Consider the following 124011-nt stretch of genomic DNA (forward strand, 5'->3'; position numbering starts at 1 on the left):
GCATACTTTTGCTTCCGAGGAAAAAATTCTCTGCCTTTGTTACACAATTATCCATTAATTCTGTTAAAATATGTAATTTATTTGGGTAGTATCAACCCTCCTATTGAACCGATAATTTTCTTGGACATCTTATACAAAAAATTACAATGAGACACCCAATAGAAAATAGCTAATAGATCCCTGTGGCCTATGCCATATTCATCGCATCCCCTCAAATAATTGTCTCCTTTGCACCACTTGTTAAAATATACCGTTGACCTTTGAACATCATGGGTTTGAACTATATGCGTTCACTTCGCATGGTCTTTTGATAAATACAGTGTGTTACTGTAAGTGTATTTTCTAGTTTTATGGTTTTCTTAATAACACTTTCTTTTCTCTAGCTTATTGCAAGAATACAGTGTAGAATAACTATAATATATTTAAAATATATGTTAATCGACTGTTTACGTTATCGGTAAGGCTTTCCGGCCTGTCTGAGTTCCACACTCTTGATATTTACTTTTTTTTTTTTTAATTCACTGAAAAACACTAGTTAAATAATTCTTCATGCTAAAAGCCTCCAGCTAGAGATGGTTTAATGCAATCCCCATCCCCCCCACCCCGCCACCAAATTATCTATTCCTTGTTTCCTAAATCTCTGTTGTAGGTAAATATATATATATATATATATATATATATATATATATATATTTATTGCTCTAAAGGGCTGATGTCTTTTCCCATATGGGACTTTCAACCAACCAGCTTCAGAATCATTCATCTTCTAAGTCTATTCTGGAAGTCTTGAAAATTTCTAAGCCAAATGGAAACCACAAAACTCAGTCTTTCGTAACAATTTTACGTTCTCGAAATACAAAGCTGGTATAGCGTGAATATTCAAATTGGCTTATCGAATACTCACACGTTTGGATTTAAAAATGACCCATTTATCCACTTCCATTTCTTCTCTGATAATGTTAAATTTAATCCAATCCAAAACAGAAATTCTTTTTTAGATATCAGGCTTTGTATGTGTCTCTATAAATAAAGCAAACAAAATGGCAGAATACTGAATCTGTATGATCTATTCATGGTTTGCATTTTTCTACTCTTTCTCTAAAACTGAGTTCAAGTCTTACCTCATCTATGATGACTTTCCTAACTCCCCATCAGAGTTGATTATTCCTTCTTTGTGATATTACTCTCTATATTTATATTGTTGCATTCATCAAATTACATTCAATTATTTCCTTATATGTCTGTTTCGTCTCTCAGATTGTGAGCTTCTTGAAGTCAAAGTTGCTACTTGTATCTGCATAGCCCCTTTGGGCTGAACCCCAAAGGCCGTGGTAAGGTTAGAAAAAAGTGCTAAGTTCTATTAAGGTATCTTATTTAATTATTTACCAATTCTTCTGGATCTTGAAAAAGCAGCAAACTGGATTCTTTTGTGGAACAGTCAGCTAGACTGTAGTTCCAAGTGTTGGAAGCGAGAGAAAAAAACAAGCATTTTTCTTGGAGTAGACGCCAATCTTTTGGGCACTTTAACAGATCTGGTTTCTCTGAAGTAAAGAGAAAGATGAAATAAATAAGTGTTATAGTTCTCTCCTGTTTCCACCCACCGCAACCAATCACACACGCACAAGTCATTATAAATGCACAGAAGTCTCTGATTATCATTGTGAGAACAATGAATGGATTGGCTGTAATTTTGAGGTTTTTGACACTCTCCATTCTGATATCAAGAATTGGAAATCCATGACCAGTTGTATGGGGCATAAATGGAATCATAGAGTGTTAGAATGGGAAAAGACCATTAAAATCATCTACGCAGCCACATCTTACTTTTTAAGGCACTGACAGAATAATTTAAGTGCACATAATCAGATGGTGTGAAGAGTCAAAACTATTGCTGAATTTTCTCAAGCTCATCAGTAGTGTTGATTCCACTACATATCCAACAATATCAAACTTATCGGAAGGAGTTTTTACCTCAAACAACTTGTAAACTGCAAAGCAAATGTAATTTATCGCCCTAAATTGATGACCAGTACTACGGAAAATTTCCAATTGCCAAAGTATATACTTGCTTACTTAGTGCAATCTGTTGGGTAACATTTTCCAGAAGGATTTTCCAGGTTGCTTAAAATTGGTGATCTGGGAGCATGTGCACCATCCACAATCATATTTTACTACAGTCATTCAACCACGTGTCTTTATTAACGCACACTGCTTCGTGAGGCAAGATTAACCTCTTAGTAGCGAATATGATAAATATTTAGAAACTTATTTTATATTTCAGTTTTACTAATTAACTTCAGTCAACAGTTAACTGTTTGACATGCTCACTAAAATCATCCACTATTTCACTTAGGTGCGTATATCACTTCTTAACTTGATATTCGGCTGTTAACTCTTGAATATTCTAGCAGCAACATCTGTGTCGGGGTGGAGTGTGTCAGGTAAGTGATTCACGATCATTGGCTTCAGAATACTTATTTTGTTTCCTCTAAGTGTGGAAGTGTGACCTAGTGGTTAAGATCATCGGCTCTGAGGTCAGGCCACAGGTACAATTTCCATTGTCGCCTCTTACTTGGTGTATGACCCTAAGTGAGTTGTTTAACCCTCCCATTCCCCAGGGTTGTCAAACATAAAGTCAGAAAGCTCATACTCTCTGAATATATGGGTTGTTAGGAGCCTTTACTAATGTATGGTATCGGTCAAATACGAGCTATTATTTTTAGGAACTTCCAAGCTACAAAATTACCTGTTGTTTCATTCCTGTTCTCTTGAACATCCACACGGCTTTCTTCTATTGACAAGTTTTGTCTTAAGAATATTACTAGTAAATAAGGAGAAACCAGTAAGAAGATTAAATGCTGAATGTGGCAAAATGGATATGTTATTATCACTTCGGGAAACTATGTTATCTCAACCAGCTTGAATGTGGGTAGGATATAAAGGCAATAGCTATGTGGTAACAAAGGGTCTAGTTAGAACACAGCATACGTAAACAAACAAACAAGAAAAAACACACTGAACTTACATAGATGTTGTTACCTGTTATCTACTCTTAAGTTGTTTATACTCCTGACCAAGCTTTCTCATATTCAGGAGGAATATAATTATGCCTACCCCATGGGAGAGATTGCCTAGTGCAATCTGGAATATAATAGGTACTGAAGAAACTGTAAATAATGGAAAATTCAAATTATCTTTGTTATTGTCATGTCTTTATTAGAATGGTGATCTAATTTTAGTTCTGGAGCACATCTGAAATACCTCATGAAGATGATCAGAACAATTAGGAACAGGAATCCAAAAGGCTGAAGTTCACAGAGTAGATTTGGGCTGAGCATTGTTAAAAGCATTGTTTTGTAATTGTTTTTCTTTCATCGGTCTTTCGCTAAGTTTGGGGGTGGCCAAATTATTTGATGCTCTAATATTTGTGATAGGAACAAAATATGTATTCTGAAGCAAATGATCTTGAACCACTTACCTGAAATACTCAACCCAATCACAGTCAAGGTAAGAAGAATAAGCCCAGTACAACCAAGTTTCAGAGCCACCTGATGCCAAGGTGGACCTTGACAGATGTCTGAGAAGTTAAGAAAATACACTTAGTTAACTGGTTGGGTCCATCTGGAACAAAAAGCAAAGGTGGTTTGGGTCGCATATAGACAGATTCAAGTTGGGAGCTGGGGGCAGGAAAGAACGCTTATCAGCCATATTAGAGCTCCACGAGATGGGTTCTCAGTCAGATCCACCTGAGATTTGGCTCATGAGTAAAACAGAAATATTTACGCTTGTCTTAGGTACAAAAGATTGGTGTAACAATCAAACGGGATAGATGTGAAAAGTTTCGAAAATTGCCAAGTGCTGTATGAAAATGAAGCACACGCCCTATTGTAGGAAGTAAGTCAAAGAATTTTGTCTAAAAAAGATGGCCTTCATCCAGTCAAGATATGTTAGAATGAGTTCTATGGAGGCTCTATTCTGTGCTAAGTACCATTTTAGGTTCTCGTGACACACAACAATTCTATTCTTAGACATGGATTCCTCTGCTTTATTGTTGTCTAAAGCAATTATCTCCAACTTGAATCAGAGAAGAGTGTTTTATGAGGCTGCACATTATTTTAGTATTTCGATGAATATAACATAACATGAGCTTGTGTCTACAACGTTGCATAGTCTAACAAAATATCAAATACATTTGTTTTTCTCTGCAATCATATCATTTACAGTACACTGTGTCTCATGTTTGTCATGTTTATCACAAATTGTGATTATGGGGGAGCCTGGGTAGCTCAATTGGTTGAGCATCTGACTCTTGATTTCTGCTCAGGTCATGGTGTCATGGTTTGTGAGATCGAGCCCTGCGTTCGCTCTGTGCTGACAGCATGGAGCCTACTTGGGATTCTCTCTCTCCAATAAACTCTCTCTGCCCTTCCTTTGTTTGCAAGCACACAAGCTCTTGCTCCCTCTCTCTCTCACAAAATAAATAAATAAACATTAAAAAAAGAAATTGTGATTATATTAATTAATGAAATGGAAGCATAAACTAATCGTAAGTTTTGTTCTAGACATCTTTAAAACTATAAATTTCATGGGGAAAAATAATGAGAGTATTTTTAAAACATTTTTTTAATGTTCATTTATTTTTAAGAGAGAGAGAGAGAGACAGAGTGTGAGTGGGGGAGGGTCAGAGAAAGAGGGAGGGAGAGAGAGAGAATCCCAAGCAGGCTCCGCACTGTCAGCACAGAGCCCGACATGGGCCTTGAGCTCACGAATCGCAAGATCATGATGTGAGCCAAAGTCGAACGCTGAACTGACTGAGCTACCCAGGTACCCCTGAGAGTAATGTTCTAATAAAAAAAAACTTGCAGGGAAACACCAGCTCAGATTCCAAAATTGAATCAGCTCTGATAGGAATTATTCTAGTAATTCATACCTTAGTTACTCCACTTGAAATTGTATTTAGGTAATGCCTATACCTCTGACTTAATTATAAGACCCCTTTTGCTCTCATTTGGTTTGTAACACACACACACACACACACACACACTCACACACACACACACATGCACATATACACACATATATAACACATATATGTAATACAGCCATAACATGCATATATATATACATATATCTATACACACACACATATATAGAATATAGCTGTAAGATATATTACAAGTTGTTTTCTAAATTATATTATTAGAGCAGAGGGCTTTTACAAGTAAAGGTTTTTTAATTTATCTAAAGCTCTGGATTTATTTATATTATCTATTCTTTTTATATTTTTTTCTAATATTTCTCTATATAGACATTTATTTGTTTTGAGTCAGTTGTTAAGAATATTAGTACCATGTTTGTTAAAATGCTATCTTTTATTCTTCTTAAATGTTCCTGAGTGACTTACAAGTCCATTTGCACTTTGTTTTTTTACACTGTCCCTGGCAATAATTTTGTGCAACCCAATTTGCAGAAGACTACTAATGGTCCCCTTAGTTAGTATGTTGACATTCATATCTTAGCTCTTTCTAAAATGTTCCCCAGTAGATGGAAATTAGAATAGCTAATGTGATCAAAGATTATGGGAAGAAACAGGTGATCGATAAGATTCAAGGTAGTGACACATAGATTATCACCTATGAGTAAGTACCCAGAGGAGACTCCTAAACTCTGGGCATACATCTGAATCTGAGAACACCAAACCTGATTAACATTGACCTAGAACTTCTAATGAAAACCACTGTGATACAGAATGCCTAAATGCAGTCAATGAACCTAGGACTGGCCCTAAAATATCATTCCTTCCGGTTGTAGATATGTATATTATTTTACCTTTATGTCTCTTTCCTTCCTTGTCCTTTTTTCCCTTGAAACTTTGCAAAATGGAGACATATAGTGACTATTTTAATATTTATTACGGAAGCACAGCAGTGGTTAGAAGCAGAGGCTTTCAAATCTAGCACATCTGTATTTGAGCGTGTTGCTTTGGGCAAGGTATTCTAGCTTCATAAGTGACAAATTTCCTCATTTATAAGATGTAGACTAATATCTACTTCGTAAGGTTTTGAAAGGACTATAGGAGACAATTCTTCTAAAATGCTATGCATAGTATCTGGCACATAGTAATTATTCAATAAATATTATGTCATTTTTCTTTTAATCTTTTTTAAAAACTACAAATCTTCCTCAATTTATTCCTTATGTATATTCCTTGCATCCCCATAAACCCAGTGAAAGTTGAAAAGATAGTCATTTGAAAATAGTTTTACTATCCCTAACCTATTGAGCATCATAGCTTAGCCTACGCTATCTTAAAAGGGCTCAGAATAATTACATTAGCCTAAGCTTGGGCAAAATCATCTGACACAAAGCTTATTTTAGAATAAAGTATTGAAAATCTCATAATTTAGGGAATAGTGTACTGAAAGTGAAAAGCTGCATGGTTGCATGGGAACAGGATGACTGTATTGGCTGTGACCTTCATGATGGTGTGGCTGATGGGGACCTGTGGTTGCCACTGCCCCGCATCACGCAATAAGATTGTGCCGCTCCTTGCTAGCCAGGGAAGAGATTGAATTCAAAATTCAAAGTATGGTTTCCATTGAAAGTGTATTGCTTTCACACCATTGGAAAGTCCAAAAATTGCAAGTTGAACCTTAGTAAGTAGGGGACCATCTGTATAGCTCAAAGGAAATTTGGAGTGACTTTTTTTGAGAGAGAAAGGGAGAGCACACGCCTGGGAGAGGGGCAGAGAGAGAGAATCTTAAGTAGGCTCCATGCTCAGCACAAAGCCCAACATGGGGCTCAATCCCATGACCCTGGGGTCATCCCTGAGACCAAATCAAGAGTTGGATGCTTAACTGACTGAGCCACCCAGGCGCGCCTGAAGTGACTTTTTTTTTTTTTAATTTTTTTTTTCAACGTTTATTCATTTTTGGGACAGAGAGAGACAGAGCATGAACGGGGGAGGGGCAGAGAGAGAGGGAGACACAGAATCGGAAACAGGCTCCAGGCTCTGAGCCATCAGCCCAGAGCCCGATGCGGGGCTCGAACTCACGGACCGCGAGATCGTGACCTGGCTGAAGTCGGACGCCTAACCGACTGCGCCACCCAGGCACCCCTGAAGTGACTTTTAAAGATACTTCTTCATTCTTGATAAAAACTTAAGGAATTGAATGGAAGGTCCTGTGCTTGGGATGCTCTTCTGTATTAAGTTCTGCTGCACTATATGAGATTGAAATTAATGGAGTTACAATAACAAGTTGAAGAGGCCAAGTAAACCTTAGTTACTGGGAAATACCCACTCTGGGCTACTCTTTGGGTGTAAACAATATATTAAACCATTCTACTCCATTGCTCTAAACCTTTCAATGGCTTTCTATGGAGATTTGAATGTGGACAAGTCTATAAAGTGGTCTGCAGATCCCTATTCAATCTGGCTTCGAATGACCTAACTTCATCTCCTGTGGCTCTCCATATATACATGCTGATATTTCACCCTAATCTGCGTGCTCTCCTACAGTATGACAGGTAAGTTCTGATGTCAGGGAGGTTGCACTTGTGTGTCCAGCTTCCTAAAAGACTCTTCTCCCAGAAAGCATGACTTTGTCCCACAAGTCTTGACAGGTCTTGACTCAAATGTCTTCTTATCGTCACCTCCTGTAAATATTCCATTTGATACAGTACCCCCCACCAAACTAAATTCTACTGCTATTTTTTATTCTTCTCAATTTCACTCAATATCACGTGATCTTTTGGGGCGTCTGGGTAGCTCGGTCGGTTAAACATCCCATTCGGCTCAGGTCATGGTCTCGCAGTTTGTGAGTTCAAGCCCCACGTCAGGCTCTGTGCTTGGACCCTGGAGCCCACTTCAGATTCTGTGTGTCTCTCTCTGCCCCTTCGCTGCTTGTTCTGTCTCTCTCAAAAATAAATAAACATTTTTTAAAAAATGTTTTAAATATCACATGATCTTTTTACATATACTCAGTTATTTGTTTATTATGTCTCTTATAGTAGTATAATTGCAATGAAGGAAAATATTTTTTCTCTATTTTGTTCCCTGCTGTAGCTTCAAAACCAATAGTTTATTTTTGAATGAATAAACAACATCTAGAGGCATTTTACCAACACCTTACTTACTTTTCTAAGGGACCAAACCATTGGCTGTAACAAAATAGGTCACAGCTCACATCTCCGTCTAGCTCGCTGACTCCTTTTGGTGCGTTCACCGTTTAACAGTTACCACAGCCTGAAGAGTTTAGCCAAGGAGCTCAGCAGTGGTTTCGCAATAATTGTAATATCAGATCAGTGCTTTTAAATTACACGTTTTGTTGGTCTTATTCTACTTTGTTTCAGATTTCCTTTCACGACGGTGAAATAGGACAAAAATATGATCAGACTGGACAAATTTTCTGGACGCACTGATTTGGGGTCATAGATAGTAATTTTTGAGGAAAATCTCACTGCCTTTCTCTGTATTCACTTTAGGTCATCCCTTTTAAACACCAGCCTCCTCCCTCTCCACCTTTGCTAGATCTGAATAGGGTAAGAGAAAGTCTCATTATTTCCGTAAAAAATAACTGTGGCCACACCAAACCCTGACTGTAGTTATCAAGATCCTCCAATTCCCCTTAACCCCCATAATGAAGAGTATAGTGAAACTTATTTGGTAACCCTAAGCCTTTTTTTCCCAATTTAGAACATTGGTAATTTAGTAGTTTCAAACCTATACCAACTCATCTTAAGAGGCTATAACCCAATGTTTAGCACAATATGAAATGAATATCAGGTTAGATAATAATCCCAGTAGTACATTTGGTTAGATTTCAGAACGTCATGATAATTCCGTGCATATTTTCTGCCTAGTTTCTGGGCTTTTTTCATCCATTTCCAGGCTATTGGCATCCGTCACCTATTACCTCACATGACCGTTTCCCCCCCTTTTTTTTCCCACTGAAAATACTAATTCCTCTGACACAAAAAAGTGCTGATTCCAAGTGTCAAATAGGTTCTTTTAATGATATGCTCCAGCGTCTCATGGCTTATCTCCGTCGAAACCAGGATACATTTCAAGCATCAAGTTTCAAAGTTAGAAACTGTCAGATTATAATTACGTTGAAGTCTTTGATCTTGAATATGATATTCTTCTAGAAAAATTTTTCTCCTTCTCTTTGGATAGCGAAGGATACTAATCATTGTACTTATACTTCATATTGGGGGGCAAAACACTATGGGAGGGAATGCAGTAAAACTTAGCATTAGTATTTTGGGGAAGGATTTGGAATAAGGTACGTTACCATGATAGGAAGTCTCTAAAATATTACGTTGTTCATACGTGTAAAATTATGTCTCTAAATTCTTATGTCTCTAAAATATTACTTTGTTCATACGTGTAAAATATTTCTTCCTGGTTTTTAACCAAGGCTCAGGAATAGGAGTGATGTTCACTCTTCACACTAATATCTTGATAAAAGAAGAAACCTACAAGGTGTGTGCTTTTCGTCACAGTTACTGTTACCTACAGATAAGCTATGCTTTACCATATATATATATAGGACTATATATATAGGACTGCTGCTTATCCTCAGAGCTGTGATTTAAAACCATCAATATAAGAGAAAAATCTAACTCTGAAAGACAAACAAATGCCAAATGGAATACAAAAGGCACTTACCCTGAGGAAGAGATGGGGGTGATGAACTTTCCAGGCAAGGACCCCTGGATAAGTTTAAATCAGCATATGTCACTTGTCTGTCCATTGCAAGCAGGAGAACGTGGCACAAAACTTGTGCGTAAGGACAGACTCCAAGTGCTATGAGTCAAGATCAGCGAAAGGAAGTGCCCAGTCGGAAATGCTTTTTTGTTTCTTTTGTATCTCCTCCCACCTACACTTTTAGCTGTGGGGTTTCTCCGTAAATTAGTGAGACAATCCACTTACTGAGTTTCCAATATACTTAGATATGTAATGTCTACTTTGCGTAGTTAACTGGTCAGCTGTTTGACAAAATTTGGGGAAGATCTTCTAGTTGTTCTAATCCTCCCTTTTGAGTATCTTTCTCCGGGTCAGGACCGGCATGAGACAAATGAGTCATTCATCTAGGGTGCAAATTTAAGGGACTCTCCAAAAAGATTCAGTAATCAAGAGAAATAACATTTAATGCAATGTTGTAAAAAGTAAACATTTATGCCAAAAATGGCAGGATGCCTTTCAAAAGTTCTAAATTCTTTGTGCAATATTTGTGCTGTAGATCAAGCTACAAAATATGAAAAATGGCATTGTAAATGTGGACATGGCCCTTTAATAACATTTTAAAAAGCAAATAGCTACAGGTCCATAGACCATGCTTAGCTTAGTTCTAAAGGCACTCGTGACTATAACAGAGTCTCCACATAAGTACAAAATTGAAATCTACCAGAATTATAGAAAGTAGAGGCCTTGAGTCTGTAGAATTTCCTTTTTTTCAAGGATTTTCAGGCATAGAACCTTAGAGCCACCAAGTCTGACATTCCCACATTGCAAATGATACGAGAGAAAACCAGGGATTTCCTCAAAGTCGCTTGCTGTAATCAGAACAGAATTGTACCAAATGCTCAGAATCACTGAACACTGGAAGTGGTCTCCCAGCTTTGATTCCCCAGAAGGAGGAAGTGGCTATTCATAGAAGAAAAGTTTTCATTCTGCGCCTGTTATAGAGACACACGCTTATTCTTTTTTTTTTTTTTTTCAACGTTTATTTATTTTTGGGACAGAGAGAGACAGAGCATGAACGGGGGAGGGGCAGAGAGAGAGGGAGACACAGAATCGGAAACAGGCTCCAGGCTCTGAGCCATCAGCCCAGAGCCTGACTCGGGGCTCGAACTCACGGACCGCGAGATCGTGACCTGGCTGAAGTCGGACGCTTAACCGACTGCGCCACCCAGGCGCCCCTCACGCTTATTCTTTAAATGCTACGGATACTTATGAAAAAAGTAAGCATGTGTGAGAATTGAAAAGAACGAATATGACATTTACAATCTATGCATCTTTAAGTGGATGGTGGGAAAAATAAAAAGGGTTGCTGTTTTTAGAAACCTATGAAAAATATATTTTCCTGTATTATAAAAATATATCCAGCATGATTGATGGTAATATTCTGAATTTAAAAAATTTCTAAGCTATTTCTTTTTATTTCCTTGTGAGAGTTTAATTTTTAGAGTGATGCACCAATGGTTATCCACCAATATTTAGAAGGTGGATATTTCACCTTCCCCCAAAATTCTGAAAGTCTTGAGTATAATATATCAAATCACTAAAACAAGCTTAGGTTGATAATACCATTCATTATATGCTCCCTTCAGTGATTCAATGACAATGTTCCTTAAGTATCTGACTATTTGGTAACTAGCAGTCGCTTTATTTGTGCTATGATATTTGGTTTTGTCACATACCTCATCTAAATCTTTAAAGTAAACATAATCTGCCAGAATTATGGAAGGGTATACTGGGTCATCTATATAGAATACTGTTTCTCAAATTTTAGTGTCTATATAGGGACCACCCGAAAACTTGTTAATATTGTAGACTCTTGCCACATGTATCCTTCCTTTCCTAAGACACAGTTAGGCTAAGGTGGGGGATGTGCTAAAAAAAAATCATCCCAGATTAATGAGGTGGTTCATGAACCACACACAAAGAAATAATCATGTAGTTAGTGCAAAGTGGGAGGATATTTGAGAAAGATCAACAGAGTGAACAGAAGTCTGATAATCCAGGGGATTGAAATCATGGTTTGGCATACTAGAGTTTCATTTAAATGAAGCATGACTGTGGCTTTTGGAATCCACAGTAGCCAAATGAAAACTAATTTATTTGAGTGCTCCCTTCAAAGACATTTCCCTTCAAGCAAAACTTGTAGAAGTCTTGTGGGCTACGAAAGAATAAACTGGCTAGAACTAGAAACAAAGAAGAGTCTTTAGTTGTCCACACTACATATGCAACACATTGATGTTTCATTTTGTTTGCTACAGCTGTCTTCACAATCATCTATCACAAAAGACTTTTATTTTGCAACCACTATTGTATACATAAAAAATAAAACCTTCGTCTGAATTCATACCCGCAGAATGCTTTTAGTTATGTTCATCTAATTACACTTGGCACTTTTGCAAAAAGTTTATCAGAATTTAGGAATATACTGTCATATATATATATATATATATATATATATATATATGTTATATGTAGTATACACACACACATACAGAGATAGGCACACACTTCATATATATGATGTTAAAGCTGAAGATTTCAGAGAATGAGTGATTACAAGTAACTCTGAACTTGAGAATTTGCAACAGTAGCAATGATATTGAAAAGCTCAAAAACGCAGATTTTTTTTTTTTTTTTTTTTTTTACTATATGTCCTGTTTTGACATTGAACTTTCCTAGATTAAGAGTGGGAGTTGGGGTGGACAGGAATACTTTTAAATATGAAGAAGTATAGTAGAGGCCAGAATATGGCTAGGAAATGGAGAAAAGAGTGATAAAAGCATAATTCGGTACAAGAAGGTGAAAACACAAAAGGCAGTAAGTGGTAATCATGAGATAAGAGAAACCACTCTAGGCTTAAAATATAAAAGAAAATGGTGACTTCAGTAAGATGGCAGACTAGGAAGCTACAGGCTCATCTTCTTCCACTGAATTAACAACAACGTGTGGACAAGAATACCTCAGTAAGAACTCCAGAGATGAGCTGAGAAGTCGCAGCACCCAGGGCATTGTAAAATTAAGAAGAGATTCCAACAAAAGGGGTATGATAGGTCCCAGCATTTGATACACTTATTAGTGCCCTTACTCCTACACAGCATATTGTGGAGATATCATGAGGAAATCCCATGCAGTTTCTTTCATGATGGGGGGGGTGGGGGAAAGAGTGGCTCGTGCATCCGACATTCCAGGTTATTTGAGGACTACTTAAGGGACTGGTTTTTGTCTTGCTTAAGGCAGAGTTCTTAGGGGACTGGGTCAACTTTATTTTATTTTATTAAAAAAAATTTTTTTTTCAACGTTTATTTATTTTTGGGACAGAGAGAGACAGAGCATGAACGGGGGAGGGGCAGAGAGAGAGGGAGACACAGAATCGGAAACAGGCTCCAGGCTCTGAGCCATCAGCCCAGAGCCCGACGCGGGGCTCGAACTCACGGACCGCGAGATCGTGACCTGGCTGAAGTCGGACGCTTAACCGACTGTGCCACCCAGGCGCCCCTATTTATTTATTTTTGAGACGGAGAGAGACAGAGCATGAGCAGGGGAGTGGCAGAGAGAGAGGGAGACACAGAACCGGAAACTGATCAACTTTAGAAGCTACTGAAAACTGATGTGAGCAGCAAGCAGAACTGCAGTCCTGCAGGCAGACACGGGAAAACAAGAAAATGAAGAAAATTATTACGTTTACAAAAGCATCAAAAGGAAGAAAATACTGAGGAATAAACTTAATTCAGAAAATGAAAAGCTCGAACACTGATAACTACAAAACATCGCTGAAAGAAATTAAATAATACACCAATAAATGGAATGATATCCCATGTTCATGGATTGGAAGATTTAATACTGCACATTTAACTCAGATTAAATGCAATTCCTATCAAAATTCCAGTAACACTTTTTTTTCTCAGAATAGAAAGAAATCATCCTAAAATTCACATGGAATCCCTAAGAACTTCAAATAAATCAATCTTGAAAAAGAAGAGCAAAGTTGGAGAATTTATACTTTCTGATTTCAGAACATATCACAAAGCCAAGGTAATAAAAACAGTGTGAAACTGGTATAAAGACAGGCAAATAAACAAATAAAAACGAATAGGAACCAGAAATAACTCCATGTTTTTGGCCATATTATCTTCAACAAGGGTGCCAACACTACTTAATGGGGAAAGGAGAGTCTCTTCAGTAAATGATGTTGGGAAGTATCTGACAACATGCAAAAGAACAAAGTTGGAATTTTATCTTACATTATATATAAAAATTAACTCAAAATGCCTTAACGACGTAAATGTAATACCTAAAATTATGAAACTTCTAGAAGAAAACATACAGGAAAATCTTTTTTTTTTTTTTTTTTTCAACGTTTATTTTTGGGACAGAGAGAGACAGAGCATGAACGGGGGAGGGGCAGAGAGAGAGGGAGACACAGAATCGGAAACAGGCTCCAGGCTCTGAGCCATCAGCCCAGAGCCTGACGCGGGGCTCAAACTCACCGACCGCGAGATCGTGACCTGGCTGAAGCCGGACGCTTAACCGACTGCGCCACCCAGGCGCCCCAAGGAAAATCTTAATAACATTGAACTTGACAATTTTTTATTGTATATGATACTCAAAAAAAAAAAAAAAAAGGCAACCAAAGCACAGATAGACAAATGAGTACTACATTAAACTTTAAGTCTTTCGTGCATCAAAGGACACAATCAACAGAGTGAAAAATCAACTTACAGAATAGGAGAAAATGTTTGCAATCATATATTTAATAAGGGATTAATATGCAGAATATATAAAGAATTTCTATGACTCATCTATAATAACAACAAAAAGATCAAAGAGTCTGATTTAAAAAATGAGCAAAAAACTTGAATAGACATTTCTCCAAGATGACGTAAAAATGGCCAATGAGCATACAAAAAAGATGATCAACATCACTAATCATCTTAACAAATGAAAACCATACTACTTGGTGTGAAATATCACCTCATACCCAGTTAGTATGGTTATTACAAAAATACATATTACAAATGTTGACAAGAATGTGGAGAAATTAGAATGCTTGTATATTGTTGCTGGAATAGTAAAATAGTGCAAATGCTAAGTAAAATAAGATAGAGTTCCTTAAAAGTTTGTTTGTTTGCTTGTTTATTTATTTACTTATTTATAATATAATTTATTGTTAGGTTAGCTAACATACAGCGTATACAGTGTGCTCTTGGTTTTGGGGGTACATTCCCATGATTCATCGCTTACATACAGCAGCCAGTGCTCATCCCAAGTGCCCTCCTCGATCCCCATCACCCATTTTCCCCTCTCCCCTACCCCCAAATCAACCCACAGTTTGTTTTCTGTGTTTAAGAGTCTCTTATGGGTTTGCCTCACTCTCTGAATCTTTTTTTCCCCTTTGTATCCCCCATGGTTTTCTGTTAAGTTTCTCAAGGTCCACATATGAACAAAAACATGTGATATTTGTCTTTCTCTGACTGACTTATTTCACTTAGCACAATACCTTCCTGTTCCATCTGTGGTGTTGTAAATGGCAAGATTCCATTCTTTCTCATTGCCAAGTAGCATTCCATTGTATATATAAACCACATCCTCTTTATCCATTCATCAGTTAATGGACATTTGGGCTCTTTCCATAATCTGGCCACTGTCAAAAGTGCTGCTATGAACATTGGGGTTCATGTGCCCCTATGCGTCAGCACTCCTGTATCCTCGATAAATACCTAGCAGTGCTATTTCTGGGTTGTAGAGTAATTCTATTTTTAATTTTTTAAGGAACCTTCATACTGTTTTCCAGAGAGGCTGCACCAGTTTGCACTCCCATGAAGGTCTATTCATGTCTTCTGCCTATTTATTCACTGGGTTATTTGTTTTTCAGGTGTTGAGTTTGGTAAGTTCTTTATATACTTTGGACACTAACCCTTTATCTGATATTTCATTTGCAAATATCTTTTCCCATTCTTTCGGTTGCCTTTTAGTTTTGTTGATTGTTTCTTTTGCAATGCAGAAGCTTTTTATCCTGATGAGCTCCAAATAGTTCATTTTGCTTTTATTTTCCTTGCCTTTGAAGATGTGTCAAGAAAGAAGTTGTTGAGGCTGAGGTCAAAACAGGTTGTTGCCTGTTTTCTCCACTAGGGTTTTGATGGTTTCCTGTATCACAGTTAGGTCTTTCATCCATTTTGAGTTATTTTTGTGTGTGGTGTAAGAAAGTGGTCCAGTTTCATTCTCCTGCATGTTGCTGTCCCAGCCTCCCAACACCATTTGCCAAAGAGACTGTCTTTTTTCCATTGGATACTCTCTCCTGCTTTGTCAAAGATTAGTTGGCCATACCTCTGTGGGTCCATTTCTGGGTTCTCTATTCTATTCCATTGGTCTGTGTGTCTGTTCGTGTGCCAATAGCATACTGTCTTGGTGATTACAGCTTTGTAGTAGAGGCTAAAGTCCAGGATTGTGATGCCTCCCACTTTGGTTTTCCTTTTCAACATAACTTTGGCTGTTCGGGGTCTTTTGTGGTTCCATACAAATTTTAGGATTGTTTGTTCTAGCTCTGAGAAGAATGCTGGTGCAATTTGGATTGGGATTGCACTGAATGTGTAGATTGCTTTGGTAGTATTGACATTTTAACGCTATTTGTGCTTCCTACCCATGAGCAGGGAATGTTTTTCCATTTCTTTGCGTCTTCTTCAATTTCTTTCATAAGTTTTCTATAGTTTTCAGCATATAGATCTTTGACAGCGTTGCTTAGGTTTATTCCTAGGTATCTCATGGTTCTTGGTGCAATTGTAAATGGGATCGATTTCTTGATTGCTCTTTGTGCTGCTTCATTAATTGTGTATAGAAATGCAACTGACTTCTGTACATTGCTTTTGTATCCTTCAACTTTGCTGAATTCATGTAACAGTCCTAGCAGCTTTTTGGTGGAGTCTTTTGGGTTTTCCATGTAGAGTATCATGTCATCTGTGGAAAGTGAAAGTTTGACTTCTTCTTTGCCAAACTGGATGCATTTTATTTCATTTTGTTGTCTGATTGCTGAGGCTAGGACTTTCCAACACTATGTTAAACAAGGGTGGTGACAGTGCACATCCCTGTCGTGTTCCTAATCTCAGGGAAAAGGTCTCAGTTTTTCCCGATTGAAGATGATATGAGCTGTGGGCTTTTCATATATGGCTATTATGATATTAAGGCATGTTCCTTCTAGCACGACTTTTTTTTTAGTAAGAAAGGATTCTATGTTTTGTCAAATGTTTTTTTTTTTTTGCATCTATTGACAGGATCGTATGGTTCTTATCTTCTCTTCTATTAAAGTTTGTATCGCATTGATTGATTTGCAAATATGGAACCAGTCCTGCAGCCCAAGAATGAATCCTGCTTGATCATATGAAAAATTCTTTTATTATGCTGTTGAATTCGATTTGCTTGTATCTTGTTGAGAATTTCTGCATCCATGTTCATCAGTGATATTGGCCTGTAATTCTCCTTTTTGATGGGGTCTCTATCTGGTTTGGGAATCAAGGTGATGCTGGTTTCATAGAATGAGCCCAGAAGCTTTCCTTCCATTTCTATTTTTGGAAGAGCTCGAGAAGGATAGGTATGAACTCTGCTTTAAATGTCTGGTAGGATTCCCCTGGGAAGCCATCTGGCCCGGGACTCTTATTTGTTGGGAGCTTTTTGCTCAGTCATTCAATTTCTTCACTTGGTCTGTTATGGGTTATGGGTCTGTTCAAATTTTCTATTTCTTGCCATTTGAGTTTTGGGAGTGTGTAGGTGTGTAGGAATTTGTCCATTTCTTCCAGGTCGTCCAGTTTGTTGGCATATAATTTTTCACAGGATTCTCTAATCATTGTTTGTATTTCTGTGGTGTTGGTTGTGATCTCTCCTCTGTCATTCATGATTTTATCTATTTGGGTTCTCTCTCTTTTCCCAGACTTCAGAGAAGTCTGGCTAGGGGTTTATCAATTTTGTTTATTTTTTCAAAAAGAAAAACCAGCTGTTACATTCATTGGTTTTTCTAATGGTCTTTTTTATTAATCTATATTGTTTATTTCTTCTCTAATCTTTATTATTTCTCTTCTTCTGCAGGCTTTGGGGTTTCTTTGCTGTTCTGCTGCTAGTTCCTTTAGGTGTGTGGTTAGGTTTTGTATTTGGGATTTTTCTTGTTTCTTGAGCTAGGCCTGGATTGCAATGTATTTTCTTTTGATGACTGTCTTTGCTGCACCCCAAAGGTTTGGACTGTCGTGTTTTCATTTCATTTGCTTCCATATATGTTAAAATTTCTTCTTTAATTGCCTTTTGGCCCATTCATTCTTTAGTAAGTAGTTCTTTAACCTTCATGCATTTGGAGGCTTTCCAAATTTTTCCTTATGATTGGTTTCAAGTTTCATAGCATTATGATCTGGTATGCATGGTATGATCTCAATTCTTTTATATTTATTGAAAGCTGTTTTGTGATCCAGTTTGTGATCTGTCTTGGAGAATGTTCCATGTGCACTCTAGAGGAATGTGGATTCTATTTCTTTTCTTTTCTTTTCTTTTCTTTTCTTTTCAACACTTATTTATTTTTGAGACAGAGAGAGACAGAGCATGAACAGGGGAGGGTCAGAGAGAGAGGGAGACACAGAATCTGAAACAGGCTCCAGGCTCTGAGCTGTTAGCACAGAGCCACGCGGGGCTCGAACTCACGGACTGTGAGATCATGACCTGAGCCGGAGTCGGACGCTTAACCGACTGAGCCACCCAGGGGCCCCATGATTCTGTTTCTTTTAGATGAATAGTTCTGAACGTATGTGTCAAGTTTTCGGTCTAATGTCTCATTCAAGGCCATTATTTCTTTATTGATTTTCTGCCTGGATGATCTGTCAGTTTCTGTGAGTGGAGGATTAAAGTACACTGCAATTACCACATTCTTATCTTTAAAATTGCTTATGTTTTAAGAGACTGTTAAAAACTGAGAACAAACTGAGGGTTGATGGGGGGTGGGAGGGAGGAGAGGGTGCGTGATGGGTATTGAGGAGGGCACCTTTTGGGATGAGCACTGGGTGTTGTATGGAAACCAATTTGACAATAAATTTCATATATTAAAAAAAAGTAAAATAAAATTGCTTATGTTTGTGATTAAGTTCTTCCACGTTGGGGACATAAAGATTTATAATTGTTAGCTCTTCTTGATGGACAGACCCTGTAATTATGATATAATGCCCTTCTTCATCTCGTGTTACAGTCTTTAGTTTAAAATCTAGCTTATCTGATATAAGTATGGCTACTCCAGCTTTCTTTGACTTCCAGTAGCATGATAGATTGTTCTCTATCCCCTTACTTCCAATCTGAAGGTGTCCTCGGGTCTAAAATGATTCTCTAGTAGACAACATATAGATGGATCTTATTTTTTATTTTTTTTATCCATTCGGATACCCTATGTCTTTTGATTGAAGTGTTTAGTACATTTACATTCTGAGTGATTATTGAAATATGGATTTAGTGTCATTGTGTTACCTGCAGGTTTCATGCTTGTGGTGATGTCTCTGGTCCTTGGTAGTCTTTGCAGCATTCCACACACTGAGTCCCCCTTAGGATCTCTTGCAAGCTGGTTTAGTGGTCATGAACTCCTTTAGTTTTTGCTTGTCTGGGAAAGCCTTTATCTCTCCTTCTATTCTGAATGACACCCTTGATGGATAAAGGATTCTTGGCTGCATATTTTTTTCCTATTCAGCACACTGACTGTTTCCTACCCCTTCCTCTAGCCTGCCGAATTTCAGTGGACAGGTCTGCTAGTACCCTTATGTGTCTACCCTTGTAGGTTGAAGCCTGTTTGTCCCTAGCTGCTTTTAGAATTCTCTCTTTATCTTGGCCTGTTGCCAGTTTCACTATGATATGCCATGGAGAAGGCCTATTCTTGTTCATCTGAAGGGACTTCTCTGTGCCTCCTGACTTGGATGTCTGCTTCCTTCCCCAGATTAGGGAAGTTGTTAGCTATAATTTGATAAGAATTTCAAGTAACCTTTCTGCCCCTTTCTCTCTCTTCTTCTTCTTCTGAAACTCCTATGACACAGAAACTCCTATGATACTCTCTAATTCTCCCCTCGTGGTCTAGTATTTTCTTATCTCTTTTTTTCTCAGCTTCCTCATTTTCCATAATTTTATCCTCTCTTTCACTTATTCTCCCCTCTGCCTTCTCCATCCTTGCTGTCACTGCAAGTAGTTTATTTTGCATCTCCTTTGCAGCATTTCTTAATTTGTCGTGCCTGTCTCTTAGTGCCTTGATCTCTGTAGCAATACATTCTCTGATGTCTTCCGTGCTTTTTTCAAGCCCAGCTATTAATCTTGTAACTATTGTTATACATTCTCGATCAGATATATTGTTCATATCTGTTCTGAGTAATTCTCTTCCTGTCATTTCTTCCTGTAATTTCTTTTGAGGAAAGTTCTTCTGTTTTGTCATTTTGGCTAGTTTTCTGTCCCTTATGTGTCTTAATAGCTTATTATGTGTCCTGCTGCTGTGAGCACTATTATATTAAAAGGGGTCATACACTTCCCAGGGACTGGCTCTTCAGGAGGTGTTTTTGGAGTATGTTGCATGCTCTCTCTTTTTGTGACTATGGTTGATTTATCTCCCTATTCATAGTGGTGATTTGGATCTTCCATCAGGTGTGCTTTGATTTGTTCATTGAAGTACCCTGGAAAAAACATTAAAAAGGTGGGGGGGAGGTGGCAGAAAAAGCCTTATCCCCTACAAAGAGAGAAATGACAGGGGTGGGGAAAGAGAGAAGAGGAAAAAACATATTAGCCAGGCAGAGAATTAGAGGAACTATATGGCTTAATCCAGAGAGAGAGGAAAATAAAGAAGGAGATACAGAAGTGGTGCAAAACAATAGATCAAAAGTGTCTGCTTAAACAAACCACAACTAGAATAGAGAAGGGAAGAAACAAGAGGAAGAAAAGGAAATATATACATATATATATAAAGAATTGACCGAGAATCAAATCAGAAAATGCAAAACCATTGGACCAATATCTGATGGTGACTTGGAACAAGTGGCTGCACTGGTCTGGAGGAGGGGCTGTCTGGCTGGGTCAGGGTCAGTCTTGCTCCATTAGATACGCAGTTACCAGGAGGGGCGTGGTTTATGTAGGTTGGCCCTGCCTCCACTGTGGATCCTCTGTCCCATTCCCTGAAGCCCCACTTTGTTGGTGATGGGGAGAAAAATCGTGACACCCACGTCTCTCCTCCCCTGACCGGGTGTCCCAGACCACTCTGTTCAGGCTGTCCTCACAGTGCCGCATGGGCATGAATCAGGTGGTTTATCCTGCTCCACAGTCTCCCATGCCTCCCAGGTGCTTGGGTGGATTGCAAACCCCAGTGTCTTAAAGGATCCTGATCTGTGTGCCCCTGTTCCAGGGTAGTGCCACTCCACCCAGCAAGCTGACAAAGGGCCTCTGGCTGGTGGGCTGGTGAGTGGCTACATGTTTTTTCCCCATAGCACTTAAGGGAGAGGACTTCTCTGTCCAACTGTACCTCTGAGCTCACTACAGATCCCAGAGCTGGTCCTTCTTCTCCCATAGGCACCCGTACAGGATGGCAGGCCCCAGTTCGGAGAAAGTCCTGCAACTCTGGATCATGTTAGAAATTGGTTCTTTCTCTCTCTCTCTCTCTCTCTTTTTTTCCATTCCCTGTTCCATGATTTTTCTCTTGTCCAAATACAATCCTACACTTCCGCAGCCTTTCTTTCTCTTCCTTGTGTCTCTCCACAGAAGGGCATCCCTCCTCTCTGTGCCTACCCACCATTTTATTTTTCCCAACTTGCAATCATGCACCTATGGACCGCCAAGGTGTTCCCGTGGGCCCCTGGAGATGTTTCTGTCACTCTGTAGCCTGGATGCCCAGAATTCCAAGTCTTCTGGCCTCTATACTGCTGTGTTTGAGGGATGAGGAAACTTCGGGTCCCCCTATTTTTCCACCATGTTGACTCCTCACCTCACGATTTCCCCTTCAGCCATCTTTTTCTTCCCTGCATCTTGTCAGACACGTCAGGTCCTGTGCTTGTCCGAAGGGTGTTTTTGCTTGCATCACACCGTCCTTAAAATTTTTGAATGAAACTACCATATGATATCTTAACTCCACTTCTGGGTATACATTCAAAAAAATTGAAAGCAGAGGCCCAAAGAGATATTTACATAATCATGTTCAGAACAACCCTACTCACAATAACCAAGAGTTGGAAGCAACCCATAGAGTCATTGAGATAAAGGAATGGATAAAGAAAATATGGTACATTGATACCTTGAATGGTTAGAATCAAAAAGATAAGAAATAGCAAGTGTTGGTGAGGATGTAGAGGAAAAAAAAAACACAACCTCATGTGAGACGGGTGGGAAGGTAAATTGGTGCAGCCACTGTGGGAAACTGGGTTTTTTATGGAGGTTCCTCAAAAAATTAAAAACAGAAATACCATACGATCCAGTAATCCTACTACTGGGTATTTACCCAAAGAAAACAAAAGCACTAACTTGAAAAGATACACGCCTTCCTACATTTATAGCGGCATCTTTTACAAGAGCCAAGATATGGAAGCAACCCAAGTAGTAGCCATGGATAGATGAATGGATAAAGATATTAACCAGCCATAAGAAAGAATGAGGGCTTGCCGTTTTCAACAACATGGATGGTCCTGGAGGGTGTTATGCTAAGTGAAATGAGTCAGTCAGAGAAAGACAAATACTATCTGATTTCACCCATATGTGGGCCCTAAAAACCAAAACAAACAAATAAATAAATAAATAAATAAACACTGTTCAAGAACTGGGTCCTCATGAGGCCAGGAGCGAGGATTTCGCCACGGATGAGGACAGGGAGGAAAGCATCCACAAACTGAAAGAAAAGGTGAAGAAATGGAAGGGACATGGCTTTGGCTTCAATGAAGGGTCTCGAGCACGGACGTGGGAGGATTATGACAGTGTGGAACAGGATGGCCATGAACAGCACTCTATTGAAGGCTGAATTCTATTTGTCACTGGAGTCCAGGAGGAAGCCACCGGAGAAGACACCCATGACAAATTTGGAGAGTGTGCGGAAATAAAAAAAACATCCACCTCAACGTGGACAGGCATACAGGATACCTGAAGGGGTATATTCTAGTTGAGTAGGAAACATTCAAGGAGACCCAGGTTGCTATGGAGGAACTCAGTGGCCAGCATTTTATGGGACAGCATTTATGTGCCACCAGTGTGGACTGGTGTTTTGTTCAAGGTCCACCCAAGGGCAAGGGGAGAGGTGGCTGAAGACGCAGCAGGAGTCCAGACTAGAGGCAGCACTGACTGCAACTCTGTTGTCCAGATATTCTCTCCGGAGATTCTATTTGACCATGGAGGCTTGGAGAAATAAGGCTGGGATGGAACTCGCTGTGTTTATATTTCATCTCTCACTCTTAAAAAACCCACTCTTAAACACAGAGAACAAATTGATGGTTGCCAGAGGGAAGATGGGTGGGGGAATGGGTAAAATAGATAAAGGGATTAAGAGGCATAAACTTCTAGTTATAAAATAAAGAGTCATGAAGACAAAAAGTACACCATAGGGGATATAGTCAAGAATATTGTAATAATGTTATATGGTGACCACACTTACCGTGGTTAAGCACCAAGTAATGTAGGAAATCGTTGAATCAATATGTGGTAGTCCTGAAATGAACTTAACATTGTATGTTAATTACACTTCAATTGAAAGAAAAAAAGAAAGGACCTCAACATATGGTATATACATGCAATAGAATATTATTCAACCTTGCAAAGGAAGGGCATTCTGGCACATAGTACCACACCGTATGGTAAATCTTAAGGATGTTATGTTAAGTGAAATAAGCTAGTTTCAAAAAAGACAAATAGTGTATTGGCTCACTTATATGAATTATCTAAAGTAGTAAAGTTCACGGAAACAGCAAGTACACCATTTGGTTACCAGTGGCTGGAGGTGGTGGGTGGGGGAGGGTGGGCAGTACTTTGTTTAATGGGTATGGAGTTGCAGATTTGCAAGATGAAACGATTCACAATGCAAATATAGTTAACAGACACTACCGAACCGTACGCTTAAACACTGTTAAGAAGGTAAATTTTTGGTGTTATTACCACAATAGAAAAAAAAAAAATTTCTGACCTGGTGTTCAGTAATGAGAAACAGGGGAACAGAGGTGACCTTATCCGAAAATCCTCAAGATGCAAGGACAGTGTTTTCAGTCCCGCCCAGAGAACTGGAGAATGGTCGATTGTTGGAGGAATGCAGAGGGGTATTGGGAGGTGAGAGAGAAGTGAAGAGTGCAGCACTATCACCCCGCTCCCGTTCCCCTCATTTAACATTGACACATGGACCTGTACGCACCATTCACTAGCTTTTTTCAGATACGGAATTGTGAACAAAATGATTCCTGCCGGATTCAAACAGTTAAACCTATTGCCTTTTGAGAATGTTTTAAGATATTAAGAGCGTTAGGCATGGTTAACTTCTAAGGCCGCTCTCCTTGGGTTGGAAATGGCTGTCTTTTCTCCATTTCTTCACGTGATCTCCTCTCTGCATCTATGTCCTAATCTCCTCTATTGACAACGACACAAGTCATATTGGGAACAGGCTCACCCTAAAAGCCTCATTTTAACTTAATTATTTCTTTGAAGACCATTTTTCCAAACAGTCACAACTGGGGCGCAAGGGCTAGGATTTGAATATATGAATATTTTGGCAGGGAGGGGAGTATAGTTCAGCTCATAAAATATCCTAATAAGTTTTGCACTTTTAAATCAGGGTAATGGTTATATTTGACTGTAGATGGTTTGTGTGTGTGTGTGTGACTAAACTTGGAATTATTAATATAAGCTGATCATCCTGCAAAAATTAAAGATATCTAAACACCAACTGAACCTACCGATTAACCCAAGGCAAAATACAGACTCTTCCAAATTGTTCATGCACTGTCTATAGCTCATTTCATAAGGAGTTACGCCAATGCTGAGAATGTTTTCAACATTATAATGAAAAAATGATACTGCACAGAAATGATTTCTGTTCGAGGTTCAGAAATTTCCACTGCGAACAAAATTAGGCCAGTTGCCTTGATGCACAGGAAATACTTACCACAAATATCTTCCTAGAAACATTTACACATTTGACCCTTCAAAAAAATGTTTGTTTATTTTTGAGAGAGTGAGAGTGCACGTGCAGAGTGGGGCAGAGAGAGACGGGGACAGAGGATGTGAAGCAGGCTCTGTGCTGATCCAGACAGACCAATGTGGGGCTCAAACTCAAGAGCTGTGAGATCATGACCTGAGCCAAAGTCAGACGCTTAACTGACTAGGGCCACTCAGGTGCCCTGAAATGTTTGCGTTTTTATTTTTTTATTTAGTTTTTTTAATGTTTATTTAATTTTTAGAGAGAGAATGAGAGAGAGACAGAGCACGAGCAGGGGAGGAGGAGAGAGAGAGGGAGACACAGAATCTGAAGCAGGCTCCAGGCTCCAGTTGTGAGCACAGAGCCCGAAGTGGGGCTCGAACCAATAAACTGTGGGATCATGACCTGAGCCGAAGTCGGACGCTTAACTGACTGAGCCACCCAGGCACTGCCCATTCACTTTATTTATGTATTTATATATTTATGTATTTATTTATTTAAATATAATTGGTTGTCAGGTTAGCTAACATACAGTGTATACAGTGTGCTCTTGACTTTGGGAGTAGATTCCCATGATTCATCGCTTACATACAACATCCAGTGCTCATCCCAACAAGTGCCCTCCTCAATGCCCAATCACCCATTTTTCCCCTCCCCTGCACCCCGCCCCCCAAAAAAGTCAGTTTGTTCTCTGTATTTAAGAGTCTCTTATGGGTTTGCCTCCTTCTCTGTTCGAAACTATTTCTTCCCCTTCCCTTTCTCCATGGTCTTCTGTTAAGTTTCTGAGGTTCCACATATGAGTGGGAACACATGATATTTGTCTTTCTCTGACTGACTTATTTCACTTAACATAATAGCCTCCAGTTCCATCCACGTTGTCGCAAATGGCAGGATTTCATTCTTTCTCACTGCCGAATTATATCCCATTGTATATATATACCACAGCTTCATTATCCATTCATCAGTTGATGGACATTTGGGTTCTTTCCATGATTTGGCTGTTGTTGAAAGTGCTGCTGTAAACAATGGGGTACATGTGCCCCTATGCATCGGCACTCCTGTATTCTTTGGGTAAATTCCTAGCAGTGCTCTTGCTGGGTCATAGGGTAATTCTATTTTTGAATTTTTGAGGAACCTCTACCCTGTTTTCCAGAGTGGCTGCACCAGTTTGCATTCCCACCAACAGTGCAAGAGAGTTTCCATTTCTTCACATCCTTGCCAACATCTGTTGTTTCCTGAGTTGATAATTTCAGCCACTCTGACCAGTGTGAAGTGGTATCTCAGTGTGGTTTTGGTTTGTATTTCCTTGATGATGAGTGATGCTGAGCATCTTTTCATGTGTCTGTTTGCCACCTGGATATTTTCTTTGGAAAATGTCTATTCATGTCTTCTGCCTATTTATTCACTGGGTTATTTGTTTTTCAGGTGTTGAGTTTGGTAAGTTCTTTATATACTTTGGACGCTAACCCTTTATCTGATATTTCATTTGCAAATATCATCTCCCATTTCATTGGTTGCCTTTTAGTTTTGTTGATAGTTTCTTTTGCAATGCAGAAGCTTTTTATCCTGATGAGGTCCCAATAGCTCATTTTTGCTTTTCCTTCCCTTGCCTTTGGAGATGTGTCAAGTAAGACGTTGCTGTGGCTGAGGTCAAACAGGTTGTTGCCTGTTTTCTCCACTAGGGTTTTGATGGTTTCCTGTATCACAGTTAGGTCTTTCATCCATTTTGAGTTATTTTTGTGTGTGGTGTAAGAAAGTGGTCCAGTTTCATTCTTCTGCATGTTGCTGTCCCAACCTCCCAACACCATTTGCCAAAGAGACTGTCTTTTTTCCATTGGATACTCTCTCCTGCTTTGTCAAAGATTAGTTGGCCATACCTCTGTGGGTCCATTTCTGGGTTCTCTATTCTATTCCATTGGTCTGTGTGTCTGTTCGTGTGCCAATAGCATACTGTCTTGGTGATTACAGCTTTGTAGTAGAGGCTAAAGTCCAGGATTGTGATGCCTCCCACTTTGGTTTTCCTTTTCAACATAACTTTGGCTGTTCGGGGTCTTTTGTGGTTCCATACAAATTTTAGGATTGTTTGTTCTAGCTCTGAGAAGAATGCTGGTGCAATTTGGATTGGGATTGCATTGAATGTGTAGATTGCTTTGGTAGTATTGACATTTTAACGCTATTTGTGCTTCCTACCCATGAGCAGGGAATGTTTTTCCATTTCTTTGCGTCTTCTTCAATTTCTTTCATAAGTTTTCTATAGCTTTCAGCATATAGATCTTTGACAGCGTTGCTTAGGTTTATTCCTAGGTATCTCATGGTTCTTGGTGCAATTGTAAATGGGATCGATTTCTTGATTGCTCTTTGTGCTGCTTCATTAATTGTGTATAGAAATGCAACTGACTTCTGTACATTGCTTTTGTATCCTTCAACTTTGCTGAATTCATGTATCAGTCCTAGCAGCTTTTTGGTGGAGTCTTTTGGGTTTTCCATGTAGAGTATCATGTCATCTGTGGAAAGCGAAAGTTTGACTTCTTCTTTGCCAAATTGGATGCATTTTATTTCATTTTGTTGTCTGATTGCCGAGGCCAGGACTTTCCAACACTATGATAAACAAGGGTGGTGACAGTGCACATCCCTGTCGTGTTCCTAATCTCAGGGGAAAGGTTTCAGTTTTTCCCGATTGAAGATGATATGAGCTGTGGGCTTTTCATATATGGCTATTATGATGTTAAGGTATGTTCCTTCTAGCGCGACTTTTTTTTTAGTAAGAAAGGATTCTATGTTTTGTCAAATGTTTTTTTTTTTTTTTGCATCTATTGACAGGATCGTATGGTTCTTATCCTCTCTTCTATTAAAGTGTTGTATCGCATTGATTGATTTGCAAATATGGAACCAGTCCTGCAGCCCAAGAATGAATCCCGCTTGATCATGTGAAAAATTCTTTTATTATGCTGTTGAATTCGATTTGCTCGTATCTTGTTGAGAATTTCTGCATCCATGTTCATCAGTGATATTGGCCTGTAATTCTCCTTTTTGATGGGGTCTCTATCTGGTTTGGGAATCAAGGTAATGCTGGTTTCATAGAATGAGCCCAGAAGCTTTCCTTCCATTTCTATTTTTGGAAGAGCTCGAGAAGGATAGGTATGAACTCTGCTTTAAATGTCTGGTAGGATTCCCCTGGGAAGCCATCTGGCCCGGGACTCTTATTTGTTGGGAGCTTTTGGCTCCGTCATTCAATTTCTTCACTTGGTCTGTTATGGGTTATGGGTCTGTTCAAATTTTCTATTTCTTGCCATTTGAGTTTTGGGAGTGTGTAGGTGTGTAGGAATTTGTCCATTTCTTCCAGGTCGTCCAGTTTGTTGGCATATAATTTTTCACAGGATTCTCTAATCATTGTTTGTATTTCTGTGGTGTTGGTTGTGATCTCTCCTCTGTCATTCATGATTTTATCTATTTGGGTTCTCTCTCTTTTCCCAGACTTCAGAGAAGTCTGGCTAGGGGTTTATCAATTTTGTTTATTTTTTCAAAAAGAAAAACCAGCTGTTACATTCATTGATTTGTTCTCATGGTCTTTTTTATTAATCTATATTGTTTATTTCTTCTCTAATCTTTATTATTTCTCTTCTTCTGCAGGCTTTGGGGTTTCTTTGCTGTTCTGCTGCTAGTTCCTTTAGGTGTGTGGTTAGGTTTTGTATTTGGGATTTTTCTTGTTTCCTGAGCTAGGCCTGGATTGCAATGTATTTTCTTTTGATGACTGTTTTTGCTGCATCCCAGAGTTTGGACTGTCGTGTTTTCATTTCATTTGCTTCCATATATTTTAAATTTTCTTCTTTAATTGCCTGGTTGATTCATTCATTCTTTAGTAAGATGTTCCTTAACCTCCATGCATTTGGAGGCCTTCCAAATTTTTCCTTGTGACTGGTTTCAAGTTTCATAGCATTATGATCTGGTATGCAGACTCCTTTATCCAGCAAGGCTGTTATTCAGAATAGAAGGAGAGATAAAGACTTTCCCAGACAAACAAAAACTAAAGGATAAGCCAGCCCTACAAGAGATTCTACAGGGGGCTCTGTGAGTGGAACACTGCAAAGACTACAAAGGACCAGAGACATCATCACATGCATGAAACCTACAGATAACACAAGGACATTAAATCCATAGCTTTCAATAATTGCTCTGAATTTAAATGGACTACCAAATTCTCAAAGTCTTTTTTTTTTTTAATTTTTTTTAACGTTTATTTATTTTTGAGACAGAGAGAGACAGAGCATGAACAGGGGAGGGGCAGAGAGAGAGGGAGACACAGAATCTGAAACAGGCTCCAGGCTCTGAGCTGTCAGCACAGAGCCCGACGCGGGGCTCGAACTCTCGGACCGTGAGATCATGACCTGAGCTGAAGTCGGACGCTTAACCGACCAAGCCACCTAGACGCCCCTCAAAGTCTTTTTTAAAAATATATATTTATTTTGAGAGAGAGAGAGAGAGAACAGGGAAGGGACAGAGGGAGAGCAAGAGAGAGAATCTCAAACAGGCTCGGTTCTGTCAGTGCAGAGCTGGATGCAGGTCTCGAACTCACCAACCATGAGATCATGACCTGAGCCAAAATCAAGATGGATGCTTAACTGCCTGAACCACCCAGGCATGCCACAAAGTCTTTCTTTTATAAAGTGATATGATCCCCTTGTCATGTGAATCCTTCTACTGGTATTTGGTCCATATTCATGAAGCATTTACTATGTGATGCTTCATGTTATTTGCTTGGAGGGTTATATAAGTAAAATTTAAATATAAAATACAAATACACAATACAAAGTTAGCAACAGCAAATGTTAAGCACAATTTAGGTTTTCAAAAAAAAAAAAAGAAATAAAAGTGTTGGGTAAATTCGCAGTTGATGTTGGGTGGGTGGTTGTGGTAGAGGAAATGGTGGTGAAAGTAAGAGAATTTATCTGAAGAAAAAAAGTCTTAAAACAAAAGAGTCTTGGGTTTTGAACACGATGCCGTGTAAAAAATACATAAAACGGTTTTCTGTGTTATTTATTAATAAATATTTATGGTAAATGCATAAAAATATGCATGCAAATTATCTGCACCAACCTCAGCTTAGATGGTAACTTTGGGAGAAAGAAAAGGAAAAACAAATGGCTTTAGTGGTATTTGTAAATTTTGTTCAAGTTTTTAACTTGATGCAAGTGAACTGTGTGCAAAAGTGTTGATTTCTTACATATGCGAGGCATTATTTTATTGAATCACTAATTTATTTAATTTTTTTTACTATAAATCCCAAACAGGTATTGGCCGTATTTTTATTTTCAATATCATTAGTCATTTTGCTTACATGCATTTCATAATCAGAAATTTTTATTTTATACAAGCAGCAACTTCAATGGATGTTTTATCCCATGTATTTTTGTTGATGTAACAGCTTACCCATAATTTCATCTCTTTATTTTGTGTGTGTGTTTGTGCATATGTGTTTTATGATTATTTTTTTGCTATATGATCTATGTTTTCTTTGTTTTCCTAGGACATAGGTGCACATCTTTTGGAAATTTGAAAGTTTTATAATGTTATTAAGGTCTTTAGTGGTAATATTGCATCTATTTATTTTATTTATTTTGTTAAAAGTTTACGTTGCTTTCATTCTGAGGGAGCTGAGTATCTGCTCAATGCTTTAGAGCCATTTGTAGATCCTTCTGGTAAATGTTCTGTTTTGGTCATTTGACTATTTCTATATTGAATTATTAGAGATTTCCTTAGTGAATATTTAAGGCTCTTAATATATTAAAGAAATGAACCCATTTAACCCAGATTGATATGTAACAGTTATTCTGTTTGTACTCAAACAGTTAAGGGACATGATAATATGGGTATCCATTTTTTCTCCATACCATTCATTGAACAGAATATTGTTTCCCCATTGCATCTTCTTGGCTACCTCACTTTATTCAAGCTCTTCTAATTTATAACTTTTATATCAGGAATCAAGGAATGGGTCAAATCTTCCTGCCACCTGCTTTTTTATAGCCAACAAACTGGAAACACTTTTTATTTTTACCTTTTTCATTGTTGAAAAAAATTTTTAAAGAATGTTTCGTAGTATATGACTTTCATACTGAATTCCAATTTAAATATCTGGAAATAAATAGCTTTTTATTGGAGTTTTTTTTTTTTAATTGAGGTAAGATCAACATATAACATTGTGTAAGTTTAAAGCATAAAACATGGTGATTTGATACATTTATATATTGCAATATGATCACCCTCATAGCATTTCCGACACATCATATGATTATTATTACTTTTATGTGGTGAGAAGTTTTAAGATTTAGTCTCTTAACAACTTTAAACTATATAATACAGCATTAACTATAAGTGCTATGCTGTGCCTTAGAGCTCCATAGCGAATTCATTTTCTAACTGCAGGTTTGAAATCCAATTTCCTGAAACCCAACCCTTGATAACCACCATTCTATTCTCTGTTTCTACAAGTTTGACTTCTTTAGATTCCACATAGGGATGCTATCATATAGTATTTGTCTTTTTGTGTGATTTGCCTTACTTATCATAAGGTCCATCCATGTTGTCGCAAGGGGCAGGATTTCTTTCTTTCTTCTGGCCGACTAGTAAATTCCATCTTAGGGGCGCCTGGGTGGCGCAGTCGGTTGGGCGTCCGACTTTAGCCAGGTCATGATCTCGCGGTCCGTGAGTTCGAGCCCCGTGTCGGGCTCTGGGCTGATGGCTCAGAGCCTGGAGCCTGTTTCCGATTGTGTGTCTCCCTCTCTCTCTGCCCCTCCCCGTTCATGCTCTGTCTCTCTCTGTCCCAAAAATAAATAAACGTTGAAAAAAAAAATTAAAAAAAAAATTCCATCTTAAATACTTACCACATCTTCTTTATCCATTCATCCATTGATGGACATTTAGGTTATTTCCATAGGTTGGCTTTTGTGAATAAGGCTGCAATAAACATGGGCCTGCAGCTATCGTGTCTTTTTTCTCCCCAGTTTTCTTGAGATGTAATTGGTATATAACATTGTATTACTTTAGGTATCCAACATAATGAGTTCATAAATGTATCTATTTTGAAATGATTACCATGATGGATCTAGTTAATGTATATCACCTCATGTGGTTGTAACTTTTGTCCTGTGCTTAAATCTTTTACCTTAGCAACTGTCAGATGTATATTATTGTTAACTGTGGTCACTGTGCTGTGCATTATATATCCAGAACCTACTTATTTTGTAGCTGTTAGTTTGTATCTTTTTGACCACCTTCCCTCATTTCTCTCAACCCACATTTCCTGCCTCTGGCAACCACCAGTATATTATCTGTTTCTATGAATTCAGTTTTTTTAGATTCTACATATAAGTAATATCATACAGTATTTGTCTTTCACTGTTTGACTTAACTCCTTTGCATACTGCCCTTAAGTTTCATTCATATTGTCATCACAAATGGTGGGATTTCCGTATTTTCGTGGCTGAATAATATATTCCGTTAGGTAGATAGATAGATGGATAGATAGGTAGATAGATAGATAGATAGATGGTTATATAGGTAATAGTTGGATAGATAAATGATAGATAGATCTACCTGTCTATATAATGTCATTTATAATATCTGTCTACCTCATATTTCTTTACCCATTCATCTGTTGATGGACAGTTAGTTTGTTTCTATACCATGGCTATTGTGAATAATGCTACAGTGAACATTGGAGTGCAGATATCTCTTCAACATAATGATTTTGGGGTGCCTGGGTGGCTCATTTAGTTGAGCGTCCGACTTCAGCTTAGGTCATGATCTCATGGTTCTTGGGTTCGGGCCCCTTATCAGGCTGTGTTGACCACTTGTTCAGAGCCTGGAGGCTGCTTCAGATTCTGTGTCTCCTTCTCTCTCTGCCCCTCCCCTGCTCACGCTCTGTCTCACTCTGTCTCTTAAAAATAAATAAATGTAAAAAAAAAATAAAAATTAAAGATAATGATTTCTTTTCCTTGGATATATAACCCAAAATGGGATTGCTGGATCATATGGTAGTTCAAGCTTTAATTGTTTGAGGAACCTCCATACTGTTTTCCATACTGGCTAAAACATTAGTTTACATTTCCAACAATAGGGCACAAGTGTTCCCATTTCTCCACATCCTCACTAAAACTTGTTATTTCTTGGCCTTTTGACGGTATCCATTCTAACAGGTCTGAGGCGATATCTTATTGTAGTTTTCATTTGCATTACTCTGATGATTAGTGACATTGAATATCTTTTCACTGATCTGTTGGCCATGTGTATGTCTTCTTTGGAAAAAAAAATTCTATCCAGATCCTCTCCCCATTTTGTTTGCTTGTTTTCATTTTGTATTGAGTTGTATGAGTTTTTTTTTTAATGTATTTTGAATACTAACCCCTTATCAGCTAGATGGTTTGCAAATATTTTCTCTAGTTCTATAGGTTGCTTTTCATTTTGTTGATCATTACTTTTGCTCTATAGGAACTTTTGATAGCACCAAGCCCCATTCAGGGCTTGAACCTTCATAGGTTCATACCATGGTTCATCTCACGGTTCATACCATGAGATCATGATCCAAGCTGAAGTTGGATGCTCAACCGACTGAGCCACCCAGGTGCCCCTGTACAGGAACTTTTTAATTTGCTGTAGTCTTGCTTGTTGATTTCTCTTTGGTTGCTCGTGCTTTTGGTGTCATATCCAAAATACTATTTTGAAGACCAATGTAAAGGAGATTCTTCCCTATGTTTTCTTTTAGATACTTTATAGTTAAGGGTCTTATGTTTAAGCCCTTTATCCATTTTTAGTTAACTGTTGAGAGGTATAAGTGTCTACCTAATTTTATTTCCTGCATGTGGGTATCCATTTTCTCCCCATACCATTCATTGAACAGAATATTGTTCCCCCACTGCATTTTCTTGGCTACCTTGTCAAATATTGGTAGACATTATTGGAGGGTTATTTCTGAGCCTCCATTCTGTTCCATTGGTCTATGTGTCCATATTATGCTGGGAGCACGTCATTTTGATTATTATTGCATTACAGTATACTTAAAAAAAATTTTTTTTAACGTTTATTTACTTTTGAGACAGAGAGAGACAAAGCATGAACGGGGGAGGGGCAGAGAGAGAGGGAGACACAGAATCAGAAACAGGCTCCAGGCTCTGAGCCATCAGCCCAGAGCCCGATGTGGGGCTGGAACTCACTGACCGCGAGATCGTGACCTGGCTGAAGTCGGACGCTTAACCGACTGCGCCACCCAGGCGCCCCTAGGATTCTTGTATTTCTGTGCTATCAGAAGCTGAAGTGAATCTCGTACAGCATATTGTTGGGTGGTCTTTTTTTTTTTTTTTTCCATCTAGCCACTCTGTATCTTTTAATTGGAGAATGAAATCCATTTATTTTTAGAGTAAATATTGATATGTTAGGACTTCGTAATGCCATCTTATTAACTGCTTTCTATTTTGTAGTTCCAAAATATTTTGTTCTTCTTTTTTCTCACCTGCTGCCTACCTTTGTGAAATGGTGATTTTCTATGGCAGCGTGCTCTGATTTCCTTCTCTTTGTTTTTTGTGAATCTACTATAGTTTTTTTTTTTTTTTTTGCTTTGTAGTTACTATGAGACTTAAATAAAATGTCTTACAGATATAATAGTCCATCTTATGCTGATAGCAACTTAACTTAGATTGCATACAGAAACTCTACCCTTTTAGCTCTCTTTTTATGTTTTTAATGTCAAAATTTGCCTCTTTTTACATTTTGTATTTAAGTAATTATAGTAGCTCTAATTGATTTTAATACTCTTTTGCTTTGACTTTTGTAATGTAGTTAAGTGATTAACACACTGTCATGTTACAGAATTGAAGTTTTCTGAATCTCATTACACATTTACCTTTACCAGTGAGTTGTATAACTTAGTATATTTTCATGGTACTAATTAACATCTTTTCATTTTCAGTTTGAAGAACTCCTTTCAGCATTTCTTATGAGGTAGTTTTAATGGTGATGAACTGTCTTAGTTTTTGTTTGCCTGAGAAAATCTCGATTTCTCCATTTCTAAAGGACAGTTTAGCCAGCTTGTGTATTCTTGGTTGGCAACTTTTTTTTTTTCAGCACTTTGTTTGTTTTTTTAACTGTTTATTTATTGAGAGAGAGAGAGAGAGCACAAGCAGGGGAGGGGCAGGGAGAGAGCGAGAGAGAGAATCCCAAGCCCACTGCACGCTCACCATGGAGCCCGACACGGGGCTCAGTCTCACAAACCATGGGGATCATGACCTGAGCCAAAATCAAGAGTTCGGGGCTTAAGGGAATGAGCCACCCAGGCGCTCCTATTTTGGCATAATTCTTAAATTTGTAGATCTTCTCTTCACCTTATAACAAACAGAGCAAGCTGGCTTTGGTAACCTTTCTTTTCTTTTCCTGAAGGTGGTGCTACAGCTGAAGCTTGTGTTTCCTCCCTTGCGTCAAACTCTGGCTTGTTTTCTGCACATCCTCTCTTTGTCTATTTAGCTGCCTCTTGCTTCCACCCTGGGAAGTGCACACACAATGCCAGTCACGGAGTGGGAGGAAGTGTGAGTTTGGTACTTAGGGCCAGCTCGGGGAATGCCCAGGTGGGGTTTTCCCAGCTCTTGGCCAGACTTCCTGCTGGAGCCTCGAAGGCAATTGGCAAGACCAGTGTCACTTTAAGATCAGTGTCTCTGGGGGCGCCTGGGTGGCGCAGTCGGTTAAGTGTCAGACTTCAGCTAGGTCAGGATCTCGCGGTCCGTGAGTTCGAGCCCCGCGTCGGGCTCTGGGCTGATGGCTCAGAACCTGGAGCCTGTTTCCGATTCTGTGCTCCCTCTCTCTCTGCCCCTCCCCCGTTCATGCTCTGTCCCTCTCTGTCCCAAAAATAAATAAACGTTGAAAAAAAAAAAAAAAAAAAAAGATCAGTGTCTCTGATATTCTCATCTCCCTCTCTCCCAATCTCCCTTCTTGGACTCACAGAATTCGTACATTTATGCTCTGGGTTGTGTGGGAGAGAAGGCCTTCTCTAGCAGTGTCCTGCACCAATTGGGTAAGCCAGGCGCTCACTTGGTCTCCCTTTTTTTCTCATGGGAGGAATACCAGCTTTCTTTTTTTTCTCTAAAGTGTGCCACCTTCTGGGAGGAATAATGCTTGCAAAGTTCCTCCCACCCACTCCAAGGCTTCCAAACTCTTCTGGGTTGTTTTTTGTTTTTTCGCGCTGGAACTTTTCCTCCATAAACCTGAACTTTCCTGAAGGCCCTCTTGTCTGTAAATATCTGCCCAAGTCTGTGTTTTCCAGGCACCGCGACCAAAAGGGATTGGATCTGGTTCACAGGATCCTGCTGGTTCCACTGGGGTCTATCTGCCTATTATCCAGTTCACAGGTGAGTAAGGCTTCTCCTAAATCCCTGGGCATATGGTGCTAGATAACGCAGGCTCCCACGGAAGCACTTTCGTTCCCGGATAGATGCCCAATTTTAGATGTTGAGAGAGGGCAAATGAGGAATGTCTTATGCTGCTATGATGTTGCTCCGTAACTTTTATGATTTAAATTGATTTTCTTAATTTCATATTTGTTGGCTGACCAAAAGTCTATCACACGAATTTCTACCTTTGCCAGAAGAAGAATTTAGCCACATTTACAATATATATATATGTTATATATAACATATATATTATATATATGTTACATAACATATATAATATATATGTTATATATAACATATGTATATTATATATGTTATATATATTATATATATATAATATATATATTATATATATATATATATATATATATATTTAGGTCACGATAATTTCAATTGTAACTCAGCCTTAGTTCTTACTTCATCATACATGGTGTTGATATTAGTTATACAGCACCCACTTTAAACTTCATATTAAATACAGTCATTAACCCCAGTGAACTTCTAGTCATTTCATACGACGTCTTTATCTTTTCTGAGATCCTTAGTTTTAATCATCCGTTAGTTGGCTGGGCTTATTCATCAAGTTGTTTATTTTAAGAACGATATATGCTATATTTATCATATTCAATAAGTTCTTAATGTTAAGTTTTGGTTTTAATTTGCGTGACAACTCAATGGATATAAGAACTTGCCTCTTTCAACTGTTTTTCTCAGACAGTGTAGACATTATTCTTCTATTTCCCGCCATCGATGGGCCTGTGGCAAAGTCCAGGGTGGGGTTCACATTCTGCATTGTAAGCAACAGACTTTTTCTTTGTACCGAAGAATAAGAAACTTTACCCAGACTGCTTTATTTATTTATTCAATGCTCAGATTTAGTTGTCTTCTTATTTCAATGAAGTTTTCTTCTACTAATGCTTAGCCGTTTTCCATTGTGGGCTAGTCTTCATCAACACCGATTTTATGCATGTCAGAACTGCTTACTTTCTTAACAACCATTTTCTCATTGCTTTGACTTGGTTCACAGAGTCACTTTGACATCATGATATCTCTAACGTAGTTTTGAGATATCAGAAGGCATTCTTATCTTCCTGATAAAAATATCAGAGGTATTTTTCACCTCCCTTTTCTGTGCTGACTGCCTCCAGCTCATGTTTCGTCTCTCTGTTATGTCTTTACCCTCTCCATTTTACCTGTTAGAGGAGTTCTTTTTCCAGCCTGAGTTGTCCATAATTTCTTCAAGTATGAAAAAGTATTTCTATGCAATTACCTAATTTCTCCCGAAACATGGATTCTCATACAAAGTTTTCACCTGCTTTTCTATGCTAATTTTAGGGGGGGCAGCAATAAAGCAAGGTGAAGAGGGTGTCTATGCATGGATCCCCTGGAACTTCTTTGTGGACATTGCTCATGTTGTATGGGGCAGCTTTTCAAGCCAGACATTTGTTCAAAGATAGTTTTGGGAGGGATGGGTATAATAATATAGATGATCCGGAAATTTCCAATTTTATACCAGGGAAGGTATGAAACCATCAAAAGATTTTAGTGAAGAGGGAAATCATATAGACACACATTAAGAACAATGCAAGCAGAATTTGTGTGGAATAGAGAAGGAAAACACATATAAATAAATATGATACCATTTTGAAACAACTGATAGGGAAAAAAAAATCCATTGTTTGTCTCTAAATATCTATGGAGAGCTCTTAAAATCAGCTCATTTTCCAAACTTTTCAACCACCCCCCACCATTTTCTGATGGTATTCAAATGGTCTTCACCTCCAGACCCCTGAGTGAATTCTCTTATTTTATTCCAACTAGTTATTTCATTGAGATATAGTGGACATACCCAAGTGATTTCTTTAACACTTAATGTCTCATTTATGAGAAAAGTATTTTAAGTATTAATAATAATACTATTCGAATTTGGAAACTTTGGCAGTCCATAACCTACATTTAATCCTCTCCTAACCCACTTGACATTTTCTATTTCTTGACTCCTCTTTGATGGGTTTTTTGGTTTCGTTGTTGTTTAACAAATCACCTCCAAAATTTAGCCTCTTAAAACAACAAACATTTATTATATTGCAGTCTTTCTAGATCAAGAATCTGAGTGCCCCTCAGTGAGATGCTGTGCCTGAGAGTTTCCCAAGATGTTGGACAGGGAGACAGGCATGTCAGGGTTCAACTGGAGGACGTTCTGTTTCCAACCTCATTCACATGGCTGCTAGCTGGCTTCCGATCTTCAATGCCTTTTGGCTGTAGATATCAGTTGTTTGACATGTGGATCTCTCCATAGGGTCCTAGGAATAAAGAGGAAGAAAGTTTATGGCACACAGAATTCAGTTTTTTGTAGCCTAATGTCAAAAGTGACATTCCATCATTTTGTTGTATTCTATGCATTAGAAGTTAGTTACCAGGTCCAGCCCATGCTCCTGCGTGCAAAATACATTCACCCTCCCAAAAGCCCCAAACATCTAATCCCACTAAAATATCAGCTCCTAGTGTAGAATCTTACCAGATAAATCAGGTTCATAGGTGGATGTTTCTTTGGACATAGTTCTTTAAGTACAGTTTCTCTAGGTATACAGATCTGAGAAATTAAGGAGACAAGCTTCCCATAAACAAAATGTACACTGTCATACGAATGAGGAGAAATGGATTTTTGTCCACACTGTTTATCTTTGGGTCTTTAAGGTCTCAAAAATTTTAAGATCCTCGACCTCTTGCCAATTGTTTTCTAGAAAGCTTGTGTCAATTAAATTCCATGCTGATTAAGCATAACAGTGCCACTTCTCATTCTTAACATCCCCAAGAACTATCCTTTCATTTCTCTAATATTTGCCAGTTTAATAGGTGAAAATGGTACTCACTTATTTGGTACTTTATTCTAGTCATTTTGTTGTCATACGGATCATTCATTCATACTTTTAGCTTGAATGTACCTTAGTGGAGTGTAAAGGATTAAGCCTAGTTGTAGTTCAGACCCACAGAACTGTGCCTGACTTAGGTTTCACTTAGCAGTTGCAACATACTAGGTCTTTCAACTGTAAGTTTGTATAAACCCTAAAATCACATTGCGAGGATTCACGCTCTCCCTTTCCTGTTTACTTATTTTGTTGCCTTGGACAAGATACAGTAATCTCTTCAGACCTATTTCTTAGTACGATGAGGAGATTTCTTAGTACAATCAGTACAATTGGGAGATAAGGGTGCTTTGTGGAGACTGAGACCACATGTGTAATGGGTTTAAGAAAGTTTCTGGGGGGCGCCTGGGTGGCTCGGTCGGTTGAACGTCCGACTTCGGCTCAGGTCATGATCTCACAGTTCGTGGGTTCGAGCCCTGCGTCGGGCTCTGTGCTGATGGCTCGGAGCCTGGAGCCTGCTTCAGATTCTGTGTCTCCCTCTCTCTCTGCCCCTTCCCCGCTCATGCTCTCTCTGTCTCTCAAAAATGAATAAACGTTAAAAAAAATTTTTTTAAAAGAAAAAGAAAGTTTCTGGCTGGTGGTAGGCTCACTCCTCTGTTGGCCTGATATATGTTGCCTATGCTAAGTTACAATCTCTACAAAAATAAACACACGCACACACACACAAGTTATCCATAAAAGTATATATAACATCCTTTGATCATTCAAAAAAAGTCATGGAAAAGGGTGTTATTGTTATCTTTTAAGTAATTTGTGAAGTAGGGAGGAAAGTCATTGTGTATATCGGATTTTTAATCTGCAAAGGCTTCTTTGCAGTTTTGCACAGGAAGCACTAAACTTTATCACAGGGCGTAGCCCTGATCTCCACAGTCAACAACACAGTTATTGGTGCATCAAATTAAATAATGTGGATTTAGGCACTTGGCAGGTAGCTTTAACTTTCTTACTTCGGTATACAACTATGCAAAACTCAGGTACAAGGAGGGTTGTAGATTACTTACCTAACAAAGATTTCAGAGTCTGTTTCAGACTTCGTTAAAGCCCAAGAAGTTTTTCTCTTTAAAACTACACTTCTTTCTGAGCCTGGCAATGGGGAAAGAGGGAAAGAGCAACTGAATGGTTTTGAAGGTGACGGAGACAGATGTGGGAAGCGACTTTCTCACTGGGTGAGGAGTTTATAAGGAAAGTGAGTTAAGGGAGGAGGTATGGTTGGCAGTTATGGGTACTTCCCCCCTGCCTCTGGGCTATCTGGGACGCGCATAAGGGGAAATTTACTTCAAGAGTATGCGGAAGGAATTAGAGGTTTATGGAATGGCATTCGTGGTGTTAAGAACAAAACCACAGGTCCCAAATGGAGTCACTTGTGTTAAGCTCCCATTACCGAAAAGACGTAATTAAAATTTCAGCTTTCCCGGAAATGGCATCTTAAGCCAGGCAATCAGAAATCGCCTGATCAGTGCTAGCGAGGTTATTTGCCTGATAGACCCCTGCGATCCCCTAAAGGAAGGTAACTTTGTGAAGATCGACCTAACTTTTTTTCCTAATACAACTTGCTCGATGCTACTCCCTTCTTTTATCTTGTAGAGTCTTTCATTTTGTAAAACTCTTCAAAGCTTCCTTCCGTCTGCTAGACCGGATGCTGCTGACTCGAATCCATTTTTGTGCAAATAAACCCTCAGCATTTTAAATATGTTTCAGTTTACCTTTCAACAATGGGGTGATAGCTCCAGGGAGCCGGTCATAGGAGGAGGTCGGAGTTTTAGAGGTCAGGGTATGTCCGCTTAAAAACCTACGTCCACATAGTAACAGATGAAAATAAGTTCCCATATGCCAACTTTCCCCTCCCTTCCCATTTTCCCCTCTTACTGACATCTTGCATTAGCGTGGTGCCTTTGTTGCCAAAAAAAAAAAAAATCCATACTTTCCATTAAGGCTGTCTCTATTTATATATTCTCTGTGTTTTGACAAATCTATAAGAACATGTCCAGCATTACAGTATCAGACAGAATAGTTTCATTGCCCTGAAAATCCCGTGGGCTCTGCCTCTTTATCTCTCCCTTCTCTTACCCCTCAGCCTTGTGAATCACAGATCTTTTCACTGTCTCCATAGTTCTGCCTTTTCCAGGATGCCAAATTGTTGGGGTTTTATAGGATGTAGCCTTGTCAGATCGTCTTCTTTCACTTAGCAACATGCATTACAGTTTCTTTTAGGTCTTTTCTTGACTTAAGGACCGCCCCCCCCCCCCTTTCTTCTTTAAGTCCCTAGATAATATGCCATTGTTTGGATGTTCCACACTGCTTATCCATCCATCTATTGACAGACATGGTGGCTGTGGGACAGACAGACAAACAAGCTGCCACAAACAAGCTTGGGCAGATATTTCGTGGACATCGGTTTTCAACTCCATTTTCAACTCATTTGTGAAATGCCCAGAGAATGAAACTCATTTGTGAAATGCCGAGGTCTGGATCCTAAGATAAGCATATTTAGTTTCTTAAGAAACTGCTGCCTTTTACAGTCAAGTGCTTTGTTATTATCATCACCTGCTGAAACTTCTAAAATGTCTCAGAAATTAAAACAGTCCACGGAGGGGAAAAATGTTGAAACTAAGACCGATTTCCTCAGTTACTGTCTTGTTTTAATAGAAACACGTGTCATTGCTGCTCCAACTGGACAAATGTCACTGTGGACCATCGTCGGCTTTGAAATCTAATTCCCCCCCCCCGAGAAAATCCAAGAGAGGGTGATGGAGACAGACTTAACCCAAAGAGGCAGAGCCCTGTCGCCATCTTTGCTAGGCCAGGCCACGCCCACGATGTAGAGTCCGGAGCAGACTTTTCCCCTGCAGTGAGTGGCCCAGCAGGGCATGGCAGGGGGCCTGGGAGGAGCTCCGTCCCCACTCAGGACAAGGGTAAAGGCGTCCCCACAGTTGTCCACCAGGACCCCAAACAGCAGGTCGAGCAGCCCAGCTGAGTGTGGCAAGGAGCCAGTGAACCGCCTTGGCTTCCTGTTTACAGGCTTGTGCGGCTCTGTTCTTCCTCTTTGTCTATTTCAAAACTCGTGGCAGCGAATAGAAACACAAGGAGGTGAAACTGAGAGTAAGAACCCGACCAGGTGGCGGTCAGGCCCTGTTCGTGGTTTGGGCGGCTGCCGGCGCCACCTGGCACGGCCCTGGACAGGCCTGTGCGGCCTAGAAGCTGGGGCGCGGAGCGCAGGGCTTCTGCAGACGCCAAGGCAAGGCCTGCCGAGGTGGGCAGCCCTAAGACTCCTCCGTCCCCACTTTTCCTCTTTCTCCGGAGTTCCCAGAGAGTGAAGGAGGAACCAGCATCGGCAGCCAAAAAAGGCGGAAGAATAAAAGGCCACCCGGGTTTCGCCCAGGGTGTGACCTCCGAGGGCCTTCCTAGCCTGGTGAACATGCCCTGGCCAGGCCACTTGAAAAAATACGACCTAAGACCCCCACCCCAGACGTCCTGAGCCCCTGACCTATTCTGTTCATCAGAGTTTGCAGAACTTAGGGGCGGGGGAGGGGGGGCGGCGAGTAATGGAGTCCCTGGGACAGACCCCATGGGCTGAAGCTTAAGGACTTTTGGAAAGGCCGCAGGGGGAAACAAGTGTTTAGTGTTCCAGTTCAGGGTCCCTGCCCTTCCTATTTCTCAATATCGTCCTCCCCTCACTCGTCCCCAACTCCTTGGCCTTCCTGGGTGGAAAATCTGTGAAAGCTGCTCCTCTCAAGAAGCGTTGGTATTTTAAGTGGAAGGTAGAGATCCACTTGGAACTGGTCCCTGTCTCCTTTTCCATGAACACAAACACCCTAACTTTTGGGGGGAGACTTGTTTTTAAAGTGGGTCTTGGGGCGCCTGGGTGGCGCAGTCGGTTAAGCGTCCGACTTCAGCCAGGTCACGATCTCGCGGTCCGTGAGTTCGAGCCCCGCGTCGGGCTCTGGGCTGATGGCTCAGAGCCTGGAGCCTGTTTCAGATTCTGTGTCTCCCTCTCTCTGACCCTCCCCCGTTCATGCTCTGTCTCTCTCTGTCTCAAAAATAAATAGACATTGAAAAAATAAAATAAAAAAATAAAGTGGGTCTGGGTGTCCTCAAGCCCCTCGTGGCAGAGCAAGGGTGTGTTAAAAAAAAAAAAAAAAGTTCCTTTATCAGGCAGCTTATCTGTGCCACTGTTTTCCTAACGTATTGCTCTTGGCTTTGCCATGGTTTTCAGGGTACGAGATAATCATGACCTTTTGAGATATCCTTCTCTTGATTAGACACCATCCACCTTGCCTGGCTCATTGTGGAAAATCTGTCCAGACCTCTCTTGTAGATGTCAAAGGTGCTTGCCCCCCTCCTCCCCCCCCCCCTTCAGAATATGCAAAACTTTCCTTTCTCAAGCCACAACAGTCAACATTCTACAAATATTTGGTGATTGGATAAGAAATGACCAGTTGCAACTTGTTTTTAAATCCTTTTTAGCGACTCTGTGCCTTTTGATTGGAGAATTAAAGTAATTACTGATAAGTAAGGGCTTGCTAACACCATCCTGTTGTTTTCTGACTGTTTTTGGAGTTCTGTGTTCCTTTCTTTGTCTTTCGTTGGCTTTCTTTGTAGGTGCTTGATTTTCTGTAGGGGTATGCAGTGGATTTGGCCTGTTTATGCTTGATGAATTTACCGTGGGTTTGGGTCTGTGGTTACCATGAGGGTTACATAACATGTGTTGCAGATAAAACAGAGCGTTTTATGCTGAAAACTTGGCTCGCCCACAAAAACTTTGCCCTTTTACTTACCCCTCAATGATTTGTGTTCTCCGTGTCATAACTTATTTCTTTTTATGATGTGGGTCCGTGAAAACAGTCTCGTAACTGTAGTTATTTCTTAACAGTTTTGCCCATTAAGCCTTTATGCTAAAGCCATGGTTACATAGCACCATACTCCAGTATTTGAATATTCTGAACTTGACTATATATATTTACTGTATATGTCTTTACCAGGATGTTTTACAATTTCATGTTTTCTTGTTACTAATTAGCATCCTTTTGTTTCATCCCGAGGAACTCTTTTTTCAGCATTTCTTGTGAGGTAGGTCCAGTGGTGATGAATACCCCCAGTTTATGATGGTTTGGGAAAGTCTTTATCTCTCCTTCATTCCTGAAAGACAAATTTGCCCTGTAAAGTAATTTTGGTTTGCAGTTTTTTTTCTTTTGCTCTTTAAATATGTCATCGCAGTCTCTCCTGGCTCGCAAGGCGTTTGCTGAGAAATCTAATAACGTTACGGGGGTTACTTTATTTGTGAAAAACTCATTTTCTCTTGCTCCTTTAAAGATTCTCTCTTTGTGATTTTATACCGTTTTGTTATTTTGTGGTTTGGAGAAGATTGTTTTAGGTTGAAAGTGTGGGGTGGCTTAATAGCTTCATGAACTTGGATATCTAAGTTCCTCCCCATGTTTGGGAAGTTCTCAGATGTTCTTTCTTTAAACAAACTTTCTGGGGTGCCTGGGTGGCTCAGTCGGTTAAGCATCCGACTTCGTCTCAGGTCATGATCTCATGGTCCGTGAGTTCGAGCCCCGTGTCGGGCTCTGTGCTGACAGCTCAGAGCCTGGAGCCTGTTTCAGATTCTGTGTCTCCCTCTCTCTCTGACCGTCCCCTGTTCATGCTCTTTCTCTGTCTCAAAAATAAATAAACATTAAAAAAAAATTTAAAAAAATTAAAAAAAATAAAAATTAAAAAAAAATAAACAAACTTTCTGTTCCTTTTGCCCACTCTTCTCCTTTGGAGGGTCCGGCAATGCACAGATTATTTCTTTGCATGATATCCTACAATTCATATAGGCTTTCTTCACTCTTTTTTTCATTTTGCTTCTCTGGCCATATGATTTTAATAGACCTGTGTTGTAGTTCACTACTCCTGCTTGTTGCAGTCTCCTGTTGAAGCTCTCTTTGAGTTCTTTAGTGCAGGCATTGTAGTCTTGGACTCTAGGATTTCTGCTTGACTTATTATAATGTTTTCTATTCGTTTGTTGAACATCTCGTTTTGTCTATGCACTGTTTTTTGAATTTTCTTTAGTTGTCTATCTGTGTTTTCTTAGAGTTCACTGGATTTCTTTAGGAGGATTCTTCTGAATTCCTTGTCAGACAGTCCATAGATCTCCATTTCTTTAGGGTCCATCATTGAAATTTTATCAGTTTCCTTTGGAGATGGTGTCATGTTTCCTTGCTTATTCATGATTACTGTGGCCTTGTATTGGTGTCTGTACATTTGAGGATATAGGCACCTCTCCAGTCTTCACAAACTAGTGTTGGAAAGCCAGCCTTTCACTACTCAGTTTGTCCAGAGATTCGGGTGGGCAGTCTAGTGTTATCCAGGGGTGGGCTTGCTATTGGAGTCCTTGGGTGACCTGATGCTGAAAATGGTTGTATGTCTGGACCAGCTGTATTCACCCTGATGTTGAGCCCTAGTGGGACCTTGGGTTCATAGGTGTTGCTCCCATGGAGCTAGGGTTTGTGGGTATTGATTGGGAGCCTGAGTTCATAGGAGTCACCCAGAGCCATGGGAGCCAGCTGGAGCTACCTGGGGCCATAGGAGCCTGGTAGGTGATGGAGTGGATCAGGGGCCTGAACTCATGAGAACAGTGGAAGATACCTGAGCCACTAGGAGCTACTGGGGCTAGCTGGCATAAAGGTGGGCCAGGAGCCTCATTTCCCAAAGGCCCTCTGTGAGGCCGGGGCCAGTGAAGCTGCCTAGAGCGTGTAGCCTGCCTGGGGTCACTGGAACTGGAAGGTTCCAGAGTGAACCAGGGTCTGTTCTCATGGGAGCGTTGTAGAACCTGGTGCCATGGGAGCTGCCTAGGGCCACGGGTGCTTCCCTGCCTGAGTCAAGGATTCCACGTGGGGCTGCTGGAGCCACATGGGGCTGCTGGGGCTGCCAGATTCCCGGATGCAATGAGGGCCTAGATTCTTGGGAGCCTGCAGGGAACCCTGCCTTGGCAGCTGCCTGGAGCCGTGGATGGTGTCTGGGACCTCTGGATCAGGCAGGCGCTGGATGAGCTGGTTTCATGATTCGTGGGAGCCTGCAGGGGAGTCACAGGAGTGGCTTCGGGGCCACTGGAGACAGCAGGTGCCTGGAGGAAATGACGCCTGGGTTTCCGGGACCCTGCCCGGATCCTGGTCACTGGAGCTGGCTGGCACTGGTGGGGAGGAGGCCCTAGGTTAGTGGGAACCCGCAGGGAGCCACTTAGACCTTCTGTGACTCAAGCTGCCATGGTTCAGTTTGAAACCCTGGAAGAACTGGTAAAAAATGGTTTTGGATCATGCTGTTTGTTGAATACTTCGCCCCCTGAGAGGGGTAGACTGCATAGGATTAAAGCTGAAGGATAAGGAAGAACCCTATTCCAGCAGACTTGGGGGCCTGGGTGCATATTAGTACCTAACATTTATTGTGTTCTCTTCCTGGAACCCTGTGAGATATTTTAGATCAACTCTTTCATGTAATCTGCAATCATCTTCATTTAAGAAGTGAAAATGACCAGAGGGTTCTGTAGCACAACAGGCAGAAACTGGGACTTCCCTGAGCTGGGATTTTTGGTCAGTTTCACAAAAGTAAGCTGGAATCAGAGACCTTGAATGAGTTAGGCTCAAAATTGGGAAGTCAAGCCCCCAAAGTCCGTGTTTCTCCTGATTACCATGCTACCACCCAGAAAGAGAGAAGGCTGTAGAGAAGAGAGGCCCAAGAGCAATGCGACAGAAAGATAACACACGTATTTACTTCCTGTAAGTAGAATTTCCTTTTAGAATAGAATTTCCTGTAAAGATAAAAAGCCCTTCTGCGCCTGGGTGGCTCAGTCGGTTGAACGTCCGACTTCGGCTCAGGTCACGATCTCGCGGTCCGTGAGTTCGAGCCCCGCGTCGGGCTCTGGGCTGACTGCTCAGAGCCTGGAGCCTGTTTCACATTCTGTGTCTCCCTCTCTCTCTGACCCTCCCCCGTTCATGCTCTGTCTCTCTGTGTCTCAAAAATAAATAAACGTTAAAAAAAAAAAATAAAATAAAAATAAAAGCCCTTCTGACCTTCAGATAGGCCTTAGCAGAGAATCATCTCATCACACTTGGAAATGTACAGACAACGCTGAATATAGTGTCTGGTATATTTTGAGCTTTCTTTTCTTTCTACTGGGATTATGTATGGCTCACCCATGGGCATTGTATTTATGGGAAAAATTTAATCTCATGGAACACGTATTGCACAATGGGATAAGATATATAAATTCTTTTTGCGCTCTTCCGTTTATTAAATTATTTTGATAACCAATGAGAAAAATTACAAACTGGCCTGCGACTGGCCTTTAAAAAGTGTTAACACATTCAAAATTCTCTCATTGTCCATTACAATTATACAGGAGAATTTGAAAAGTGCTGAAACTCTTTACTTTGTTCTCTGTATGTTAAAAACTTAGAAACACTGAAAAGTGCTTTTTGCACTTTAATGCTTGGTGTTTATGTCTTAAATTACAGGGTGCTACATAAATATTATACCTATAAACCAATAGCACTCTTGATTTTACCCTTTCTTGGCTTTAAAATTCTGCTTCTATCCCAGATTAAATCACAAAGAGTTAATTTCTCGAACGCTTTAAGCACTCAGCACCCAATGTCAAGGCTGTTTCTATACTATTGAGTTTTAAAAAACAAAATGTTAAAAATCCTTATGGCGTTAGCTACACGGGACTGATGAATCCCCAAAAGAACAACTAGGAATTGACACTGCAATTTTCCCTTATTCCATTTCTCCTCCTTTGTTGGTGTATCTGTCAATTTCTTCTTGTAATTCCATGAAATTTTCATTATATATCCTTTAAGGCTATGTTATTAGCTGCATGCAAATAAATTTCATTCAGGGATTAAATCTTTTTTTCCAGTGAGTAGTGACTTTATTTCACCCTGAATATGATGCTTTTTGCCATACAATCTGTTATAGCTCAGGGTTTCCAAGAGGCACGAACTCCCATCTAGTTCACGTCTGTATCCTCGGAGACTGGCAGTGTGTCTCAGATATAGCACGTGTTCGAAACGGGTCTGTGGACATGCCTTCATTATTATAAGACTCCGTCTTACTTGCATGGTTTCTGTGAATTTTTTGACGAAGACGGGTACATTTCTCCAGACGTCTGGAGAGTAAAAAACAGAACAAAGCAAAAAACCCCAAGACTTTACGTTGACAAACTGTGTGTGACTGACTCATAGATGAAATTTGAGTCAAAGCGTGGCCCTAACCTGGTGTTCTTTTACAAACTAGGTTCCGAGGCATATATCTAAAGCATGGATTCCATTTCTCAACCGGCTGTGACCTTGATCCATGACCAAGCCCCTTGAGCAGAATTTTTTCATACGAACAGTAAGTATAAGAAGAGCGGTTTCACTGCCTAGTGACAAGGTTCAAATGAGATAACATAAAAGTCTTTGCCAGCATGTGAAGCTCATAGTAAATGTTAAAATATGTTGTTCTTCCATTATAGCTCTATGGAAATAAAAATAAAGTACCAGCAATAGCTCTGCTACCAGTGTGGGGAATTCAAAGTGACGTTAAGTTCGTCAGTCTTCTGCTCCTCCCAGCAGGAAGTCAGTGAGCTGTTTAAGTCAATTGCTGATACTTCTGTGGAAATCATGATTAGTTGAATTAATTATTCAAAGCGCATGTGTGAAACATGTCCTTATGAGAACAAGCTTGCAAAAGTACACGGTTTATAACAGAAAAAGTCTAGGGTAATTTGGGACTTACCCAGTTTCCTAATTTAAACACATTCTGATTCATTCTTTACATTGTGACCAGAGAGATCATTTCAATACAGATAGGATCAGGTCACGTTCTTGCATAAAATCTTTCTATAATTCCTCCTCTGCTCTCAGTGTGCAACCCAAACTCCTAACAGTAGCTAAGGCCACATGATAGAATTATGTCACTGTTTCCTTTCCATCTTTAAAATGCCTGCGCCCCATCTCCCCGACCTTGTTACCAAAAAATAAATAAATAAAAGAATTCGTACCCTAAATACATTTCCGGCTACCGGATAGCTCCAGACTGGTGGAAGCATTCCAGAATGTGCAGTAGTCAAGCCAGAGCTCCGTGGTGTTCACGTCCACTGGAAATGATAACAGGAGTCGCCCACTTACGCACGGTCTCTTTATTCTGTGGTTTCAGAGACCTTTGGTAAACTGTGGTCTGGAAGTAGACGATTCTCCTGACATAACATCAGAAGGTCAGCAGTAGCCTAACACTCCATCTCCCTGCCTACCTACATCATTCACCTCAGTTCATCTCATCACATAGGCATTTTATCGTCTCAACCATCGCACGAGGAAGGGTGAGTATAAGAAAAGCAGATCAATTGAAAGAGAGACCGCATCAAGCATAACTTTTATTATAGCGTGTTGTTCCAGTTCTCTTTTCTTATTGTTATTGCTTATCTCTTGCTGTGCATAGTTTATAAGTTAACCTCTGTCGTAGGGGTGTGTGTGTGTGTGTGTGTGTGTGTGCGTGTGTGCCCAGTACTATCTGCAGTTGCAGGCATCCACTGGGGATCTTAGAACGTGTTCCCTGTGGATACGGCGGGGGGGGGGGGGGGGAACTGCTGCATTGCTTTTTTAGCAACTTGAGAAGCATTCAGGGCGCAGCCGTCTAGGAGTAATAGGGATTATAGTCGCGTCAGCAGCTGGGGTTCCATAGACCTGAATTCTGGCGTAGACGATGGAGAGAGACTGAAGGAGCGGATCAACTGGGGGTGTGGTTTATGTGTAGAGAGCTGCAACCATAGAGGAGTTTTGTCAACTCATCCTTAGTCTTCATTTAATTATGGCCTTTCGCGGAGATACTTTCTGAGTTTCTCGACATGCTTGTGTTCCCAAAGCTGTTACTTCCCCAACAGAAACCTCATTACACTGTGTTTCTGTTACTTACCCAGTTTTCTTATTTCCCAATAACAGTGTTGCAGCATGCCAGGAGAAGTCACAGTGACTTCTTGCTTATGTTCGCATTGCTTTGTGCGGTCCCTGACGGTAGTAATTCAATTAAGTTAATTAATATTTTGGGGTACGTATTGTGGTTTCCTTCAGTTGCATGATCACAATAAAAAGGGAAAGGATTACATTTTTTCCTAAATATTTATTTATTTATTTATTTAAATCCAAGTTAGTTAACATAGAGTGTAATAATGATTTTCGGGGATAGAATTTGGTGATTTATCACTTACACAGAACACCCAGTGCTCATCCCAACAAGTGCCCGCCTTCATGCCTATCACTCATTTAGCCCATCCCCCCCACCCAATACACCTCCAGCAACCCTTAGCTTGTTCTCTGTATTTAAGAATCTCTTATGGTTTGTCTCCTTCTCTGTTTTTATCTTATTTTTGCTTCCCTTCTCCTATGTTCATCTGTTTTGTTTCTTAAATTCCACACGTGAGTGAAATCATATGATATTTGTTTTTCTCTGCCTAACTTACTTCACTTAGCATCGTCAATCCTAATTTCATCCACGTTGTTGCAAATGTTAAGATTTCATTCTTTTTGATTGCCGAGTAATATTCCATTGTGTATATATACCACTTCTTCTTTATCCATTCATCAGTCGATGGACATTTGGGCTCTTTCCATACTTTGGCTATTGTGGATAGTGCTGCTATAAACGTTGGGGTGCATGTTCCCCTTCAAATCAGCAGTTTTGTATCCTTCGGATAAATACCCAGTAATGCAATTGCTGGGTCATAGGGTAGTTCTATTTTTAATTTTTTGAGGAACCTCCATATTGTTTTCCAGAGTGGCTGCGCCAGCTTGCATTTCCACCAGCTGTGCAAAAGGGTTCCGCTTTCTCCACATGCTCACAAACATACGCTGTTCATTTTAGCCATTCTGACAGATATGAGGTGGTATCTCATTGTGGTTTTGACTAGTATTTCCCTGATGATGAGTGATGTTGAGCATCTTTTCATGTGTCTGTTAGCCATCCGGATGTCTTCTTTGGAAAAGTGTCTATTCATGTCTTTTGCCCATTTCTTCACTGGATTATTTGTTTTTTGGGTGTTGAGTTTGACAAGTCCTTTATAGATTTTGGATACTAACGCTTTATCACATATGTCATTTGCAAATATCTTCTCCCATTTCGTTGGTTGCCTTTTAATTGTGCTGATTGTTTGCTGTGCAGAAGCTTTTAATCTTGATGAGGTCCCATAGTTCATTTTTGCTTTAGTTTCTCTTTCCTCTGGAGATACGTCAAGTAAGAAGTTGCTATGGCTGAGATCAAAGAAGTTGTTGCCTATTTTCTTCTCTAGGATTTTGATGGCTTCCTCTCTTACATTTAGGTATTTCATCCATTTTGAGTTTATTTTTATGTATGGTGTAAGAAAGTGCTCCAGATTCATTCTTCTGCATGTCACTGTCCAGTTTATCCAACACCATTTGCTAAAGAGACTGTCTCTTTTCCATTGGGTATTCTTTCTTGCTTTGTCAAAGATTAGTTAGCCATATGTATGTGGGTCCGTTTCTGGGTTTTCTCTTCTGTTCCCTTGATCTATTCTATGCATCTGTTTCTGTGTCCGTACCATACTGCCTTGATGATTACAGCTTTGTAATATAGATCGAAGTCTGGAATTGTGATGCCTCCCACTTTGGTTTTCTTTTTCAACATTACTTTAGCTATTTGGGTCCATTTCTGGGTTCTCTATTCTATTCCATTGGTCTGTGTGTCTGTTCGTGTGCCAATAGCATACTGTCTTGGTGATTAGAGCTTTGTAGTAGAGGCTAAAGTCCAGGATTGTGATGCCTCCCACTTTGGTTTTCCTTTTCAACATAACTTTGGCTGTTTCGGGGTCTTTTGTGGTTCCATACAAATTTTAGGATTGTTTGTTCTAGCTCTGTGAAGAATGCTGGTGTTCTTTGGTAGGGATTGCATTGAATATGTAGATTGCTTTGGGTCGGATCAACATTTCAACAATATTTGTTTTTCCAACCCATGAGAATAGAATGTTTTTCCATTTTTCTGTGTCTTCTTCAATTTCATTCATAAGCTTTCTATAGTTTTCAGTGCATAGATATTTCACCTCTTTGGTTAGGCTTATTCCTAGGTATCTTATGGTTTTTGGTTGATTTATAAATGGGATCGATTCCTTGATTTCTCTTTCTACTGCTTCATTATTGGTGTATTGAAATGCAATAGATTTTTGTGTGTTGATTTTATATCCTGTGACTTTTAAAAGATTAAAAACAAAACAAAAAAAAATCAAAGGAAGCTAGATTTTAGGTGTCTTTCAGTGTCCTTGTTGAAAGAAGCTTGATAGAGAAAAAAAGGGAAAGGAAAGAAAAAAAGAAAAAATTTAAAAATTTAAAAAAAATGTATAATAAAATAGAATATAAAATGAAATTGGATAAAACTTTTTAAAAAAATAAAAAATAAAATAAAAGGAAATACATTTTTCTCTTTCTGTGTCCAAGAGAAAGAAAGAGGGAAAGAAAAAAGAAAACAATTTAAGCAAAAACAGAAGCAAAGAGAATGAACAAATAAATGAACCAGCAAACAGAATGAAACCCAAATGAAGTTACGTCCTGTTTCCCCTAGAACTGAAACTATGAAGCATTCTATAGTCCATACGCTCAGCAGGTGGAGGGACTGTGCTGGTCTTCTGGGGGATGTGCTTGGATTAATGGTATAATGGCTTGGTATAATGGCTCCGTTCTCCACTAAGTGTTGCTGCTTAACTTACTGAGATGGATCTGTGTGCGTGTGAGAGGTGAAAATGGCTTCACCCAGCTCCCTAGTCTCTGGGGAAGGAACTTCTTGCTCTCACTGACCTGCATTCAAGCACCTCCCCTTTGGCTGAGGCCTCCGTCTACTCCCCACCTCTACCCTGTCCATGTCCAAGCTGTTTGCCTGTCAGGTGGCAGTTCACTCCAGAGCTTTATCTCAGATGGGGTTGTGTTCCAAACCCCACACTTCAGAGATCCCCGTGGCTTGGACCCCCACTGACTCTCTGGGGGAGGGTCTTGCCGAGCAATGGCTTGCCCCAGAAAATGTTCTTATGATCACGTAGTAGCAGAGGTTCAGAGATGCCAAGTCACAACCCACAGCCCGATGCCAGGTTTCGCCGCACTCTGGTTTCTGCGTCCCAATACCGGCAAACGTGGCTGCTTTCCAGGGTCCGCTGGGACCTTTGCCTGTAGGGGGGCAAAGGCCCTCCAAGCAGGGGAACCGCTTCTCTCCGGCATACAGACCCCTCAGACCCCGCTGCTTGCTCCTGGGAATTCACCCTAGTTCCTCACCAGAGCACCGCCAGTCACTAACCTCTGAAACTTCAGACTCTGCACTCCACTGTTTATAGAATCCTGGTGGTATTGAATCCCTCCCTTTCTCCCCATCGATGATTTTGGGAAAAAGATTTCTTATTTAGTCCCCTGTGAGTGTTTTCACTCTTTCTCTCCAGCTACTTTCAGGGGGAGTACTTTTCTTGCGCAATCCCAGTGTGCCACAATTCCCCCCTTTCTCTTTCTCTCTGTCCTCTCTCTGTGAAAGTGGCTCCCTACTTTTTGTGGCTTTTCTCTCCCCCAGTTCACCTGTCTACATCAGGTACCTGCTGAGTTCTGTGGCTCAAGTTACACGGATTGTTGCATTAATCCTCAGCTCAATTTCCTAGGTGTTGAGAATGGTTTGGTACTGATCTAGCTGCGTTTCAGGGACAAAGACAAGCTCAGCATCTCCAAGCTGCTCTGCCATATTAACTCACCATCCGTTTATTTTTGAGAGAGAGAGAGAGTGGGGAGGAGGAGCAGAGAGAGAGAGAGAGAGAAAGAATCCCAAGCAAGCTCCACGGTGTCAGTGCAGAGCCTGATTGGGGCTCGATCTCACAAACCGTGAGATCACGATCGAAGCCCAAACCAAGAGTCAGACACTGAGCCACTAGGCACCCCAGAAAATCGGATTCTTTCAGAATTCCCATTAGGTCTAAGATTGGACTTCTGTGTCTCTCAGAATACAATGTAATAACCAGAGAGACCACTGAGACCTCAAGAGCAGGAATAACCACAGAATAGGTGGAGAGCAAGACGTGAGAAGACACAAAGTAATAAAAATGGAAAAGGAGAGAAGGACAAAGGAAGTGAACTTGGATAAGATTTATCACAACAGGAATTCAGATAGAAAGTGTGGGTGGGGCCATAACTTCTGGTAGGACAGGCTGGGCTAGCATTATCTCTCCGTGATCCCCATCTGAAAATCACACCAGGGATAGGCAGTCGAGAATTTTTAAAGATGGTGAGATGAAAGGGAGCTGGTTTGGGATCCTAGAACTGGAGAACTAACACAGTGGCAGGGCACCTTGTATGCCCTTCCCACTGTACCTAAAAGAAGTCAACTACAGCTTGGTATTTCCTGACCCCCAACCTAACAATAAAAGACAACCCAGGTAGATTCTTCTCTTGCACTGATTGATGGCTTCCCACTAACACTACCAGGCAAGTCCAGTAGGGCTAGTGAAAGGGATCTACTGGGATCCCCATTGTCAGTAAGCAGCTGAAGAAAGCACTCACCCTTCCAGACCTGAGACTCTCCTCTCCCGTGCAGAGACACCACAAGGCCAGGAACACCAGCAGGGGTGAACACACCCTAATAAGCACACTGTCCAGGCAGTTTTCTTCATTTCTGTGGCTGAAGGCTCCCTTCTTCCAGCTGGATGCACCAGGCTGGGTGGGTTGAGAACGCTCCTTCTGCTCCCCTCCTGTGGCACCAGGAGAGACCACGGGAGCCCCTGTGGTACCAGATAAACCAAGACCAAAATAACACTGACTCTGAAAGTTGTCACTGGAACCACAGAACCCAAAAGTGGGCCAGAGTGTGCATGCTACATCTAAAGAAGCTGACTCCTTACTAAAATAAGGACGTATAGCTCCCAGAGTCTCCAAATGCAATGGTCAAAATAGAGAATCCTGTTCCTTGGTATTGACCCGAAGAAGCTGGAATCTTACATCCGCATAAAAACCTGCGCAAGGATGTCAGCAGCCTTATTCATAATTGCCAAAATTGGGAAGCAATCAAGATGTCCTTCAGTGGCTGAGTGGTTAAATAAACTACGGAACATTCAGACAAGGCAATATTATTCACAGCTATGAAGCAATAAGCTATCGGTGCATGAAAATACTTGGAGGAAACTTAAATGCGCATTACTAAGTGAAAGAAATCAATTTGAAAAAGTTTATGATCCCAACTATACGACTTTCTGGAAAAAGCAAAACTATGGAGACAATAAAAAGGTCAGTGGTTATGGTAGTGGGGGGCTAGAAGGTGATAAATTAGCGGAGCAAAGAGGTGTGCCCTATTATTGTGGTTGAGATGTGTTTGCCTTCAGTCTAGTTGTCTGCAATGGCTCTCTTGGCCTGTTATAGGCAGGGTTTGGTCTCCGTGATGTTAAAGGGCCAGTCTTAGGCCGCCTTGGGCTTGAGTTGGGTCAGACCAGATAGACGCCCAGCCTCAGCCCACTACTGGGGCTAGAGTCATACTTACGTGTGTGGTTATCTTACCCTCTCCCCAGGACAAGTCACTTTGGAGTGGTGTTGGCCATTGTTGGGGATGAGACCTGCATCCACTTGAGAGGGACTCTGCTGAATGAGGATGGTTGGAGGGTGTAGTCTGCAGGAGAATGTGGGGGCAGGGTGCACTGTTAGCAAAGCTAGGTGGAGAGTCTTTGGGCTGATTCCCACAGGTGTCCACGTATCTAGGCTAGTGGGCCGAGGAGAGAGATGGCACCAGCCAGATGGCACTTCTTAGAGAAGTGTCCCAAAGATATCTGCCCCTCCTGTACATGCTCTGAGGCCAGGAAATAAGTCTACCTTACTGCATACCCCATATGCTATGCTTTTCAAACTGCTGCTCTTATGCTATATCTGTGTAGATGAGGTTGTTTCTTATGCTTTTTTTTTTTTTTTTTAAGGGCTGGAACTCAGTTTCCCTGTCACCCTCCAGCTCCGTCAGAACCAAACCTGCTAACTGTTAGAGTTTCCTGTGTTAAGCCCTGCTGATTATAAAAACGTGTGAAGTTAAGCCCCTGTGATTTTCTTTTTTTTTTTTTTTTTTTTTATTTTTATTTTTATTTTTTTTTCAACGTTTATTTTTTTATTTTTGGGACAGAGAGAGACAGAGCATGAACGGGGGAGGGGCAGAGAGAGAGGGAGACACAGAATTGGAAACAGGCTCCAGGCTCTGAGCCATCAGCCCAGAGCCCGACGCGGGGCTCGAACTCCTGGACCGCGAGATCGTGACCTGGCTGAAGTCGGACGCTCAACCGACTGCGCCACCCAGGCGCCCCAAGCCCCTGTGATTTTCAAAGGCAGACATGATGGGGATTCATCTTCTCAGTGCAAGTCCCCCTTGTCTGGGGTCCCCGGCGTGGGTCTCTTCCTCTCCCTTCTCCATGCCTATGGTGTACCTCCCCATTGCGGTGAGCCTTGCAGGTTCGTTTGGTTCCCAGCCTGTCTCCAGGCCATCTTTCCAGTTTTGACGTGGCCTCCTCTCTATGATCAAGAGTGGAGAGGGGCGCCTGGGGGGCTCAGTCAGTTGTGCATCCAACTTCGGCTCAGGTCATAATCTTGCAGTCCGTGAGTTCGAGCCCCACGTCAGGCTCTGTGCTGACAGCTCAGAGCCTGGAGCCTGCTTCAGATTCTGTGTCTCCCTCTCTCTCTGTCCTTCTCCTGCTTGCATTCTGTCTCTCTCTCTCTCTCAAAAATAAATAAACATAAAAAAATTAAAAAGAGTGGAGAGTTTGTTCAGCAAGTCTTGGGATCATTTTCTAGGTGAGCTACACTGATGTGTGTGTTATTTAGGTGTACCAATGGGACCAGGTGAGCTCAGGATTCTCCTGCTCCACCAGTCTTTCTGGAAGTCACAATATTTTCATTTTTTTTAATGTTTGTTTTTTTTTTTTTTGAGACAGAGACAGAGCATGAGAGGGGAAGGGGTAGAGAGTGAGAGGGAGACACAGAATCCGAAGCAGGCTCCAGGCTCTGAGCTGTCAGCACAGAGCCTGATGCGGGGCTCGAACTCATAAGCTGCAAGGTCATGGCCTGAGCCTGAAGTTGGACGCTTAACCGACTGGAAGTCACAATATTTTAAACTCTGATGCTCATTAAACCCCGGTCTTTGTTCTTAGTGACCCCCGGAAGTTTCAGGTATGCCAAGCTCCATCAGAATTAACATCTTCTTGGCCTCATTAGCTTTCTGAGGCAGGCAAGTTAGACATTGATGGTAACATGTCAAAGCGAGCAGGCAAAGTGGTCATGTGATTTGTGTGGTCCAACTCCTTTTAATGGAAAGCTGACGTGGGGCTTGATCCCACAAACCATGAGACCGTGACCTGAGCTGAAACCAAGAATCTGAGGCTTAACCAACCGAGTCACCCAGGTGTGCCTAAAAATGTGTAAGTAAAAAAAAAGAAAAAAAAAAAAAAATGAAAGCTATATTGGACGAGACAAAAACTACGCCACCTCTTTTATGCACAAAGGGTCAGGGCCCGCTACATAATTTGCACGGTCACGTGCAAAATAACAGCTTGGAGTGTCTTGTTTAGATATTAGTAATAAGTTGAAGGCATTGAAGGTAGCATATTAAACTGAGTATAAAGCCCCTTTGAGCATGGAGATCGGCTCCTGGACAGACTGGATGTCCATGTACCTGGTCCTGCACAGAGTCATTTTTCTCCCCAGTTACAATTCATCATTAACTGCTCATGTTCAGTGTTTTTGCTTCTTGAAGAGGGTGCCTTCTTTACTGAGCTACTTAGCAATAGTCACTTTGGAAGACTTCCCTCATTTTTCTCAGATTCTTTTCATGATGCACTAGGATGAAACACACCATTTCTCTTACCCACTCCCCCCCCCCCCCCGGCTTTTTCTAATATTTATTTATTTATTTATTTATTTTTAATTTTTTTTTTTTCAACGTTTATTTATTTTTGGGACAGAGAGAGACAAAGCATGAACGCGGGAGGGGCAGAGAGAGAGGGAGACACAGAATCGGAAACAGGCTCCAGGCTCTGAGCCATCAGCCCATAGCCTGACGCGGGGCTCGAACTCACGGACCGCGAGATCGTGACCTGGCTGAAGTCGGACGCTTAACCGACTGCGCCACCCAGGCGCCCCTCTAATATTTATTTTTGAGAGGGAGGTGGGAAGGGTAGAGAGAGAGGGAGACAGAGAATCCAAAGCAGGTTCCAGGCTCTGAGCTGTCGGCACAGAGCTCGACACAGGGCTTGAACTCACAAACCATGAGATCGTGACCTGAGCTGAAGTTGGATACTCAACTGACTGAGCCACCCAGGCACCCCCTACCCCCCCCCCCCCCCCATGACTCTTACCCTTGAAGAAACATTGATGTTCAGAAAATTTTAACCCAGGCATGAGCCAATCAGAGTAATCTCTGGCCAGTGGTCCACTTGGGGGAAATGGCTTTATCTGAACCTGGCAGAAAAAAGGTTGTCGGTATTCTCCAGACCAAAGCTTCATCAGGAAGATTTTATAATTTTTTTTTTTCAACGTTTATTTATTTTTGGGACAGAGAGAGACAGAGCATGAACGGGGGAGGGGCAGAGAGAGAGGGAGACACAGAATCGGAAACAGGCTCCAGGCTCTGAGCCATCAGCCCAGAGCCCGACGCGGGGCTCGAACTCACGGACCGCGAGATCGCGACCTGGCTGAAGTCGGACGCTTAACCGACTGCGCCACCCAGGCGCCCCCCAACAAGTGCCCTCCTTAATACCCATCACCCATTTAGGCCATTCCCCATGCACCTTCCCTCCAGCAAGTCTAGGTTTATTCTCTATAGTTAAGTCTCTTATGGGTTGCTTCCCTTTTTTTTCCCCCTTCCCCTATGTTCATCTAATTTGTTTCATAAGTTCCACATATGAGTGAAATCATATGATGTTTGTCTTTCTCTGACTGGCTTATTTTGCTTAGCATAATACCTTCTAGTTCTAGCCACATTGTTGCAAATGGCAAGATTTCATTCTTTTTGACCACTGAATAATATGTCATTGTATATATGGACCACATTTCTGGATTCTTAACCACGTCTTCAAAGACCTTTTTTGTTTTTTAATTTAGTTTTACTTTTTTAAATGTTTATTTATTTTTGAGAGAGAGGGAGAGAGACAGAGTGCCAGCAGGGGAGGGGCAGAGAAAGAGGGAGACACAGAATCTGAAACAGGCTTCAGGCTCTGAGCTGTCAGCCCAGAACCTGATGTGGGGCTCGAACCCACGAACTGTGAGATCATGACCTGAGCTGCAGTCAGATGCTTAACTGACTGAGCCACCCAGGCGCCTCAACTTTCTTTATTTTAAATAAAAAAATTATTTAGAGGGAGAGAGAGCGTGAATAGGGCAGAGGGGCAGAGGGAGAGAGAGAGAGAGAGAGAGAGAGAGAGAATCTCAAGCAGGCTCTCCACGCTCAACATGGAGACTCATGAGGGCCACGATCCCATAGCCTTGGATCATGAGCTGAACTGAAGTCAAAAGTTGGATGCTTAATTGACTGAGCCATCCAGGCACCCCTCTTAAAGACATTTTTAAATTTTTTTCCATGTAAGGTAACATATCCACAGGCTTGGGGATTAGGACAGGGAATCTTTGAGGGGCCAATATTCTGCCTACCATATACATGTAAAGTTAAACAACTACCAGGCTATAAGACTTGTGTTTGAGTTGAGAGTATTTTGCTCCAAAGGGCGTGTTCTTTCACACAATCTTTTATGTTTCCTCACATTGAATACATCTGTCATCCATTCTGTTGTCAAAACCAGAAAGGCCAAGAAAAGTGGCCAGAGGTAAAGTAGGACTAAATAATTTTCATGAGGTTTTGCTGTTTCCTAGAGTTTCTTATCAGTGAACTGTTCCAACAAAACAAAATCTGTTAAAATTATTTTTACATTAGTCACTTGAGAGAGTTCCTTCTATTGAGTAGTGACGGGAACGTTGAAGGGCTTTTTTGCCACAGCCAGACAGTCACTCATTTGTGCCTTTTAAATATATGCCTCATTTTAAAAAATCTTGTTTGGGAAAAGAAAAAAAAAATCCTTTTTTCTAAGTGAAATTTGAAATAACTATCTGGATACTCTGTCTTTTCACCGCGTAAAAACATGCCAGTGTATCGTGTATAGGGTAACACCTGTTAGACACAGGATTTCATAAGAAGAGTGAACAGAATCCTAGGGCTTATAAGTCATGAAATTCACACAGTTTAATATAGAGCCCTTGTATTTTAGAAAGGTAGTTTTTCATGTAGCTAACACATCATCAGGACCGTATGCACTAGTTTTCTGTTTCTTTTGCTCATTAAGAGGAGCTGTTTCAGGAACAGAAACTGTTTTTTGTGGCTTTTTGACTCACAAGGTCAGCATTTGACCTTTACGGACTATGGAGGGTCTTAGTTTCAAACTAGTTCCTCAGACAGATCATTTAATCATGGCATCTATCAGTAACTGAATGTAGACTAATGGCTTTGCCCTTAACTCGAGGAGCTCATTTTAAAATAAAAGTAATAGGGGCGCCTGGGTGGCGCAGTCGGTTGAGCGTCCGACTTCAGCCAGGTCACGATCTCGCGGTCCGGGAGTTCGAGCCCCGCGTCGGGCTCTGGGCTGATGGCTCAGAGCCTGGAGCCTGTTTCCGATTCTGTGTCTCCCTCTCTCTCTGCCCCTCCCCCGTTCATGCTCTGTCTCTCTCTGTCCTAAAAATAAAATAAAAACGTTGGAAAAGAAATAATAAAAAAAAATAAAATAAAAGTAATAATGTCAGCCCCGTTATTTAGCGGCACCAGTTAAATGAGAACACGTGTGTAAATCTTTTCTCCGTGTTCCTAGATCATGGTAAAGGGTAATAAACTGTAGGTTTTTGTTATCATGCCATGATAATAATAATAAAACTGATGTTGTTAATTGTGCCACCGATGTAGTGATAGTGTGAAACCTATCAAAGTTTACTTTCTGTCCCCTTTGATGACAAAATCGTGAAAAAATACAAAAAGGGCCGGCTTGACAATTCATATTTACTCTGCCGATGGTATTACAAGCTGAGAGACCCCAAGCTTACACTGAGAACCAGAAGGGGCCGATTAAAAACAAACAAACCAGAAACACCTCTTTGAGGGCATTGGAGCAAATGTCTTTTAAGGTATTGGAGAGTTTCCAGGGTTAACTGGAAGACCAGCAAAGATTCTGGATTTTAAAAAAAAATTTTTTTAAGGGAGAATGAGCTCTTGAGAATAGGTTTTAATTGGAGATTAGGATTGCCCTCGCTTTTTTATGTGCATCATATTTACTGCCCCTGAGAATCACCTTCCCCATCCTCACAGCAGTACTTCTGGTAATGCTCAAGCATTAACAAATTTGACTGTTCCCATGACCGAGTTTTAAAGAAATTTTTGCAAAAAAAAAAAAGAACAGAAAAGAAATTTTTGCTAAGCACCCACCTCCTCTGAAGGCAAGCTGCTTTCTGACTCATGTGGTCCCCTTTCTTTTTGTGAGGCGGGTTGTGTAAATGAGGAAGTTCTAAACCGAAAGAAGTTGTTCTCTTGGCTTGGAAGCGATCTGAAGCCACTTGTTAGCTGTCTGCGATGTAGCGGCAAAATGCATGATAGCAATTGTGTGGAGAAAGCCTGTGTGCCGGTGGAATTCCGGAGAAACCCAAGTAAGAAGCTGGTCTGTATGCAGTGACTGTGGGAATTGGGGCAGTAGGATAAGAGCAGTAATGCGGGTCTGGTTTCTGCACAGGGAAGACAGTCTTTTGGAGAGAGTTTTCAAGGCTGAGAGATGGAATGCTAGAGGTTATAAATTGCAGGTTTACGATTGGTGTAAAAATATGCAGGTACACTTGTGCCAACAAGTGAGGAGGGAGAACTGTTAGGGAAAGATGTCAGAGAGTCGAGTCCGGTTCCATTGATGACAGAGGATAAATCTTGTAACAATGAATCTCACTGACATATACAGTCATATTTTATTAATAAATATCAGTTTACAAAGAGTAAAAATTCAAACGTAAGAAAATGGAATTAAAAATTAAATTATGAGGTTAAGGGGCGCCTGGGTGGCGCAGTCGGTTAAGCGTCTGACTTCAGCCAGGTCACGATCTCCGGTCCGTGAGTTCGAGCCCCGCGTCAGGCTCTGGGCTGATGGCTCAGAGCCTGGAGCCTGTTTCCGATTCTGTGTCTCCCTCTCTCTCTGCCCCTCCCCCGTTCATGCTCTGTCTCTCTCTGTCCCAAAAATAAATAAACGTTGAAAAAAAAATTTTTAATTATGAGGTTAAAACTTAGTAAATGTTAATAACAGTGAATTTCACCGAAAAGAACAATGCGCATTTTAAGGTGTCATACAGATGCAGGGTATCTGCATTGTAAATAAGTAAATAATGGTAAATAAGGTAGAAAATAAGGGCGCCTGGGTGGCTCAGTCAGTTAAGTGTCTGACTTTGGCTCAGGTCATGTTTTCATGGTTCGCGAGTTCAGGCCCTCCATCGGGGTCTCTGCTGTCAGCACAGAGCCTGCTTCGGATCCTCTGTCCCCCTCTCTCTATGCCCCTCCCCTGCTCACGGTGTCTCTCTCAAAAATAAACAGTTAAAAAAAAACACACATTTACAGCAGGTTTTAGATAACATAGGATCTTTTGAGATACAACACAAATATAGAAAAGTGTACAAAACACATATACAGCTTAATGAATTATTCTAAGGTGAGCGTCCTTGTTAAATGCTATCTTTGTCTGGGGTGCCTGGGTGGCTCAGTTGGTTGGGCAGCTGACTCTTGATTTTGGCTCAGATCATGATCTCACAATCCATGCTGGGTGTGGAGCCTGCTTGGGATTCTTTCTCTCCCTCTCCCTCTGCCCCATCTCTGCTCACACACTCCCTCTCTCCCTCCCTCTTTCTCTCCCTCAATAAAAAAAAAAAAAAAAAAAAAATACTATCTTTGTCAGATAAAGAAGCTTGCCACCCATCTCAGAAGCCCTCTAGGCAGTCTTTAGGAATAACACTAAATTGACTTTTATGAGAATCATTTTCTCACTTTAATTTTGACTTAAATAAAAAGACTTTTAAGTCCCTTTTAATGAAAAGATACCCCCATGATTGCTTTTTAAAATGCGCCTTCCGTGGTTTTTTAAGTTTCAAGGTAATTTATCACGTAGAATTTACAACAGTCTCAAGTTTGTTGATTTCGTTCCTGTCATTTAATTAACATGATTCTCCCTCTCTTACATTTCTGTTAAATTGGTAGCTGGATCTGGAAATAGAAAGAGATTTGTATTTAGTTTTGGGGGACAGGTGCGAAGCCACTTCATGGCTTGTGCACTAAGATCAGTTCTTCTGTGAGCAAGTAAACTCCAGAGACAAAATTGTACATTCATAAAACGACAGGCCAGTTGTCCCCCCTAGTGAAAAGGAATGAAGAGGAAGTAACATTTTGCCGGATAATGCTTCTAGTAGTCTGACGTCTGTTCTGCAGTTAACGTAAAAAAAAAAAAAAAGAAAAGAAAAAAAAAAACAAAAACCTAAAACAAAAACGTGTTTTTCATTGTTTTTTCCAGATTATCTGCCTTCAAAAAAGCATTCTACTAAAGTTAAACGAAATACAGCCTTTTCCTTCATCATCACATGTTTCATACTTATATTGAATGGAATAATTATATATGTTGTAGGTAAGTAATTTGTAATCTTTGTTCATCTAGAGAAGTCCACTTTCCAAAAGAAGAGAAGACTTATTGATGACTTCCCTGTTCTTTACAGTTCCTAAGTTTTTTTTTTTTTTTCATTTCACCAGTTGAGTTAAATTCCAATAACCTTGTAAGTGGGGTCTAAGATTTTAATTGTGTAATATAGGGGTCACATTATTACAAACTTAATAGAATGCTCAGAGTTTGCAGAAGGTAGAACCCAATGGCCAGTCATATTGTGCTTTAATTTATATTATTGCTAGGCCTTTTATCATGTAGTCTTACTATATATATGTATACATATACATTTCTATATATATTATATATGTATAAATATTTACTTACAAATACATATTTATATATTTAATATATTTATATATAAATTTACTCTCAATTACGTTTTCTTTTTAAATAATTTTCTTAGGTTAAGGATATATCAAAAATGAGCTATAGTTGACATATAACATTATGTAAGTTTCAGGCATACAATATAATTGAAATTACATTTTCAATTAAAATTACTTCAAAGATCTTGTGTGTAGGTCCTGATGGAGGACGCATCCAAAGAGAGCTGTAGAAACTGATGTGTTTGATTCATGAAATTGCATTTGTGCTTGAATATTTGCCAAGAATTCAGTAATTTTCTTTAATGTTTACTTTTTTGAGGGACAGAGACAGAGCGTGAGCAGGGGAGGGGCAGAGAGAGAGGGAGACACAGAATCTGAAGCAGGCTCCAGGCTCTGAGCTGTCAGCACGGAGCCTGACTTGGGGCTCGAATTTCTGAACCGTGAGATCATGACCTGAGCTGAAGTCAGATGCTTAAACTGACTGACCTCCCTAGGCACCCACAGTAATTTTTAAACAGTGTATTAATAGGATCTAGGCTGAGATAATACTCAAAAAACAGAGGACCACAAAACCATGGTGGCTTAAAAAATAGAGACTTCTTTGACCTCTCAATAATTCTGTTGTGAGTGAATAAGACCGTGGGGCTGCTATTTTCCATTATTCTGTTAAGATATCATTGGCTTCTGTAAGGTGCCACCATCAAGGCTGGGTTTCTTGAAAGAAAGGAATAGGGTACAATGAGGAGGGCTGCTCAGTCTTTTAAGGTCCAGGACAGAAAGTAGCATAAATCCCTTCCAACTCAAGTTTCATTTGTGGAAACTTAGTAAGAAAGCCCCATGGAAATGAAACTCTGTCTCTGTCTTTGACCTGACAATTTATTAGGATTTGTCTCAGGGTGAGGTTTGGGCGTATTTATCCTACTGGGCATTGGCTGAGTTTTTGAATGTTTAGATCATGTATTTCATCACATTTGGGAAGTTTACAGCCATTACTTTTTCCAGTAATCTCTCTGCCACTCTTTGTCTCCCTACTTCTTCTGAGACCCCTGTGATGCGTATGTGGGTTTGTTTCATGGCATCCAACAAGTGCCTTAAGCTCTGTTCATTTTCTTCATTCTTTTTTTCTGTCCGCTCCTCCTACTTGATAATTTCAGTTGTCCTACTGGTAACTTCCCTGAATCTTTCTTCTGCTGCTCAAATCTGATATTAAGTCCTTCTACTGAAATTTTTCCTTTTTAGTAACAGAAATGTCTGTCCTGCTCCCTCCATTTTGAGGGAGGGAACAGGGGACGGGGCTGCCTTCTACCTTAGGCCCAAACTGCCGCTACACTAGTCAGAGGGTATTCCATGCATGAGAAGAAAACACGTTTTCCTACTATTTTGAAGATGGCCTTTATTGATTGGGTGTTGGCTCGATTTGTGTAGACTTTTATAAACCTTTGTTTTCCAGAGGTCTTACCAGTTTCAGTCAGCTAATTTCTTGGGCTTTTTTTTGGTTTGTTTTTATTTTTTAAGTTGTTCTTGTGGAGGAACGAGAACTTGGGGTTTCCCAGTTCACCATCGTACTGCCCTCTACTCCTGGGGATGGGGAGATACTTTTGAGGGAAGAATGCAAGCGCATGCTGCCTTCAACTGTTTTCTCCTTCTGACTGCAAAGAATATTTGAGAATTACTGTGATAAAAGAGCAGTCCGCCAAAGAAAGTTATTCATTCATTTTCTCAGTGAACGGTCTACTGTTGAGTCATAGCCTTGTCAAACTTACATGCCCCAGGAGACAGTGATGGTTCACAGGAGGTCAGACTCCCTGATAAGCCCTGGCGTTAGCAGAACAATACGGAAAAATTATGCCCCTGAGTAACATAAAACAAAATCCATGATGCAATTCACACACAGGTAATAATTGGTTAAAGTACTACGTTCATGTCCGCCTCTATTTTTATGTCTTTTCTCATCCTCATCACACCTAATTACCTACTTCTTAGTCCTTCGTAGGTCGATCAGAGTACAGAGTTTAAAAGCACAAATCTGAGTACAGATTCTGGATTTAGATGGCTTGGGTTTGAATTCTAGCTCTCTTGTCTGTGCAGCTTTGTAAACTTGGACGGCTCTAATACCCTCTCGGTGCTTCGGTTTGTTTACTGTTGTTGAAATAATGAAGTAAATTTGTGTATGATTGAACTTGGACAATGTCTGGGGCACAGCTGGTAGACGATGACTACTGCTACTTGTTAGAAAACTCAAATTCTTGGGGTGCCTGGGTGGCGCAGTCGGTTAAGCGTCCGACTTCAGCCAGGTCACGATCTCGCGGTCCGTGAGTTCGAGCCCCGCGTCGGGCTCTGGGCTGATGGCTCAGAGCCTGGAGCCTGTTTCCGATTCTGTGTCTCCCTCTCTCTCTGCCCCTCCCCCGTTCATGCTCTGTCTCTCTCTGTCCTAAAAATAAATAAACGTTGAAAAAAAAAATTAAAAAAAAAAAAAAAAGAAAACTCAAATTCTTTTCAGTTAAAACACAGTAGCGGACTCTGCGCGTTGGTAAAAAATTTAAAATTTCGTAGAATCATGTGAATCCACCATGTAGTGAAATGTGATGAAAATCAGAAATGGTTGAATCATTGTCCCAAAGTCATGTATTTCATCTATGGCATAGGCAGGACTCTGACCTAATTATTTTGGCTCCATTAGAATTGACTTCCTTTTAAAGCAGGTACACGTTCAGACACATTTATAAAGTGCTTCCATTTTTCAGGAATAATATATTAATATTGATTGCACCCCTGAATTCTCATAGCATTTGTTATCTGATGGTTATAATTATTAATTTATATGTGCATTTTTTTACGTTTGCGGTGAGCAACTTGAGGGAAAAATACCATTTTTTTCCTATATCGTTAGTCCCTAGCTTAGTACAGAATAGGTGTTCCATAGATGATCACTGATTGTATAAATTTCTAATATTTATATCCTTTTGAATATAATTTTAAATATGCGGCTTCATTTCCAGTTTTCCAACTTCTCTAATCATACTATCCATGCTATAATTTTGGATAGGGATTTTTCCTTCTAAAAGTTAGAAAAGTGGTGTAGTCTAGTGATAAGGCACATCCACATTTTCACCACCAAACTATCTGAGTTCAAATCCCAAATCTGCACGTGTGAGCTGTGGAACTTTTAGAAAATTAAACATCTATTCCTAATTTCTTCATCTGTGAAATAGACATGATCAATCAATCCACCTCATAAGGCTGTTGTGAGCCTTAATAAGCTAATATAAATAAAGTATATAAACCAGTAAATAAAGTATATAAAGATTTTTTTTTTTAAAACATTTTCTTCTCTGGTTTTCTTCTGCATGTTCTGTATAGCCACTATGGCTGATAGGTGAGGGACTAATTTTTCAATCCTATGTAGACTACTGCACTTTTATTTGCTTTTAAATTTCTCATATTATTTTGACAGAAAACTAATTTTGAGCCCTGTGATCCAAACCACTCAGCATGGTTGACGGGTAAAATAACTTAATACTGCCCTACCTTGGACTGTGAATTTTGCTATTATTCAGTCATACCAGACGTTTTAAAATCTGTGACTGCCCTCTGGTGTCAGTAAGAGATTATACAGACTCTGTTAGCTGAAAACAAGTCTGCTTTTATTAATTTATTTTTAATTTTTATTTTAATCCCAGTATAGTTAAGATACTGTGTTATATTAATTCAGGTGTATAATAGAGTGATTCAACATTTCTGTAATTACTCAGTACTTGTCAAACTAAATATACTCTTAAAAAAATTTTTTTTTTAATGTTCAGACAGAGCATGAGCAAGGGAGAGGCAGAGAGAGAGGGAGACACAGAATCTGAAGCAGGCTCCAGGCTCCAAGCTGTCAGCACAGAGCCGGATGTGGGCCTCGAACTCATGCACCGTGAGCTCATGACCTGAGCCAAGGTGGGCGGCTCAACCGACTGAGCCACCCAGGCCCTCCAAGATAAATACACTCTTCATCCTTTTCACTTATTTCACCCATGTCCTCACTCACCTCCCCTCTGGTAACCATCTGTTCCCTATAGTTAAGCGTCTATTTTTTGGGAGCCACATGGGTGGCTCAGTCAGTTAAGTGTCTGACTCTTGATTTTGGTTCAGGTCATGAGCTCACGGTTCGTGAGATCGAGCCCCATGTCCACAGAGCCTGCTTGGGATGCTCTCTCTGCCCCTCCCTGCACATACACGTGTAAACACGCTCTCCCTCAGAATAAATAAACGAGCATTAAAAAATGAATCTGCTTTTTGTTTGTCTCTTTACCTTTCTTTTGTTCCTTTGGTTTTGTTTCTTAAATTCCGCATATGAGTGAAATCATATCGTATTTTTCTTTCTTTGCTTTTAAATATCTGGGTTGCAAAAGGCCACTAATAGACAAGACGCGTGGAATTTACCTTTAACTCTAAAATGGAAAGGTAATGAAGTAATTATAAATTTAGTGTATTGAAATAGGGGCACCTGGGTGGCGCAGTCGGTTAAGCGTCCGACTTCAGCCAGGTCACGATCTCGCGGTCCGTGAGTTCGAGCCCCGCGTCGGGCTCTGGGCTGATGGCTCAGAGCCTGGAGCCTGTTTCCGATTCTGTGTCTCCCTCTCTCTCTGCCCCTCCCCCGTTCATGCTCTGTCTCTCTCTTTCCCAAAAAAAAATAAATAAACGTTGAAAAAAAATTAAAAAAAAGAAATATAATCAGGATTAAATAATTTGATACATTAAATAACTAGATACACCTAATAAAAAATAAAATCTTCAAAAACTGTTTGCTGCTATTTTGTTATCATAAACAGTATCACTATCACCATTACCGTCTTTAATGGAAATGTTATAAGCTCACAGATAAAGAAAAAATAGAACAAGTAATAATCCACTGTGGTCATCCTCGGTTTAAAGATTTCTCAGTGTGACATTTGCTCAGGATTATCTCCGGACAGAAACCCCGAGTAGAGTGATTGCTTATCACTTTCTCTGCCTAAACTTTAACTTTGCAAAATAAAGACGAAGAGGGGACACTCGTTTGAAATTGGTCAACATACGCAGCAGTCTCTTGTCTAGTTTGAAAGTTGGGGACAAAGATTTGATTTTACTTTGGACTCTCCCATGTTCCAGGTGATCCGTATTTCTTTTTTAATATTTTTATGATTCCACAGAGAATGATCTGTTCTTGCCATTCTGTTACCAAAAAGAAAATCTCTTATACATTGATGAAGCAAAAATAAAGCTACAGAGATTTAAATTAACATTACTTATTTAAGAAAGAAGCTGTGAGGTTACTTAGAGAAAATGGTTATAGAAATAAAAGCCTCACCTACTAGCAAATCAGTAAAGGCCACCTGGAGAGACTTTTCTTCTTTTTAATCTCACCTTTAGAGAGCATCTCTCCTGGTTATATGGGAAGTGTATCAGAAAAGCTTACCCCATGGAGTACTATCAGCTTCAAAATAGAGAAAGCCTCACAAAACTTCCTTAGTTGAAGGAAGTTCTTTAGTAGAAGGACACGCAGGCTAAAACCACTTCTTTCATCATCATGGGACTCTTCACACATCTATCCAACCATTTCATTTCCAGAAACTTTATTCACAAAAGGTATCTATGCCCTGTCCCTCATTTTATTTAGGAAGGTGTCTAGAGCTCTTGAACTATCTGTTCTCTAAGGCTGGTAAAATGTTATTGATGTGCCTAGTATTTTAAGAAAGGTAGCATTTTTGAAATCTAAGTAGGCAGGTCTATAGTCCAGATTTTAAGACATTAGTAATTCTTCATTCAACTCATCCACTAACTAAGGCATTAGTTTGAATCTCAGCTTTGACATTTGCTGTGTAATATATGCAATGACTTGCAGAATCATATTCCTTGTTTGAAAAATAAGGATGATATATTTAGCATATCACACAACTATGGAAAAGTGTATTAGAGAGCACTTGATAATGTACATACAGGAACATATAAAAGTAAGTTGTTTTTATTTTTAGTAACTAGAAGAAAATCCCATCAAATACCGCCAGAGTGCCTTGAAGCTGCATGCCCAGAAAACTGGATTGGTTTCCAAAGAAAGTGTTTCTATTTTTCTGATGACATCAAAAATTGGACATTCAGCCAGAGGTTTTGTGTCTCACAGGGTGCTGATCTTGTTCAGATTGAAACCCTCCAGGAACTGGTAAGAAAATAGTTCTGTCTAGGGGCGCCTGGGTGGCGCAGTCGGTTAAGCGTCTGACTTCAGCCAGGTCACGATCTCACGGCCCGTGAGTTCGAGCCCTGCGTCGGGCTCTGGGCTGATGGCTCGGAGCCTGGAGCCTGTTTCCGATTCTGGGTCTCCCTCTCTCTCTGCCCCTCCCCCGTTCATGCTCTGTCTCTCTCTGTCCCAAAAATAAATAAACGTTGAAAAAAAAAATTAAAAAAAAAAAAAAGAAAATAGTTCTGTCTAGAATAAAATAATGTACCCCATCAATACACCACGTAATTCTATGTGAGAATGTCTAAGGTACAGGTTTAGACGCTTGCCTAGACATTGATTTTTTTAACATAAGGAGAGAAAACCAGCGGGTGCTACATTCTGCAGCGGATCATCTACAGTTACCTTAACATTCATAGCAGGAAAGTGGCCAGAGAGCAAGATAGTGCTTTCTTTGACTAATGAGCAAGAACTGTGCAAACAGAATTAGAAAATTAAAGAGGGAAACATAATTTTAAATCTGCCTGAAGTTAACATTGCTTCAAAATAAATCAGGCAGGAGTGATGTCAGAGAAGATAGCAGAATAGGAAGCTTTGAAATCTGTACCGACACCTAAACAACTATTCGACTGGCAGAAACTCTCAACGAATCTGGAGCTCTGGAGTCTTGCAGCATCCAAGGGATAACTTAATGAAGAGGTTAGTAAATTTCAGTTTATCTCCATGATTTCAGCCCTCCCACTCAGTGGTTACCATTCCCCATACGCCATCATGTCCTGCAGCCATGGGGACTCCTGGCCACGTTCCTGGTAAAGCTTGCTGGAGCCAGGATGGTGAATAAGAACATTGTGCTTCCAATATTGTGGTTACATGTTGTTATTTGTCATTGCTGCTTCTCTTTGCCGAGGGACAGACACAGAGGTGGGCTGCCATTTTTTCTTCAACTCCTACCAAATGAAGTGATTTTCAGAGCAATTAAAGAAACAGTACTTGTTTTTCCCCCCCTTTTGGGAGCTAGACATTTAAGAAAACCTGTGGCAGTTAACTGGCTGACCATAAAAATAACAGAATAGAAATTTCAGTGGCCACACACTGTAGCTAATGCACATTTTGCAAAAATTGTTTGGAAAAGTCACAACTAGATGGCTCTGAATCTCAGTAATCGAAATTCAACAATCACTGAAGAAAAGAAGTATATTCCCAGAGTTAATACAATAAAGTATTCATAATGTCCAGTTCTGAACAAAGAAATTACAAAACATATAAAGGAATAGGAAGGCATAGCTTATTCGCAGGAAGAAATATCTGACAGAAACCATCTGTGAGGGAGTCCAGACATTGGAAATATTAGTCAAAGATGTTAAATCTATTGTATTAAATATGTTCAATGAGCTAAGGGAAACCATACACCAAAAAAGTAAAAGAAATCAGGAAAAATGATATGTAAATAAAATGAGAATATCAATAAAGTGGTAGAAATTATTGAAAGGAACCAAATAGAAATTCTGGACCTGAGAAGTATAATAATTGAAATGAAAAACTCACTAGAGGAGTCAAAAGAATATTTGAACAGGAAGAAGAAAGGGTCAGCAAACTTGAAGATAAGAAAGTTGAAAGTATCCTGTCTAATAATAGAAAGAAAATTTAAAAATAAAAACAAATAAACATCCTGAAGGAACTGTAGTATACCGCCAAGCAAACCAACATATACATTGTGGGAATCCTAGAAGGAAAAGAAAAAAAGAAGTAGAAAAAATATGTAAAGAAATAATGGACAGAAACTTCCCAAAGTTGAGGAAAAAGATGAATATACATGTCCAAGAATCTCAACAAACTCCAAGAAGGATAAATTCAAAGAAAACTACATGAAGACTAAAATTAGAGTCAAGTTGTCAAAGCTTAAAGAGAGAAGTTTGAAAGAAGCAAGAGAAGGGACTAGTCATGTACCTAGGATTCTCAATGAGATTAACAGATGATTTATCCTGAGATACCATAGAATCCAGAAAACAGTGCAATGACGTATTTTAAATTCTAAAAAAAACCCTGCCAGTCTAGAATTCTGAATCTGTCCAAACTATCTTTAATAATGGGGAAAAATTTAAGATACTTCTAAAAAAACAGCAGCTAAGTGAGTTTCTTATCAGTAGACCCATCCTATAAACAATGATAAAGGCTGAAATTAAAGTGCATTAGATAGTAACTCAGAGCCAAAGGAATAAACAAGACTCATAAAAGTAACCACATAGATCAATATAAAAGCCAGAATTACTACACTTTTGGTTTGGTTTGTAACTTCTCTCCTTTCATATATGATTTAGCAGGTGAATTCATAATACAATAATTATAAATCTATGTTAATGGGTATATAGCATATACATATATAGTCTATGACAATATTATGAAGAGAGGGATGGAGATGTAAAGGGGCAAAATGTTCATTTGCCATTATAACCAAGTTCATATTGTAAACTATGTTGTTATAAGTTTAAAATGTTAATGGCAATCCCCAAGGTAACCGCTAATAAAATTACTAAAATATATACAGTAAAAGAAGGAGGGAATAAAAATGGTACTTAGAAAAACTCAATTAAATAAAAATCACAATAGTAGAGGAATTAGAAAATAAAAAACATATAAGACATATAAAAAAGAAATAAATGGTAGAACTAAGTCTTTTAATGGTAATCACATTAAATGTAAATGGATGAAACTATCTGATTAAAAAGCAGAGACTGGCAGTTGGCTAAAAACAAAACAAGATCCATCTGTATGCTATTAGAGACTCACCATAGATATAAGGACCCAAAGAAGTTTAAAGTAAAAGGCTGGAAAAAGATATGACATGCAAACAGGAACCAAAATAGAGCTGTGTGACTATATTTTTGTTGGACAAAACAGATAAAAGCAAAAAAGTTTACAAGAAACAAGGAATATTATATCTTGATAAAAATTTTGTTACAGCAAGAAGATATAACCATTATGAACGTATAGTACCCAAAGCACCAAAATATATGAAGGAACAATTGATAGAATTGAAATGAGAAATAGATAGTTCTATAATAATATTTGAAGACTTCATGATTCCACTTTCAATAATGGATAGAACAACCAGACAAAGGAACAATGAGGACATACAAGTCTTAAACAGTACTGCAAACCAATTCGACCTAAAAGACCTGCAGAGAACGCCTCTGAACAATAGCAGAGTAGGTATTCTTCTCATGTGTATGTGGAACATTTTTCTGGATAGTTCATGTGATAGGCCACAAAACAAGTTAGTAAGTTTGAAAAGATTGAAATCATGCAAAGTTCCTTTTGTAAACACAATGGAATGAAACTAGAAATCAACAACAGAAGGAAAATTGGAAAATTCACAAATACATAGAAATTAAACAGCCCACTGTTAAACATTCAGTGAGCAAAAAAGAAATCACAGGGGGAAATTAGAATTGAAACAAATGAAACGAAAACATGCAAAACATAAGTGTTTTGTAACATACCAAAACCAATGGCATGCAGCAGAAGCAATACTGAGTGGGAAATTTATAACTGTAAATGCATACCTTAAAGAAAAAAAAATACTTGAAGTCAGTATCCCAACTGTACACGTCAAGGAACTAAAAATGGAGAAGTAAAAATAAATGTCATCTTCAAAGAGTAAAGATTTCCCTGAGAAGTCCACTAATCATAAAGGAAAATTGTACATTGAATTATATAGAAATTAATACTTGTAATCATAAAAAGACACTCTACCTGTTGACAAAGATGTGTAACGTGGAAAACTACAATGCTGGTATGAATACGATTTGTTACAATTATAGAATCAGAAAATAATTAGGTGTCATTTGGTAAAATTGACAATAACCGTTACTGTGGCCTAATCATTCATTCCAGGACAGGAGGACAGGTGCCACGAATGTCATGAAAGCATTCATAATAGCTTCAAACTTGAAATAATGGTAGTGGAAACCAATAATAGAATAGATAAATTATGGAGTAGTAAGACAAAGTGGCACTATGCTGAATTAAAAGCAAACAAGTTATCAGCAATTTCTCTCAGTTTTAATATTCGTTTGTGCTACTGTAGCATATCTATTCTGTATGTGTTATTAAACAATACAAAATTAAAAAGAAAATTGTGAGAGCAGTTGAGAAGATAGCATAGAAGCAACATTTCTTCTGGGAGAGGCCAGATAATGTCGGGTTAATGCATATCATCTTTGTTTTCTGAAAGGGTTTCTTGTTGCGGTATAAAGGCGCCTCTGACCACTGGATTGGGCTCAGCAGAGAAGAAGGCCAACCATGGAAATGGATAAATGGCACTGAATGGACCAGCTGGTGAGTTCTGAAAAATATGGTGGCAATATTTGTACCATACTGCGCACATATCTAGTGTTTAAAGGAGCAAATATTTTGAATTCACTTTGCAGGAAACCAAACACAGAAACCAGTGTGTTCTCTAAAAATTTTTATTTTGCGATTAGTCCTAAAGGAACAAAGTGAAAAATTGTAGACAGCAAAGGTTTTGCAACGTCCTCAAACCACTACAAAATCTATCATAGGTGGCACAGTAGAATGGTGGTGAACTTGACTCCAGCCTCAGCTATGTCATTTACCAGCTCTTTCACTTTGAGCAAACTACACACTATCTTTAAGTCCGTTGCTTACTCCACAACAAAATTAGTTGTACTTGCCCAATGGATTTCACAGGGTTGATAGGAGAATCAGAGATTTTGATATTTACGGTGGCACCATTTAACTTTAAATGTCATATAAATGCAAGGTAAATTACTATTTTCGTTGATCACTGCATCAGTCTTCAACCATTTACATAGGGATTATGAGGGATGGTAATAATGTCTATTATTTATAAGATCATCATTACAATGTTTAGGACAGGTGCAGTTAGCATTGTCACATTTCATCTCAACTGCATATCTGTTGGATCTTTATATCACTAGAAGAATTTTGGATAATGTCGGAAGACTTGGATTCAGAGAGCCTCACTAAATGTTTTCTTATCTGAAGATATGAGGAGGTTTTGAAAAGTTGCTTTATGATGATAAAATAGTCAGCATTGGAAATGTCACTTTATTTAGTGGAAAGAGCACTGGACCAGACGTTGGTAATTTTGAAAACTGGTTCTTACCTATTAGCTTTTTTTTTTTCAATATATGAAATTTATTGTCAAATTGGTTTCCATACAACACCCAGTGCTCATCCCAAAAGGTGCCCTCATCAATACCCATCACCCACCCTCCCCTCCCTCCCACCCCCCATCAACCCTCAGTTTGTTCTCAGTTTTTAAGAGTCTCTCCTATTAGCTTTTTGATCTCGGACAGACACTAAGTTTTAGGAATTAGAGCTTATATTTATACACTGTTGTATCTGCAGTGCCTAGCCCATTGTGGATGCTTGATGAATATTTAGGATTGACCTTTACTTCTCCCTTTATAATAGTGAAACGGTAATGTTTACTTCATCTAATTCTCTAGTGTTTAAGGAGCAAATATAGTACTAACTGTTCAGTCGTTGAAAATGGTTCATCACCATAGAAGTGAAAAATATATTTATTAAGGGCTAGCGTGTCTTAACAAAAGGCAAATCATGTCACCCTGAGCAATTTCAAACAGTACAGGGGAAAAACTTCTAGTCTAAATGTTGACCCAGATGTCTGAGCCAGGCTGCTTAAATGCTGAGTAGACAAGCATTCTCTCTCCTCTTTCCCAAAGGGAAGAAGGTGGGAATAGCGTGGACCCTGTATTTTCACTGATTTAGGTTTGAATCCTCATTTCGTTTGTTATAGAATCCTGGGAAGTTCTGTGAATTTTGTTTGTTGGCTTGTTGTGTTTTTTTTTTTTTTTTTTTTTTCCGGCCTGTAAAAAGAGACGATCTGTATCTCACAGGGTAATCTTTAATATCGAAGAGAGAATACGGGGCGATGCACCTTATATTTTAGAGGCTGAATTAATGTTAGTTTCCTGATTTCCTCATCTGTGTTCCCTGTGCTTTTGAAGAACTATCCGGCGGCCAACTGAGCGACCCTGCTTTTTCATTGCAGTTTTCCTATCAGAGGAGGAGGAGAGTGTGCCTATTTGAATGACAACGGTGCCAGTAGTGCCAGGCACTACACGGAGAGAAAGTGGATCTGTGCCAAAGAGGACACATACACCAAGATCAGGAGGCAAAATGCAACGTAACTCTTCCTTGTGAATTGCACTCCTTCCCGAATGTGTCTTAGCTCTGACAGTGTGGAGCCTGCTGTGGATTCTCTCTCTTGCTCCCCATCAAAAAGAAAGATTATAAAAAATGAGCACCTGGAGAGACTGCCACATATAATTGCTTTGTATCCAGGTGCTGTTTTGTTAGTCAACTTTGTAACTTTTCTCCGAAAACCCCGTTGAACCCAAAAAGCTTTCCTTCTAGATGCCTGGGTGGCGCAGTCGGTTAAGCGTCTGACTTCAGCCAGGTCACGATCTCGCCGTCTGTGAGTTCGAGCCCCGCGTCGGGCTCTGGGCTGATGGCTCAGAGCCTGGAGCCTGTTTCCGATTCTGTGTCTCCCTCTCTCTCTCTGCCCCTCCCCCGTTCATGCTCTGTCTCTCTCTGTCCCAAAAATAAATAAACGTTGAAAAAAAAAAAATTTAGAATCCTCATTGAGAGAATAAAAGCGGTTTCTTTTGTACATAACTTCTTGGCCTGATTGCACTTTCAGAACATTCCCTAGTGTTGGCAACATAAGGTGACATTCGTTACGTGCCTTGTCACTTACGTAAAATACGAGACTGAATGAAAAGGGAAACATCTTTTGAAAAGTCCTTGCGTACTTTACAAGTTTTAATTCCTCTTGATTGGAAGATACTCCTTAAACATCAAAAATCTCAGCATTTTTTTTCTCCTCAACCTCATTAAAATGTTAACTTTTTTTCATTTTTATTGAGTTTTAATTTTAATTCCAGTAGAGTTAACACACAGTGTTATATTAGTTTCAGGTGTAGAATACAGTGATTCAACGATTGTGTACGTTACTCGGGGTTCATCATGGTAAGTATACTTCCTAAAGGAGGACACTTGTGAGGAGCACTGGGTGTTGTATGTAATTTAGTGATGAATTACTAAGTTCTGCTCCTGAAAATATTATTACACTATATGATAACTGACTAGAATTTAAATAAAAATGTGAAACAAACAAAAAAGAGATTAAAAAGTGATAAATGTACTCTTAATCCCTTTCACCTATTTCACCCATGCCCCCACCTATCTCCCCTGTGCTAACCATCGGCTTGTTCTCTATAGTTAAGAGTCTGCCTCTCTGTCTCTCTCTTATCCTTTGATTGTTTGTTTCATTTCTTACATTCCACATATGAGTGAAACCTATGGTATTTTCTTTCTCTGACTTCTTTTGCTTACATTATACTGTACCCCCATCTCTGTTATTACACATGGCAAGATTTCATTCTTTTTTATGGCTGCATTGTTTGTTTTTTTGAGTTTGATAACTTCTTTATAGATTTTGAATACTAACCCTGTATCAGATATATTGTTTGCAAATACCTTGTCCCATTCCACAGATTGCCTTTTAGTTTTGTTGATTGTTCCTTTGCTGTGGAGAAAATTTTTATCTTGACAAAATCCCAGTAGTTCATTTTGCTGTTTACCTTGCCTCTAGAGACATGCCAAGTATTCATTGATAGATAAGTGGTTAAAGAAGAAGTGGTCTGTGTGTGTGTGTGTGTGGTTTACCTTGCCTCTAGAGACATGCCAAGTATTCATTGATAGATAAGTGGTTAAAGAAGAAGTGGTCTGTGTGTGTGTGTGTGTGTGTGTGTGTGTGTGTGTGTATACACACACATAATGGAATATTACTTGCCAACAAAAGAATGAAATCTTGCCGTTTGCAACAACACAGATGGAGATAGAGGATATGATAACCTAGTGAAATAAGTCAGAGAAAGACAAATGCCATATGATTCACTCATATGTGGAGTTGAAGAAACAAAACAAAGAAAGAGACGAACAAAAAAACAGAGTCTTCTCCCTCCCGGTGCTGCAGGGTCCCCCCCCACAGGGGACCACCGGTGGCAAAGCTAGCTAAGCTTGCCTCTCCTGCCCTTGTTCACCTTGCGGATCCACGCCGTCTAATATGCCCTTGGCCAGATCCCATTGAAGCAGCACCACAAGCCTGGCAGTGTGCAGGCAGCCCAGACAGGGACCACACCACTCCACGATGAGTCCTGCCCCTGGAAGAGGGGACGATAAGGTACACACTGGTCTGACTGTGGCCACAGCGGGGGGCTGGGGGCAGACATCAGGTCTGACTACGGCCCACCCAACAGCACAATTTACTCCAGACAGCACAGGGGAAGTGCCCTGCAGTTTGGAGCTACCGCAGGGACTGCCCAAAATGATGAAACGGAAGAATTCTCCTCAAAAGAAACTCCAGGAAGTAGCGACAGCTAACAAATAGATCAAAACCGATTTAAGCAATATAACAGAACAAGAATTTAGAATGATAGTCATAAGATTAATCGCTGGCCTTGAAAAAAATCATAGAGGACAGCAGAGAATCTATTGCTACAAAGATCAAGAAATAGTCATGAGGAATTAAAAAATGCTATAAATGAGGTGCAAATAAAATGGAGGCAGCCATAGCACAGATCAAAGAGGCAGAGGAGAGAATAGGTGAGTTAGAAGATAAAATTATGGAAAAAGAGGAAGCTGAAAAAAAGAGATAAAATAATCCAGGAGTATGAGGGGAGAATTAGAGAACTAAGTGATGCAATCAAATGGAACAATATCCGTATCATAGGAATTCCAGAAGAAGAAGAGAGAGAAAGGGGCTGAAGGTGTACTTGAGCAAATCATAGCTGAGAACTTCCCTGATCTGGGGAAGGAAACGGGCATTGAAATTCAAGAGGTACAGAGAACTCCCTTCAGACCTAACTTGAATCGATCTTCTGCATGACTTTCATAGTGAAACTGGCAAAATTCAAGGATAAAGAGAGAATTCTGAAAGCAGCTAGGGATAAACAAGCCCTAACATCCAAAGGTAGACACATAAGAATAGTAGCAGACTTATCTACTGAAACTTGGCAGGCCAGTAAGGAATGGCAGGAAATCTTCAATGTGATGAACAGAAAAAATACACAGCCAAGAATCCTTTATCCAGCAAGTCTGTCATTCAGAATAGAAGGAAAGATAAAGGTTTTCCCAAACAAGCAAAAACTGAAGGAATTCATTACCACTAAACCAGCCCTACGAGAGATCTTAAGGGATACTCTGTGAGTGAAGTGTTGCAAGGACCACAAAGTACCAGAGACATCACTACAAGCATGAAACCTACAGATATCACAATGACTCAAAACCCATATCTTTCAATGATAACACTGAATGTAAATGGACTAAATGCTTCAACTAAAAGACATAGGGTGTCAGAATGGATAAAAAAACAAGACCCATCTATTTGCTGTCTACAAGAGACTCATTTTAGACCTGAGAACACCTTCAGATTGAAAGTGAGGGGATGGAGAACTATCTATCATGCTACTGGAAGTCAAAAGAAAGCTGGAGTAGCCATACTTATATCAGACAAACTAGACTTTAAATTAAAGGCTGTAACAAGAGATGAAGAAGGGCATTGTATAATAATTACAGGGCATTATATAATAATTCCATCAGGAAGAACTAACAATTATAAATGTCTATGCGCTGAATACAGGAGCCCCCAAATATACAAAACAATTAATTACAGACATAAGCAACCTAATTGATAAGAATTTGGTAATTGCAGGGGACTTTAATACTCCACTTACAATGGATAGATCATTTAGAGACAGAATCAATTAAGAAACAAGGGCCCTGAATAATACATTGGATCAGATGGACTTGACAGATATATTGAGAACTCTGCATCCCAAAGCAACAGAATATACTTTCTTCTCGAGTGCATATGGAACATTCTCCAAGATAGATCACATACTGGGTCACAAAACACCCCTTCATAAGTATACAAGAATTGAAATCATACCATGCACACTTTCAGACCACAATGCTATGAAACTTGAAATCAACCACGGGAAAAAGTCTAGAAAACCTCCAAAAGCATAGAGGTTAAAGAACACCCTACTAAAGAATGAATGGGTCAACCAGGTAATTAGAGAAGAAATTTAAAAGTATATGGAAACAAACGAAAATGAAAATACAACAATCCAAATGCTTTGGGATGCAGCGAAGGCAGTCCTGAGAGGAAAATACATTGCAATCCAGGCCTATCTCCAGAAACAAGAAAAATCCCAAATAAAAAATCTAACAGCACACCTAAAGGAACTAGAAGAAGGACAGCAAAGACACCCAAAACCCAGCAGAAGAAGAGGAATAATAAAGACTAGAACAGAAATAAACAATATAGAATCTAAAAAAAAAACCAATAGAACAGATAAATGAAACCAAGAGTTAGTTTTTTGAAAAAATAAACAAAATTGATAAACCTCTAGCCAGGCTGCCCAAAAAGAAAAGGGAGAGGACCCAAATAGATAAAATCATGAATGAAAATGGAATGATTACAACCAATCCCTCAGAGATACAAGCAATTATCAGGGAATACTATGAAAAATTATATGCCAACAAACTGGACAACCTGGAAGAAATGGACAAATTCCTAAGCACCCACACATTTCCAAAACTCAAACAGGAAGAAATAGAAAACTTGAACAGATCCATAACCAGTGAAGAAATTGAATCAGTTATCAAAAATCTCCCAACAAATAAGAGTCCAGGACCAGATGGCTTCTCTGGGGAATTCTACCAGACATTTAAAGTACAGATAATACATATCCTTCTCAAGCTGTTCCAAAAGAATAGAAAGGGAAGGAAAACTTCCAGACTCATTCTATGAAGCCAGCATTACTTTGATTCCCAAACCAGACAGAGACCCAGCAAAAAAAAGAGAACTACAGGTCAGTATTACTGATGAATATGGATGCAAAAATTCTCAACAAGATACTAGCAAATCGAATTCAAGAGCATTTAAAAAGAATTATTCACCATGATCAAGTGGGATTCATTCCTGGACTGCAGGGCTGGTTCAACAATTGCAAATCAATCAATGTGATACATCACATTAATAAAAGAAAAGAGCCATATGATCCTGACAATCGATGCAGAAAAAGCATTTGACAAAATTCAGCATCCTTTCTTAATGAAAACCCTCGAGAAAGTCGGGATAGAAGGAACATATTTAAACATCATAAAAGCCATTTATGAAAAGCCCACAGCTAATATCATCCTCAATGGGGAAAAACTGAGAGCTTTCCCCCTGAGATCAGGAACACAACAGGGATGTCCACTCTCCCTGCTGTTGTTTAACATAGGGTTGGAAGTTCTAGCATCAGCAATCAGACAACAAAAGGAAATCAAAGGCATCCAAATTGACAAAGATGAAGTCGAGCTTTCACTTTTTGCAGATGACATGATACTATACATGGAAAACCCGATAGATTCCACCAAAAGTCTGCTAGAACTGATACATGAATTCAGCAACGTCTCAGGATACAAAATTAATGTACACAAATCAGTTGCATTTCTATACACAATTAATGAGGCAGCAGAAAGACAAATAAAGAAACTGATCCCTTTCACAATTGCACCAAGAATCATAAAACACCTAGGAATAAACCTAACCAAAGATGTAAAAGATCTGTGTGATGAAAACTATAGAAAGCATATGAAGGGAATTGAAGAAGACACAAACAAATCGGAAAACATTCCATGCTCATGGATTGGAAGAATACATATTGTTAAAATGTTAATACTACCTAAAGCTATCTACACATTCAATGCAATCCCAATCAAAATTGCACCAGCATTCTTCTCTAAGCTAGAACAAGCAATCCTAAAATTTATATGAAACCACAAAAACGCCAAATAGCCAAATATTGAAGAAGAAGACCAAAGTGGGAGGTATCACAACCCCAGACTTTAGCCTCTACTACAAAGCTATGATCATCAAGATAGCATGGTATTAGCACAAAAACAGACACATAGACCAATGGAATAGAATAGACACTCCAGAATTTGACCCACAAAAGTATGGCCAACTAATCTTTGACAAAGCAGGAAAGAATATTCAATCAAAAAAAGACAGCCTCTTTAACAAATGGTGCTGGGAGAACTGCAGATTTCTGTGTGTTGATTTTATATCGTGCAACTTTGCTGAATTCATGAATCAGTTCTATCAGTTTTTTGGTGGAATCTTTTGGGTTTTCCATATAGAATATCATGTCATCTGCGAAGAGTGAAAGCTTGACCTCCTCCCGGCTGATTTGGATTCCCTTTATTTCTCTGTGTTGTCTGATTGCAGAGGCTAAGACTTCCAATAATATGTTAAACAACAGTGGTGAGAGTGGACATCCCTGTCTTCTTCCTGACCTTAGGGGGAAAGGTCTCAGTTTTTCCCCACTGAGGATGATATTAACGTTGGGTCGTTCATATATGCCTTTATGATCTCAAGGTATGCTCCTTCTATCCCTATGTTCTTGAGGGTTTTTATCAAGAAAGGATGCTGTATTTTGTCAAATGCTTTCTCTGCATCTATTGAGAGGATCATATGGTTCTTGTCGTTTCTTTTATTGATATGATGAATCACGTTAATTGTCTTGCAGATATTGAACCAGCCCTGCATCCCAGGAATAAATCCCACTTGGTCATGGTGAACAATTTTTTTAATGTATTGTTGGATCCGGTTGGCTAATACCTTGTTGAGGATCTTTGCATCCATGTTCATCAGGGAAATTGGTCTATATTCTCCTTTTTAGTGGGGTCTCTGTCTGGTTTTGGAATAAAGGTAATGCTGGCTTCATAGAAAGAGTGTGAAGTTTTCTTTCCATTTCTATTTTTTGGAACAGTTTCAAGAGAATAGGTGTTAACTCTTCCTTAAATGTTTGGTAGAATTCCCCTGGAAAGCTATCTGACCCTGGACTCTTGTTTTTGGGGAGATTTTTAATTACTAATGTGATTTTTTTTACTGGTTATGGGTCTGTTCAAATTTTCTATTTCTTCCTGTTTCAGTTTTGGTAGTGTATATATTTCTAGGAATTTGTCATTTTCTTCCAGATTGCCCATTTTATTGGCATATAATTGCTCATAATATTCTCTTTTATTGTTTTTATTTCTGCTGTGTTGGTTGTGATCTCTCCTCTTTCATTCTTGATTTTATTTATTTGGGTCCTTCCCGTTTTCTTTTTGATCACACTGGCTAGTGGTTTATCAATTTTGTTAATTCTTTCAAAGAACCAGCTTCTGATTTTATTGATCTGTTCTACTGGTTTTTTTTTTTTTTTTTTTTTTTTTGGTTTCGATAGCATTAATTTCTGCTCTTATCTTTATTATTTCCTATCTTCTGCTGGTTTTGGGTTTTATTTGCTGTTCTGTTTCCAGCTCTTTAAGGTGTAAGGTTAGGTTGTGTATCTGAGATCTTTCTTCCTTCTTTAGGAAGGCCTGAATTGCTATATAATTTCATCTTATGACTGCCTTTGCTGAATCCCAGAGGTTTTGGGTTGTGGTGTTATCATTTTCATTGGCTTCCATACACTTTTTAATTTCCTCTTTACCTTCTTGGCTGGCCCATTCATTCTTTAGTAGGATGTTCTTTAGTCTCCAAGTATTTGTTACTTTTCCAAATTTTTTCTTGTGGTTGATTTTGAGTTTCATAGGGTTGTGGTCTGAAAATATGCACGGTATAATCTTGATCGTTTTGTACTTGCTGAGGGCTGATTTGTGTCCCACTATGTGGTCTATTCTGGACTACGTTCCACGTGCACTGGAGAAGAATGTATATTCCGCTGCTTTAGGATGAAATATTCTATTAAGTCCATCTGTCCAGTGTGTCATTCAAAACCATTGTTTCCTTGTTGACTTTTTGATTAGGTGATCTGTCCATTGCTGTGAGTGGGTGTTGAAGTCTCTTGCTATTATGATATTACTATCGATGAGTTTCTTTATGTTTGTGATTAATTGATTTATATATTTGGGTGTTCTCACATTTGGTGCATAAATGTTTACAACTGTTAGGTCTTCTTGATGGATAGACCCCTTGATTACGGTATAATGCCCTTCTGCATCTCTTGATAAAGTCTTTATTTTAAAGTGCAAATTGTCTGATATGAGTATGGCTACTCCGGCTTTCTTTTGTTGACCATTAGGGTGATAGATGGTTCTCCATCCCCTTATTTTCAATCTGAAGGTGTCTTTAGGTCTCAAGTGGGTCTCTTGTAAACAGCATAGAGATGGATTTTGCTTTCTTAGCCATTCTGGTACCCTATGTCTTTTGATTGGAACATTGAGTCCATTGATGTTTAGAGTGAGTACTAAAAGATATGAATTTATTGCTATTATGTTGCTTGTCGAGTTGGAGTTTCTGGTGGTGTTCTCTGGTCCTTTCTAATCTCTGTTGCTTTTAGTATTTATTTATTTCTTATTTATTTATTTATTTATTTATCCATTCATTCATTTATCTTTTTTTTTTTTTTCATCTTTTCTCCCCTCAGAGAGTTCCCCTGAAACTTTCTTGCAGGGCTGGTTTAGCGGTCACAAACTCCTTTAATTTTTGTTTGTCTGGGAAACTTTTTATCTGTCCTTTTATTTTGAATGACAGCCTTGCTGGATAAAGAATTCTTGGCTGCAGGGGCGCCTGGATGGCTTGGTCGGTTAAGCATCCGACTTCAGCTCAGGTCACGATCTCACGGTCCGTGAGTTCGAGCCCCGCGTCGGGCTCTGTGCTGACAGCTTAGAGCCTGGAGCCTGCTTCAGATTCTGTGTCTCCCTCTCTCTCTGCCCCTCCCCTGTTCATGCTCTCTCTCTGTCCCAATAATAAATAAACGTTAAAAAAAAAAAGAATTCTTGGCTGCATATTTTTCTGATTCAGCACATTGAATATATCCCGCCACTCCTTTCTGGCATGCCAAGTGTCTGTGGATAGGTCTGCTGCAAACCTGATCTGTCGTCCCTTGTAGGTTAGGGACTCTTTTTCCCTTGCTGCTTTCATGATTCTCTTCTTGCCTGAGTATTTTGTGAATTTGACTATGATATGCCTTATTGATGCTTGGTTTTTGTTGAATCTAATGGGAGTCCTCTGTGCTTCCCGGATTTTGATGTCTGTGTCTTTCCCCAGGTTAGGAAAGCTTTCCACTATGATTTGCTCACATAACCCTTCTACCTTTATTTCTCTCTCTTCCTCTTCTGGGACCCCTATGATTCTGATGTTGTTCCTTTTTAATGAGTCACTGTTTTCTCTAATTCTTAAATTGTGCTCTTTTGCCTTAATCTCCCTCTTTTTTTTCTGCTTCATTATTCTCCATATGTTTGTCCTCTATATCACTGATTCTCTGTTCTGCCTCATCCATCCTTGCCACCACAGCATCCATTCGAGATTGCAGCTCAGTTATAGCAGTTTTTATTTCATCCTGACTAGTTTTTACTTCTTTTATCTCTGCAGAAAGGGATTCTAATCTATTTTCAACTCCAGCTAGTATTCTTATTATCTTGATTCTAAATTCTGGTTCAGACATCTTGCTTGTATCTCTGTTGGTTAAGTCCCTGGCTGTCGTGTATTCCTGCTCTTTCTTTTTGGGTAAATTCCTTCGTTTCATCATTTTTAAGGGAGAAAAGGAATTAATGAGGTAGAAAAATTGAAATTAAAAAAAAATTAAAGTTAAAAACCTATTAAAATTAAAAAATTAAACACACACACACACACACAAAATTGAATAAATGATGCTAGAACCTAGGTATGTTTGGTCTGGGTGTTGAAAGTGGCTTGATAGATTAGAGAAAAAAGGGTAAAAAAAGAAAAATAAAGGAAATCATTTGAAAATTTGAAAAAATGAATACACTGAAGTAGACTAAAATGAAATGATGGAAGTAAAATAGAATTTGAAAAAATTTACACATAAGTTAAAAATATAGTAGAAAAAAATCAAAGGAAATATTTTTAATAAAAATTAAAAATAAAAATTTTTTTCTCTTTCTGTATTCAAGAAAAAGGAAAGAAACAAAAAAGAGAAAAAAAAGAAAAGAAAGAAAATAAATTGAATAGTTGGACCAGCTAACAAACTGAAGTACGACTGAAATTACTTGGTTTTCCCCTAGAAGTCAAACAATGAAGTGCTTTATAGTCCATAAACTAAGCGGCCGGTGAGACTTGTGTTCTTGAAGAGGGAGGTTGGCCCAGTTGGGCAGGGCTCCGTGTAACGGCTCCGTTATCCTCCAGATGGCGCTGCTAGCCTACTGGGGTGGATTGTTGTGGTGCTTGTAGGTGTGTATGCGCATGCACGGGAGCGGTGAAAATGATGTCACCCAGCTACCCAGTCTCTAGCATCAGAACTCTGTTCTCCCCGATCAGCAATCATGCACCCATCCTTCATCTTCAGCTTCTCTCCACTCTGCACTTCCACCGCTGTCTGTGACCAAGCCCCAAGTAGCACCTCCCTCCCGCGTTTTGTCTCAGATGTGGCTGCCTTCCCCCGTCCCCCACTTCTGAGGGACTGTAGCTTTGACCTGCTCCGCCCCTCTGCGGAGGGTCTCACCGAACAATGGCTGGGTGCTGGCTGCACCCAGGAACGCTTGCAGAACCGTGCTGCTGCCGATGCCCAGAGACTGCAGCCAGGTGCCAGCCCGCCCCAGAAAAAGTTCGTGAGACAGTGTAGCAGCAGTTTTTCAGGGATTATGGAAAATCACAACACACATCTGGCACCCCAACGACCTTGTTCTAGCACCAGCGAATGTGGCCGTTCTCTGGGGTCTGCTGGGCCCAGGTGGCCTCACAGCCTCTACCAAATGTGCTTCCAACAGTGGAACCGCTTCTCCCAGTGTGCCCCGAGAACCTCCTGGACCTACTCTGCTCCTGGGGATTTGCCTTATCCACCAGATTAGCACCACGTATTGAGCTGCAGAGTTGCAGACTCTGTACTCCCCCTGTTTATAGTCTCAATGGAATTTAAACCCTCTCCTTTCTCCCTTTTTAGTTCAGTCCTCGTGGCTGTTTCCAATTTTCAACTTCTCTCCAGCTGCTTTTGGGGAGGGGTGCTTTTCCCGTATTCTCCCCCCCCCCCATCTCTGTCTTCTCTCTGCATGCAAAAGTGGCTCCCTGCCCTCCGCGGCTTCTGTTTTCCCAAGTTCACCTCTCCACACCATGTATCTGCTGAATTCTGTGGTTCAGGTTGTGCAGATTGTTGTGTTAATCCTCCAATCAGTTTTCTAGGTGTGTAGGATGGTTTAGTTTTGGTCTGGCTGTATTTCATAGACACGAGACACGCAAAAAACTTCCTTGCTGTTCTGTTATCTTGGCTCCTCCCTGTTGGGCCTTACATTTAAGAGCATGGTCCCTGTAGGGGTGTCTGGGTGGCTCAGTCGGTTAAGTGTCCCACTTTGGCTCATGTCAGGATCTCGTGGTCCCGAGTTTGAGCCCCACGTTGGGCTCTGTGCTGACAGCTCAGAGTCTGGAGCCTGCTTCAGATTCTGTGTCTTCCTCTCTCTCTGCCCCTGCCCCACTCACGTGACAGTTTTGTCCAAGAGGATATCCACAGAGTACCTTGTGGGCACGAGCTGATTGTAGTTACAAACTTTCACCTAAGACTTGAACTTGGTCTTTGACCTCTAGGCGTTTTCTTCTTGCCCATGGCAGCTGTCACTTTGAGTGGATAGCAGTCAATTCCAGCCAACAGAACATGGCTGCATGAACAGTCTGAGGTGCCATTATCAATGTTCTTCATGATAACCACTCTGTGTCCAGAGTAGTGTCCAGCCGGGACCAGCACCACTTTTCCAGGTTCCATGAACTTGCCCATCTTGACGTAAGGCACTCGAGCCTACAGCAGAAAGCAAAAAAGGGCTGGAGCTTCTCCTCTTGATTTTGATATATATGCTTTGTTTTCTTTTGGTCTTGACACACAGGGGCATGAAACTCACACACACACACACACTGATGTTAAACCATCAATAAGTCCACGGTGATGAGCAGAAACAAATGCAAAGCGATTCTGGAGTTGGAGTATTATTTAGACATAAAAAAAAATGAAGCACTGACACATGCTACAATGTGGATAATCCTTGAAAACATTATGCTAAGTGGAGGAAGCCACACAAAAAAGGTCACCCAGTGTAGGACTCCGTATATATGAAATATCCAGAGAGGTGAAAACACAGAAACTGGTGCAGCTTGGTGGTTGACAGGGGCTACGTGTGGTGGTAAGAAATGGGGCGCAACTGCTTAATGAGTATGAGGGTTCCTCTTGTGATAATCGAAATGATTTTGAACCAGGTAAGGGTGGTGGTTTAGCAATGTTTCGAATGAACTAAATGCCATTGGGTTATTCACTTTAACTTGTTTTTTTTAATGTTTATTTATTTTGAGAGAGAGAGAGAGTACGAGCAGGGAAGGGATGGAAAGAGAGAGGGAGACACAGAATCAGAAGGATCCTGGCTCTGAGCTGTCAGCACAGAGCCCGATGTGGGGCTTGAACTCATTAACTGTGAGATTACGTCCTGAAACGAAGCTGGATGCTCAACCGACTGAGCCACCCAGGAGCCCTGAGTTATCCACTTTAAAAGAGTTGATTTTACATTATGCCGATTTTACGTCAATTAAAAAAAAATTAAAAAAAAAAAAACTATTCTGGAGTGACACTTCCACAATGTGGAAAAATTCATACCGAAGGTTAGTTCATAATAGAAAACCAAAAACACTATCTGAGTCAACAGAAGCAACAAACAGGAGGATTAGAAACAGAAGAACCCACAACAAGAACTTATTTATTTATTTACTTATTAATTTTTAGAGAGAGAGAGAGAATGTGAGCAGCAGAGAGGGGCAGAGAGAGAATCTCAAGCACATGACCCATGTGAGGCTCAAGCACATGACCCTGAGATCATGACCTGAGCTAAAATACAGCTTTCACAAATGAAAAACATAATATAAATTTTTTAATGAAGTCGGGAACAACTGATTCAGTTAAAACTGAGGATAATAAAAAGATTAAAAATATGTAAGACATTTCAAAACCTGAATGATGAATGAGAACATTCCAGAAAATGTCTAATAAAAATTCTAGGGGAAAAAAATAAAAGAAAAAAATAAGAGAGGCAATATTTGAGGAGTCAAGGACCCATCATTTTCTATAATTCTCATTATTGTCTAATAAAAGTATAAATGATCACTGTCAGCCCAGAGGCCAACACGGGGCTTGAACCCACAAACTGTGAGATCATGACCTCAGCTGAAACCAAGGGTCAGACATTTAATAGACTCAATTATACAGGTGTCCCAGTTAAATTACTTTTAAGAAAAATTTGTCAATATCTAATAAAGTTGAAGAACATATATATATATATATATATATATATACTTTCTACAGATATAGATATTGAAGAATATATATACTTGTACTTTTTAAGAAAAATTTGCCAATATCCAATAAAGTTGAAGAATGTACTTGCAATATATATATATATATATATATATATATATATATATATATGAATGTATATATACTTGTACTTTTCTCATGGGGAGAAAATCTCAGAATAAGTACCCATGCAGTAATGTATCTTGCAGCCTTATCTGTTTTTTCCTTTTAAATTTTATGTTTATTTATTTTTGAGAAGGAGAGAATCAGAGTGCAAACAAGGGAGGGGCAGAGAGAGAAGGAGACACAGAATCTGAAGCAGGCATCAAGTTCTGGGATGTCAGCACAGAGCCCAACCTGGGGCTGGAACTCACAAACCATGAGATCATGACCTGAGCCAAAGTCGGATGCTTAGCTGACTGAGCCACCCAGGCGCCCCGCAGCCTTATTTGTAAAAGGGAAAATATGGGACCCTATTAACTGAATCACTCCCAGGACATCTTTGACACACGCTGCTTCTATACATTAGGAAATGTGCATTCAGTCACCAGAAACTGTATACTACTCAAGAGTTAAAACATTTGACTAAATTTTATTTGAGGAAAAAGTCCTGTAATTGAGTTCAAAATAAAAAAATATAAATTAATAAGCAGAGACATAAATACTTTAAAATACCCTGCCAATTTATAGAGGTCTGCTGAAACAATGTGCTCAAAATAAAGCTAATATGTACCTTTCAGAAGCGTGTCCCATTCCGATCTGGATTCAAAATCAGTTTTGTAGTTGTACTATGCACAATTCCAAGGGGCTTGACTCTTTGGTCGGTTCACAAGCTATATATAAATAGTGGATGAGAAGTAAGGGATGAAAATATGCCTACAGAGGAACAGGAGTTTCAGCAGCAAGGGATGACAGCAGCAATAAAAAGCAGATGCATTTACACAAAAGTCTTGTCACTTTGAGTCCCTTAATTTGGAGTTGTACAACCCTGTGGACCCGTTTTTCGTGAAGCCTTCATTATATTACGGTATGGCTTTAAAGTCCGTGTTCAGAGTAAATCATTAGCCCACATTTCATTTTGTTCCATACGTCCTGTTTAAGAGAGTAGGTTAAGAAGAATGGACTAGAATGTGTAGACACGAAACACACGATTGAAGAAAGATAAATAAAGGGGAAGGTTCTTGAAGCTTACGCCGCCGACAGTGTGAACTCAAGGCATGCTGCTGGGTAGGTGAACTTCCGGAGCCAGATACCCTTAAAGTTGTGTGATTCTCCTGAAGCAATACCTGGAAGGCAGGGGTGACATCAAGGAGATCAGCTGTCTGCTCTGCTTTCAAGAAATAAATGGCATGGAAGCAAGAAATGTCGTTTTAAAAAAATGGCGTATCCTATGCACTATGATCCTCTCTGATTAAACCCTCTATAAACCTTCAGTAACACATATGCGTCCTATTATGCTCTGGAATGAAGGATTTGTGATGGTGACAGGGGATGGTGTTGAGTCCTGCCCAACGGGCGGTGAAAATAAAGAACTGCCGGCGGGTACAGCTAAGAGTCAAGTTCCGGCCAATGCTTTGTCGTGGAGCTAAGGACATCCCCATTAGAAGCCCTGTGTGAAGAGCAGGTCATACGTCATTTGGGAAACAGCAATGAAGATCTTCTAAACTTGAACAACACCGCAAAATTACATTACAGCATTGCTGATAGGATATTTGAGCATTTTTCCGAAAGGCTCTTTGACAGCAAAAAATCCTTGACTATCTCTGCTAGTTCACTCTATGATACCCTCAGGTGGAGAGGCACCTGTCTGTTATGTTTCCTAGGAACTAAAGATAGTAACCAATGGGTCGTTACTCAATGACTGACTCAAAGTCCTCTTCTCACAATGGATTATTAGTATTTTTTTTTTGTTATGTCACAGAAAGGAATAACAAAAACATAATTGCAGAGACAATTCCCTTACTAACTAACTAGCCAACTATGGACATTTCCAGGCATGTATTCAAGTCCTCACGTGTTTGTTTGGATTCTGGGTCATGACCATAGCAGTTATGTTTTTCTTTGCACATTGTTGGGCTCTCCAACCAGGTGTCGTTCTTCTCTGAAAACCACTAGCATGTTTCTTGGTAAGGCGATCTCTCTGATGAACCAGTAGAGATCTAGAGGCTTCCGGTGGCAAAATGTAAATAAGATAATGTGACGACTGTCAGCATGGGGAGCCTCCGGAAGCCTTGTGAAGGATATTGTGTTTTTCTTATTGCCATTCAACATTATTCTTTCAGTGTTCTCCTTCCCAGTTTCTACTCCCCATCTTGAAACTTCGATGCTCCAGTCCCACCACAGTCCTCTGTGACCGGACCCACACATGCAGACAATGTTGCTCTTATCAGATTACTCTCGATCCTTAGCCAGCCACTCCATCCAAACTCACTTTGCCCCCTAGTGCCTAGGAGATTAATTCTCTGGCAGGGGTAAAACGCTGGTTTTAAGCAAACCGATATAACTCCTAAATAAGTTAACATAAACCAATGTCTAGAAAAGTTAAGGATCCTTTTGGGTTAAAGATCTATAGCTTTAACCACGATTGCACTGTGTCCATTACAATTCCCAGCGGTTACAGCTCTTCAGAAAGGAGGCCTACAATCCCCTCTTCACCTCTCCTCGGTCCTCTCTTTTTTTTTTTTTTTTTTTTTTTTTTAATTTTTTTTCAACGTTTATCCATCCTTGAGACAGAGAGAGACAGAGCATGAACGGGGGAGGGGCAGAGAGAGAGGGAGACACAGAATCGGAAACAGGCTCCAGGCTCCGAGCCATCAGCCCAGAGCCTGACGCGGGGCTCGAACTCACGGACCGCGAGATCGTGACCTGGCTGAAGTCGGACGCTTAACCGACTGCGCCACCCAGGCGCCCCTCCTCGGTCCTCTCTTGAACCCATACGGGTAAGTCTGGTTTGTTTGCTTGCTTTTGTTTTTCATCACCAAAACTGGCCCTGTCCAGGTCACCGGGGGCCTCCCTTCATCCAGAATCAGCGTCTCCTCCCTGGCCAACGCGCCGCCCCCCCCCCTCCTCCCCCACCTTCTGGAGGGATGGCACCGGGGCAGGAGCCCTGGGTAGGAAAACAGCTGAGGGTGAGAGCGGGTAGGAGGGATGGCAGCGCCCCTGGAGCTCTGGGGAACTCGCCCGCCGGGCAGAGGAGGGAGATGTCGCCACTTCCCCCGACTCCTCCAGTCCGGGCTAGAGAGCGCCAACGCACGCACGCACGGAGGGGCGCCGGGGGAAGCGCGGAGGAAAGACCCGGCAGCGCGCGCTGCACTGTGGGGACCCTCGAGCGCCGGGTGTCCCCACCCACCTATCCGCACGCAGGGACTGGGGGACGCGCGGGAGGACCGGCCGGCCAGCGCGCGCGCCGCACTGCGGGGACCCGCGAGAGCCGCATGTCCCCCACCCACCTCATGTCCCCACCCCCACCTCCTGCTCCCCTGCTTCCCACCGCCTCTGCAAGGAGAAAACTAAGTAAAGCCCGTGCACCACTTCCTCCGGCTGAGACCCGATAACGTTGTTTCTTCCGTTGAGGGTTCTGCAGAACCCTCCAGTTTCATCACGGAACAGAAAGAAAACACACCGGAGAGCACTGATTTCTTCACGGGGAGGAGCATCAAACCTACCGCTGGTCCTGGCAGTGAGCACTACGGTGTTGTGCCTGTGTGCCCAATATCATGAAAGCCTTCCGGCTACACAGTCCCTATATTTGTCAGTTGCACGGAAGGGCATCTCTGAGGCAAAATACTCCAGCCAGTGGCGAAGGTAATTTTAAAGCCAACAGTTTTGGGTTAAAAAAAAAAAATCTGCCAAAGCTGTATAGGGAGAAAACGGCGAGAGGAGCGATCAGGTGTAAGAAAACCCAGAAATCCTGCATCTGGGTGGGTTGCGAAGGAGGTGCTACCCCAGGCCCAGCTGGGGCACCTTTATGTAATTCTTCAACACAGAGCAGACACCTTTAGGAAAAGTATCCTTACCCACTCCGTCCTCCACCAGCAGTGGTCAGCAGTGGTCTTGGCTCAGCCCCCCAGAATTTAGAGGGGGGTTACTCTGGCAGTTAAATTCTCTCCAGTCGTATTTGAGAAGGCAGCTTCAGACCGTGGGCCCCTTGGGGCTTCCCTGAGGGAAGTGCATCAACAACTCTAAGAAACCAAGAGGGAGGCGAGAGATTGTGGAATCTCAACCTCTTGGGACTGGGAAGGCCCCTCGGATTTTGCCTGGGGAGTAGCTTTGCCAAGAGCTCCAGCATCTCGACCACAGAGGGTAGTGGCTTGATATTAAGCGTAGGAACCAGGCTGCCTGGGGGAAGCCTCGACTTTCTGCTTATTTCCTCTGTGACTCTGGGCAAGCTACTCAACTTCTGTGTAGTTGAGTTTTACCTTCTAGAACAATCCTGGCCGAAGTAATAAATATTTAATGCCTATTGGTAAAAAAGAGGTAAAAAATCTCCCTGGAATCAGATTTGAGAAGGGGAACCTTGTGAATGCTGACGTCCTTCTGTAAAAAAAGAACAGAGCTTGGAATAGTGTGATTTGGGCACTAAATGAAAATATGACCTGGCATATGATTTTAGTCAAAGTACACTTATGGAAGTACAAGGATCACTTTTGCAATAACATGCAATAATTAATAACGCAATATTGTATGATAAGAATGCTGGAGAGAGAGTCGGGTAGGCTGTGTTCCAGTTTCTTCTTTATCACAGTCATCTGGGTGAGCAGTTAACATCATAAGGTGTGTTTTCTTTTCGTTTTCAAAACCGAACTGTTAGTTTAGATCGATGGCTCCATGTTATGATGTGAGTCATAATAATCTGGAGAGTTTTTGTTTAAAATATATATTCGCATGTACTGCCCCAAGTCTATTGGACTAGAATCATCTGGGTTGGGGACCAGTAATCGGCACCTTTTAAGAGCTATGAGGACAAATTTGGAGCAACGCTTAATATCTACGGTTGATTTCAGCTCCAAAGTTACGAACGTAGTCCATTTCGTTGTCTCCTTGTACACTCAAATTCTATGATTCACAGTTGTGTATTTCATTAGTTACTAAGACACTGTTTACACCACTGTAATTATTTCCACACTGTGCCCATATATACTGTCTCCCAGGATCAACAACTCAAATCTTTATGTTAACACATTGGTACCAGAGGAGTTATGAGACGCAATCCTAAAAGAATGTTTTAGTTCTATTAGTTTAGGATTTCTTGTCAATTGTGTTAAATTTTCATCAGCGCACGAAGAACAAAGGAAATTTTTCCGCACATAATGTGTTGCCGTGACCAAGTCCTGTAAGAGTTTGTGGCTGAGGTCGGCTTTTCTCTGCTGATCGTGTAGAAATAACATCAGGTTACGTGTGAACAGGTGATGCAATTTTTCCTTTTCACAGAAATCGCACTTGATTCTCTGACTAGGGCTTCCTTTCTCTAATACTCAGGAAATCAACTCTTTCATTCAGTGAGTATTGTTTCAAAGATGACCTGATCATTATCTTTCGTAAGATTATTTAGAGTATGAAACCAAATAAGAATATTTGTACTTGTTTGCTCAGAAAAAAAAAGTAAATTAATAGATTAAATGCTCATTTCGGACTTGAGACTTAGAGACCCATTTTTTTTTTCAAAGTATAAGACTATTGGAGTGTGCCAAAATGTTTGAAGAATCTGAGTGAACATTTTAAGTAAAAAAAAAGTGCATATATTTCTGTCCCATCCTATATATTTCCTCACTATAGCTCAGTAATGAAAAGCAGTCTTTCTATTTGTGAGATGTGAATTAGAATTCACCATAGAAAAAATAGGAAGCAAATACTTTTAATAATTTTATGACAGGAAAGGCATTTCATGATTTCAACTACCTTATTAATAAGGAATAAAACAATTTTAAGATTTAAACAGATATAAAATTCTCTCATGTGTGATTAAATTTTTTAAAAATGAAAGAAAATGGATGGAACATAATCTCAATGTTGAAACAGTAGTATAATGAGTTTTTTTCTGGTCTCAAATTGTAGATAAACTATCAGAGAGGAGAAACTGGTACTTTAACTTCTCTGGATATTCTGATATCTAGTACTAATTCAGTGATTCTCTTAATAAAGTAATGTTGGCTTACCACGTCTTTAATCCATCTGAAATCCTATCCTGTTACTTCTCCATAAACCACCAGTCACAAGTTTTGATTTTTGATTGAGAACTAAAACGGTTCTCGAAAGACTTAGGTTATATACCCTTACGTTCTAGAAGTCACTTCTTTAGTCTCAAGAGCAGCAGATTATTCCCTCCTACATTTGTTTCCTCCTCCTCTGTCCACAAATATAGATGTGTGTCATTCCCACAATTCTATGACCTCAAAAAGCATTTGTCAATAGCTTTGCTCTGTTATTTATTTCTTTTATGATCTTCTGGGTTTGTTCACAGCGGTGATGTTTTCTGATTTTTAAATTGTAATGCAGATTCTGCTTCTTCAGTTGGAACAAGGGGAAACCTTCCTATTTAAAAATAATCTTGGGGCGCCTGGGTGGCTAGGTTGGTTAAGCGGCCGACTTCGGCTCAGGTCGTGATCTTGCGGTCCGTGAGTTTGAGCCCCGCGTCAGGGTCTGTGCTGATGGCTCAGAGCCTGGAGCCTGTTTAGGATTCTGTGTCTGCCTCTCTCTGACCCTCCCCCGTTCATGCTCTGTCTCTCCCTGTCTCAAAAATAAATAAAAAGTTAAAAAAAATTTAAAATAAATATAATAATAATAAAAAAAATAATAAATATAAATAATAAATAAATAATAAAATATAATATAATAAAAATAAAAAAATAATCTGTAACGTATTTTTGATACCAGCATGGTTGACCAACACTTGTTTTATATTATTAAGAGCTTGAAAATTTTTTTTTTTTTTGAAAATCACAACTTGTTAATGGTAATTTTAATGCTTATCAAGTTATTTCCTAAAATAGCTGTAAGATTTGGGAACATTTCAAGTATTCTTGTTCAGGGATGAGTCTTAAATACTCTTTGACTTGATGACCTTCATTTTCCAATGTGTCATAGATGTACATGTCATATACTCATGGCAGTATATTTTTATGTTATCCTACAGGAAAGAAATATCATTTTGTCTAAGAGTGGACGGGAATCTGTCCTCCGCTTAGTTTTACTTGTGTGACTCTTGGAAGAATTTTCCACAGACTAAGTTATGGCTTTGTACATTTCAGATCTTGTTTCCGCCTCATTTCCTACGTGCTTCTGGTTCTGGGTGTCATGGGATCCAGTCATATCATGATATGATTTCCAGTCTTCCATCTCTATGTGCTAATACAAGGTATTTAAGAGTATTCCTGGAATATAGGGCAGTTAAGAATATTCCTGGAAGCCATACTTGTATCACGAAGGCTAGCAAGAATATATTGATTCCTGAATAGACTTTGATATGAGAGAAAACTACATAGATTCATGAGAGTTGACTAAGCTGAAAATGCCACCTCAACTTCTCCTTCAGAAAAGAAGAAGAAAATACTGGCCTCCAATGCCATCCAATACAAGTAGAAGGAAATGTGATGTGATGGAAGGCAGATCAGAACAGAAAGACGCAGTATGGATGAGTTATATCTTAGGTTTACAAGCCTGTGACGACACACAGCCATGAGGACACATTGCCAAAGTTCATCCAATGCCTTAGAAGGGAGTCAGGCAAGAGAGGAGTTTGAATCTTCAGCCTCACCAGCTTTGGAGTAGATCCACCGGGGGACACATTCCTGTGCTTTTCGGACAGTAAGCGCTGCATGAATGAATGACTCTTACTGTGGAAGTCTAAACTGGGAGCTGAGATGACAGATCACTCCAAGTGAGTGGAAAGACCTGCCGGGGCCCTTTCCTTCATTTGTGCCCCACGTTTGCCACATCTGGTTCAGAGCAATGCCCAGAACTGAGTGCAGTATTCTGGGAGCAATCCACTTCATGCAAGGCAGGCAAAGCAGAAACATTGTCTTGCCCATTCCAGACCGTTCATCTCTGTGAAGCCCAACTAAAGTTGCTTAGCTGGGTTATTTCCTTTCCTTCTCTTTGGCAACCTTGCTATGACACTGCTGCACAGTAAGCTTGGAGTCAATGAAAACCTTTACATTTTTCACACTTGCTAGACCAGTTCTTTCTCAGGCTGTAACGAAGCAATTTAGGGTGCACGCGATACTTAATTTTGTGTGTTAACCAGGCGACGGGCTACACCGTAGATGTGTACTTCTGCTTGAGTCGGCAAAAATGTTTCTGGGAGAGGTTAGCATTCGAAGTGGCAGGTTGAGTAAACAAGGTCAGCTTCATCGATACAGGTGGACATCGTCCAATCTGTTCAGGGCCTGAATTAGAGCAAAAAGCAGGGGAAGGGTGAATTTGTTCTGCTTGTTTCAGCTGGGACATCCACCTTGTCTCTGCCCTTAGACGCGGTGGCTCTCTGGCCTTTGAACTAGACCGAATTACACCACTAGGTTTCCCGGTTTTCTAGGCTGCAGACAGCAGCTTGCAAGATTTATCAGCCTCCATAACTGCACGAGTCAACTACTGTAATAAACAAACAAACAAACAAACATCTCCTATTAATTCTGTTCCTCCCATTTGAAACAAGTGAAAAACCAAACTGTATCTACAAAAATGGTGTTTAGGAACACTGCACATCAGCGACGGTCCTCACTGAGAAATGGGAAATAAATGAGGTGTGCTCTGCGATTGCTCTAGCTTACTGACTTGAGGATGTTTCCAGGCTGCAGTGCAGTGAGACTCCAGATAAAGCCCTTCCTGGTAGTCTCCCTGAGTTGAGAAGAAGCCTGAAGACCGGAGAAACAAAGGCTGCTGGAATTTTCAGGACAAGAGAAAAGCGTGCCGCTATTAAGTTTTTAATATCCACATTCATAAGTGGTATCCTGGACACATTTTTTCATGTGCTTATTAGCTACTTCTATATCTTCATAGGTGAAATGTCTATTCCTGTATTTTGAGCACTTTTCATTTAGGTTCCTTATTTTCTTATTATTGAACTGTAAGTGTTCTTTACACAGTCTTTATCAAATATATAATTTACAGATATTTTCTCCCAGCCTGTGGTCTGCATGATTTGGCATTTATGGAACATTCCACCCAGTACCTGCAGTATATATATATATTTTTCAAGTTCAGACGGAATGCTTAATGGGATAGGCTATATTCTGGGCCATAAAACAAGACAAATCTTAACAGATGTAGAATTACTCATGATAAAAAACATGCTGTTAGACCAAAATGGAAATAAATTAGAAATCAACAACTGAAAGATATCTAGCACATTCTCCAATATTTGTAAGCTAAACAATACATTTATAAATAATTTGTGGGTCAAATAAGAAATCCGGAGAAAAATTAGAAACTATTTATAAATTAATACAAACACAAACATTTGCAAGATGCTAGTAAAGCAATACCTACTCCAAAATTTATAGGTCTAAATTCCAAATTAAAAAAGAAGAAAAATCTTAAATGAAGGGTTACAGATTTTGTCTCACAAACCTGGAAGAAGAGCAAACAAAATCCAGTGTACGCAGAAGAAAGAAAACCTTAAGATAAAATTGAAAAGTTGATGAAATAGAACCCAGAAAAACAATATAAAAATCAATGAAAACAAGAGCTGGTTCTTTGTCAAGAACATTAAGATTGATAAACCTCTAGCCAGATGGATGAGGAAAAAAAAGGCAGGAGACAGAAGCTCGAGTATCAAAACTGAGAGAAGTGATGTTACTACAAATTCTACAGACTCTGAAGGAATAGTTAGGGAATACTATGGACACCTTTATCCTAATAAATTCAACTTTGATGCAATGAACACATTCCTTGAAATATACAATCTATCAAAGCTTAGTCACTCATACACAGATACTTTGGATATATCCCTATACCTACATAATAAAAATGAATTAGCAGTTGAAAATATTCCCACCAAGGACCTCCAGGCCCTTATGGCTTTACTGAGAACTTTACTGAGGACATTTAAAAAAGAAATAAAACAACTTCTTCCTGAAAATTGAAGGGGAGGGAATATTTTCTGACTCATTCTATGAAGCTCCCATTAATCCAATAGCAAGAAAAATGACATTACAAGAGAAGTATAACAGAAATTATTATTCCTCATTAATATAGATGCAAAAGTTCTTAGCATTGAAAATATAGATATAAATAGATAATTCATCATGACCAAGTACGGCTTATATATGCATGTGAGGCTTAGTTAATCTATTCACCTACTAATAGAGAAAAAAAAAAAAAGGAAAATATATGATCCTTTCACACCCAACATTCATTCTTAATAAAGCTTTTCAGCAAATTAGTAGAAGGAGGTTTTCTTAACCTCATAAGGAGTATTTACAAAAACCTTACACCTAACAGTATACTTAACTGTGAAGGACTCGAAGATTTCTCCCTAAAATTATTAGCATAAGCAAGATAGGGATGTCTGCTATCATAACTTCCTCCAAATTTTGTACTAAAGGTACAAGATCTAGTCACTGCAGGAAGCCAAGACAAGAGGATAAAAGGTATCCAGACTGGAAAGGCAGAATTGTAGGTGACTTGTAGAAAATACTAGAGAAAATAGAAAAAAGTTGCTACAATCAACAAATGAGTTTAGCAATATTGTAGCATATAACATCAATATGCAAAAATAATGAACTTAAGTCTTTGATTCAGGCCATATGCAAATATTAGCCTGGGGATAAAGTTAGTTATCTCTAAATTAATCTACTAATCATTGATCTACTATAAAGCCTTAAACTATAATAGTTCTAGAAGAAAGCAGAGAAAAACCCTTTTGAGCTTGAGAGAAGTAAAGATATTTTCAAGATACAACCCCAAATACAGAATATGCAGAAGAAAAAATAAATATAAATTGGACTTCACCAAAATTAAGAACAGGTCTTTGAAAGATGCTCTTAAAGAAAGAAAAGACAGGCCACTTGGTAGGAGAAACATTTTTGCAAACCACGTATTTCATAAAAGGCTAAAAAAAATACATATTTTATATGTGTTATAGATAAAACATATATATTGATATTTCTTATCTATATCCTTCAAAACTCGATGATAAGACAAGCAACTAACAAAAATATTTGAGTGGACACTACACAAAAGAAGATTCATGGGTGGTAGATGACATGAAAAGATGCTTACCATCATTGGTCATTAAGAAAATGAAAACCAAAGCAAAAATCTGATATGAGGACACCTGCATTATAACATACACAATCAAGAAATTTGATCACGTTAACTGTTGGCAAGTACACACAGCTGCTGGAACTCATACGATGTTGGTGGGGAAACAGAAAATGGTACAACCTCTTTGGAAAAGAACTTGGCCATTTCTTCTTTTGTTGTTGGTTTTCTCTTTCTTTCTTTCTTTCTTTCTTTCTTTCTTTCTTTCTTTCTTTCTTTCTTTCTTTCTTTCTTTCTTTCTTCCGGTGTTTTGTTGGTGGTGGTTTTTTCTTTTTAACAACGTTGCCATTTCTTGAAAAGGAACACGTGCTAAGCGACAAAAGGCCACATATTATGTAACATGTCCATACACCGAGAATAAACAAATCTGTAGAGATAGTAAGTAGATTAGTGGTTTCCTAGGGTTTGGGGTAGGTAAGGACCGGGGTGGAGATGGGGAGCGAGTGACTACTAATGGGTACAGAGCTTTATGTATGATTGTACAACCCTGTGAGTATGCTAGAAACTTTGAATTGTACATTTTAAGCTGATGAACTTTATGGTATGTAAATCCTATCTCAATAAAGTTATTTTTTAAAAGGTAACATACACATATCATATGACTGAACTATCCCACCCTTTGGGTTTTGTTCAAGGAATAATGAAACCACACGTTCATACAGAGACTCGTATACAAATATTCATAGCAACTTCATTTGTAACAAGCCCAAACCGGAAATAAGCCAGATGTCCAACAACAAGTGAATTGGTTGAAGGAATTGTGGTATATTCATATAAAAGAATACTATTTGGTGATAAAATAGCAATGACATATGGCATATAAAATACGACCAATGAGTGTTCAAATAATTGTAGTGAAGGAACTAAGTCTGTTTATAAAACGGTGTATACTTTATTATTCAACGTGCATAAAATTCCAAAAACAGTTCAAACCTCACTACGGTGACAGAAGACATAGCCTAGTGATTGAGGTGGGGCAGAGAGGGGCATTTCGGAGGGTCACAGAGGAGCAGAAGTAGTCTCGAAGATAATGGATATGTTAGTTATTTTAGTTGTGGTGATGGCGTCAGGTGCATACATATATGGAAATTTATCGATTTGTATTCCATAAACATATGGTTTTTATGTTATGTCAATTATACCGCAATAGATCTGTTAAAAAATTTTAAATATAAGAGAAAATATAATTAATCAACTAACATATAAAAAGGTGTGTTTCTGTCATCAGGTGAGTCCCCAAAGAACTCCACAGGGCATTTTTCTAAAAGCTGTGTGTTTTTCTAGTATCTCAACTAGACATGCCCAGGATGACAAAGTGGGCCGAAGTTCACGTTATTTCTCCACAATGTTAAAAATCTTCTCCCCCAGAGCGTTATGACAGGCAACCTTTGGCCAAATAAGAAAGAAAAAGGGAGTGGCCTATGTTCCTGGAAGTTTCCACCTCCTCCCCCTGGAATCTGGCTGACATCAAACAGAGCGGATCTGCCTGAGCCCTGTCATATACACCCCCCACCCCCCCCCCACCTCTCAGGAGAAGATGCCTTTAGAATACGAGCTCCCCTTACACATTCTCTGGCCATTGAATAAATTACCTGCTTGCCATCCAATACTGCTTTGTTATTTCACTATGTGGCGAATGGTATTGAAAAGGGAAGGAATCTACCAATTCCATAACATTTCATGCATTTTTGTGGGATACTATAATCTTTAATAATATTATACGCTGTAGTCTAAACAAATGGAGACACAGTCAATGCTCTCAGATGGGCTATTTACTCATACAAGTAAGAATTTTTTTCAGGTGGGACTGACAATGTATTTTCTTCTTTCATAAATGGTTGGTGCATATTTTCTGCCATTTTTGTGGGGTTCTTTTTGTTTTGTTTTGTTTTTCACTCATTAGAAAGAGCCTCTTATGTATCAAGACTCCTTATTTTATATATGCATTGCAAATGTTTTCCGTACTATTTTTCTTTCATTTTTGGTATGGTATACACAAGTTTTACATTTGTTTATCTATCTGTATGTAAATCTATCTGTCTTTTCTTTATGGTTCCTGTCTTTTCTAGACAGCTATAGAAAATCATTCTCTAACCTATTTCTCCTTCTTGAATCTTTTGATCTAGCCTCCACATGACTAAATTGTTGTGTGGTTGTCCAAAGACCACTTTACTCTGCTCTCTTAGTTTTGGAGACCCCGAAGTTCCTAATGCTCATTTTGATTATTTTACCTATCAAAGTGTTTCTTTAATAACAACTAATTGTTATTATATTACTATATTATTATTATTATTATTATTATTATTTTATTTTTATTATATTATTCTTGGGTGAACCAAATGCACAGTAGGTGATTAAAAAGATGATTATTCACACATTGATAATAACAGGTAAAATTTCTCATAGAGTAAACAGATAATGGAGACTTTTAGATGGATTGGAATAGATGCCTTTGGGAAAATGTGTGTGTTTGTATGTGTGTTTTGAGAGATGTTATAACCATAGGTTTAAGAGTTCAGACTCTGCATCAGACTGTACAGATCCACATTCTAGCTCTCATAGAGTGGTTTGAATGGTTAAGTGAGATAGTATGTGTCCATTTAATATTGTAAATAATCAATGTAATTTATTTTTTTTTTAATTTTTTTTTAATGTTTATTTATTGTTGAGAGAGATGGAGACAGAATGCGAGTGGGTTAGGGGCAGAGAGAGAGGGAGACACAGAATCTGAAGCAGGCTCCAGGCTCTGGGCTGTCAGCACAGAGCCCAACACGGGGCTCGAACTCCTGAGCTGTGAGTTCATGACCTCTAAGCTGAAGTCAGACACTCAACCGACTGAACCACCCAGCCGTCCCTCAATACAATTTAAAAATAATATCTATTATTTAAGTAAGTGATGGAAGTCATAAATTATGTGTTTATTATTTCAAAATAAATGCATACCTAGCTCATCTTTTGCATTTTCTGTCTCCAGTCATAAGGCACACAAATCAGAGTGTGTTTGTGTAAACAAACCACCCTTTGCATCAACTGGACTTCATCAACCCCATTCATGTATTTGTTTATTCAACACACATATTAAAAAAATTTTTTTTAATGTTTATTTACTTTTGAGAGAGAGAGAGAGAGAGAGAGAGAGACAGAGCATGAGCAGGGAAGGGGAAGAGAGAGAGGGAGACACAGAATCCGAAGTAGTCTCCAGGTTCCAAGCTGTCAGCACAGAGCCCGATATGGGGCTCGAACTCACGAACCATGAGATCACGGCCTGAGTTGAAGTCAGACACTCAAACAACTGAGCCACCCAGGTTCCTCCAACACACATCTATTTTTCAAGCTACATTTGTCAAGCATTCTACCAGGTGATGTAAATCCAAAGACAGACAAGAAGTTATGTCTACTACTTACACAGGTTAACTCCAATATTCATAAGGTAAGTAGAAGAATTCAAAAAATTCTTAGTTACTCAATGATCTTGGAAGTTAATCTTAGCTTTTTACTCTGCTTTTTAAATTACTAGGAATTCTATTGCCATAATCTTGTTACCATTTTCTTTTTACGCCTCTGTCATTTTTCTTCACTTTTTCCCCCAATATTCTGCCCTCTATTTCCTTCACTGCCCTCCAGCCTTTTGGAGAGTAGTCTCTTCAAGCAATGATACCGTTGAATCTCCTTTACTTCCAAATCTTCTCCTTTTAATATAATACACATGATATCATACACACACACACACACACACACACACACACACACAGATAATATAGTTAGCTTCCAAGCAGTCAGTTTGCTGTCATCTCCATTTAAATGCATGCTGGTCTAATTTGTTATTTTTTCTGCAAAATTTCAAACAAATCACGAAAGCATAGGACATATATGAAAGTTTTAGGTTAACCACAGTCTTCAGAATATACCCGAGAAATGCCAGAACCACTGCAGAGAGGAAATGAGTAGCCAGCAGAGGATGAGATTGTGGTTGCCTTCCACAGCTGCTTTTCTTTGATATACAAAAACAATTTGTAGTTCTGCACACAACTCTCGGCAGATTGAACCAAACGTGTCTAGAATTCAAAGCATAGAATCATCCTTGTTCTAGTCACCAACGGTATATATTTAAAACTTTTATCCTTACCTATTTTCTCCACTGTTCCAGTAGAAATAATGTTTTTGCTCCTATAAGAAGCCAACCCAGCTACGTGTACTCTGAAACCCATTTTCTCTTGACCTCTCAAAAAGCTATTGAATTATTCCTCTTCCACTCTTTCTTGCAGTGTCGGTTTTTTTCCTTTACACTGATTCATTTCTATTATCATAAAATGCACTAGCACTCGCTATATTTTTTAAAAACTCCCTTGACCGGGGGCACCTGGGTGGCTCAGTTGGTTAAGCATCTGACTCTGGATTTCAGCTCAGTTCATGATCTCACAGTTTGTGGGCGTGAGCCCTGTGTCAGGCTCTGCGATGATGTGTGGAACCTCCTTGAAATTCTCTGTCTCCCTCTCTCTCTGCCCCTCCCCTGCTCATGCTCTGTCTCTCTCTCTCTGTCTCAAAATAAATAAATAAACATTAAAAAAAAAACCCACCCTGATCAGACATATTCCTCTAGCTACTATCCCATTATTCCTCTCAGAGTATACTTGTCATAGAGTTGGCTAAGTTCACACCCTCAAATTCCTCACCTTCTGTTCTTTTTTCAATACATTCTATTCTCTTCACAAAATCATTTCTGATAAACGTCACTAGGAATTCCACATTGCCAATTCAATGGCCATTTTCCTATTGTTGCGTTTCTTGACCTTTCAGCAGCATATAATACAGCTGACAAAAACTTTTTTCTATGGATTTCTGAACATGCCTTTGTATTTCCTCCTCTATCCTTAGCTGCCCCTTCTCCGTCTTACCTACTGGTTCCCCTCTGTTTTAGCTTTCCAACAGTCAAAGTCATGATCCCCAAAGGACAGGACTCAACCCCGTGTCAGTACTCTTTATCTAGGTGAGCTCCCTCTGCTTCATGTACGGTTCTTTTTCTTGAGTTCCTGGTACAAATATCTAACTGCCTATTTGACATTTCCCTCTGGATATCTAATAGACATCTCACACTTATGTCCAAAATCATATCAGTCTTTTTCCAATTATGTCTCCTAAATCCTTTATTTCCCTATCTTTTTATTTCAGTGAAACACAACAGGCACACCATGGTACCCCACTATGAATTGCAAGAACTGCTAAAAGAATCTGATGTATTGTAGACGTATGAAACAGCCTCACTGAAGGATGTGGGGATAGAGTCTGTAGATCTAAGTAATCTTGAAAATGTGTAGTTTTAACTTGTAAGACTAGTAACAAAAGGAATTGTACATAAGCACTGTCTTTGGTAGTTTCCCACAAGGTACGAGATAACAATTCTAAAGCCACAAAAAATGTATCCTGGAATTGAGCAATTAAGTAAATAAATGGTGGTGGTGGCAGCCATGTTTCTCACTGCTGGAGCAGGAGGTAATGGAAGTGAAAGGGTGGGGGTTAGGATGATCCGTGTTGTAATTTATTAAAGTTCATCCGCATGAACTCATGGAACCAGCTGAAAGAGTTCCAATGGCCAAACTGGAACAATGTGAGGAACAAAATAAATAAGGTAGTATTGGGCTAGAACGGAAAGTATAAAATGAATTTGAATGAGTTTTACTGATATAAATGATTGAATAAATAAGTAAATGGGAGACTACACAAAAATCACCTGCAGATTTCTAAATAATTTATGTAGATACTCTGTCATGGAAGAGGTGGGGCATAACTCTCCACTTCTTAAAGTGTGGGCTGCACATATTGACTTCCTTACAAAGGGTCCAGTATGGAAATGGAGAAAAAAGAGTAACTTTATAGTAGATAAAACTGACAAACACGACTGTAGTCACGTGATCAAAGATAACAATAGTGATAAGCCATGTTGGTCATATGCACTCTGTAAGATGTGATAAAAATGGCAATTTATCCCTATGGTCTTCCTCCAAAAACCTTTAACCCAAGTGTAATGATGAGAAAAACATCGGACTATTCCAATGGGAGAATATTCTACAAGACATATGATCAACAGTTCTCAAAACCGTAAAAAAAAAAAAAAACCCAAAACGATACATCAAAAACAAGAGAAATTGTCAGTCAAGATTATCCTAAGAAGACATAAAGAATATGGGGCACCTGGGTGGCTCAGTTGGTTGAGCGTCTGACTTTAGCTCAGGTCATGATCTCGTGGTTCATGAGTTGGAGCCCCACAGCTCAGAAGTTGGAGCCTGCTTCAGATTCTGTGTCTCCCTCTCTCTCTGCCCCTCCCCCGCTCACATTCTGTCTGTCTCTCTCTCAAAAAATAGATAAAAATTAAAAAAAAAAATTTAAAGAATAAATATATACTGTGGTATCCAAAATGGGGTCCTTCAATAGAAAAGGTAGTACGTAAAAACGAAGTAGAGACTTTAATTAATAATAATGCATCAATATTGATTCATTAATTTTGACAAATGTCCCATACTAATGTAACATGGTAATAATAGAGAAATTTGGGTGCTATGTATATGGGGACTTTCTGTACTAATTTCACCATTTTTCTGCCTACCTAAAATGATCCTGAAAGGAATAGTTTATTCGAAAAACAATGAAGGTCACCTCACTCTTAAATCATATCCTTTGTGGTTTTACAGCTGTTGGGTTTATTTCAATGCCACAGTTCTGAGAAACTGACTCTGCTTTGATCAGGTAATGCCTCTCTTTCCATCTCATTCAAATATGGATTATTCTGTTTATAGGATGTTTGGACAGATGCAAAACACAGAGGGATCAATGATGCAGAAGACAAGAAAGCATCCCTATCATTGTCAACACAAGTGGACATGCAAAGGTAGGAATCCATAACCTCCCATGAGACCACAGATTATAATATAGCTAGAATTTTCTGTGGGTCTTTTAATCCTAGACTTTTAATGAGAAATTTTAAGAACTTGAACTAGAATCTGTTGTTCAGAAACGTTTTTATCTTATTTGTAAATAACATGTTTACATAGATACCTCTTCACTAGACTGTACCCTTTTCTATATCTGTAGACTCACACCCATTTCAGCCTCTGGTATGTAGTTATATACTTATAAATATTGTTAACTTGAATGTAATCGATCAGGCGTGATTTGACCTGGGTTGAAGATTGTGAAAGTGTTATAATGCTGCTGTATTAGGCAAAGTGCATGATTATAAAAGTTAGCATCTGAGTTTGGTTTCATTAATTGATATAAATATAAGAGTTTTATTTCAAACAACATTTGAGAAGGCGACTACCATACTCAATCTCATGTGTCTTTTTTGGATGCTCATTTTTATTATTAGTCAGTTATTTTGGTATTACTTATATTTTGCCTTCCTGGACTTCAAACCCACTGAATATTACCTGTGTGATGGAGAAAAGATGTAAATGAAGGTACATGACAAATTTTAGTGGAAATGTTTTAACTAACCAGTTGATCAGCTAATACCCCACCCATTTGATTGTTTGTGGATTGGAGTTTTCTCCTAGAAGTGTTACATAAAAAGGATAGTTAATAAATAGTAAATAAAAGATATTGACCTCTTAGAATCAGTAAATCCAATTCTTTCAAGATAATTATGTATGTGATCATATCAAGGTAATTTAAACAGAGGCTGTATATTTCTTTCCTCCCTCCTTAAGACATAGTGTGCCCTCAGAATTTTACATTTCTACGACACATTTTCAAGTTCCTTTTTAACGCCGATATGTTTCAGAAGGAAAAATTATTTATTACAGATTACCCTAAATGTCCCAAGTGGCATCAGACTGCTCTGAGATTGTCCAGCATTGCACTGGTTATACTCATTGCCATAGTGATAGGACTAACCATTTTGGGTAAGTAAATTGAAAGCTCTCTGTTCAACTAGAGAGGTTAATACGTTTTCCTTGGCGTTTACCTTCATTTCTCTAACTTCTCCAGAATCATTTTTCACATTTACCTGTTACTTCAATTGCATCGATATTAAAGGACACAGTTGATAATTTCATTAATGCAAGTATTTTTTTTCTTATACAGAGGAAACAACAAACTTGTTAATTTGTAAAGTCTATTCTGCTTATAATTGTATTTATTTAATTTTTTTTTTAATTTTAAAAAAATTTTGAGAGAGAGAGAGTGTGTGGGGGAGAGGCAGAGAGAGGGGGGCAGAGGAGGATCCGAAGCGCCCTCTGTGCTGACAACAAAGAGCCCCACGCGGGGCTTGAACTCGTGAACCATGAGATCATGACTTGAGCCAAAGTCGGATGCTTAACTGACTGAGCCACCTAGGCACCCCATAGTTATTTTTTTTAAGTTTATATATTTATCTTGAGACAGAGAGGGAGAGAGAGAGAGAGAGAGAGAGAGAGAGAGAGAGAATGAGTGGGGGAGGGGCAGACGAGAGGGACAGAGGGAATCTTAAGCAGACTCCTTGCCCAGAGTGGAGCCAGACACGGGGTTCAAACCCACAAACTGTGAGATCATGAGGTGAGCTGAAATCAAGAGTTTGATGCTTAACCAACCGAGCCACCCAAGGCGTCCCCGCTTATATAATCAATTGGTAAATAGTGTGGGTATGGTTGTCACAATTCTGTGAATTGAAGTTTTGTATTTTGGTAAAAGCACTTCGTTTTGTGGAAGTTTAGTTGGCACTTTACATAAAACTTTTGGACTTTAGAGGTCACTTTTGATTTTTTGACGTTTTGACAAAATTTTTGAGCTGCTTGAGAATTTAAGGCCCAATTAAAGTTAAGATCTAGTCCTAAAATGAGGTCTACTTCAAGAAGAACTATGGGTAATTATATCTGTTATTGTTTCTATTTGTTGTGACTCTCTGTGTGTTAGGAATTGTGTTAAGCATTTTACATGCATTATTTTTTAGCCTCAAAACACTCTAGGTTTGTTCAACATTTTCCCCTTTTATATATGAGGGAAGTAAGAAACAGAAAAGGCTAGTAATCTGTTCAAGATCACACAGCAGTCTAACCTGTCATACCTAACAGATACAAATTTCAATATAGTTTCATTTTATTTAGATAATTTGTTATCGTTTGTTTCTACTTACTTGTTCTCAAGTGGAAATCTCCAGAGTCTCTAAGTTTATTCATCCTTTGTCACATTATAGTATTGAAATGCTATAGACAGACTTCTCAACCAGCAGTGTGAGCATTCACTTGTAGTTCTGCTTTAGTGGATAATTAAAAGGCTCAAGGTCGTACTTGTAGAAATCTAACTGGTGTTACTACTTTATTTGCTAGTATGTCGCCTAAGTAGTGAGAAAGGAACCAAAGATTGTGATGGCATGAATATTTCTCCCAGGAAACAACAGGACAATACAAACTTCACAAGTAAGTGGTTATATTTCATTGTACTGTAGGGGAGGAAAAACTTTTCCTCCACCCTCTTAAGTTACTACCAAGGGGCATGTGAATTAACTGTCAGAAGACCGATGAACAAGAAGAAAAGTTTTATTTGCATTCATAGGAGAGGTAACAAAAGAAGTAGCTGCCTCTGCCTGGTTACAGTTAAAGGTTTCCATACCTAGCTTAATAGGAGAAAGGAAGGGGGAAGACTTTCTTTGGGAAAAACAAGTACATTTCCACAGGAAAGACGAGCAAGTAGGTGTTTCAGGAGACCGAACTGGAGAAAATGAAGTTAGTAATGATGTCTGCATATACAGGTGGTGAGTAGTCTTTCCCTCTTCATAGTCATAAATTCGTCCAGGAAGGGGATTCATGGTAGAGTTCTTAGTCCTTTTTTTTCCCCTTGGGAGTAAATCACTCCAAAGAGGAATTTATGGCAGCCTCATATCTCAGAAGCTTCTATTTTTAGTCAGATAAGGGATGCTCCGAAGAGGCTTCTCTCTGCACCTGTGGATTGCATTAGGCATATACAAAATAATTTGTTTACTGACAAGATAGCAAAGAATTTAAGCAAGAGTCCCTGTCCTTACCCACCTCATGATTAATGCGTGAGATCATAAAGTCAAATGGACTGCCATATGCAACTTAAACTGATAAAACTTTCCCGGGACATTATACCAGGATTATGTACCTTTTTTTTACCCATGTGGATGTCGCTTCTCCACTATATCGGTTGCCATTTTTGTAATTATTATTTGTTATACTATGTGATTAAGGTGTTAGGTCACTCTTTAAAAATCATAGTGGAAAGATCGAATTGTAAGGCATTTGGAGATCAGTATGGCTCACGAAGAAGGGGATTACTAATTACCAATTTACTCTCATCTAGATTTCTATTCGTTTCCATTCTGCAGCCAGTAGGATCTTTCTAAAATGCAAACCAGTGGCCAGGGCACGGCAGGCGAGGAAAGATAATTTCCCCTCTACCTTGATAAGTTTTTGACTCAGACCCCCCCGTGCAATAAATGACAGATTAATAGGAGAAATACGGAAGTTTTTTATTTAAAAAAAAAATTTTTTTTAACGTTTATTTATTTTTGAGACAGAGAGAGACAGAGCATGAACGGGGGAGGGGCAGAGAGAGAGGGAGACACAGAATCGGAAGCAGGCTCCAGGCTCTGAGCCATCAGCCCAGAGCCCCATGCGGGGCTCGAACTCACAGACCGCGAGATCGTGACCTGAGCTTAAGTCGGACGCTTAACCGACTGCGCCACCCAGGCGCCCCGAGGAATACAGAAGTTTTATAACACTTATATCTCTGGGACACATGAAACATACCCAGGAAAACTGAGTGACTCCCCAAAATAGCCCAAGCCACGACCTTACTTACGATCTCCAGCTAAGACAAAAGAAAATGGGGGCAGAGGAGTCAGGGTAGGGGCCAAGGGCAGGCTGCCCATAAGTACCACAATAGCATATTAATTATTTTAAATTGGAGCTACTTGGGAAATATCTGTCCCCTGAAAGTAGGAAATAAATCTCCTGTATCAAAGGTACCCTCCTTAAAAAAAATTAATGTGTATTTATTTTTGAGAGAGAAAGACAGGGCATGAGTGGGGAAGGGGCAGAGAGAGAGAGAGAGAGAGGGAGGCACAGAATCTAAACGAGCTCCAGGCTCTGAGCTGTCAGCACAGAACCCGATGCAGGGTTCAAAGCCATGAACGGTGAGATGAGACCTGAGCCAAAGTCGGAGGCTCAACCCACTGAGCCACCTAGGAGCCCCCGAAGGCACCCCTCCTTTTACTAAGAAGTGGGAAGGCATCCTTATCACCAGAGATAGAAACTTTAATGCCAAAAAATCTAAAACAAACCTCGTTCCTTTTTTTCTAATCCACTACCTTAGCCCCACTTCTTAGAATTCCTTGCTAATTAAAGCTCCCAAACATGTTTGCCTTATCCTGTCAATGCTTCACAAATTTATTGTCTCTTAGTCTAAAATGTATAAAAACTGCCTGACTCGGTCATTTGTTTGGGTCTCAAATTCATTATTGGGCCTCCGTGCACGTGCAAACTTTGGTGTTTGCTTGTGTTAAGCTGTCTCATGTAAATTTCGTTGTTTTTTTTTTTTTTAAGTTTATTTATTTATTTTTGAGAGAGAGAGGGAGAGAGAGAGAGGGAGAGAGATGCGTGAACAGGGGAGGGGCAGAGAGAGGGAGAGAGAGAGTCTCAAGCAGGGATTCCCTACTCGGGGCTCCATTCCACCAGCCGGTGAGATCATGACCTGAGCCAAAGCCAAGAATAGGATGTTCAATTTACTGGGCTACCCAGGTGCCCCAACGGAGTTCATTGCTTAAAAGTGGGGCAAAATCTTTACTTTTAAGGGAAAAGTTTAGAAATTAGTGCATTTTTTTGATATTCAAACCTTACTCTTCTGTTTCTTCCATTTTTTTCCATTTCAGCAAAGTCCACGCTAAACTTATGCCCTAATAACTGGCTGCAGAAAAAAGGGAAATGCTATAATTTCTTAAAAACCTTTAAATCATGGACCGATAGCCAAAAATCCTGTTTAATAATGAAATCACATCTCTTGATGATCCAAGACATGGCTGAACTGGTAAGAGCTAATTTGCCAGGGAAATTAGTACTTCTAAAACCGAGAGAAACAAGTAAATTAAAAAAAAAAATAACGTTTGTTTATTTTTGAAGGAGAGAGAGACAGTATGAGCAGGGGAGGGGCAGAGAGAGAGGGAGACACAGAATCCAAAATGGGCTCCAGGCTCTGAGTTGTCAGCACAAAGCCCATCAGGGGGCTCGAACTCACGAACTGTGAGATCATGACCTGAGTTGAAGTCGGATGCTTAACTGACTGAGCCACCCAGGCGCCCCCAAAGTACATTTTATGATAAAGGAATTATACTGCTGATAATTACAGCCATTTATTGAATTCCTAGCATATACCAGGCACTGTGGTAGGCATGCCACAAATTATATAAAATTTAGTGCTCACCATAACTTTACAAAATAGGCAGTATTTTCCATTTTCATAAGAAGAATCCGCTGAACTTGACAGGTTGTGTAACAATGCTATTTCACATGTCAATGGCAAAGCTGGGATATCGATGCTGTCTTTCCACATCACTTCTTGGGGAGAAAGATACAAGCTCTTTGAGCATTATCAGTATCTGGCAAAACTTTCTCAAGTCTGGGCGAAGATCAGAAGAGGCTATTTTACTGCATTTAACTCCGTTACCTTTGGGTTCTCTTTCACAGAATTTCATACAGAGTAGTATACCGGATGGAATTTACTTTTGGATGGGTCTGAACATCACGCACCCACAAAAGGCATGGACCTGGCTGGACGGCACCCCATTAAATCTACAGTTGTGAGTATTTGGCATTGGAGTCTCTCACCAGCCAACTCGTGCTGGGGGATGCCCGCCTGAAACTCCAGATGGTCAAAATGGTTCCCAGAGATGGAAGACTTTGATTTGTTAATGTGTGAGTGATTAAGCCATTTACCTTACGGAAAGGAGGCTAATTTATTTGCTTATTTGGGTTCTCTTGTAGTTTATCCATGATGCTAGAGATGTAAATGGAAAATTGTAGTTAACCTGAAATTCTCTAAATTTCATTTCTTTTGAGGTGTTTCTTAAAAGTTTACAAAACAACCCCTATTTTAACTTACAGGAAGATTTCAATTAGTGGGAATATTTCAAATATTAAGGAATATGTTATGTGTAATACAACAAATAGCCATTTGACTTGTTTTTAATACTGTCACCCTAAACAACAATATGTGTAGCTACTTTCTGCTTCTGTTCCATTCATTCTGCTTAATTCATTCTACTCCTTCATTTTTGTTTAAACTCCATGGGTAGAGAGTGCTAAAATCTTTGGGGGGCTAGGCACTAACTAATCCCCATAACACAGGCAGAAGCTCCTGGGGGCCCAGGGTAAAACTTGCTACTTTCAGCATCAAGGTTTTGGGGATCATCAAAAGTTGATTTTACTTCTTGAAAATTTGAAATTTTGTTGTGTCATCTCAAAGAGATGTGAAGGAGGTTTAGGGAGACTATAGATGGTCTGGAGTGATAGAGCAGGCCCATTGGACTGGCTGAGGGGCAGTAAAAAAAAATGCTCTGAAACAGAAAGTCACCCTACAAATGAATATGCTTACCCAAAGACTATTTATAAAATTTCTTTTATTTTTTTTTTATTTTTATTTTTTTTAATTTTTTTTTCAACGTTTATTTATTTTTGGGACAGAGAGAGACAGAGCATGAATGGGGGAGGGGCAGAGAGAGAGGGAGACACAGAATCAGAAACAGGCTCCAGGCTCTGAGCCATCAGCCCAGAGCCCGACGCGGGGCTCGAACTCACGGACCGCGAGATCGTGACCTGGCTGAAGTCAGACGCTTAACCGACTGCGCCACCCAGGCGCCTCTATAATATTTCTTTTAAAACTTGCACTCTATACCCACCCATAGCCTGCTCTCTGTACATCACACTAAAATAATTTTAAAACTTGATCTTTATCATTAATAGAAATCTATCATGTTTTTAAAGCGATGCTCCGTCAACCCACTTGCAAACTGGCTTAGAATTATCTGTTTGTTTGTTTTTTTTAATTGAGGGGTTTTGTCTGATTTTTAAATTTTTTTTAATTTTTAAAAAATGTTTATTTTTGAAGGAGAGGGAGACAGAGCATGAGCAGGGGAGGGTCAGAGAGAGAGAAGGAGACACAGAATCTGAAGCAGGCTCCAGGCTCAGAGCTGTCAGCACAAAGCCCGACGCGGGGCTTGAACTCACGAACTGTGAGATCAGGACCTGAGCTGAAGTCGGAAGCTTAACCGACTGAGTCACCCAGGTGCCCCTTTGTCTGACTTTTCAGATGCCTTATGGCTTATTTGTCTAAGACAAGAAAGGTTGGCTTAAATATCATGGAAAAAAAGAGTTTAGGGGAATTTTCCTTCTTTTGTATAAAGGGTAAAAGGATTAGGGTATGCCCATATATACACAAATGAGCAGAAATTCTCTTGCTGAGGTGTCTGTGTGAGTTTAAAACATTTAAAAATGGGGAGGTCTCCTTCCCGGTTGCTCACCCCAACACTCACTCCTTCCCCCTTTCTGTCTGGGGTTACATTTAACATGTAAAGTATAGAGGTACCAGAGTATTCCTCTTTCTTAGGATCTTCTGTAGCAGCCAGATTGCTTATTATAGGCAAACAGTGAAGGAAGATTTTTGAAAGGTGTGATACTTGGGATTTGGGTCTGGAAAGTGAAAAAGGTAACAGTTCAGCTTTCCTCAGAAAGTCAGTTTAGTACTTTTTGAAGAACATACATGTCTTGCATGTTTTTACATGTGTTGACATTTCTAAATCTTAGAATGATAAATATGAGATTGTCCGTTCTAAAGCGGGTATCATTCCATTGTTGCACATAGTCAGAAAGTTGAATCTGGAATCTTTTGAGTAATAAAATGAATTTTTCTCCTAAACGGGCAGGATCGTCCTCTGTCTTAGTCCATTTGGGCTACTATTGACAAAACACCACAGACTGAGTAGCTCATAAGCAACAGAAATTTATTTCTCACTGTTCTGGAAAATGGGATTCCAAGATCAAAATATCAGCACGGTCATGTCTGGGTTAGGGCCCTCTTCCTGGTTGGTAGCCACATTCCATCCACCATGACCTCACATGGTGGAAGGAAGTCAGGATCTCTCTGGAGTCTCTTGTATAAGGAACTAATGAGAGTTCCACCTCATGACTTAAGCACCTCCCGAAGGTTCCACTTCCTAATATATCACTTTTATGGGTTAGGATTTTAACATATGAATTTTGAGGGGGAACACAAGCATTCAGACCACAACAAGTAACAGCCCTCTAAGATCTTTATGTTTTTGTATGATGGCATGACATTGGGAAACCAGTGTTTCTTATTCACATTTTTATTTTTATTTTAATTCCATGCAGCATTTCCCTTTACCAATGGCCATTTTTGGTTAAGAAACTATTTGGAACAGCTACCTTCATTAAAGATGTCATTTTTTAACGGGTGCTCCTTGTCTGAAAATTTAGAGAGTCTTAGATCTCCAGCTTGGAGAGCACATGCCTCCCAAGGCGGGAGATAAACACACAAAATTTCACGGTTGTGTTTTTAGCAGAATGAGAACAGAACATTGTCTTTTCATCTACAGATTTCAAGTCATGGGCCAAGTTGAAGATAACGCCTGTGCTGTAATAACAAAGAAGGGTGTGTTTTCCGAAAAGTGTTGTAATGAGAGTTACTGGATTTGTCAACATGTGATTTCTTCAGACAATGACTTCTAAACTGATTGCAGTCTATCCTTCCTATGAAAAAAAAAATTCAGAAGTCTTTTTTTATTTGTGTATTTTTGTAGATGTACATCATTTTTACAACAAATATTAAAATATTTGTATGGTGATGATGATGATGATAATGGTGTAGATTTGTGTCACTATAACTCTGGGCAGTCAGGCTTAACTCATTCCTTGTGGCCTTGTCACTCTTGTCACTGGTGCTATAATTCAGCAGTCATCCCCCATTCATCATAGTGGCTCTTTTAGACAGAAGTTGGCCTTTCATCTCTTCGACAATTCTCTCCCTACAGCCCCCATTCATCATTAGCAGGGGAGCTTTTTTTTTTTTTTTTTGAAGAGAAGCCGTCAGATGATACATTCATGAATTTTCCACCACTGAGTCTACACAATTGTCTGCATCTTACTTATTTCTTTTCCTTCTCCTCCTATTTCCAAAGAAGGGGTCTTCCTCTGTCTGGCTACATCAAATCTCAAAGTCTACAGCCGGGATCGCAAGAGATTCCTTCCTTCATCACCTCCACTTCTAACCTCTCTCTTCTTACGCCTCCTTTTCTTTCGGCAATGAAAATGCAAGAACGCAAGAAAATTTTCCCTGAACCACTTGTGGCTTCCAGTTTCTATCCAGTGTCTCCCACCTGTTTTAAGTCCAACTTCCGAGAAATTGTTTATACTTGCTTTTTCCTCTTTTCACCTCCCACTCCAGGTTCTTCTGCAATCTGGTTTCTGCTTTTCCCACTATTTCACTAAAGTCTTCTCATCACATCAAGAATGCCTTTCTTCTGCCTAAACACAATGACAGCTTTTTAGCTTTCCTCTTAACTCTCAGCAGTGTTGTTCATTTGTGGCCTATCCTTTCTTCTAGAAATATTCTCTGACCTTGGCATCTATGACACAATGCTCTCTTGAACTTCTATCTCCCTTCCTTGCCATTGCTCTTCAGTTTTTTGTTTGTTTGTTTGTTTGTTTGAAGCATTGCTTCTCTCTTCTGATCTCTTAAATACTGACATTCCTTGGAGTTTTGCATGAATTCTCTCATACATAATTCTTGGCTAAACTCATCCACTCTGTAGGTACAGTTACCATCAATTTATTGATAACTTCCAAGCCCATATTTCTTTTTTTTAAATTTTTTTTTTCAACGTTTATTTATTTTTGGGACAGAGAGAGACAGAGCATGAACGGGGGAGGGGCAGAGAGAGAGGGAGACACAGAATCGGAAACAGGCTCCAGGCTCTGAGCCACCAGCCCAGAGCCCGACGCGGGGCTCGAACTCACGGACCGCGAGATCGTGACCTGGCTGAAGTCGGACGCTTAACCGACTGCGCCACCCAGGCGCCCCCAAGCCCATATTTCTAACCCAGACCTTATTACAGCAGATTGCCCACTGGACATCTCTGGTTGGATGTCTCAAAGCCCCTCAATCTTCCCATGTTAAAAATTAAACTCATTAGCTTAGTGAATGGCAGCAATGTACCCATTAGCCTAAGCCAGAGTCCTTGGAATCAACCATGACTTTTTTTTTTTTCTTTTTACCCTCGATAGTCACTCATTTAAATCCTGTCAATGTGACTACATAATTATTTTTGAATCCATCTATATGTCCTCATAGCCACCCTATTGTCCTCGATTCCTGCAACAGTCTTTTTGTCTGCTTTTAGTTTTGTCTGCCAAAGTCCATTCTGTATCTTGTGATCATAGCAATTGTCTAAACCTCCTATCAGGCCACATTACTCACTACTTGATTTCCTTCAGGGACTTTTCATTGCTTTACCTTGTTTTTCATTGATCATCTCTTACCAGAACCTGTGTGTCTTCGCCCGTGTTCATTTCCTTCCCACTGCCATGCTTATAATGATGCAAACACACTAAATTTTGTTCAGTTTCCCAAATGTGTCATGCTTTCTCTTGCCTCTAATCTACTCATGTCTGCCTCAGCTTAACATTCTTCCCTTTCGTACTCCCCTGTTGAACTCCTGCTTATCGTTCAGATGGCCAGTTAAACGCCATTTGGTAGAAAATATTTCCTTAACCATTCTCCGCTCCAGACTAAATTACATGCATTTGTGAATATGTTCATAGTTTCCTGTACTTATCTAATCCTAATATTTGATACTGGATTTTTGACCACTGTTTATTTATCTGTATTGTGAGCTCTGGGAGGACAATGATCCCCATTATTGTACGGGAGGGACAAGATGCCTGCGGCATGATGGATGAAGAGTATGCTCTTGTTATGTTGTTGAGTATTATTTGTAACATGTCTTAATGTGTCCCCAGAACAACTTTTCCTAGTTGTGGAGAGCTTCCCTTGGTCTAGATAATCACAATCTGCATGTAGACAAATAAACCACTCTGTTTTATTTTGTTTTGTTTTTTTCAGGAAAGGTCAGTGTCAGGTTTACATGGGCTAATAGATGATATTTTCCAGGTTTATTGTCTGTTTGTTTCTGTTTCTAACCTAGAGCCTATATGGAGACTTGGAGCAGAGAGATTATTACATTAATGTTTGTTAATTAGATATAAATTCAGCAGTGGGAAACCTGCTTTAAGGTCTTAGGTCCACTAGGAGTAAAACTGAAAGGTCATACATGAATTTCTAAAAGAAAAATGATTCCAAATTGATATGTGTGAACAGAAGTAATTATAGTTTACAGGGAATGAAATATAAAAACTTCAGCTCATTTTAAAAATTAAACACAGAGAGCACAAATCCGTGTTTATTTAGTATAATGAATGCAAATATACATATTATTTTATTAATGTGAACATTTGAGAAATGTGGGAAAAAATGATAAGAGAGAAATTACACTTAAGAGGAAGGGAGAAAAAAAATGCTGAAAGATCAAGAGTCTGTGGATTTTTTTATTTTTTATTATTATTTTTTTTTGTTAGGATTGTTTTATTTTAATTTTTATTTCAATATATGAAGTTTATTGTCAAATTGGTTTCCATACAACACCCAGTGCTCATCCCAAAAGGTGCCCTCCTCAATACCCATCACCCACCCTCCCCGCCCTCCCACCCCCCATCAACCCTCAGTTTGTTCTCAGTTTTTAACAGTCTCTTATGCTTTGGCTGTCTTCCAATCTAACCTCTTTTTTTTTTTCTTCCCCTCCCCAATGGGTTTCTGTTAAGTTTCTCAGGATCCACATAATAGTGAAAACATATGGTATCTGTCTTTCTCTGTATGGCTTATTTCACTTAGCATCACACTCTCCAGTTCCATCCACGTTGCTACAAAGGGCCATATTTCATTCTTTCTCATTGCCACGTAGTATTCCATTGTGTATATAAACCACAATTTCTTTATCCATTCATCAGTTGATGGACATTTAGGCTCTTTCCACAATTTGGCTATTGTTGAGAGTGCTGCTATAAACATTGGGGTACAAGTGCCCCTATGCATCAGTACTCCTGTATCCCTTGGGTAAATTCCTAGCAGTGCTATTGCTAGGTTATAGGGTAGGTCTAGTTTTAATTTTTTGAGGAACCTCCACTTTTTGGATCTTTTTAAAATTCAAAGTCAAGGGGCGCCTGCATGGCTGAGTCGGTTAAGTGTCCGACTTCGGCTCAAGTCATGATCTCACAACTCGTGAGTTCGAGCCCCGTGTTGGGCTCTGCGCTGACAGCTCGGAGCCTGGAACCTGCTTCGGATTCTGTGTCTCCCCCTCTCTTTGTCCCTCCCCTGTTTGCATTCTGTCTTCCTCTCTCCCAAAAATAAATTAAAAATCAAAAATAAATAAAATTCAAAGCCAAGTTATCAATGCTCCTTGAAACTCAGATTTTGGTTTAAACATTCAAGCATTAAAATAATTAAATATTAAAACATACAACAATTAGTCTACCTGGATGTTTAAAAAATTCCTATCCAAGGGGTATTCTCAAAATAATATATCTGATTAAGTTGTAAAATGTGTGTTTGCACATAAGGAAATATTAAACTGGTGAAATTTTGATATGAGAATTCTAAAACTACTGTGAATTTAATTAGCCATGTCTAAAAATCCTAATAGAAAGCAAAGCTTGTCTTATTATTTCCATTATATGTCTACGTATGTGTGTATTTTAAGGGATTAGATCGCCTGAATCACAACTAAAGTTATTTTTAGATTACCCAGTTCTCCAATTTAATATTTTTAATTATATAGTGATTCTAATTGTTGGGAAGGGGGTATATTAAATAATGTAAATTAGAAGATTCTCAGTGAGAGGAGACTGGGTGGCTCAGTCGGTTAAGTGTCCGACTTCAGCCAGGTCACGATCTCGCGGTCCGTGAGTTCGAGCCCCGCGTCGGGCTCTGGGCTGATGGCTCAGAGCCTGGAGCCTGTTTCCGATTCTGTGTCTCCCTCTCTCTCTGCCCCTCCCCCGTTCATGCTCTGTCTCTCTCTGTCCCAAAAATAAAAAAAAACTTTAAAAAAAAATATATTAAAGAAGATTCTGAGTGAAAAATCCTTCAGGAATAAATTCATAATTTATGACACCTTAAAAGTTTTTATTCTTAAGCTTCAGACTTCTTTTGGAATTCATGTATGTTTCTGTGTATGTATGTGGCTTGGAGAAAATTATTGCTTCAGTAGGTAAAGGCTTTGATGAGACCACCTTCAACTTCCCACTTATTTTCCTATTACAGTCGAGTGCTAAATCTGCCTCCCTTTCCCCAGAAAGGAAGAAGGGCTGAGATTCCTTTGCTCCTGAAATTTTCCTATGTCATTTCCTGCTCTCGTTGTTCCCTGGCCCTTTCTTCCCTTCTTTGACAAACTTTATATTATATGACAATTTTTCAACTCATCTGGTATGTTACCTCTAATAACAGAAAAAGACCTAACATTAGGATGGTTAGAAGTGTGAAAAAGAGAAAACCAGTTGTACTGCACCCCGCCCCCTCTCAGCACGTTTCTCTCTAACACTGTGTTCACATAGTAAGGTGCACCTCGGTGCATGGCCCCCTTTGCGTTGATTTGCTGGGTAGCCAGGTCACCAAGGTGAACCTGTTGGAATAGCCTTGGCTAAGGAACTCTCCATACTACTTCTCTTCTTTATTCTTGAGGATTCCCTTTCTGCCATTATTATTTTCCCACTGAACTTTTTTTAATTCCCAGAAACCAGTTTGATTATCCCCCCCCCAAAAAAAAGACCAAAAAATGGGATTATTTTAATAGTTCACATGCACATTGGATGATATGGCAACTCCAAAGTGGTAGGTCTGAGATACACATCAGATATGGCATTAGGCGAAATCAAACACAGAACTCGCAAGAGGAAGAAGAGAATCTTTCAATAAACCCTCAACAGTAAGCTGTTCATGAGTATTAAATTACTACTCTGGGAACATATCCCCATAGATACTGTATAGCAACTGGATTAGTATTCCCATTTCCAAGTAAGCATTTTTCAAGTCAAATGAAGTATCATATATTCACTCTTACACAATGATAACATTGTATTCCTAAATATCTTTTTTCCTTCATTTATCCTTATTTGTCTTGAACACCCTGGCTTCTCCACTAATCACTGTATACATTGCCATGTTACTTTCATACTTGTTAATACTTGTGTGTGTATAAAAAATATATACACTATCGATTATATATATACTATAAATATATACATACTAAAAATAAAAACATATACTTCGTGTGTGTGTATATATATATAACATATACATATATACTCCTACTTAAGTGCATATAGATAGTATACTGAAAAGTATAATAAAAATTTTCATCAAGTATAAACATATTTTAACTTTTACAAGTTGTCTTTCTGATGAACATAAGGGAAGAGAAGCAAAAATCATATAAAAACAGGGAGGGGGACAAAACATAAGAGACTCTTAAATATGGAGAACAAACAGAGGGTTACTGGGGGGGGTGGCGGGAGAGGGAGGGGCTCAATGGCTACGGGGCATTAAGAAATATACTTCTGAAATCATTGTTGCGCTATATGCTAACTTGGATGTAAATTTTAAAAATAAATTAAATAAGATGGTAAAAAGAAAAAAAAGAACTTGTCTTTCTAGAATCTCAGGGATATGCACTTCGAAGCATAATTATTCTTTATTGTCTTGGAAGAAAGATGTATGAATATTTTTATTTTATTTACAAAACACCAAAACTTGAGGGGCCTGGGTGGCTCGTCACTTAAGTCTCCGAGCCTTGATTTCAGCTCAGGTTGTGATCTCACGGTTTGTGAGTTCGAGCCCCATGCCAGGCTCCGCGCTGACAGTGCAGCACCTGCTTTGGATCCTCTGTCTCCCACCCCCTCCCTCACTTGCCCCCATTTACTCTGTCTCCAAGTAAATAAATAAACAAACTTAAAAAACAAAACCACCAAAACTCTCAATTTGTTTTCACAGGAACAGCTTTATTTCAGTATTAATTAGTAAACTTGAGGCAGACAACTTTAAAACCTGTATGCAATAGCATTGGGTGCCATAAAAGCCATGAGTCATACAAAGGGATTCTTGACATTTTTGCTTTATTATATAGATACAATGATCACCTCATTTTTAAACCTGTAACTTGAAAGGGCAAAGAAACATTTTACATTTTCCTATGTGATCTTGGACACTATCCAGTTTTGGAAGTTTTCAAGTCCAACCATCTCCAAATGTTTCGGCATCTCATCTTCTGAAAACTATGCACTTCTCTCATTTAATGGTTCTGTAAATACATATGAACTAATTTATTTGTCTGAAATTATACTATTGTTCTATTAGTGCTCGTATGGCCACAGATTCAGCTTTGTGACTAAGACTAAGCAATCTAGCTTTACAGCCTGCCTAAAAAATAAAACAAAAATCAGGTAACAAGCATTTGTGAAAGAAAATTATTTTCTCATTAGGCAAGCAATGACTCTTTGCTACCAAGGGCTTTTCTACTTTCGTCAGGTCAACATACTCCCTCGGACCTCTGGGGGCTCTACTCGTGTCCATGTCGTGTCTCCAGCCCAGACTTGCTCATGAGTTCCAGAACTGTGCATTCAACGGCTTGCTCAGAGCCTGGAGCCTGTTTCGGATTCTGTGTCTCTTTCTCTCTCTGCCCCTCCCCCGCTCACGCTTTGTCTCACTCTGTTTCTCAAAAATAAACAAATATTAAAAAAAAAAAAAATTTAAAAACAAACAATA

At 39.6% G+C, this 124011-nt stretch overlaps 3 protein-coding genes, 4 long non-coding RNA genes and 1 pseudogene across 11 annotated transcripts in view; 5 read left to right on the forward strand and 3 right to left on the reverse strand.

Annotated features, from left to right (window-relative positions):
- KLRB1 (killer cell lectin like receptor B1) overlaps window positions 1–9865 on the reverse strand; it is a 13595-nt gene extending 3730 nt beyond the window's left edge. The window contains exons 1-5 of one of the 2 annotated variants that reach the window (XM_045464328.1): window positions 9671–9864; window positions 3479–3577; window positions 2747–2821; window positions 1387–1541; window positions 905–1020 (exon numbers count right to left, since the gene is read on the reverse strand). In XM_045464328.1, the coding sequence (XP_045320284.1) occupies window positions 905–1020; window positions 1387–1541; window positions 2747–2821; window positions 3479–3577; window positions 9671–9755 (530 nt within the window). In that variant the 5' untranslated portion in view covers window positions 9756–9864. Of the gene's footprint in view, window positions 1–904; window positions 1021–1386; window positions 1542–2746; window positions 2822–3478; window positions 3578–9670 lie in introns of both variants that reach the window. The other variant, XM_045464329.1, reaches the window with a different exon arrangement.
- An 11149-nt stretch (window positions 9866–21014) lies between these two features.
- LOC123591780 lies at window positions 21015–23047 on the forward strand (annotated as a pseudogene).
- A 12909-nt stretch (window positions 23048–35956) lies between these two features.
- LOC123590473 lies at window positions 35957–54930 on the forward strand. The gene is made up of 4 exons (XR_006708778.1): window positions 35957–36274; window positions 48517–48615; window positions 49420–49582; window positions 54826–54930. It is a non-coding gene; the product is annotated as an uncharacterized LOC123590473 (long non-coding RNA).
- LOC123590474 lies at window positions 38369–39645 on the reverse strand. The gene is made up of 2 exons (XR_006708779.1): window positions 39190–39645; window positions 38369–38619 (listed from the first exon to the last, which is right to left on the reverse strand). It is a non-coding gene; the product is annotated as an uncharacterized LOC123590474 (long non-coding RNA).
- Window positions 54792–61812, reverse strand: LOC123590476. The gene is made up of 2 exons (XR_006708781.1): window positions 61711–61812; window positions 54792–55009 (listed from the first exon to the last, which is right to left on the reverse strand). It is a non-coding gene; the product is annotated as an uncharacterized LOC123590476 (long non-coding RNA).
- CLEC2D (C-type lectin domain family 2 member D) lies at window positions 61759–76769 on the forward strand. 3 transcript variants are annotated; one of them, XM_045463707.1, is made up of 5 exons: window positions 61759–61928; window positions 63818–63928; window positions 70287–70471; window positions 74721–74824; window positions 76548–76769. In XM_045463707.1, exons 1-5 carry the CDS (start codon window positions 61868–61870, stop codon window positions 76684–76686), a joined length of 600 nt encoding a protein of 199 aa, XP_045319663.1. In that variant the 5' UTR covers window positions 61759–61867; the 3' UTR covers window positions 76687–76769. The 3 variants fall into 3 exon arrangements, with proteins under 3 accessions (XP_045319663.1, XP_045319665.1, XP_045319662.1); XM_045463706.1 differs by having other exon boundaries at window positions 61766–61971; XM_045463709.1 differs by lacking the exon at window positions 63818–63928.
- Window positions 71072–74055, forward strand: LOC123590475. Its single transcript, XR_006708780.1, has 2 exons — window positions 71072–71185; window positions 73448–74055. It is a non-coding gene; the product is annotated as an uncharacterized LOC123590475 (long non-coding RNA).
- A 16635-nt stretch (window positions 76770–93404) lies between the features above and the next one.
- On the forward strand, window positions 93405–117984 carry LOC123590731 (killer cell lectin-like receptor subfamily F member 1). 2 transcript variants are annotated; one of them, XM_045464182.1, is made up of 7 exons: window positions 93405–93684; window positions 107931–108022; window positions 108939–109037; window positions 110439–110528; window positions 113003–113157; window positions 113814–113926; window positions 116741–117984. In XM_045464182.1, the coding sequence occupies exons 2-7, from the start codon at window positions 107932–107934 to the stop codon at window positions 116871–116873; spliced, it is 681 nt and encodes a 226-aa protein (XP_045320138.1). In that variant the 5' UTR covers window positions 93405–93684; window position 107931; the 3' UTR covers window positions 116874–117984. The 2 variants fall into 2 exon arrangements, with proteins under 2 accessions (XP_045320138.1, XP_045320137.1); XM_045464181.1 differs by lacking the exon at window positions 93405–93684 and having other exon boundaries at window positions 107844–108022.
- The last annotated feature ends 6027 nt before the right edge of the window (window positions 117985–124011 follow it).

The sequence above is a fragment of the Leopardus geoffroyi genome, chromosome B4, assembly GCF_018350155.1.
Source record: "Leopardus geoffroyi isolate Oge1 chromosome B4, O.geoffroyi_Oge1_pat1.0, whole genome shotgun sequence".
In the NCBI taxonomy this organism is placed as follows: domain Eukaryota; kingdom Metazoa; phylum Chordata; class Mammalia; order Carnivora; family Felidae; genus Leopardus; species Leopardus geoffroyi.

Bases quoted from the DNA above. Each gene is read 5' to 3' on its own strand.
- CLEC2D (XM_045463706.1), top strand. From the start codon at position 61,872: ATGATAGCAATTGTGTGGAGAAAGCCTGTGTGCCGGTGGAATTCCGGA. The intron at 70,472-74,720 runs GTAAGAAAATAG...GTTTTCTGAAAG, and splicing joins TTGAAACCCTCCAGGAACTG to GGTTTCTTGTTGCGGTATAA. The intron at 74,825-76,547 runs GTGAGTTCTGAA...TTTTCATTGCAG, and splicing joins GGCACTGAATGGACCAGCTG to TTTTCCTATCAGAGGAGGAG.
- LOC123590731 (XM_045464181.1), top strand. From the start codon at position 107,884: ATGCCTCTCTTTCCATCTCATTCAAATATGGATTATTCTGTTTATAGG. The intron at 108,023-108,938 runs GTAGGAATCCAT...TATTTATTACAG, and splicing joins ACACAAGTGGACATGCAAAG to ATTACCCTAAATGTCCCAAG. The intron at 113,927-116,740 runs GTGAGTATTTGG...TTTCATCTACAG, and splicing joins ACCCCATTAAATCTACAGTT to ATTTCAAGTCATGGGCCAAG.